Source organism: Cricetulus griseus, chromosome 9 (assembly GCF_003668045.3).
Source record: "Cricetulus griseus strain 17A/GY chromosome 9, alternate assembly CriGri-PICRH-1.0, whole genome shotgun sequence".
Classification (NCBI taxonomy): Eukaryota; Metazoa; Chordata; class Mammalia; order Rodentia; family Cricetidae; genus Cricetulus; species Cricetulus griseus.
This window is the reverse complement of record NC_048602.1, coordinates 8,619,388-8,741,912: the sequence shown is the minus strand read 5'-3', so window position 1 is coordinate 8,741,912 and position 122,525 is coordinate 8,619,388. Positions and strand designations below refer to the sequence as shown.

The following is a 122,525-nucleotide window of genomic DNA, read 5'->3' as shown; positions in this document are numbered from 1 at the left end:
CATGCAGGATTAGAATCAAGTATATATATATATTTTTTTCCTTAGGGATAGACTTCATTACCTCAGAAGGGGCTCTGATAAGCACAGTTGTAGTGATACTTTTATAATCTAATAAACCTAGCCTGGGGATCAGAATGCAAAGCTAGCAACAGTCATAGAGGCCAGGCAGTGATGATACGAACCTTTAATCCCAGGACTCAGGAGACAGAGGCAGTTCAAGACCACCCTGGGCTACTTGAGAGTGAATCAGTCTACAAGAGAAACAGAGCTCACAACTTTGAACCCAGACCTGGAGAAGTATATAAGATAGGAGCAGGGTCTCATATTCTGGGCAATTAGTCTACAGCCTTGTTGAGGTCAGGATCGCTCCAGCCTCGGTAGAGGTGAGAGCTCTCGAGTGGCTTGGCTGCTTTGCTTCTCTGGTCTTCAGCTTGAAACCCAGTATCTGCCTCTGGGTTTTGATTATTCATGTTACACCCAGTTCATGAAGAAAACTGAAGTATATAAAGTTAAGGAACATGTGTCCAGGGTAACCCAACCAGGAAGGGGAACAAGGTTTGTCTGGAGGCACAGCCCTCAGAAGGAATAACCAACCCATCAACAGGTAAGCAGGGAACAGAGGACAAAGGGTGCAATCACATGGCTGAATGGTTGTGGCATTTGAATGAAGACGGTCCTAATAGGTTAATAGAATTGAGTGTGTGGTTCCCACTTGGACTGTTTAGGAAGGATAGCCTTGTTTGAAGATGTGTCACTGGGAGTAGATTTTGAGGTTTTAAAAAACCTAAGCCAGGTCTAGCTCTTTCTACCTCCATCGTGCAGATCAGTTGTAAGCCGGCATCTCCTCCATAATGGCCATAAACTAATCAAGCCCACAAGTACTTTATAAGTTTCTTTGGTCATGGTGTCTCTCACAGGAAAAGAACAGTAACTAAGATATGGTTGAGTGCCTGCTAGTCTTGGGTTTAGTCCCCAGTACAATAAATAATGTATGATAATTTATCATTTATATGACAGTGGGCCTGGGATGGAGTTTGTCAAGTATGCACAAAGCCACAGGTTCAATGTCCAACACCACAGAAATAAAACTAGTAAAATGGGTGTGAAATGAGTGCTTAGGTCATGGAGATTTACCAGAAAAGCTTTGGTCAAAAGCTTGGTAAGTGAAACTGGCATTAGAGAAGATGATAGCAACGTTGTCCTCGTGTTTGAATTCCCAATTTAAAATGTGAAAGTGTTTCTTCGTGCACTAGCTATTTGGCTGTAAACATTATACTAGTTTTAGATCTTAGCGCTGTGAAGAGTCATTGAGGAATGAACATCTGAAGGCTTCTGGGACATGGTTAACTAATAAAGGGCTGCAGACATAGCTCCGTTGGTCGAGTCCTTGGCCTGGTACCCACTGGGTTCTGGGGGCCACCCACAGCACAAGCAATGCTAGGTCATCCTGTTATACAGCGACTGCTACGTCACGTCAGTGGTTAAGAGCATTTGCTGCTCTTGCAAAGGACATAGATTAAGTTCCTAACACCCACATGGTGGCTCACAACCATCCATAACTCCAGTTCCAAGGAATCTGAAGTCCATTTCTGACGTCTGTGAGCACCAGAATTACGGGTGGTGCCTCTGCATATATGAGAGAAAAACACCCATGCACATAATGTAAAACAAACCTAAAATTAAAACAAAAAAAACTTCTGATACAGATATCTGTAATCCCAGCACTCAGGAGGCAGAGGCAGGCAGATCTCTGAGTTCGAGTCCAGCTTAGTCTACAGAGCTAGTTCAGAACAGCCAAGGCTACATACACAACAGATTTAGGGATGCAAAATTGTGTACACACACACACACACACATGTATATGTATCTGTGGTAGAACACCTATCTGCAGAAATTGGGTTTTGGGAATTGGAGATCTTTCTACAATGTGGCAATATGGCAAACATGCTTTCTAAATACCTGCTTTTTTGTTTTAAGCTTTACACAGATAGATCTCCAATTCCCAAAACCCAATTTCCTTAAACACCAATGCATTATACTCCAAATGCAGCAGTTTGAACACAACACTCAGTGTTTCCAAGGTACCCAGTGCCAGAATGCTTACCTGACACGTACGAGGATGACAGCAACAGCAAGGAAAATTACCGTTAGCCTTTTGGTGGGTCAGAAATCAGCTGTTTGTCTGACTGAAAGGTGGAGCTCCAGCAGAAGGCTGGATGTGGGGAGGGTCTGCCTCCCAGCCCTGACAACTGCTGAAGGATCCAGTTACTTTAGGAATAGGACTGGATGAACTGTGGCATTGACTGTGGCAGGTGGATTCAGAGGCAGGATTCAAGGAACTTTTCCTGGACTTTTAAATTTTACCGTGGGGGTTTATTGTCTGAATGTGTGCTACGTACCTAGGTGTGCCTGATGCCCTTGAATCCCCTGGGAGCCCAACAGACAACTGTGAACTGACATGTGGGCCCTGGGAATCAAATTGCATTCTTTTGCAAAAGCAGTCAGTGTTCTTGACCTCTGAGTCATCTTTCCAGCCCTCCCCAGCTTCTTGCCATCCCCCAAAGCCAAAAAAGGCAGCCTTTATCTCCCTGTAGCTCCTGCTGACCTGTAGACCAGGCTGGCCTCAAACTCACAGGGATCTACCTGCCTCTGCCTGAGTGCTGGAATTAGAGATGTGAGCCACCAACACCAGCTCTGCCTTTATCTTCGCCTTTTGTTTTTGAGGCAGGGTTTCTCTTTAGCTGTGGAGACTGTTCTGGAACCCACTCAGTAGACCAGGCTGGCCTCAAACTCAGAGATCTGCCTGCCTCTGCCTCCTGAGTGCTGGGATTAAAGGTGTGTACCACCACTGCCTGGCTTTTTTTTTTTTTTTTTAGTATTTTTAAGCCTTTATCTTTATAATTAATATAACATCCCATCATTTTTTGCTATTCAGACCTTTCACCATTCTTATCCATGGCTTGGTTTACTATGGTTTCAGATAACCTAGAAATGTTAAATGGAAAATTCTAGAATATTTTAATTTTAAATTACAACTCACTTTGAATAAGGCAACGAAATCTCACTTCAGTTCCATTTCCATGCCAAGGATGTGAATCAAATTTTGCTCAGTGTATCCACACTGTATATGTTACACCCTCACTCATGTAAGCAGACCAAGGCTATGTCCCACTGCTTGGGTCCAAGCCACCCTGATTGTACTTCATCGTGGACTCAAAGCACAGAACTACCGAAGCTGCCAAGTGTGCTGGCATATACCTATAGTTCCAGAGTCTGGGGCAGAATTGTGAATTTGAAATCACCTGGAATGTAAAGAGGACACCAGGAAAGAAAAATTGTTTTTAAAGATTTATTTTTAAAAAGATCTTACTTATTTATTATACTTACATGTTTGCCTACAACACAGAAGATGGCATAGGAACCTATTATATAGATGGTTGTGAGCCACCATGTAGTTGCTGGGAATTGAACTCATGATCCCTGGAAGAGCCAGTGCTCCTAACCTCTGAGCCATCTCTCCAGTCCTTGTATTTTTTTTTTTTTAAAGAAAAGATTGATTCATTTATTACATATATTGCATTCTGCCTGCATGTAACCCTGCAGGCTAGAAGAGGGCACAGACCTCATTACAGACGGTTGTGAGCCACCATGTGGTTGCTGGGAATTGAACTCAGGACCTCTGGAAGACCAGCTAGTGTTCTTAACCATTGCCCCATCTCTCCAGCCCCCCCCCCCCCGAATTTTAATTATGTGTATGTTGGGAGTGGGTACATGTGCACATGAGAACAGTTGCCTGTGGAGGCCAGAAGAGGGCATCAGATCCCCTAGGGTTGGAGTTACAGGCTATTACGAATCAAGGTGGTTGCTGGGACCACAGTTGGGTCCTCTGAAAGAGTAGCAAGTGATTTTTTAACTGCTGAGTCATCTCTCCACCCCCATCCCAGGTGAGGGGGGGACAAGACATTAGCCTTGCTTTCTGAAATGGATGAGATAATAAGTTTCAGTTAAAGTCAAGTGGGGACTGGAGAGATGGCTCAGAGGATAAGAGCGCTGCCTGCTGTTCCAGAGGTCCTGAGTTCAATTCCCAGCAACCACTTGGTAGCTCACAACCATCTGTAATGAGATCTGTGCCTTGTCTGACCTGCAGGAATACATGTAGGCAGAACACTGTATACATAATAAATAAATAAATCTCAAAAAAGAAAGCCAAGTGGTGGTGCACGCCTTTAATCCCAGCACTCAGAAGGGAGAGGCAGGTGGATCTTTTTGAGTTCGAGGTCAACCTGGACTACAGAGCTGGTTCCAGGACAACCAGGACTGTTACAGAGAACCCAGCCTCAAAAAAACAAAAGAGACCCAGGGAAATAACAGATCCTGTGAAATTGTGAAAAAGGAAAACAAGTTGTTAGTTTTAGCGTCACACCTCAAACCGCCAAAGTTACAGCTGGTCATGTGATGAATGCTTAGTTGAGATGGAAGAGGCCAGATGTGACAGGAAATGCTCATAAACCCTGGGAAGGCACCGGCAAGGGGTCAGCTCTACACCGGCAAGGGCTGTAATAGTGAGTTGGGGTAAGTGGGTGGCCTTAGACCCCACCCCAGCCCCACCTTAAAAAAGTGAAATGATGGGGAAAGAACTATAGGATTCTGCTCTGGATTCAGTCAGACATGCTCTGCATGGGGTGGCGGCTTTGCTTCAGAAGCAGGTCACTGGTTCAAACACACAGGGGGATTTTTTTGTTGTTTTTTTGTTTTTCGAGACAGGGTTTCTCTGTGTAGCTTTGGATCCTGTCCTGGCACTCGCTCTGGAGATCAGGCTGGTCTCAAACTCACAGAGATCCTCCTGCCTCTGCCTCCCGAGTGCTGGGATTAAAGGCGTGCACCACCAACGCCCGGCCACACATGGGGATTTAAAAAGCACAGAGGACAGAGCCACATTAGAGGACCCTGACTAACCACACACAAACTTCCCACCAGACCCATGTGACCAAAGTAGCTTGCACCACCCACCCTGTATTCCTCTCCATCTCACCACAAGGGCAAGATGGAAGCGCCCCTTCCCATGCGCAAGCAACGGAGCACCTCAGGCTCTCTGCACTGCCTGCTGGGATGCACTGGGAGCTCTCCAGCGGCTCCGGGGGCTTGGTCCAAGGCCCACCTCAGCTTTGGGCCTCACTGCCGGTCTACACCGCTGTGCTCTCATGTTCATTTTCTGTCTTGCTGCAGAGAAAACTGGCTCCAGAGTTCAGTCACTTGTCAGGATCAGAGCAAGTGACTCAGGGCATCCTGACTTCTGAGCTGGCCAGGCACAAACTCATGGCAGGCAGAGAATGATCACACACTGCCTTAGGAAGAGTTTGTTGGTGGGTGGAGATGAAACTGAACACCTCTACAAACCCAGCTCCCCTAATAACTCTACCCTAGGGCGCCTCCTCAGAGAAGCTTTCCCCTCAGCATGCCAACTGTTCCCAGCTCTAAGGCCCCCACCACAGCAGCTCACAGGCTGCCACGGACCTCAGGGCAATCCCCCTGCCTCAGCCTTCTGGGTATGAGGGCCACTGGCATGTCTATCAGCTTTGATTTTCACTCCCAAGTTATACTCAGCACCTACTAAGAATTCAGCTGAATCTACTGATGGCTGGCTCAGTGCCTGGTGGTGTTTGTGGGAACAAACATGACCATTATCATGGCACTAACAGGAGTTCTTTTCACACACGAAGAAAACAAACCTTACAGTGGGGACACTTAACTGCCCACTGGGTGACAACTAGGGAGGTCCCAAACTGCAAACCAGATGTGAGCTGACCACAGAGCCCACATGTCACAGCCACTAGGCAAATGTGGTGAGATGTTTCCACTCGCCTGTCTGCAATAACATGGGAGTCCCTTAGTGATGCAAGCAACAGCTTTGCACTCCCCTCCTTCAAATGCCATGGGGACACAGTCTTCACCGAGCCTTTCATTCCTTTGTGATGCAGAGCAAAAGCAGGAGCAGAAGCAGGCCTGATGGGCTCGTGCAACACACAACTGCCCAACTGCACACGGGTCTTGTTTCTTGCCCTCGATGATAAGACAGGAAAAAAAAAAAAAAAAAAAAACCTGCTGAAGCTGTCAATGCATCCTAAGTGTGGTTAATATTGTTACAATCCTGTGTATTTTCCAAGACTGTGAGCCCACAGAGGCAGCGGGATCCAAACTCTCCACGTGGAGGGAACCAAGGAAGAGAAAATCAGACAGACAATAGTGGTGAAAAACCAAACCACAAAAAAACCACTTTAATCACAAGCTAACAGCGCCAGGTGCAATGTCTGGGGACAGACTCTGGGTACAATGCTGTGTGGCAACCACACACTCACACGCGGCTCTGAGAAGGCCCCCAAGGGGGACTTACCTTCAGGGACTGAGCCAAGGGGGGAAAGGGGCAGCCCCAGAATGGGGACGGAGATGCCCCGTGGGGGGAGGCGCTACTTCTTGGCAAAAGAGATCTTCATGGCATTGTTCTGAGTGATCTTAAAGCCTTGCAGGGCATCTCGAGCTGCCCCTGCCTGCACTTCATTGTCAAACTCCACGAAGGCGATGTCGTGCCGCCCAGGGACCAGACGCACCTCCTTGAAGCCAGGGAACCTGGGAGGAGGGAACAGCAGACCTCAGGACCCACCTCAGCACCAACAAAATGACAGAGCCCAGAGATGCTAAGCTTCCCATAATGCACAGCACAGACCCATACCGAAAGATTACCTGGACAAAACCCCTCCCATAAACACCATCAAATGAAAGTCTTGTTTTGTTTTTCAAGACAGGGTTTCTCTGTGTAGCCCTGGCTGTCCTGGAACTTGCTCTGTAGACCAGGCTGTCCTGAAACTCAGAGATCCGCCTGCCTCTGCCTCCCAAGTGCTAGGATTAAAGGCGTGTGCCTCCAACGCTGGGCCAAATGAAAGTCTTAACAGCCCAACAACCATAATGTGGGTCAAACACTGGTGCCCTCCCTTCCTCCCCCAAAATCACAGAAATTGTCACCAATGGCTACTTGCACGATTTTTGTTTTGTTTTTATTTTTTTCAAGACAGAGTTTCTCTGTGTAGTCCTGTCTGTCCTAGAATTGGCTCTGTATTCCAGGCTGGCCTCAAACTCAGAGATCCGCCTGTCTCAGCCTCCCAAGTGCTGGAATTAAAAGTGTGTGCCATCACTGCCTAGCTGGTACTCTCATTTTTATCTTGATTTTGCTTTCTGAGACACGGTCTCTTTAAGTAGCTGAGGCTGGACTTTTGCTGCTCAGCCTGATGCCTGAGTTTCCAAGATGACATCATACCTATTTAACTTCCCTCCTTACTTCCTCCTGCTCAATGGACATCTTTCCCCAGCAGCAGGCTCACAAAATATGACCGTTTTATGGAGATGGCACACCAGCTCTGTTTCCAGCATTACTTGGTTTCTTAGAATTTCCCTCTGAATAATTAATTATAAAGAACCCAGCCAGAGGTGGATCTCTGTAAGGTCAAGGGTAGCCTGGTCTACAGATAGAGTTCCAGGACAGCCAGGGATATACAGAAAAACCCTGTCCCAGAAAATAAGCAAACAAATAAATAATAAAGAATCCAGCCACAGCTCCACAAAGAATCCTTTCCTCAAAAAACAAAAAGATCCATCCAAGCCAAGTATAGGCCACAACTGAGAGGTGGAAACACAAAAATGGCCAGCCTGAGCTATATAACATGTCTGTTTTTATCTTAAAGAAGCAGAGGGGAGGCGCTGGAGAGGATTCAGCCGTTAGACCAAGAACTTATTTGCAGAGTTTGGCCCCTAGCACCAATTTCAAGCAGCTCAAAACTGCCTACGACTCAGGGATAGCTGATGCTTCTGGCACAGACACATGCATAATTAAACATAAAGCTAAGAAAATCTTTAAAAGCCCCTCCCTGATCCAGGGATGACTATCCCTTCACACCACAGAGAAGCCTGATAGCCTCTTTAGATGGGCAGCAAGCACCACCCTCGCCACGGGTCGGGTCTCATAATGCCCAGGCTACACAGTAGAGAAGGAATCTAATTTCAATCCCCCACTTCAGCCTCCCAGTACCAAGACTGCATGCCACTATACGAAGGGTAGGTAAGACATTTCTGTAAGAGGTGTGCTGGAGACATGTCAACCACGAAAACTCAGCCTTCCTCCACTCAGCAGCCCCTCAACTCAAGGATACAGGTTCCACCACATTGGCAGGGCACCAGAGTTCCCAGTGCCCCAGTGCTCCTTGCCATTTTCTGAACAGGCTAGCTCATGCCAGTCTAAACTGGCCCCACATTTTGCTACTTTTACTTTTCCCTTGTTCTGCACCTCTCCATGTCACACACAAAAAGCAGCCCAGGACCCAAAACACACGGTGCCCACAGCACTGCATGCCTCTGTGGCCTGTCTTCCTTTCTCCTGTTCTCACCTTCAGCCACCGGCCCTGCCAGACACTAGAATGGCCACTGGAACAATGGAACCCACCCGCCCAGCCAAAAGCGCCACTTACTGGTTGAAAAGCATGGAGAGCATGAGCTCGTTGGTCTCCTCAGGCAGGTTGGTGAGGAACAGGATGTGATTGGGGGGATTCTCGGAGAGCTGTGAGGAGAGATGGCTGCAAGTGAGCAGGGGAACCCTGGGAAGAGTGGCTCTCACTTGCTCCCCAGTGCACACATTGCCACCCGTCTCCCCACAGCCAGTGCCCCCAGAGACTGCAGGCCCAAGGCAGCAGGGACTTTCAGCTTTTGCCATGCTGTGCGCTGGGACTAGGACAGGACATGGTACACGCACGCGCTGCACTTGGATGGCTCACCACACATGGAGCTCAGCTCCGGCGACACCTCCACCTGACCTCAGGGCCCCGGGGACCTCTCCACTTCCATTCACAGACTACGCTTCTAAGACCTCAGGGTGGGGAGGGGTAGGGTAGGGTGGGGTCACTTACAGGCTGGGCAGGCGGCATCTGTCCAGGCATGAGCTGCTGTGGGGGCATGGCCCCAGGGGGGATCTGGCCAGGAGCAAGGCCTGGCGGTGGGATCATGCCAGGTGGTGGCATGTAAGGAGGCTGGCCTGGCATGTGGTGCATGATGCGTGGTGCCTGAGTCATCGGTGGCATACCCTGTGGAGAGAAGAGCAGGACTGATGGGCTACAGGTCAAGGCAGAGCAGCAGAGCTAGGAGATAAGAGACAGAAAAAAAGACCCATACCTGATAAGACAAAAAACAACACCCAACGAACACCAAAGAGCAAAACCAAAGACTTGGATTCAAGGAAGAATGCTAAACCAGATATTTGCAAGTTAAAGGTATAATTAAAGAGCATGGTCTAACTCTGTTCAAATGCATAAAAAGAAACTAGAGAGAGGCTGGAGAGATGGCTCAGTGGTTAAGAGGGGTTCCACAACAGTTTGGTTCCTAGCACCCAGTCAGGCAGCTCACAACTTCTGTAATTCTAGCTCTAGAGGACCCAATGCCCTCTTGTGGCCTCCACAGGCACTACACTCATGTGTACACATATCCACACAGTCACAAATAAAAAGCAACCCCCTGCCTTTGAGACATGTCTCACCATGCAGCATGGCTGGCAGGGAACACACAAGGACCTGCCTACCTTGTGCTGGGATTAAAGTTATGTACCACTACACTTGGCCCAAAAATTAGATCTTCAAAGGAAAGAGGTTAAGAGCACTGCCTGTTCTTCTACAGGACTAGGGTTCAATTCCCAACATATACAGAGCAAACCACAAAAACAAACATAAAAAACATCAAATTTATTAAAGGAAAGAAATGGGAGCTAGCAACCTGGCTCAGCAGGCAAAGGCACCTGCCTCCAAGCCTGACAACCTGAGTTCAACCTCCAGTGTCTAGCTGGTAGAAGAGAATTAACCTCCATGGCATGCCCCATGGCATGAACACTCATAAAACATAGTCAACAAAGATGTCATCTAAAAATAAAAACAAATTAAAGGGGCTGGAGAGATGGCTCAGAGGTTAAGAGCACCGGTTGTTCTTCCAGAGGTTCTGAGTTCAATACCCAGCAACCACATGGTGGCTCACAACCATCCGTAATGAGATCTGGTGCCCTCTTTGGGTGTGCAGATAGACATGGAAGCAGAATAATGTTGTATACATAATAAATAAAATCTTAAAAAAAAAATAAAATAAAAAAACAAATCAAAGGTGGGAAGGGTGAGAACAGAAGGATGAGCAGCTGGACACAGACACCACCACCAGCTGCAAGTGTGACCCAGCCTGACAGCCATGAGACAAAACTCACGAGGGACAGAGACTGGAGGAGGGGGCAAAATTCAGCCATCTTGTGTACTCACCAAGATCACAAAGTCACTTTGAAGGTTCCCTTGGAGCCTCTATTGGATCTGCTGTCACATTCAGGCCCATGATGACCTCAAACTCCCAATCCCTGCCTCAACCTCTAGAATTGCAGGCCACCACCCCTGGCATGAGTTAACGCTGTACATAATACATAGTACAAGGGGTCGTCCTTCTTTCCGTTTCTGGTGCCGGGGATTGAACTCAGGACCTTGAGAGAGTTAGCTAGGTGAGCAGGCTACCACTGAGCCATACCCTCAGCCCTAGACAGGGCTACACTTTTCTCTTGCAGATCCAATTGCGCTGGGATTCCTTAGGGCGTGTTTCCCGACTCTGTTCTGCCCTGTTAGCCCTCTCTATCCATAGGCCAATGACCGTCACCTTGAAGGCTGGAACTCTAGATCCCTCTTCAGTCCTGGAGAACGCTCCAGAATTGTTTCCCTTCTCCTACCATGGGACCCAAGGACGAACTCAAGTTGCTAGGCAAACACTTTTATGATAAAAGCAGAGCTACCACGGTCATGTTGGTTTGCCCTAGATCACTGCTCAGACCCTCAACCTCCTACCCAGCTATGGTGTTTCACCATTGGATTTTCCTCTATGTGGGACATCTTTGCTTATTAACACCGAAAACAACTACTTGTTCTTCATCCTTCCTCCTGCTTGTAGTACTAGGGATTGAATGTAGTGCCTCCTACAGGCTAAATTGTTTTACTTTGTAATCCACTAGTGTCTCTAAATTAGATTTGCCTATTGTTTCTAACAGGAGGGTGACAACTTTTGACTTTCTGTAAAGTCATGGGCGTAGTGCATGTGCATTCTGCCCCCTCCCTTCTCTCTCAAGTAAAGACACACAGAACAAAACCAAAATCAAGGAAAGGGACCCAGGAGACAGGTGTGCAAAAGGACAGACCTTCAAAAGCAACCAAGTGTATGGTGGGGAACAGGCACTCAAAAGAGAACCCCCCATCCACACAGCTCACCGACCCAACAGGACAAGTCCCCTCAGTCTACATCAGGCCACATGGCTGAAGGCCTGACAGTGAAGGACACATTCCTGTGCCCCGGGGCTTACCGGTACAGGCTGGACAGCGCCCACCACGGGGGCAGCTGCCCCACCCTGAACAGCCTTTTTAGCAGCTGGTGTCTCCTGACTCTTGGGCTTCCTCTTCTCTCGTTTGCGGTCCCTCTCCACAAAGGTGCCCTTCATCTTGGCAATGATGTCCGAGTCCGTCTTGGCGTACTGGATGCGCTACCAATCAGAGCAGAAAGGTCAAGGCCAAGGAAATCAGAAGGAACTTCAAGAGTTCAAAATGAGACCTCACGAGGAGCTTGCTAAGAAAAACTAAACTGCTTGGCCACAGGTTCCTCATCTGTAAAATGGGCGTATTTTCCACTTGGCAGGACTGTGGTAGCAACTTAGCAGGTCTAAGTGCCTAGAAGCAGCAGTCCCCTGAATACAGTGAGCAGCTGTTGACTGTAAGCTAGACTAGGTGCTTACAATTCTGCTATGAAGAAGTCAGACATATGCTGGGACACATAAAAATAAAATACTTAATTAAAAAGAAAGAAGTTTTAAAAATATTTGAGACAGGATCTCACTATGTAGCTGGCTGGTCTGGAATTCCCTGTGTAGAACAGGCTGTCCTGGAGGCCCATCTGCCTCTGTCTCCCTAAAATTAAAAGCATGCACTACCATGCCCAGCAACAAATGATTTTATTTTTAAAGTCCCATGCTCAGAAGGGGACCTGGTGCATTGCAAAGTGAACTTTTCAGATCTAACACTTAGGAAAGGGATGGGAAGCAAGCACCACGAGCACATGGAGTGTGCAGCAAGAGAACAGCCAGGAAGCTAAGAGATGAGAAAAGCTGGGCCTGGGACTCCAGCTGCTGGAGACTGAGGCAGAGGGACAGAGAGGGAGAAGACAGGTCACAAGGGCAAAGGGGGACCCTTTGTGCTTTTCTAAGAAGCTGAGGCAGTGCTGTGATGACTGATGGGAGCTCTCAAAAGGCCCCGTGGTTTGCAGATAGGCCCGGGTGGGAGGAGGAGGAGCACGTGGGGAGCCAGGTAACAAAGACAACGTGAGAAGACACTCTGGAGGCATGGAGGAAGAACAGGGCTCAGGGAACCCTCTGCTCACTCTAGTTTGGGCCTGTTTTTGGATGAGTTTTAGACATGCTTGTAAGGATTCGGGCATTATGCTGGCTGCCCCTGTCCCTGCCAGAATTCACTCAGGCAGTACACTGGTCAGCCCAGTTCCATGATTGTTTAGTCAGCGAAGGACCCCTTTAAAAGAAAGACCCCCAGTCCATTTATGCTGTCTTTTCCAGCTCTCTTTGCCCACTCCTCTCTTTCTAGCTGTTCTGCTGGGACAGACAGGACTTTTCCTGTCTCCCTCTTCTCTTCTGACCTCTCTCTGTCTCTTTACCCAAGCCTGTCAGGGCGTGGTCAAGGTGGAGACAGGATGATGTGTTTTTAAGGGGCTGCAAGGCACATGGGGGCCCCTTTTCTGGCCTGCCTGTCTTGCTGCCCCTGGCACGCTCTGGCTTGCATTTGGCTGGTGTTTATCTGAATAAAGATATCTTAACCTTACAGACTACAGGTCATCTCGATATATTAGGCTCTGCCGGGCATGTTTGTCCCTCTGCCTTGGTCACCCTCACCTGCCATGGAATCCGCCAAGGTTCCTCATGATTTATCAATAACAAAAGCTCCCATTCTATACTCCAGGTTGGGTTAGAATTCTTGGTAATCCTCCTGCCTCAGCCTCCAACACATAGGCATGAGCCATCATGCTCAGTGTCTTGATCATTTTGTGTCCCCACAGCCCCAGATTAAGGAACACTGAAAGTAAAGGACCAAGCAAGAAAAGTAGCATCCTCACGGAACACTACAGGCCACACCCACCCAGCTTCCTACAGCCTCCATAGTCAAGATGCTCACCATGGGCTTGTCGTAGAAGGGGAAACCCTGCATGGAACGCAGGGCATTCGTGGCGCTGCTGACCTCCTTGAAGATGACAAAGGCCTGGCCCCTCATCTTCAGGCTCCGAGACACCAGGATATCCAGGATCTGGCCAAACTGGGAGAAGATGGCATACAGGGACTTCTTGAGCTCTGCATTCAGGGAAAACAAGACACACTGTAACAAAAGGCCTGGGCACTGTGTCCTGGGACCTGCACTAACTATCCTTGGATGATGAACAGTTCAAACAAGGGGCCACTGCCAAGTGACAAATTACCCAGAATGCTACAGCACTACAACCCACATTCATACACACACACACACACACACACAATAAATACATAAAAATACTTGCTTCTGTTTACTATTTGTATGTGTGCTAGAATTCAGCCTTTGTAGAAAAGTAAACATTCTACTCCAGGACCTTACTTCCAGGCAAGAACGGAATTATTTGGTGTGGGGTTTTGTTTAAAATTGTACAACCTTGGGACTGGAGAGATGGCTCAGAGGTTAAGAGCACCGACCGCTCTTCCAGAGGTCCTGAGTTCAATTCCCAGCAACCACATGGTGGCTCACAACCATCCGTTATGAGATCTGGTGCCCTCTTCTGGTGTGCAGACATACACAGAAGCAGAATGTTGTATACACAATAAACAAATAAAAATTGTACAACCTTTAAATATATAGTTGTTTTGAGACAAGGTTTTTGGTTTTTTTTTTTATTTTAATTAGGAAGAAAATTACATGTCAATCCCAGGTCCCTTTCTCCCCCCCCCCCTCCTCCCCTGACACCCTCCACGCCCCCCCCCATCCGGAACTAACTCTGTAGACCAGGCCAACCTCAAACTCAGAGATCTGCCTGCCTCTGCCTCCCAAGTGGTGGGATTAAAGGCGTGAGCCAGCCCAAAATATTTTTATTTTATGTGCGTGGGTTATTTTGCCTGCAGATGCTAGAAGAGGATGTCATATGCCCTGGAACTGGAGTTACACATTATAAACCTCCCTTGAGTGCTAGGAATCAAACTCAGGTCTTCTGGAAGAGCAGGCAGTACTCTTAACCACTGAGCCATCTCACCAGGCCAAGTAGGTTTCTTAGTTGCTGAGGTTCAGAACCCAGAGCCTTACCCATGCTAGGCAAGACTACTTGTATTCCTCAGACCTTTTGGAGTCAGGGTCTTGCTATGTACCCTGGGCTGGTCTGAAGTCAAGATTCTCCTGTCTCAGTCTCCTGAGTACTGGGATTACAGGCCTACACCACCACACCCAAAGAAACTGTCTTTGGTATCTTTTTCACTCATTGTGATCATGCAGCCATCTGGGAGTTACTCTGGGAGTCCCTTTCCCTAAGTAACAGAATTACAGCCATCTGCCATTCAAGCAGTTCAAGAATTTGCTTAACAGAACCGCACACTTGTGTCCCAACCATTTTTTTCTTGGTATTTGATCACGGGCAAGTACTACCACCCAAATTCCAATTTCTTAATCTTGAGAGGCTTGTTGAGAATTAAATATCTCCAAGACTACAGAACATTGTTACATAGCATTCATTACCCGTCACTTCTATACGTTCTTTGCATCGTAACTCATCACCAAGACCAACGCCCAGAGGCCAGTGGCCAAGAGACAGTCTCATGATAGCAGACTGCGCTGGGCTTGAGGGAGAGAAAGATCCCAAAGGGCTTCCCAGAAAGGAAGGGCCGGTGAGCTAAAACCTTGAAGATTATCGACAGTGTGCAGGTTAAAGAGCAGAGTGTAAAGTGGTTAAGGGTGTATTGAGAACCAAGGGCTCAGTAGGTACAAAAGGCCAAAGTTAACTCTTAAAGGACTCAATGGCAAGGCTGAGAAAGGAAAGTGGGCGCTAGAGGTGGAAGGGGTCAGCTCATGCGAGATCACCTAGAGTTCCGGGCTATCCCGGAGGACTTACCATCCTTCTTGATCTTCTCATTGAGGTTGTTGATATAAATAGTGTGGTTGGGACGGGTCTCAGGAACTGCCATGGTGTCAGATGCTCAGAAACGGCTTAAAGGGAGAAAAAGAGGCGACTTCAGCTCTCTAACGCTTTCCAAAACTCTCTGTTCAGGGGGCTGACGGGCTCTGCTCAGGGATCCTTCCAGGAGGAAGTTGGGTGAGACCGGAATTGGGGAAGAATGGCACAGCTTGGCAACAAAGCCCGCGTAGGACTCCGCTTCTCCAGCCCGCGTGCTGGGGGGGGGGAGGACTACGAATCCCAGAATGCTCTGCGAGCCTGTACCCAGCGGCGATCCCCATTGGTCCACGCGCTCGAACGGCGTCCAAGGAGGAAAAAAAAAAAAAAAAAAGGAACCCGGATGTGGGAGCCAGTTAAGACAGCAGGGACCGATTTGGGACACCTTCGTCTCTCCAAGAGGGGCCTCCGGAAGCGACGCGGCCGAAGGCCCGACGCCAAGTGCTCCGCCCGCCTCCCCAGCGCCCGCGGGCGTCTCCACCGCGGGAATTCACCACCTGGACCGCCGCGCCTGCCACGCCACTCCGCTCGGACACACAGCTTCCCGTCCCCGGCCGCGAGACGCTGACGGCGCGCGAACTCGGCAGGCGGCGACCGCCCCGAGTGAGAGCCTCTTCCCCGGCCTCAGCGCCCGCCCGCGAAAGGGACACGCGGCTTCCCGCCTCAGCACTAGTCCCCGCCCCCTCCCCAGGTGAGCAGACCAATCAAAGGAGGCGACGAGCTCTGGGCCAATCGGGACCTCGCTAGCGCGCCAGCGCAGGCTGCCCTCTCCGAAGCCACGCCTCTTCCCCTTCCGCCAGTACCGGGGGGGGGGGGGGTCACGTGGCCGCCGGGCCGCGTCGGGAGAGCCTGGCCGGGTCAAGGCCGCTCGTTTCCCTCCGCGGGGAGCGTGTACAAGTTCCTAAGTTCCCGCTCCTTAGGCGACCCTTGACCGCTGTGCCTGCTGTCAACTCTGACCGCTGCCCACCGCTAGGCTGCTTTCCCAGCCGCGTGCCCTTTTAACCTCATGACCTCTAAGCTCCTAAGATCGACCCTAAGGTTGCAGACTCGAGCCGGAGATGTGAGATGAGGCGGGTTACCCCACGCCTTACCCCCGATCTGAGCGCCCTGAGATGTGAGATGAGGCGGGTTACCCCACGCCTTACCCCCGATCTCAGCCCCCTGATTACAGAGATGTGAGATGAGGCCGGTTACCCCACGCCTTACTCCCCCCCCCCCCGATCTGAGCCCCCTGATTACGGAAATGAAGAAAACTAGCTAGCTCTAGTCCCTCCCAATGTCGCTCCATCCCCATGGCACAGCCCGCACCTTGGGGGAGCCTTCTTCTTCGTCATTTGATTCAGCCCAGTTTCTGTTCCCACGGTTTGAAATACCCACCCAGGTTCTCCCAGACCAACTGGTCAGGCACCGTATTCTGCAATTCAACTCTAATTTTTTTTTTAAACTCTTTGTAATTTTTAATACAGGTTTCTATGTGCGGGCCACATGTGAATACCACATCCAGTTGCTCTAAAAACTGAAGTCTCCATCCTTGAGAGATTTGAGAGGATCCCCCTTCTCACCCTCACATCAGCTCTTCCTGAAGACCCGACATGACGTCTTTCCCCTTAAAGCCCACAGTCCCCCCAGTAATCCCCGAACCCCAAGACGCCAGCATTCCACCTCCTTTACCCCCAAGTACCCTGGACTTAGCTTCGCCATCCCCTTCTGTCCCGCCGCCGCCGCCGCCTCCACCCCCACCCCCACCCTTGGCTGTGGAGGTTGTTTCCCCTCATGTCTACGGCCTGGAGAAGAGCCGGCTCCTGAAGGAGGCCTTGGAGAAGGCTGGCCCAGTCCCCAAAGGCAGAGAAGACGTAAAGAGGCTCCTGATGCTGCACAAGGACCGGTAGGGTTTGCAAACCCCCAGCACCCCAGGACTCATCCAACCACCTGTCTCCAAATCACCCCGCCTACCCCATCTCCCAGGGTTCCCATTTCCTTGATCTCAAGCAGCCAGGTGCCTTAAGCCTCCTACCTAGCTCTTCCCTGCTTGGCCTCTAGCAATAGAGAGAGCAGCTCCTGCTCATTCTTGGTTCTAAGCCAGTGATAGTGCCTCTGCCCTTCCAGACAGCGATTCCCAGAGTAGCCAGGGTGGTGGTAATGGGGCCCAAAGGAGGTGTGCAACTCAGTGGTGACTTCTGAGAGAAGCAGCTACAAACGCTGGAGAGCAAGGTGTGGAGGCCGATGCCGTGAGAGCAGACAGCATCTGCACGCATACCTCTATAGGAAAGACATGTGGTTTTCAAAGGACTAGCAAAGAGGAGCTGGCAAAGTAGACAAACAGCAGCCCACACAGCCTCTGGCAGGCTGGGTGGAGGAAGTTAGACTGTCCTGGAGTCTCTGATGAGCCAGAGAAAGGCTTTGCTCAGAAAAGGACTACAGTTAGGACCGGAGATCCCAAGAAGAAAGTGATGCACCCAGGGACACAGGCAGTAAGGGAAGAGAGCACAGGCCCCTGTTCAAATTGATACAGAAACTCCCAGTGCCTGGCATAGGGGCACATGCCTGTAATCCCAGAGCTGAGCAGATGAGTTCCAGATCAGACTGAGCTGCATAGTGAGACCTTGTCTTGGAAGGAGGGGTGGGAAGGAAGGAAAGAAGGAAGGGAGGAAGGGAAGGGAATTCTTAAACTCCCCAACCACACTTACAAGCACACCAAGTGCCCTAGCCACCATCATGCAAATTGAATACAGACAACCTGTCATACCATGTAGGTGGTATGTGTCGGATTAAAAGGATTTGTTTGCTTTGTTTCTTGGGCTGTTTCTAGTTGAGGTTTTTTTTTTTTTTTTTTTTTTTTTTTGGCGATGGGGGGGACTTGATTGTTTGAGTTATGGTCTCATGTAGCCAGGCTAACCTCAAACTCCGTGTAGCTGAGAACACCTGTTCCTTCTTCGTCTACTTCAGGAGATGATAGATGTATATTGCCATCACCAGCTGTTGGGTGGTGGTTTGCGACAGGGCTTCTCTTTGTGGCCCTGACTGGCCTGGAACTCACAGAGATCTGCCTGTCTTCCCCTCCAAAATGCTGGGATTAAAGGTGTATGCCACCATACTGGCCTGTTTTTTAAATTTTTGACCCAGTGTCACACTCTGTAGTCCAAGCTGATCGAAAGTCTATGTAGCCCAGGCTAGCCAGAAACTCAGTGGCGGTCCTGCCTCTGCTTCCAAAGTGCTGATATTACAAGCATGAATCATCACTTCTGGCCCAGTTTTTAAATATTTGTTGCTCTCAGCAACCACACGGAATAGGCACTGTTACTCTCCCCTTTCCTGGATGAGAAAGCCGAGACTCTTGGCGGCCTGGAAAGATGACTCAGTGCTTCAGATCACGCACTGCTCTTGCAGAAAACCCCAGCTCAGTTCCCTGCACCCGCATGGTGTGGCGTAGCCGTAACTCCAGCTCTAGAGGGTGCCGCGCCTCCTCTGGCCCCTGTGGGGACCCTTACCGGTGGCACACATTCATGCAGATACACATAAGTCAAAGGAAATCTCAAACGAAAGACAGCTGAAGCTCTCAGGGGCAGTCACTTAGCCACAGCTGGAAGAAAGGAGAGGTCTCCATTTGAGCTCCAGTAGGGAACGTGGTGCCTCTAAGCACCTGTGTGCTCAGGAGTCATCTCCATCTGAGCCGCTGGAGCGCTGAGTGCGGGCATCCCATCCATGCCTATCACCAGCCTGGCTTAGCTCCCACTGGCCTTGGAATAGGAAAAGTAAGCACATGGCCCCGAGCCTCTGGGACTGAGATCACTGGAGCCAAGTGGCTGCCTCAGGGCAGGGCTGGTCAGACCTGTCACATTCATCATTGAGCTCTCTTGGGCTGAATTAATGTATGATATGTGTGCTACAGTGTTTGTGTCAGAAAACACCTTGCATGAGTCAGTTCTCTCCTTCCAACATGTGGGTCCTGGGACTTGAACTCAAGTTGTCAGGTTTGGTAGCAGGCACCTTTATCCACCGAGCCATCACACCAGGCCTCCCACCCCCAAAACACACACCCCAGACCTGGTGGGGAGAATAATCAGGCACTGGTCATGGTGGCACACCTTTAGTCCCAACACTGGGGAAACTAAGGCAGGAAAATTGCCATTGGTTGGAGGCTAGCCTAGGCTACATTTAGAAATAATGTCTACAAAAAAAAGGAGAAAAAAACCTTGGCATTTGGGTATAAAGCATATACCTTCTAGAAATTTCCTAAGGTAAATCTTTGTGGCTCCCGGTTGCATGGGTTCTGCATGTACTCTTTGTCTTTCAAGGCCTGTGAGAAGCAGCAGGAAACAGGCAAAATGATCACCACCACCACCCACCACCACCAGATGAGACATCTGAGGTGTGAGAGGGCCAGCACTGCCTCAGCAGGGGAGTAGCCTTGACGCCTTAGGACAGATGATGGCTCTCGGTCCCCAGGGTGTGTCCTCAGAACTGTCCCCTGGTGACTTATCATTGTTCTGCTTCAGGTTTCGAAGTGACTTGCAATGGATCCTCTTTTGTGCAGACCTGCCATCACTCATCCAAGAGGGCCCTCAGTAAGTGCCCATCACCCTGATCGTCCTGATGCAAGAGGGCCCTGCCGGCCAGGTTTCAAGGCCAACCTGGCACTGTGGGACTAGCATTTCCCCCAGGCATCGTGTGTGTGTGTGTGTGTGTGTGTGTGTGTGTGTGTGTGTGTGTGTGTGTGTGTGTGTGAACTCCAGTGAGGGCACAGTTGAGGTGGTCCATCTTCTCCTTCCAGCTTGTTCTCCCCACCTGGCTTGGGAGGGGAGGCAGGTCCCCCAGACAGCACACCTCTCCTGTCCGCTGAGGTCAGGGGAGTTAGAGTAAAGACAAGGCACTTGCTGTCTCTCCCAGGTGTGGACTGGTGGCCCTGTGGATGGCGGGCACTCTTCTGTCAGCCCCTGACAGTGTCTCCCTGGAAAGACTGGTGCAGGTAGCCATGGAGAGAGGCTACTCAGCGCAGGGAGAGATGTTCTCTGGTGAGTTGGCTGGGAAACACCTCAAGCCCTATGTTTCACCGGCTCCTCTCTAGGCCAGCTGGGGCACTGAGCGTGCATGAGGAGGTCTCATTCCCTTCTCCTGGCCCATCCCCTTACAGTGTAGACCAAAGTTGTTACCAGGAGAACGCAGACCATCTTTATGGCAAAGTAGTTAAAAAACTGACCCTTTGTGCTTCACTTATTTTTTTTGCATTTTTTTTTTTTTTTGTAGTACTGGGAATTGAACACAAGATTGTAAGGCAAGCTCTCTACTACAGAGCTACACCCCTAGCCTTTCACCAAGGGATTCAAGGCAGGGGCTCTACCACACCCCCAGCCCCTCACTGGGGGATTCTAGGCAGGGGCTCTGTCACTGTGTTCTATTTCCAGCCAATTTTTTCTTATGAGACATGGGCTCACTAAATTGCTCAGCCTGGTCGTGAACTCATTGGGTAACCCAGGCAGGTTTTGAACATTTGATCCTCTCCTACCTCAGTCTCTGAAATAACTGGGATTACAGGTCTGTGCCATCAGGCCCAGCTTGTGCCTCAGCTTCTGAATTTGCACAAATGATAAGTCTTTTGAAATGATTCTCATTCGTATATTTATTTAATCCACACTTTCTCCCTTTCTCTCTCTTCCTCTCTGCCCCGCCCCCCTTCTCCAGTGGCTGACATGGCCAAACTGGCCCAGGAGACCTTGGACTGCCAGGCTGAGCTCCTCTGTGGTGGCCTAGGTGGCCCCAACAGAGATCGAGTCCTACAACACCTCATCACTGGACATCCTTTGCTCATCCCGCATCCCAGAACCTGGGAGGGAACAGGGCAGGGATGGTGAAGGGTGGGAGCCAGGGCCACACCACAGTTTGGACCTTAACACCAGCTCCAGCTATGATGAGGATTTCAACCATGAACCATGTCAAAAGAAAGGCCATAAGGCCCACTGGGCAGTGAGTGCAGGTGGGTCCACCCCACCTTTGTCCCTATATGCTGCTCCCAAGCCCCCGTTCATATTGGGTCTGCACTGAGGGTGTGAACAAGAGCTTGGCCACCCCTTCCTCATGCAGTAGTTCGCAGAAAGCCCAGCAAGCAGCAGGTCCCCCAAGTATCTACCAATTAAGAGTTCCCACAAACAGCCTCAGAGCACAGACTGGGCGGGGAGGCACTTCCGAGCCTCTTCAGACTCCGTCATTCTGCCTAAGGCTCTTCACCTCCCTGGGCCTGTTGCCCTTGTGGAAACTGAGGAGGTGGGGTAGGGGTATTTGCTTTCTTCACAAAAGCACTTTGAGAGGTTCAGGGGATACTTCATGGAAGGGATAACATGGCAGCTGATGACTTGATTAGTAATGGAGGAGCTTGAGGTACAGCTGGTTCCTGTTGACCAGGAAGCAGAGCTCCACCCAGAAATGGAGACTGGACTATAACCCTGCACTGGCACTTCAGCCCCACCCCAGTGGTCCGCTCCCTCCAGCAAGGTCCCACCTCCCAAAGGTTCCCCCAGCTCCCTGAATAGCGCTGCCAACTGAAGACTACGAGGCCCAGCACTTACCCTAAGGGGGAGAGAGCACATACAAACAAAATGGAGGCCGCACTGCCTCCTCTAAGGCTGCCTGACAGGCATGTGACTTCTGTAGAACATGGTTGACACTGCGTGTGCCTGTCACCAGCACTGTCATTAGCATTCTGCCTGCCCGCCTGGAAGAAGGGCAGATTTGTATTTCAGGCTAGGACGGAGGCTCTGCCTGGCTTCCGGATATATGTCTGGCTCTGTGTGGGGGTCTTTCTGGGGCAGCTGGAGATGTGTTGGGGGTCTTCTTCATTTTCAGTGTGCCGCAAGAGGCAGGACTTGGGATACCTGAGACTTTGGAGCTGGAGGCCCTGCTCTGTACCCAGAGTCTTAACCCTGTGGCAGCAAGGCAGCACCTGGCCAGGAGGGTCACAGGGGATTCAGGAGCCTTGGCATCTAGCTGTAACCCAGGCAACTCACATCCTCTTCCTGTCCCCCAGGGGTCCTCATAGGTGTGCAGAGTGTGCCAGTCCCTGGCTACATGGAAGACTCGGAGTTGCCAGGCCTCTTCCACCCAGTGCCTGGCACACCCCACCAGCCACCATCCTTCCCAGAGGAAAGCTCCCCAGGTGCCACCTTCCTTCTCTCCAAACAGGGCAAGAGTTGGCATTACCAGCTGTGGGACTACAACCAAGTCCGGGATAGCAACCTGCAGCTGACAGACTTCTCTCCTGCCAGGGCCTCCGATGGACGAGTGTACGTGGTACCCGCTGGTGGGGTACAGGCTGGCCTCTGTGGTCAGGTCCTGTTGCTTAGACCACAGGGGTGGAGCCATTAGCTGGGACTGGGGCACCCGCCTCGAAGTTATCTCCATCACTGTTAAGAGTGCCTCACTTCATGCCCTGTGTGATGTCTGTAGTCCAGCCTGTATCTTGAGGACCTCCTGCTAGAAATGTATCCCAGGACCACCCCATCTATGAAGTCACAAGCGTGACCATTGGCCAAAGTCTAAACTCAATACTTGCAGGATTAAGCACTCCTTTGGTTAAGGAAGACTTGTTTTTGTTGAGGCTGTTTTTGTTTTTTAAAGCACCATCTCGCCAGGCAGTGGTGGTGCATGCTTTTAATCCCAACACTCAGGAGGCAGAGGCAGCCTGAGTTTGAGACCAGCCTGGTCTACAAAAACTAGTTCCAGGATAGGCTCCAAAGCCACAGAGAAACCCTGTCTCAAAAAACAAACAAACAAAAAAAAACCATGATCTCTGTCTGGGGGTGGTGGCACAGGTAGAGGACTGGTTCTCAACCTGTTGATCATAACCCCTTTCGGGATTGAATGACCCTTTTACAGGGTCTCCTAAGACCATTGGAAAACACAGATATTTGCATTATGATTTATAACAGCAAAATTACAGTTATGAAATAGCAACGAAAATGATTTCATGATTCATGGTCACCACACCATAAGGAACTATGTTAAAGGGTTTCAGCATTAGGAAGGTTGAGACCCACTGAGGGAGGGGCAGGCGTCTCTGAGTTCAAGACCATCCTGGTTTACATAGAAAACTCCATGCCAGCCAGGGTGAGACCCTGTTTCAAAAAGCAAAAACAAAAAAACGGGTCTCACTACATAGAGCTGGATGACCTAGAACTCCCAATGTAGAAGACCAGGTTGACCCTAACCTCACAGAGATCTGCCTAACTTTGCTTCCTGCATGCTGAGATTAAAGGTGTGTTCCCCATGCCCAGCCTAGAGGAAGACTCGTTGGGTTTTGTTTGTTTGTTTGTTTGTTTTTTAAACAGGCTTTCTCTGTAGCTTTGAAGCCTGTCCTGGAACTCACTCTGCAGACCAGGCTGGTCTAGAACTCATAGAGATCTGGCTGCCTCTGCCTCCCAAGTGCTGGGATTAAAGGTGTGTGCCACCACTGCCTGGCTGAGGAAGACTCTTGATAGTAACTCAGCCCCTAGTGGGGTCCTCCCATCTGAATGTGACATCCGTTGGTCTCTCTTTGGGGACATCTTTTAAGACACTTCAGTTCACTGGACATCTATCTACAAGAGCCTGGACCCCCGTTACCCATCTCCAAGTTTGCTCACAGGACAGGAGCTAACCCAGCTCCCTTCTCCTTGGCCTACCTAGACTATCGCTCACCTGCCTGACAGCCATGGTAGCCTTTCAGATACCAGGACTGTAGGTGCCAATAGCAGCCCTGAGCCAAGTGTGATAATCACTGTCCTTGAGCTGACAAGATGGCTAATGGGTAAAGGTGCTTGCCAACCCTGATGGCCCAGGCCCATGGAGCAGAAGAGCCCTGATTCCCACAGGCTGTCCCCTCACCTGTATCCACTTGGTTGCTGTGGTGCGTGTGCATTCAACACAAACTCAAATATAATAATAAAAAAAATGTTAAAGCTTATTTCCCCTAACTTCTCCATCTTGACTCCAGTATCATTTCCTCTTCAGGGTCTCCAGGACCCCTCTCCTGAGAAGAGAGGAATATGATGTGGATTTTTTTGTTGTTGTTTTTAAAGATTTATTATGTATACAGTGTTCTGTCTGCACGTATGTCTGCAGGCCAGAAGAGGGCACCAGATCTCATAACGGATCGTTGTGAGCCACCATGTGGTTGCTGGGAATTGAACTCAGGACCTCTGGAAGAGCAGCCAGTGTCCTTAACCTCTGAGCCATCTCGCCAGTCTGTTTGTGTTTTAAGACAGGTCTTGTAATGTTATGCAGTCCGGGTTAGCCTTGCACACGCCACATCCTGGCCAAGCCTGGGATAGTGGTGCAGGTCTATAATCCCAGCATTTGGAGGTTAGACGCCAGAGAGTCAGTTTAAGCTCATCATCGCTACATGTCAAGTTCAGGGCCAGCTGAACTTGTAAGACTCTTAAATCACATAGGAAACAGTTGTGTGTGCTTCCTGCTTTATTCATCCTAACCAATCAACTATAAGGAAAGTAATAGGTACCTGGTACACCCACACAGAAGGGGGAAACAAGTCTAGGTCACCGTAGTGCTTCCAGCCCCCACGAAAAGATCACATTTTAGACTTGTATGGTGCAGTATGCAGTAAGTGGGATCGACAGCAATCTGTCTGAATCCAGACCCTGATATCTGATTGGCAGTGTTGTGGTTCATTGTACTGGAGCTCAAAGGAACTGGCCTGGGAGCTCTGTATCTTTATAGTCTAGCATAGAGCCAGGCCCAGGAGAACATACTATCTCAGTCTTGAAGAGACTGGGTCAGGTGGGTCATGGTGAGTTTGAAGCAAGCGTGGGCTACATTGCGAGTACTAAGCAGGTTTGAGCTACAAAGCAAGACCCTGTCTCAAAATAAGAACAAAAAACAAAGTGAGTGCCGAGGCACACACCTGCAATCCCAGCCCCAGAGGACCTCAAGTTCCAGACCAACCTGAGCTACAGTGAGACCTAACCTCAAAATTAGGAAAAGGGGCTGGGCGGTGATGGCGCACACCTTTAGTCCCAGCACTCGGGAGGCAGAGGCAGAGGCAGGCTGATCTCTGTGAGTTCAAGACCAGCCTGGTCTACAAGAGCGAGTTCCAGGACAGGCTCCAAAGCCACAGAGAAACCCTGTCTTGAAACACCACCCCCGAAAAAAAAAATTAGGCTGGAAAGATGGCTCAGTAATTAAGATCACTCGATGCTCTTGCAGAGGACCCAAGTTTGGATCCCAGAACCCACACCAGGCAGCTCAAAAACACCTGTAAATCCAGCTCCAGGGAACAGGGGGTCCAATGTCCTCTTAGGCACCTGAACACAAGTAACTAAAATTCACACACATACAAATTTTTGTTTTGTTTTTTGTTTGCATGTGTGTCCTCAGGACACGGTTCTCTGTGTAGCTGTCCTGGAACTTACTCTGTAGACCAGGGCTAGCCTCAGAGATCCACCTGCCTCTGCCTCCTGATGCTGGGATTAAAGTTGTGTACCATCACTGCCCGGTGATAATTTTTTTTTTAAATCTAAACAAAAAATAATGGCGTTTCTGGGTCTTGAATGAGTAAGGAACCTCCTCAGCCTTCCTTACTCTCCCAAGGTGATCACTGCCCCAATTATCCCAACCCAGCATGAAGGCCCAGAGTCTGACTCTCAGCCCATATACCCAGATGCCAAGAAAATACCCACAGCATTAACTTTGTCCTGTTTATTGGGGTGCCACTGTGGGCGTGAGGCAGAATAAAGTCACTTTGCCCCGATTCCCCGGCTCGACCCCAGCTAACTACCTCATATATAAATATATATAAAGTCAGTCAATAGAAAAGGAAGACGTGGGCCCTGGAAGACAACAGGGCTTAGGGAAGAGGTAGGTTCCTGCCCGCACCAAGCCCATCTGTGTGGGCCAGGAAGCCCAGGTTCTGGAGAGGCGCTGGAGCACAGGGACAGCAGCTTCTGCCCATCCCAGAGTCCTGGAGTCTTTGGTTAGAACCAGGTAGTCCATGGTTAGGGCCAGAAGCCCCGCCCACTTGTGCTTCTGGGCAACCTGGCAGTTCCTTCTGTGAGTAGTAGGTAGGGGCACTTATTCGGTGAGGCAAGGCAGCTCTAGTTCCCAAGGAGAAACCTCCTCCCCTGCCTCGGAAATGGCTTCCTGTCACTGGACTCTCCTGAGACAGGAGAGCACCAGGGTCCGGGGCACAAGGAGGAAGTCCTGAGACTGTCACTGGCACACACCAAGGAAGGAAGATGGTCACAGTGCTGGCACCAGTGGATGTGGCCGTGGTCTGGCCCTGCGGCAGCTAGAAGAGTCCACAGAGGAGGGTAGGCTGTGCTCGCACGCAGTGGCACCAGTCCTCAGGCAGCACCAGCAGGTGGCCCACGTCATCACAGGCTCCTCGTCCTCTCAGCACTTGGATGGCCTCCAATGGGGCTGTCACTGCCCCAGGTGGACAAGCAGCTCCTGCAGGTCTTCACAAATGATGCCTGATCCTCTGGGGAACGGAAGCCAACCGCTGGGGCTCTGGGCTCAGGAAGCCAGCGTAGGGAGGGGTTTGTGGCTCTTCAGCAATTGCCTCCCTTAGCTTTCCTAGCTGATCAGGGTGCCCCATTCATGTTATGCCAACTCTGTATCTCTACCTGTCTTGTTCTCCAAATTATAGTAAGGGAACCCAGTGCTGCCAGGTCCCCCAGAGCTGCTCAGACCACACTGGTTGGGTGACACCTTGAAGCACCTCATCTTCCATCAGCAGCGGCAGGCCTGACAGCATCTTAGGGCTCCTCTGGCCAGACACGTGCTATCTTGCAAGTGAGCCTAGCAGCAGCCGATGAGATCAGCCCTGAGCCAGCCCCTGAAGGAGGCGGATCAAATTGTCCAGACCCCAGAGGTAGCCATCCTCACGGTTGCCCTCAGCCCAAGGCAGCCTGTGACTGAGCATTTGGTGGTCAGGCAGGGCCACTGTCTTGCCGAAGTCAATCATCCAGACCTTGGCCAGGCCGGTGTGGTCATGTACGAAGAGAAGGGAACTGCCCACTACCTGTAGCAGCCAGTGAGAGAAAAGCAGAGAGAGGAGCAGGCATGAGCCAATCTAGTCCCCAGTGAGCCGTAAAGCAGAGTAGAGTGGTAGACAGCAGAAACTCTGGAACGAGGCTGCCCAAGTTCAAATCCTGACTCAACCACTTCTGAGCTGTGCAGCATTTAGGCAAGCATTTTACCCTCTCTGTGACTCTGCTTCCACATATACAAGCTGAGAATAATTGTATAATTTATATACATGAAGCATTTCAAATGCTTCCCAGAACACAACAAATACACAATAAATGTTACTAATTATTGTGTGTGTGTGTGTGTGTGTTTTCTGTGGATGGCCCAGAGCCAGCCTCCAACAAGTTAAGCAGGAGTTCCCTAGCCCATTGCCTTTCTTTTCTCTCTCCTTTTTGTTTGTCTGACAGGGTCTTATGTAGTCCCAGATGGCCTTGACCTATGACCTTGCCCTATCTCCACAGTCAAGAATACCCTTGAACTCCAGATCCTCCTGCCTCCACCTCCCATGTGCTGGCCTGAATTCCCAGCCTGACTGTTTCTTCCTCTGAGGTGCTAGAACAATGCGAGCAGTACACTGGGCTATTTGCTGTCATCATTTGTTTAAGCCACAGCACAAACTCAAATGTCGTCAAAGTTGTGACTGGGTCAGCAGACTCTGATGGGACAGAACTGGAAAACTTTCTCCAGAATAGGGCAGTGGCTTCTTAAGCCTAGTGGACTGTGGCTGATGACGTTAGGCAAGTGACTTCCTTCCTTTGGCCTTGGCGTCCTGTCTGTAGAATGGGGAAGTTGGTAACACTCTACCTCCTGGGGTCACAGTAGTACCCTACAAGCCACAGGCTCAAAAAATGCCTCCTCACCTCAGTGGGCATTGCTAGTGGCATTTCAGTTTAATTGTTTTTGTTTGTTTGGTTGGTTGGTTTTTTGAGACAGGGTTTCTCTGTGGCTTTGGAGGCTGTCCTGGAACTCACTCTGTAGACCTGGCTGGTCTCGAACTCACAGAGATCCACCTGTCTCTGCCTTCTGAGTGCTGAGATTAAAGGTGTGCGCCGCCACCACCCAGATTCAATTTACTTGTTTTAGAGACAGTCACTGCTGAGCAGGTGTGGTGATACTGTGTCCACAGTCTAAGCATTTGATGGCAGATACAGAAGGACAGTCACAAATCTGAGGTAAACCTGGGCTATGTAGTGAGCTCCAGGCCTGCCAAAGCTATGGAGTAAACTTGTCTCCAAAAAAAAAAAAAAAAAAAAAAAAAGGCACTAAGCCAGTCACAGTGACACACACCATTAATTCTAGCACTCAGAAGGCAGAGGCAGGCAGATGTCTATGAGTTCAAGGCCAGCCTGAGATACAAAGTGAAACTCAATCTGAAAACCAAATGGCCTGGTGAGATGGTTCAAATCATAAAGGCACTTGCCACCAAACCTGATGCCCAAGTTCAATTCCTGGAACCCACATGGCAGAAGGAGAGAAATGACTCCCACAGGCTGTCCTGTGACCTCCACGAGAGTACCGTGGTACATACAGGCCCCCCCATCCAACATTTACATACTCTAAATACAATCCCGAAAACAATACACCAGGGAGTTACTCTTTCTGACAAAAAGAAGTAGTTGCTGCCTTCCCGTCCTCTAACTGGTTTTACAACACCCCCTCCATCTGTCTTAAGCCAGGTTTCAACTCCACCTTGCTCCCAGACCCCAATTCCTGGACAGGTGAACAGGAGCCTTTCTGGAGAACCAGATGCTGCCAGGCCTTAATCTTAGCTAAAAAGAGGCTAACCTAGTCTACACAGAGTTCCAGACTAGCCAAAGATACATAGTAAGACTCTGTCTTAAAAAGGGGGGAAAAAAAAGGATGAAAAAATCAGGGCTGCATCTCAGTTGGTAGAATATCACCGCCCCCAAGCATGGTGAGACACACCCATCATCCCACACTCAGGAGGTGAAGGCAGAGGGATCCCAAGTGCAGGCTAGGCTATCCTCAGCTATGCAGAAAACTCAGGTCAGCCTGGGCTACATTAAAACAGTGGAGGGTGTGAGGCTGGAATGTAGCTCCGTGGTGGAGCACTTGCCTGGCAGGCATGAGACCCTGCGTTCAAATCCCCAGTACCAAACAGAAAAGAGGCAGACACCAGCAGTGCCTGGATGCTTTTGCCATACAGCCAGCATCCAGGACTGCTATGTCTCTTCAGCTGTCAGGGAAATTGGAATGCTGATTTCTATGTGAAATTTCATATTTAAAATGGAGGCACTAGGCCACAAGCCTCTCCTCCCACATAAAGTCTGAAGATACTAACAGTGACAATGGTGACATTTAACAAAAACAAACATGACGACGGTGACAGCTGGCACTCATGATGGCTTACCCTGGGCTGGGCTCTAATCTATTAGCCTATTTAACCTTCAGTGCCCAAGTGGCTGCTATCACTCACACGCCAGGTGCCAGAGACCCTGAGGTATCCCAGGGTGGCTGCCTGGGTTTAGGAGGCTGAGGAGAAGCAGAGCTGGGATTGAGATTTGTATAGGCAGGACTTCTAGCTCAGGGCTTTCTAGAAAAGCCAGAGACGCCACTAAGAAGAGGGGAGGGAGCTGAGGGGCAGAAGGAAGGGCTTGGAGAAGAGAAGGTACCATTCTTCTCTGACTCGCAACCAGTCTCTGAGGAACCAAGGTGCCTAAGAGACATGGTGACAACAAGCATAGTAGCACACTGTAATCCTAGCACTGGGGAAGCCTGAGGCAAGAAGGCCAGCCTAGGAAACACAGCACGGTGATTGAGATACCCTGGTTTTGACTCCCAGCCCTAGAAATAAAAAGAAATGGAGGAGAATCCAAAGTCCTTATATCTCCAGACCGCCTGGCTTGAACGCATGCTTCCATTCCCTCCCTTCCGGAATCCCCCTTGCTGAACCCCTAAACGGGAGCCCACATACACCTATGGCACCCAGGGCTCGCACCTCATGGGTCTTGAAGAAGGGAGAATTCTCCAAAGCCTCACGGAGGTCCTCCAGTCGCGCCACGTACTTTCTCTGAGTGTGAGAGGGAAGAAGGTTCATTAGCACAGAAATGCAGCAAGCCCTTGAAATGAGACCTCGCCCTCTCATCCTGGACAGTCAGTCAAGACGAGATAAAGGGAACCAAGGACATGGCAGGATGACGGAGTACCGGCATGAAGAGTGCGACAGATACACTCGATGTCCATCAATCCCCACAGCTCCCCCACAGGAGGTAGAGTCAGGTGCCCCTTCCCCTGAGCTGCGTGGGCTTGGTGTCACGATAGGACCTGTTCTGCCCACCCGAATGTGCCTGGGGGCCTCCTATGGGACACTTGCTATCTTAGCTTCCTGTTCCCATGGTGAGAACAGTGCAGGCTAGCCTGCGACATTGAACAGACACCCAAGTCCCGAATGAGGCTGTGAACCAAGATAGACAGAAAAGCCGTACCAGCCCGCACTGGTGACGGCAGACCGCGAGAAAGGATTAGCCCAGCACAACCTAGCCCAGCCCAGAGCAAAGGAGCATGACTCAGAAGCGTCAATAAATGGCCATATCTGTCTTTAATGGCTATATGTTAGGATACTAGCGTCCCACTTACCAGGAGTCCAAGGTCCCCATCGACAAAGTCTTCCAACACCTTTGTCACCTGCTCCAGAGCTTGTGTCTTCTTGAAGTTGGTGTTACAGGTCCCGTCGGCCTTCTGCAAAGCAAGATGTAGAGTACTGTCATGTCACGTGCGTTGTCTCGTCCCTAGCCAAGATAACCCCTGTTCAGGGGACACAGTCCCCCTGCCTGGCCAACTCAACCCCGCCCGCCCCCCCCTCACACTTTTATGTAACCTGTCCTCCTACATCTAGCAACAGAGCCATGGCTGAGCCCATCTTGCAAAACCGGCGGTTGGGGGACTGGGATTTGGCTACTGCCTAGCAGAGTGGCCTTAAGCAAGTCCATCCCTCTTTGAGACAGGTCCTGTGTATCTGAAGCTGACTGAAAAACTCCCTACGTGGTAGCTAAAGCTGGCATTGATCCTCCTGCTGCCTCCTCCCAGGGCTCTACGTCACTCACTTGAAACAAGTCCTATTCTGAGCCTCAGCCTCGGATGCCTCACCCGAGAGCCTCTGCTTCCTACAGCTGGTTTGAGGGTTACCTGAGACTGGGCATGGAGGGCTCGGGGCCCACAAAACAAATAAGCCAACGTTCTTCATGCTTGAGCTGACCTCACGCTCCTGACCCCTTGCTTCAACTTCCCAAGTGACAGGGGCCACCACGCCTGGCCACTCTGCCTTATTGACTGTGTGATTAATTCTTCAAACAGATGTGGGACGGGGACCCTGAACCAAGAGTCTCCATCATACATGCTGGGCGAGTGCTCTGTTACTATCCTACAGCTCCAGGCTTTATTTAGTTGTTTTATTTGTTTGTTTAGTGCTGCTGAGAATTGAACCTAGGGCCTCACACATGCTCACAAGCCTTCCAACACTGAGCTACACCCCCCAGGACTCTTTTTTTTTTTTTCTTTTTAACTTTTTCTTTTTGAGACAAGGTATCCCTAAGTTGCCCAGGCTGGTCCTGAACTTACTCTGCGACTCAGATTGAAGCTGCAATCCTCCTGCATTAACCCTCTTCACGGGGATGAGAGGTGTAAGCTACCACATCCGGCTTTCCAAGTCTATTTAATTTATGAAATAAAAACTTAAAAAAAGCTCCTTCCAGCCACTGCATTCCACCATGGCGGGGAGAGGATCAGGCGGGGGAGGCCAGGGAGGCTGGGACAGAGAAAAAGCTGGACTTGGGGAAAAGAGAAGCTGGTACATGAAGATGTCCCAGTAGGCAAACAACCCTTGCCTCTGCCAGACACAGGGCTGTCTGGACTCTGAAGATGTGGGTCTGCTCCCTGTCATCCATGCTCCATAAGAAGCCTTGTCCACTGTGCCAGTCCCAGAACGCTGCTGAGTGTCAAACAAACTGGCTCTCTCCTAGCCCTCACCTTGATGCCTTCTATCCGGAAGCCTAGGGTGGAAGTTGAGCTCAGGGTCTCCCTCCACTGCATATATCGGGGCTTGGTGACCGCGCCCTGAGCATGCTCCTCAGGAGTAGGGGCCCCGGGGTCCACTGCCACCATCTTCTCATACATATCTTTCCGGGGTCTGGGCCGTTCGCGTGCCTTCACCAGCTCCTCCTCCAGGTAGGTCCTGAGCACAGGGGATGTGACAAGGAAACCGTTAAGCGCAGACTTGAAGGCTCACACTACCTGATGGGGTGCAGGTGCAGGCCGCCCCATCACTTGGAGGCAAAGGCTGGTGGATCTCTGTGAGTTAGCAGAGCTAAATAGTGAGACTCTGTCTCACAACAAAACAAAAACCCAGTAAACTATAGAAGTTAAAACAACAAAGCTAACAGAAGAAAACAAGGGAACAGTATCATGCTATTATAACAGGCAAAGAAAGTTTTTTCAAACACAAGGCCATTAGCAACGACAACACCAAAAAAACGACCCTCTGATAAAATAGAAAGTGCACCTGCTTATTGGTGCTCGGCGGCCACCTGTCTAAAATACTTGGGACCAGGAGCTGGAGCGGTGGCTTAGTGGTGAAGAGCGTTGCGCTCTTTCAGATGACTTAAGTTCCAGGCTCAGCACCCCAAGTGGCTTGCAAGAGTCTGCAGCTTCAGTCCCAAGGGATCTAACACCCTCTTCTGGCCTCCTTGGGCTTAAGGCACACAAATTCACGGGCAGGTACAACATCCACACACATAATTTAAAAAAAAATCCCCAGCACCCACATGGTAGTTTACAACTGTCTCTGACTCCAGTTCCAGAGGATCTGATGCCCTCTTTTGGACTCCTGGGGCACTAGGCACACACATGGTGCAGGCATGTATCAGGTAAAACACCCTACACATAAGTACTTTTAGCCCAAGTATTTTTATTCATTTGAGTTTTCCTTGTATTTTTTAATTTATGTGTAGGTGTGTGTGTGTGTGTAAAACAAAGAATTTATAACCAGAAAATGATAAAAAAATGAGAGAGAGAGAGAGAGAGAGAGAGAGAGAGAGAGAGAGAGAGAGAATGGAGCATGGTAGCTGTGGTGCTTTGAAAGAAAATGGCCCCCAAAGGGAGTGGCACTATTAGTAGGTGTGGCTTTGTGAGAGTAGGTGTGGCTTTGTGGGAGTAGGTGTGGCTTTGTGAGAGTAGGTGTGGCTTTGTGGGAGTAGGTGTGGCTTTGTTGGAGTAGGTGTGGCTTTGTGAGAGTAGGTGTGGCTTTGTGGGAGTAGGTGTGGCTTTGTTGGAGGAAGTGCGTCACGGTGGAGGTGGGCTTTGAGTTCTCCTATGCTCAAGCTACTCCTAGTGTCACAGTTGACTTCCTACTGCCTTCTGATCAAGATGCAGCCAGCACCATGTCTGCCAGTGTGCTGCCATGCTCCCTGACATGGACTGAACTTCTGAAACTGTCAGTGAGCTGCCACAATTCAATGTCTCCCTTTCTAAGAGTTGCCGTGGTCACGGTGTCTCTTCACAGCAACAGAAACTTAACCAAGACGATGGTGTATATTTACCATGGTAACACTTAGGAGGCAGAGGCAGGAGGATTGGCTAAGTCTGAGACTAGCTGGGTCTACATATTGAATTCCACACCAGCCAGGGCTAAACCACAGATCCTGTCTCAAAAACAAAAGTAAAACGCAAAACAAACAAGACCCATCACACTTCGGATGTAGCTCAGTGATGTAGCTAGCTAACTAACAGGGCTTGCCTGGCATCACAAAGCTCTACATTCAACTCCCAGCACCAACATAAACAGTACTGACTGAGTAACCACTACCACCAAAGTGAGTCCTTAGCTCTAGGAACTAATAATTGAAGAAGTAAAACGCTGGCTTAGGGGCTGGGAACGTGGCTCAGTTGGCAGACTAACAGCCTGGCATGTATAAAGCTCCCAGAATTCGATCTTCAGCATAAACAGTACGGTGACATCTGTCTGTAATCACCGCACCAGGGAGGTGAAGACTGGAGGACCCACCCTCAAGGCTATCCTTGGCTGCATAGCCAGGTTGAGACCAGCCTGGGTTACAGGAGACTCTCAAAAAGAAAAAAACAGAACAACCCCCCCCCCAAAAAAAAAAAACAAAAACCCAGCAACAGAAAAATAAGCAAACACAATGAAATTCCGTTATATATCCAGTAGTTTAAATTAATGAAACAAGTGATACCAAGATAGAATAAGACACCAAGAAGGAACAGCAGGCCTGCACACTTGGGTCCCTCACAGAGGCCAGCACACATGGGACAGTAGGTGGCACGCCTGGGACCCTCACAGAGACCTGTACACTTGGGATAGCAGGCTGGCACACCTGGGACCCTCACAGAGGCCAGCACACCTGGGACAGCAAGTGGCACACCTGGGACCCTCACAGAGGCCTGTACACTTGGAACCTTCATGAACCACTGGTAGGAGGGCACAATGATGCACGTACTTTGAATTAACTTGGCCCTATTTTATTTTTGGGGGGGGGGTTTCGAGACTCGGTTTCTCTGTGGCTTTGGAGGCTGTCCTGGGAACTATCCCTTGTAGACCAGGCTGGTCTCCAACTCACAGAGATCCCCCTGCCTCTGCCTCCTGAGTGCTAGGACTAAAGGCGTGTGCCATCACCGCCCGGCGGCCCTATTTTCAAAAAGGCCCACCACCTACCCTGATTGTCCCATGGCTGCCCCAATCCCACCTGCTGCCCATCTTGCAGTCCATGATAGAGGGGCCCTCAAAGTCTGCCAGGAGATCTTCCATCTGGTTGAAGGCCTGCCCATCCCGATGCACCATGCCATAATAAGCAGGCACAAAAGGCCGCAGGGGGTCTTCCATCAGCTGTTCGAGGCTTCGCTGCTCACACTGACAGAAACGTTTCAGAATCCGACCATCCTCGCCGGCCTGGAAGTTCCCTGTGGGAAGCAAGACCAAGGAGAGACTGCATCAGCTCAAGATCTGCCACCCCCTACTTCCTAGAGAGGAGGTTCAGGCAGGAAGACTGACACAAGTTTGAGGCCAGTTCAGAATACATGGTGAATTCAAGGCAAGCAAGCCTGGGCTTCACGGCAAAACTCCAGGTTTAGAACAATAAATAAATTTCATAATTATGGTATTATCTGGAGTACATACATGGCTAAGGCAGAATTCCAAGTGCCCCCCCTTTTTTGTTTTTAGGGCAAAAGGGATATTTTGTTTTGCTTTCTTGACATAAGGTCTTGCTATGTAGCCCAGGCTAGCCTCTAACTTGGCACTGCCCCTCCTTAGCCTTCCAAGTGCTGGGACTATAAATATGTGCCAAACCAGTGATGGTGGTGCAATCTTTTAATCCCAGCATTTGGGAGGCAGAAGTTAAGAGGATCTCTGTGAGTTTGAAGCCTGCCTGGTCTACATAGAGAGTTCCAGGCCAGCCAGGGCTACACAGTGAGACCCTGTCTCGAACAAGCAAGCAAACAATAGTAAAATAAATGTGTGCCACCATGCCTAGCTGTCAGATTCTACTCTCCAGAGATGGTGGCAGCAGGGTTTTCTGTCCCACCTAAGGTATTCACTGTGTGCCTAGACACACAAAGGCTTTGGTCCGAGAGTCTGCTATGCGGGAGACACAGGAGGGGGTTCAGGGACTCATCCCCATTTCTGAGCAGCCTGTGTTCTACTCTCTCAACGTTTTGCTCTTAACTCTTCAGTCAATCCCGCAGAGGTGTTAAGATTGGTTCTGTATCTATGTGGAAAACTAAGTCGCCGGAAGGGAAAGCCCAAGCCTGTCTAGGGTCACCCCAGACAAGGAGCACAAGTAGGAATGTAGAGCAGTAACCATCCACTCTAAGCTGAGCCTCAACCAACCAACAGAATGCTATGGAACCATTTCTACCAGACCTAACAATTACTAGACCTAGCCAAGCGTAGTTGCACGCCTTTGATCCCAGCACTCAGGAGGCAGAGGCAGGTGGATCTCTGTGAGTTCAAGGCCAGTCTGCTCTATAGAGTGAGCTCTAGGCCAGCAAGGGCTACATAGACTCTACCTTTAAATAAATAAATAAATAAATAAATAAAATAATTACTAGGCCAAATGTTTCTCATAGCAGCCCATTAGGGGGTGTCACCCAGCCTATAGGAAAAGCAGTGAAACTATACAGAGCAATGCTGTTCCTAGCCCACACACCCATGCCAAGCCATGACTGTCCGTCCATCAGTTCCCCCAATCTCAGCAGTGTCTGTCTGCCCCCCCCACCCCCCATTTCCCCCAGACTCACCAGCATGTCCGGAAAGCTGGACCCAGGGATAGTAGTGCTTATGGAAGGAGACCACGAAGGGCGAGTACTTCAGAACTGACTTCAGCTTCTTCCAGGGCTTGCTCTGTAGGGAGGGTGAGCATGAGGTATGGGTCAGACAGAGTTACTGTCCTGGGGGCTTCATGGGATCATGGTCCCCAAGCTAAGTCCAGCGATCATGAGACCACCCAGTGGGAAAGAGGTGCCTCTATTACTTTCTTCGTTCTGTCTCTGTGTCTTTGTCATATGAGGAAGGATGGGATAGGCCAGGTGTGGTTACTGTAGCAATCACCAAAATCCAGTCCACCCTAAAACCTAAAGTCACCAAACATGGAAGCCAAGCCTCTGCCTCTAAATAAGGTCAGAATTGGAGGAAACCACAGAGAGATATAGGTGACAAAGGCAATGGAGGCCAACCACAGAGAGAGACAGGTGACAAAGGCAATGGAGGCCAACCACAGAGAGACAGATGACAAAGGTGATGGAGACCAACCACAGAGAGAGAGACAAGTGACAAAGGTGATGGAGGCCAACCACAGAGAGAGACAGATGACAAAGGTGATGGAGACCAACCACAGAGAGAGAGACAGATGACAAAGGTGATGGAGGCCAACCACAGAGAGAGACAGGTGACAAAGGTGATGGAGACCAACCACAGAGAGAGAGAGACAGATGACAAAGGTGATGGAGACCAACCACAGAGAGAGACAGATGACAAAGGTGATGGAGGCCAACCACAGAGAGTGACAGGTGACAAAGGTGATGGAGACCAACCACAGAGAGAGACAGGTGACAAAGGTGATGGAGACCAACCACAGAGAGTGACAGGTGACAAAGGCGATGGAGACCAACCACAGAGAGACAGGTGACAAAGGTGATAGAGACCAACCACAGAGAGAGACAGATGACAAAGGTGATGGAGACCAACCACAGAGAGAGAGACAGGTGACAAAGGTGATGGAGACCAACCACAGAGAGAGAGAGACAGGTGACAAAGGTGATGGAGACCAACCACAGAGAGAGACGGGTGACAAAGGTGATGGAGGCCAACCACAGAGAGAGAGACAGGTGACAAAGGTGATGGAGACCAACCACAGAGAGAGACAGATGACAAAGGTGATGGAGACCAACCACAGAGAGAGAGACAGATGACAAAGGTGATGGAGACCAACCACAGAGAGAGATGGGTGACAAAGGTGATGGAGGCCAACCACAGAGAGAGACAGGTGACAAAGGTGATGGAGGCCAACCACAGAGAGAGAGACAGGTGACAAAGGTGATGGAGACCAACCACAGAGAGAGAGACAGATGACAAAGGTGATGGAGACCAACCACAGAGAGAGATGGGTGACAAAGGTGATGGAGGCCAACCACAGAGAGAGACAGATGACAAAGGTGATGGAGGCCAACCACAGAGAGAGACAGGTGACAAAGGTGATGGAGACCAACCACAGAGAGTGACAGGTGACAAAGGTGATGGAGACCAACCACAGAGAGAGAGACAGGTGACAAAGGTGATGGAGGCCAACCACAGAGAGAGACAGATGACAAAGGTGATGGAGACCAACCACAGAGAGTGACAGGTGACAAAGGTGATGGAGACCAACCACAGAGAGAGAGACAGGTGACAAAGGTGATGGAGACCAACCACAGAGAGAGAGAGACAGGTGACAAAGGTGATGGAGACCAACCACAGAGAGAGACAGGTGAAAAGGTGATGGAGACCAACCACAGAGAGAGAGAAACAGGTGACAAAGGTGATGGAGACCAACCACAGAGAGAGAGACAGGTGACAAAGGTGATGGAGACCAACCACAGAGAGAGAGACAGGTGACAAAGGTGATGGAGACCAACCACAGAGAGAGAGACAGGTGACAAAGGTGATGGAGGCCAACCACAGAGAGAGACAGATGACAAGGGTGATGGAGGCCAACCACAGAGAGAGAGACAGGTGACTAAGGTGATGGAGACCAACCACAGAGGGAGACAGGTGACAAAGGTGATGGAGACCAACCACAGAGAGAGACAGATGACAAAGGTGATGGAGACCAACCACAGAGAGAGATGGGTGACAAAGGTGATGGAGACCAACCACAGAGAGAGAGAGAGACAGAGGTGACAAAAATGAAAGAGGCCAACAGAGAGAGTGCTGGTCACCAGCGGCTCTGGTTTGTCCCCTTCCTGACAGACCCTTGTCTTCTGTTTTGTTTTTTTTTTTCTTTCATTTATTTTTATTTTATTGGTGTTTTGCCTGTATGTATGTCTGTGTGAAGGTGTTGGGTCCTGGAGTTACACACAGGTGTGAGTTGCCATGTGGGTCTGGGAACTGAACCTGGGTCCTCTGGAAGAGCCATCAGAGCTCTTAACTGCAGAGCCACCTCTCCGGCCCCCCTTGTCCTCTTCAACTGAGGTTAATGGCTTGTTGTGCCAGTGTGACTACAAGTGTTACTTCCAGGGGGAGGCTGCAGAGCCAATTCAGATGCTCCACGCTCAGCTCCATATTGGAGGTAAGGAGTTGGGCAAGGGAACAGGCCTTGGCCCCTAAGCGGGGACAGCACAGAGCAGGACCCGCAGCCCGCAACCATAGCTAATTTGTTGTGTAGCGTGCACAAAAGGAAACTTTTGCTGTTGCTCTCAGTCATTCAGACTTGGGGGCAATTTGTTACTAGAGCAGATCTTTATAGAAACTTCTAGACTTGTTTATATTTATCAAGCTTTTGCCTACATGTATGTGTGGGAACCATAAGTCCGCCTGGGGCCCATCCATGGAGGTCAGAAAAAGACACCGACTCCCCTGAAACTGAAACTGGAGTTTACGGATGGTTGTGTAACGTCACATGGGTGCTGGGAACTGAAACCAGGTCCTCTGAACATCACTACAGAAGACCTACATCTACTTGGACTAACAGGGAGACAAAGAGACCTCAAAAGAAACACAGGGGGGCTAGAGAGATGGCTCAGACGCTAAATGTGTACTGTTCTTATGGACGACCCCAATTACCCACACTGGATACCCCCTAGGGCAGTTCACAGCTTCCTGTAACTCCTTCGGACGATCAGACACCCTTTTCTGGTCTTTACAGGTGTAGGGAGACACCGTAACCACGCCTCCTAAGGGCTGGCTCCAGGTGTGCCTGACCATGCCTGTCAGGGCATAGTCAAGGTGAGGTCTCTAAGGGGTTGCAAGGCACACCCCCTCTAAGGGGGCTCTCTCTCTCTCTCTAGCCTGCCTGCCTTGCTGTCCCTGACACACTCTGGCTTGCGTTTAGCTGCTGTTTACCTGAATAAAGATATCTTAACCTTACGGACTACGGGTCGTCTCATTATATATACATAGGTACCGACCTCATGAGCATCCTCCACCCCTGGATACATGAGTTAAAAAAAATAAAATCTCATGCAGGGCATAGCACACACTTTGGATCCCAACACTTGGCAGTCAGACCCTGTGAATTCAAGGCCAGCCTGGTCTGCATATCCAGGCTGGCCAGAGTGACACAGTGAGACCCTGCTTCAAAAGTAAATAAATAATGACAGGGCTTCTCTGTGTAGTCCTAGAACTATGTAGACCAGGCTGGCCTTGAACTCATGAAGATCACCCACCTCCGTGTCCTGAGTGTTGGGATTACAGGCGTGCACCACTACACCTAGCTGGGACCCTAGTTCAGAATAACAAAAATTGGGGCCAGCAAAATGGCTGGGGCGGCGGGAGGGGGGGGGATGGTGACAAACTGAAGACTTCAGTTCGATCCCTAGAACCCACACAGTGGAAGGGGAGAACCAAGTCCCAGAAGCTGTAATCGGACCTGAACACAAATGAATGTGATGAACAAAAGAAACACTACAGAAGAATGGTGGAATGAAAACGACAGACGGACGGACGGGAAGGGGACGCGCTGGGGGTGGAGGGAGAGTGAGGGCAACAGAAAACCAGAGAACTGCAGGGGCGTGAAGACCCAGCAACACTGGGCTCTGGACCTGACCCCAGCACTGCTCAAAATGAAACGTACACAGGCAGGCTTCAATCAGTGGAATCACGATGCTTCACCTCTGATTCAGGGGTGTATGCGTGCTTACACACCCATGCACCCGTGGTGGCCCGAGGTAGCCCTTAGCGTGAACTGCGAGAGGAGGTCATCTCCAGGGAAGGAAGCTGTGTGCTCACCCTGCATGGCCCCCGGGGTCAAGGGCATGTTTCCTTCCAGCTCTCTAGCAGATAGCAAACTGGAGGGAGCCAGGTGCTAAGCAGGGAGTCAGGGTGTAGAGCAGCATGGGATCCAGGAAGGGCTGTTTTCTCCCAGGGGAGGAGATGATTAATCAAGGTTCCTGTTTACTGAGCACCTGGAACATTCCAGGCACCATGACAAAGACTCTGTGTGCCATACCCTGTTGAATCCTAAAAACAGCCCCAGGAAGATTGCCGTCTGTGTCACAGGGGAGGAAACAGACTCAGAGGTGAAGCCACCGGCCTAACGTCACCAGGCACAGTGCTGGCTTTCTGGTTCCACTCTGACCCCATTTCCCTGGGGCTTACAGGCTGCATTCCAGCTGGACTGAGGCTTATGGGAGGAAGGAGAGCTGCTGGGTGGCAAGTGTGTCTCTAGCACCTGGTGTGACACAGCAGGTGTCTCAAAAACACTGCTTGGAATAAGGTTACTTGACACTGTCTTTTTATTATCATAAACATGTGGTATCCTGTTTCTCTCTCTCTCTTCACCAGTACTGGAGGTGGAATCCCAGACCTCCTGCATGCTAGACACAAGCTCACCACAAGAGCTCTACCACTGAGCCACGCCCCCAGCCCCTCACTGGGGGATTCTAGGCAGGGGCTCTACCATTGAGCCACACCCCCAGCCCCTCACTGGGGGATTCTAGGCAGGGGCTCTACCACTGAGCCACGCCCCCAGCCCCTCACTGGGGGATTCTAGGCAGGGTCTCTACCACTGAGCCACACCCCCAGCCCCTCACTGGGGGATTCTAGGCAGGGGCTCTACCACTAAGCCACGCCCCCAGCCCCTCACTGGGGAATTCTAGGCAGGGGCTCTACCACTGAGCCACACCCCCAGCTCCTCACTGGAGGATTCTAGACAGGAGCTCTACCACTGAGCCACGCTCCCCAGGCCTTTCTGTTTTAAGTTATATCTTAATCAGGGCCTTTTGGAAACAGTTTATCATGGTCTTAGCTCACATGCCCCCTCCTCCAGGAAGCCCTCTCTGATACCCTAGCACCTGATCGACTGTATACTAGAGACTACCACTAAGCTTCTCTCATCCTGCCCCACTGCTACTGTCTTGAAGATCCATCTGTGTCTTGAGGGAGGCATCTCCCTGTGAGTTCAAGGTCACTCTGTTCTATGTGGGCATTCCAAACCAGCCAGGACTACAAGGTGTGAGACTCTGTGTTAAACCAGAGTCATGGGGACAATGTTTTGGTCTCACATTTGTCTCAGAAGATTAAAAAAAAAAAAAAGGGATGTCCTGTATTGATCATCAGTATCCCCAGCAACACAGCAGTTTAGAAACAATTACTATTTAGAACAGGATGGGGAAAAGGCCAGTTAGGATTAGGAGTTCAAGGTCACCTTCAGCTCCACAGTGGAGTTCAAGGCCAGCCTGAGCTATGAGACCTTGTTTTAAAAACAAACAAGGGTGGGTGGGGGTGGGGGAACATGGCTGGGACACTATGGTCAGATGTAATTTCAAAATTAAAGAGAAGGAGGCAGAGGACATGTGTAGGCAGAAGGCAGAGAAGGGGGGACAGCGTGCACTCAGGGTTAGCAGCAAGATGGCTACGACAGCAGAGGTTGGACCAGCTGAAGACGGGAGGCTCTGGCACAGCCTTGAGTTCCCAATGGCTTCATTGGTGGAGCGTGGCTACTGAGAGAGCTTCTGGAAAGACAAAGAATTTGAGACAAAGAGGCCTTAAGGAAGAAGGCAAGATGGAGACAGGTGCACAGGCCAAAGGGGCTACCATGAAAAGCTTGAAACTCGACTTAGACAATACTGAACACAAGATGCCTCTCTGTGCCTCAGTTTCCCCATCTACAAAACAGAGGAGAGAAGAATGCTCACCTCCCAGGACTGCTGGGACTCAGAGGCACACACCACTAGGGCTGCAGAGGCGGAGGACTGAAAGTTCCATCCTAGGCTACACAGTGAGACCCAATGTCAAAATGGATGGGTATAGAAAGGGGGGGGACTGGCAAAGAAGCACCGTGTGCAGGCCCCTAATCTCAGCTCCTGGGGAGGCCGACAGAGGTAGGAGGATGTAAATTCAAGCCTGCCAGGGATACATACCAAGTTCAAGGCCTGGTAAAGACTGAAAAAGAGAACTAAGAACTTAGCTCAGTGGCATAGTGCCTGCCTAGCATGCACAAGGTCCTAGGTTCATTCAATTCCTCGGTTCAATAATACAAGCACGCACGCCCTGGTGACACTTACGCCTGAGTGCGCGTGCACAGGCGCTCGCAAACACACACACACACACACACACACACACACACACACACACACACACCCCACACCAGGGACCGTGAGATGGCTCAGCAGATAAAAATGTACTTGCTGCCAAGCCAGACAGCCTGAGTTTGAACCCTGGATCCCACGCAGTAAAGGAGAGAGAAATAACTTCCCCCAAGTTGCCCCGTGATCTTTATGCACAAGCTGTAGCATGTGCCTATGTGCACACTAAACAGACAATAAAGGAAACAAAACACCAAAGCAAAGAAGCATGAAGTCCTTTGAGCTGGGCATGGTAGAGCACAGCTGTAATCCAAGCATTCAAGAGGCCGAGGCAAGAGTGTTGACTTAAGTTCAAGACCAGCCAGGGCTGTATCTTCACAGCAAGTTCCGGGCTAGTTTGTACTCCTTAACAAGACTACTTAGCAAGTCCCAAAGACAGATGGGGGGGGGGAGATAGGTGAGAAGGGGAGGGATGGAGGTAGACATCCAGGCAGGCACTTACAGCTTCTAATAGATGAGAAGAGTTTGAATACATAAATTTGGGGGTGGGAGAGGGGAGTTTCATTCTGCAGCTCCGGCGCATTTCAAATGTAGGGCTACCTTTTGCTTCAGCCTCCCAGATGCTGGGATTACAGGTGTGAGCCACAGCACCAAGCCTAGGGGCAAAAATCTTTGTTTATAGATAGGGTCTCACTAACCTGGTCATCACCCTGGCGGGCCTGGAATTTGCTATGTAGACCAGATCTACCCGCCTCTGCCCATGGGATTAAAGGCGTGCACCACCCCGTGGCTTAGGGGGGTTAAATCTTAAGTGTGTGACCTCCTTGGAGGAGTGACTTCATCTCCTGGGCCTCAATGTCTTCACGTGTGAAAAGGGGATAACAATAGTATCTGTGTCACAGGGCTGCCGTGTGTAATGAACTAGCAGAGCGTGCGTGAGTGTGACGGTTGCAGCCATCCATGTTGCTGTTGTTATTAGTCATCCAGTCCCAGCTCAGCTGTGCTGGAGACGTCAAGGAGATGAGAGGGAAGACACAGGGTCGAGCCAAGGCAGACAGCCCTGGAGGGTTGGCTCTGTTGTGTGGGCATCAGCACGTCGAGGCACGTCTGGTTCTCACAGCTGGGGCCACATGTGTGAACACGTCCCTGAGGGAGGTACACTAGCTATAGGGGATCAAGGTAGATTCCAAGGGCCCAAGCCCAGTAGGAGGACGCCTCAGACAAGCTGGCAAGCACCCGGACTCTGAACCCCACCTGGGGCTCTATTGCACACCTGCACCTATCGGCTTGGCCTCTCCCTCCCTGAACCTGCCCTGCTCACTCTTCTGATTCATCAGAAGAGAGCCACACCCAGGCTGGGGGCAAGGGTGGAAGATGTCTGAAGGGGCCCCTTGGGGAGCAGAGGATTACAGGGGACGAGGTGGATGCCTGAGTAGGGTGAGGATCCTGAGTATTTTGCCCTTTGAACATCTAATGAAAAGCCAGAGATAGCCGGCCTTGTCGCTCATGCCTGTAATTCCAGCACTCTGGAGGACTGAGGTAGCAAGATTGTTATCACAAGTTCAAGGCCAGCCTAGGTACATGATGGGTCCCTGACTAGGATCCCTGAGCATTTTGTCCTTTGCTGGAAAAGGAGCTCTGAAGTCTTCTGCAAGAGTAGTATGTTCTCTTAACTCTGCAGCCCCGCCTTTGAATAGTTACTGAAAGCTGGAGCAGATGGCCTAGTTGGCTCACAGCTGTCATCCCAGCCTTTGGGAAGTTCAAGTTAGCAAAACTGTCATAAGTTCAAGGTTAGCCTAGACACAGGTTGGATACCTGGCTATTCCTGACTATTTGGTTGGCCCTTTGCACATCCAATGAAAGCTACAGGTTGTGTGGACTCATGCCTGTAAGCCCAGCCTTGAAAAGGCTTATGGGGGGAACTGAAGAGATGGCTCAAAATACTTGTGCTCTTGAAGAGGGCTGGGGTTCAATTCCCAGCACGGACACAGTGGCTCATAACCATCTGTAACTCCAGTTTCAGGGGATCTAACCCGACCCCACACAATCTTCCCAGTCAGCAGAAGCATGCACACAGTATGTATACATACATGCAAGCAAAACACTCAGACGCATACAATAAATACATTTAAATAAAAAAATTAAAGAAATATGGACAAACAAGTGTGGTGGCACACCCCTGTCCGTAATTCCCAAAAGGCAGAAGCAGTAGCAAGCCTGTAGGCCAGCCTGGTCTACACCCCAAACTCTATCTCAATGGGGGGAGGGCAGCACAGAGGAACATGATCATAATCCCAGCATTTAGAGCAGCAGAGACTAGATTATCAAGAGTTCAAGGCCAGCCCCAGTTACATAGTAAAACTGAGGCCAGGTTAGGGTATAGGAGAATGTCTAACGAGAAAAAAAGCCGGGCATTGGTGGCTCACGTAGGTGGATCTCTGTGAGTTCAAGGCCAGCCTGGTCTACAGAGTGAGTTCAAGGACAGCCTCCAAAACAGAGAAACCCTATCTCCAAAAACCAAAAAAAGAAAGAAAGAAAAGAAAAAAGAGCCCACCCAGCATTGGTGGTGCACACCTTTAATCCCAGCACTCCAGAGGCAGAGGCAGGTGGATCTCTGTGAATTCAAGGCCAGCCTGGTCTACAGAGTGAGTTCCAGGACAGCCAGGGTGGTTACACAGAGAAGCCCTGTCTCGAAAAACCAAAGAGAGAGATTTAAAAAGGACAACCAGGCCAAGGGTTCAATCAAGACAGCCTAGAATGAGTGTGCATCCTTATACCTTATTGGTGTTCTTCAGATCTGGTTATCAGACACCCTCCGTTCTGTTGAGAAGACTCAACAGAAGTCACAGACCGTTCCCGTAAAATTTATGTGACCATAAAGACTCACACAATGGTACAGTGTCAGAGGTTCCTAGGCAAGATGGAGTCAGTCAGAGTTCTCCACTGTAGCCTCTTCCCAAGAACGAGTAACCGAGGGAGAAAAAGGGAGAGACAGAAACGGAAGAGTAGAGGGTTCAAGAGATGGTGAGTAACCTGGTTGTCAGAAGGAGGTGGCCAATGGATGGAAGAGATATCTAGAGATGTAACTGCAACTGCTGGCAGGTAGCTCAGAGGAGCCTGGGAGAACACTTTCTAAGCAGCCAGGGCAGGGAGGATGGAAGGGCACGCTCTGGGGATGAATGGGGTCCTACTCACTCCAGATCTGTCCTCCGGATCGCTGGTACCTCCGCCCCCAGCCACCAAGTCATCCTCCGATTCATCAAAAGAGGAGGCAGAGGAGAAGCCTCCAGTGCCCCCCTCAATCCGGGATGGGGGTCCCACCGGTTGGGCCTCAGGCTCAGGAGTCTCGGGGGTGATGATAAGGCGGGGCACAGGACACAGGGCGCTGCACTCCAGGTGGGAGCGCAGGTTCGTCTCCAACTCCCCGGGCTCGGGTTCCTCTAAGGGATCCTCTCCATTGGGCTCCTCCAAAACGCTGTCAGCCCAGGGACCATCGGCGTCTTGAAAACCATCCCTTCCAGGCTCATCCCAGGCTGTCTGAGTACTCTGTCGTAGGGGGGAGCCATGAGCTTGGGACTCTGTCCTGGGGCCGTCGGTGTCGTGTGCTGGTGTCCTGGAACCATCCGCGGATGACTCTTCCCCGGGGCCACCGGCCCTGGGTTCGGGAGCGGGGCAGACTCCGTCTGGATGCGCTTGGAGTCTGGACTCCAAGCTGCGGTGGGTCTGGAGGTGATCCACCCAGGGCTTGTCCCTCTCTGGCACACATTGCCACTGCTCGAGTCTCTCCAGTCCGCTCGGAGACTCATCAAAGCCTGGCTGGGCGCACAGGCTGCCCCTCTTGGCCTGGGACTGGAGGTCGGATCGAAGAGCATCCGCTCGAAAGCCATCTGTCGCCCAGGAACCGGCCATCTCCATCTCTGCCCGGGGGCCGCTCCTCTCTGCAGCGGGGCCGGCTGCCTCGCACGCCGCGTGTCCGTCCCCGCGGGATCCCGCCTGCCCGCCGTCCGGACACCGCACGGGCGGCCCCAGCTCGGTCCTCTCCGCCTCCGAGCGCAGGCTGGACCCCTCCGTCCAGGCCTGAGGCCCGCCCCCCTCCGGCCGTCCCGTCGGGCCACCCGCTCCCGGCCCGGCTCGCTGCAGTCCCGGCTGTCGCCGCCGCCCACCGCGCAGCGCCTCCAGCCCCATGCGGGCCCCGGCGGGCAGGGCGCCGGCCTCCGCCTCGATCACACTCCCCCGGCACGGGCAGCGTCTCATGCCCGCTCCCTCGGCTCGGGCTTCGGCCCGTCCGGCCCCACCTTCCCCTTTAAATCCTACGAGGGGTGTGGCTGGGGAGCCCCAACTCGTGGGTTCCGGCGCCGCAGACGCTCTGGGCCGCGCGGACGCGAAGGGGTTAACCGATACTCCTCCTCCTCCTCCTCCTCCTCCCCAGGGAAAGCCCCAAACCACGCCCCCCCCGCCGGATGTGACGAACGCGGGGTGGGACCGCGGCTGGCACCGCAGGTCGCCCTGGGAAGGAGCTGCTCCTGATGCTGGTCCAGGTCCAGGTCGCGCATCCGCGCATCCGTGCGCCCTTTTCCCTGCATCAGTCGCATCAGCCTTACTGCAGCGCAGTGGCAAGTTCAGCCACGCCCTCAGTCAGCATTCGGGGACCACACGGACTCTCCAAAGACTTAGGGGACCCCACGGGCGTAAGTTTGACCGCCATGACCTGCAGCGAGCGTCTACCCTCAAGCAAGAAGACTACCCTGAGAAGTCTGATGGTCTAGGAGGGCCCGGCGGTGCAAGCCTGTGAGCCCAGCGCTCCAGAGGGAGGTGGACCTAGGAGGTTCCAGGGTTCAAGGTCATCTTTAGCTGCGCAGTGGGTCCCAAGTCTGGGCTACCAGAGACCCTCCCTGTCTTAAAACACAGCATCAGCCCTTGGGTGGTGGTGGCGCACGCCTTGAATCCCAGCACTGGGGAGGCAGAGAGAGGCAGGAGGATCTCTGTGAGTTCGAGACCAACCTGGTGTACAAGAGCTACTTCCAGGATAGGCTCTACCCTATTTGGAAAAACCAGATAGATAGATAGATAGATAGATAGATAGATAGATAGATAGATAGATAGATGAAACACAGACCCACATACTCTCTCGGGGATGGGGGAGAACACTTTGGTACAGCTTTTAATCCCAGCACTCTGGAGCCAGAGGCAGGTGGATCTATGTGAGTTCTAGGCCAGGCAGGACTACACAGAGAGACCCTATCCACACACACACACACACACTCGAGGGAAATGAAATAATTCAGCCATTCAGCCAGACCATCAAGCCTGATGACCTGAGTTCGAGCCCAGGATCACATGGCAAAAGGAGATTTGTGCTCCCACTACACAAGATAAATAAATGTTCGATCGTTTGTTTTTTAAGAATTCCAGAGCTGGAGAGGTGGCTCAGCAGTTAAGAACATTAGTTGCTCTTGTGGAGAGGATTAGAGTTTGTTTCTCACCACCCTATTTGGGGACTCATCATCTGTAACTATAATTCCAGAGGATCGAATACCCTCTTCTGGCTACCTCAGGGCATGCACAGTGTGCACAGACATAGGTGCAGGCAAAAACACTCATACATATAAAATAAAAAAAAGCCAGGGGGTGCCGGTGCATGCCTTTGAACTATCACTTAGGCCAGCCTGGTCTACAAATCTAATTCCTGGGCAGCCAGTGCTTCACAGAGAAACTGTGTCTCAAAAAAACAAAAGAATAGCAATAGATGTTTTTAAACCTGGCATGGTAGCTCACACCTTTAATCCTAGTACTCAGGAGTCACAGGCACTCGGATCTCTGATCTGTGAGTTTATACCAGGTCCAGAGCAGCCAGAACTGCATATAGAAACTTTGTCTCAAAAAATAATAATAATGATAAATATTTCTTTCTTTGCTTCTTTCTAAAGGAATTTCAGAGACTGGAGAGATGGCTTAGTGGTTAAGAGCCCTTCCTGTTCTTCCAGAGGACCCAGGTTTAGTTCCCAGCACCCACATGGCAACTTCCAACTGTCTGTAACTCCAGTTCCAGAGGATCTAACACACTCACACAGATATACACATGTGCTATAAAAATAAATCTTGAGCCGGGCATTGGTGGTGCACGCCTTTAATCCCAGCACTGGGGAGGCAGAGGCAGGCAGATCTCTGTGAGCTCAAGGCCAGCCTGGTCACCAGAGTAAGTGCCAGGATAGGCTCCAAAGCTACACAGAGAAACCTTGTCTTGAAAAACCAAAAAAAAAAAAAACAGAGCGAGTGCCAGGACAGCCTCCAAAGCCACAGAGAAACCCTGTCTCGAAAAAAATAAATAAATAAATAAATAAAAATAAATCTTGAAAAAAAGGAATTCCAAGCTGGGCGGTGGTGGCACACGCCTTTAACCACAGCACTCGGGAGGCAGAGGCAGGCGGATCTCTGTGAGTTCGAGACCAGCCTGGTCGACAAGAGCAAGTTCCAGGATAGGCTCCAAAGCCACAGAGAAACCCTGTCTCAACCCCCCCCCCAAAAAAAAAAGAGAAAAAAAAGGCATTCCAGTGTTTAAAACAACAAAGAAATCTCATGTCTAAACCATGAGTGGTGGTGCACTCCTACAATCACAGATACTGCAGGCTGATGCAAGACGCTCACCAGGCTAACAACAACCTGGGCTACGTGGTGAGAGCCGATCTAAAAAACTCAGAGGTTGGGGGTTTACCTTTGTGGCAGAGCATGTACACGGAGTCTTGGGTTTTTAAAGAACTAAATAAAGATGATCTTTTGTCTAGAGGACAAATGTACTAGGTCCTGACACTAGATCACTGTCCTTGTCAATCACTTTGCAGTAAGGGATGCTACAGTACAGGTTGGTTTGTTATTTAATTTCCTTATATATGTGTGTATCTGTACAGGTGCATTTAGGTGCCTTTAGAGGACAGAAGGGGGTGTTGGATCTAGAGTTGGGGTTACAGGTGGCTGTAAACTCTTAACAGCTAGCCGGGTGTTGGTGGCGCACACCTTTAATCCCAGCACTTGGGAGGCAGAGGCAGGTGGATCTCTGTGAGGCCAGCCTGGTCTCCAGAGCGAGTGCCAGGATAGGTTCCAAAGCTGCACAGAGAAACCCTGTCTTGAAAACCCCCCCAAAAAAACCAAACCAAACCAAACCAAAACAATACAACCTCTTAACTGTTGAGCCATCTCTCCAGCCCCCCCCCCCAGATTCTTTTGATGCTGGGATCACGCATACTCTGTCAGTGACATACCTCCAGCTCTGTTTTTTTCCTCTTATTTATTTTGAGACAGGGTCTCATGTAGCTCAGGTTGGCCTCAAACCCAAGGATGAGCTTAAATTTCTTAACTTCCTGTCACTCTCTCACAAATGCTGGGATTATAGTCATGCACCACCGTGGTAGGCTTTGTGGTCCCAGTTTACCAGGGAGGACTTAAGGACTTCTGCCCTTCCCTAGTCTTGGTTTGTGATGGTGTGTCATGAAGTCAGGTATATGAAGGATGTGGCTCACTGTGAGCCATGCCCGGTAGGATTATTGTCTGAGGCAATTTTCCAGCCCCTTACAGTGCCATGGCCTGCAGCTTTGAGGAGAACAGGAGGTGCTTTCGGCCTTGAAATTGAGTCACCCCTAGGAGGGACATAGAGTACAGACCCAAGGCTCCAGGATGAGTCATCCCCTCGCAGGCTGAGAGGCCAGGCAGGGGACCCACCTCCTAGATCATACACATTTGAGAACATGAGGTCCAGAGGCGGAGGAGGGCTCTTCTGAGGTCACACAGCTAAGGGACAGACACAGGGAAGCCTAATTCCCGACACAGAGGGTGGAGCTAGACCGAGAGCGGGGTGCTGTGAGGAACACATCTGCCGTTCTCCCTCTTCAGGGGTGGGAAAGATGTCCCAACCACCAGCTGTTTCTATTCCAGACAAGAAGAGTGAGTCAATTTTCTACCAATTGCCAAGGCTCCTGACTCAGCGCCGGGAATGTTGACTGAGTACGTTCTGGGAAATGTCAGGCCTGCAGGAAACAGAGGGCTCCCACTGACGGCCATCTCCTGGGTGGGCAGGAGTAGGGAGTAGCAGGCAAGAGGAGGAACACAGGCACAAAGGGAGTCATGTTGAAGGCCCGAGCGAGCGGGGAAACAGTTCATAAGCAAGGAATTGGATTTAAATGTGCAAGGAAGGAGGCCGGGTGCCAGGATGTGGGTGTTGGTGCAAACTGGTGCAAGGAAAATGTTGGCTGCGGAGAATGTGTATTCAGATGGCTGGAGGTGTGGCTCGGCGGTAGAGAAGCTTGCTTATTAGCTTAGCATGCACGTGCACCAGGCCCTGGGTTTGAGCTTCCACCGGGGCTGGGCGGGGGGCGGGGAGGGGGGGACCCAAACATATAGGATAGCTTTTGCGCTTGCCAGGAGGAAATGTAGCTGGATGCTGATGGTGCAGACCTGCAATTTCAGGAGGTGGGAAGTGGAAGCAAGATCAGGAGACGTTCAAGGGCACCCATCCTTGGCTGCAAGAGAGAGGTTAAGAGGTTAAAGCAATAAGGGGGAGAGGCTGGGGGGGGCGTGCTTTCTCGAAAGCATCCTTCCCCTGTCGCTGCTTTCCAGAAAGACCGTGGGTATATCTGGGACTCACGTGCCTCGCTGCTGACCCAGAAGAGGCCACTGAACCCGGGCTTAGGTCCCACCCCTTGCCACGCCTCTTCGCTCAGCGGGGGGTGTATTTTGTGCACGTCAGCGAGGTGCGGCGCTACCACTGGCTAGATGGTCGGAGGGGGCGGGCGTGCAGATGTTCCCGGAAGTTCAAGGGGCCCGGCGTGTGCTCGCCCGGGAGCCTGAGCCTGGTGGACCCGGTGCTTAGCAACGGGGGAGGTGCCCCGTAACGGGGTGTTTGGGGAAACGGGAGAGGAATTGTGGATGCTTAGCAGCCCAGGGTAAGGCGGTGCCTAGCAACAAGAGGGGTTCTGAGAGGCAGAGAGGACGTGTGGGTGTCTAGCAACCGGGGAGAGCCGGAGCAACCGAGGCGTATGGGGGGGGGAGATTGGGGAGGCGCTTAGGGCAAACCTGAGTTCTTAGCAACGTGGGGGGCAACTGGGAGACACCTGGAAATCGATGAACGGGGAGGGGGGTGTTTCAAAGAAGAGGCCCAGTCCTGTAATCCTTGTTATCCCGTAGGCTATGTGGCTGGAACTTGGGGCCGTGCTGCGCGGGGCCCGTGCACCGCTGGGCAGGACTGCACATCTGCCCTGGGGGGCTCTGGGGCCCAGGCCCCACTGGTGGGTAAGAGGCTGGGGAGGGAGCCCCCGGGGGAAGGGAAGGAGGCTGAGGGAAGCTTGAGAGGGTGAAATGATAGAGAGACATCCAGAAAGGAGGGTTAGCTCTCCACGCTACTAAAATCCACTTCTCTGCAGGGGCCATATAGGGGTTGTCGGGCCCAAAGTGTTCATCAAGACCGGCCTGGAAGAGGCCTAAGTGAGGAGGACATTCGCAGGGCACGAGAGGCCCGGCTCAGGAAGGCACCCCGGCCCCAGGTATCATTGCTCTTCCCCCTGCACCACCACCACCACCACCACCACCACCACCACCACGGTGATACTCTTGGGAGGCCACCCGACCCTGATCTTGAGGAAGGTGGCCCCAGGCTGGCAGGGCTCATCTGCCACTCCGCCCACCTTCCCTACCTCACACCTTCTCCCCTTTCTCAGCTTAGTGATCGAGCTCGTGAACGCAAGGTACCTGCCTCCCGCATCAGTCGCTTGGCCAGCTTTGGGGGTAGGTGTGGCTTGGGGGGGGGGCGTCTTCGGGTTTGCAGGGTGAAAACAAGGGAAAGGCTGTATCGGAGACAGGGTAAGGAGGGAGAGTCGAGGAAAGAGCGATGGAGACAAAGACCTGCAAACCCCAGAAAAATAGCAATGTAAACCTTAACGTTTATTGAGAACCTGCAACGAGTAAGATCTTGCACAGTGTGTACTTAAGAATCTTCTATTGGTGGAGGCCTGGGGGGGGGGTTGACTGTAGCAATATTGTTCAAGCCTGTATGAAATAAAGGGAAGTGTTGCAACCAATGTTTAAGAAAGGAGAGGAAGAGGTGGCCAGGATACCCACGTGTAATTTGAGCAGCTGGGAATGTAGGTAGAATGATCAATTGTGCCAGGTCATCCCTGCCTATGTAGTGAGCTTGAGGCCAGTCTGGGCTACACGAGACCCTGTCTAAAGGAGAGAAAGGGAGAGAGAGTAGGAGGGAAAGGAGGGCCTGGGCATGGTGACACAGGCTTTTGAGATCCATGTCCTCAAGGGGCTGAGGCTGGTAGCCTGAAAAGCCAGGCCTGGTGGTGCATGCCTGATAAGTTATTATAGGACTGCTTGAACACACAAATTAAGATGAACCTTAATTCACACACCAAGGACATCATGGACCTTGTCTCAAAAAAGAAAGGAGGAAAGGGAAAATAACAGAAGAAAATATAAGTAAATATTGAATACGCAGCCCTAGCTGGTCTGAAAGCAGGCTGGCCTGGAACTCACAGAGATCCCCCTGCCTCTGCCTCCCCAGGGCTGGGATTACAGGTGTGCGCCACCACCACCCACTCCCAAGGCTTTTTCTGATAATACCTCCTTTAACCTAGTCTGGTCTTGATCCCCCCTCCCCCCAAGCCGCCTGATTCCTTCTTCCAAGTGTTCAGATAACATTCACAATCTCTACAGCTTATCTCTCCATCACAGGTCCCAGCTCAGATGTTAGAGATAGGCTCAGTAGAGTGCTCTAGGTAGAACCTGGGCAATGGGCCCGGCATTGGTGGCTCAATCCTTTAATCCCAGCACTCGGGAGGCAGAGACAGGCGGATCTCTGTGAGTTCGAGACCAGCCTGGTCTACAGGAGCTAGTTCCAGGACAGCCTCCAAAGCCACAGAGAAACCCTGTCTTGAACCCCCCCCCCAAAAAAAAAGAACCTGGGCAATGGCATGCCCAGGGTTTCAGAGGAGAGGAATATCCTCATGGTTGGGCAATTTACTTCACTTTTCCAAGCCTAAATTTCTCTTTCTGCAAAATGTGAGTTTTTCCGTCAAACACATTTCACAGAGGTGTGAAGACAAAACTAGTTAATACATGGGACACACTGGCTTAAGTACAGCATGGAGATACAAAAGGAGAACACAGCATCCTTGGCAAATGCCAGCTACAAGCTAGAGATGGTGCATGGGACATAACATAATTTTAAGAGCAAGAGTCAAGGGCCGGAGAGATGGCTCAGAGGTCCTAAGTTCAATTCCCAGCCTACATGGTGGCTCACAACTGTCTCTAGCGGGATCTGATGCCCTCTTCTAAACATAAAGTAAATAAAGTCTAAAAAGAAAGAAAAAGGAACAAGAGTCAGAGTCTGCAATGGTGGCACATGACTTTAATCCCGACACGTGGGCAGAGGCAGGCAGATCTCTGTAAGTTCTAGACCAACTTGGTCTATGCAGCCAGTTCCAGGGCAGCCAGGGCTGCATACTGAGTGCTTGTCCAGAGGACAGTGAAAGCAAAAGAGAACATTAAAGGAGAGAATGAAGAAGAGTCCTGGGTTGTCACCACATTGCAGGGAGAGGAAGACATGGGGAAAAAAGTGGCTCAGGCATAAAGAGAAGGACTCAGAGGCAACTCTGAGACAGCTTGGAGTTGACATCCATGAGGTACCAACCGGGTTCTGTCCCCAGAACTTCAAGTAAAATAAATATATATGTATAATGAATAAAAAAAGTAAGGCCAAGCACAGCGACTTATGCCTAAAATCTCAGGGCTGAGAGGTAAAAGTGGGAGAATCAGAAGTAACAAGGTAACACAATGTTTAAGGCTAGCCTGGCCTACATGAGAGTCATTTCTGATAGTAGCCCCTGATATTAAGGAGACTTCAGCAGGATTTCCAGTTCAAGGCCAGCCTAGACTACAAAGCCAGTTCCAGGCCAAACCGGCCAACTTAGTAAAACCCTGTCTCCATTTTTTTTTTTTTTAAAGATGCTAGGATGTAGAGATTTTGGTAGCATCCGTGAGACCCTGTGTTCAGTCAAAAGTGCCAGAAGAAAAGAAAAGCTGGGGCCGGGCGTTGGTGGTGCACTCCTCTAATCCCAGCACTCGGGAGGCAGAGGCAGGTGGATCTCTGTGAGTTCGAGACCAGCCTGGTCTACAAGAGCTAGTTCCAGGATAGGCTCCAAAGCCACAGAGAAACCCTGTCTCAGAAGAAAAAAAAAGAAGAAAGAAAGAAAGAAAGAAAGAAAGAAAGAAAGAAAGAAAGAAAGAAAAAAAAGCTGGGGATGCAGCTCAGCTAGGAGGTCTCTCGATGTCCATCTGAGAGGCAGGAGTGGGGGGTCTGAGAAGATCCTGGGTGAGCAGGTGCAGAGCTTCCTTTGTTGTTCTTCAGGGCTGGCTGTGGGCTTGGGCCTGGGAGCGCTGGCTGAGGTGACCAAGAAGTCTCTGCCAGGAGGAAGACTGCAGCACGGTGAGTAAGCTAACATCACCTGGTTCATCCACTTCCTGGCCTCCAGGGCTCAGGTTGTGGTAGAGTCTTGCTTACTGGTGATGGGATTAGGGTTAGGGCATGGGGCAGGTGTGGCTCAGTAGTAAATTGTTTATCCAGCACACAGAAGTCACACACACTTGACTGGTTCCCACATACCAAATGGATCACAACTGCCTGTAACTCCAGCTCCAGGGAATCCAGTGCCCACTCTGACTGCTCTAGAGTTCAGCACACACATGGCATGTGCACACACATACACACACACAATAAAAAATAATTTTTTGGAGGGGGCATTTCAGGACAGGGTTTCTCTGTAGCCCTGGCGGTCCTGAAACTCTCCATAGACCAGGCTGGCCTCGAAAACACAGAAATCCATCTGCCTCTGCCTCCGAGTGTTCGGATTAAAGGCCTGCACCACCATACCTGGCTAGCAAAATGAATCTTTAAAAACATCAAGATAGTCTAGACTGCCAGGTGTCAGTGGCTCACGCCTTTAATCCCAGCACTCGGGAGTCTACAGAGTGACTGCCAGGATAGGCTCCAAAGCTATACAGAGAAACCCTGTCTCAAAAAAACAAAAAAACAAAAAAAAAAAAAAGGAAAGATATTCTAGACTAAAATGAAATCAAGACTAGCCGGGTTGCAAAGCAAGTTCAAAGAAGCCTGGGCAACTTAACTTAGTGAAACCCCATTTAGAAATAAAATGTTTGTTATTTTTATTTTTTTTATTTGTTTGTTATTTTCAAGATCAGGTTTCCTGGCTGCCCTGGAACTCACTGTGTAGACCAGGCTGTCCTCAAAGTCACAGAGATCCCCCTATCTCTGCCTACTAGAGCTGGGTTTAAAGGTGTGCACAACTATGTCTGGCTTGTGGAGAAATGTTTTGCCTAGCGTTTTTTTTTTGTTGTTGTTGTTTGTTTTTGGAGACAGGGTTTCTCTGTGTAGCTTTGGAGCCTATCCTGGCACTCGCTCTGGAGACCAGGCTGGCCTTGAACTCCCAGAGATCTGCCTGCCTCTGCCTCCCGAGGGCTGGGATTAAAGGTGTGCGCCACCAAAGCCTAGCTGAACTGGCTGTCTTAAGAACTTACTATATAGACCAAACTATATAGAACTCTGCCTCCAGAGTTCTAAGATCAAAGACATGTTTTTGAACCTTGGATCCTCTTGCCTAGGCTGCTTAAGTGCTGTGCTTAGGTTATCCTATGTGACCACGGTGGGCATATCTGACTTCTGTGGTTGACTTTATGACTTTACCACATGCCCACGTGGTTAAGTGTGGTAACTGTGTTCAGTCACTGTGTGTAGTCACTCTGTCTCTCTCCCTTGAGTTTACACCTGGAGGAGGGACTGCATTGCACATGGACATGTCTTCTAGAAACTGCCTGTTTGTCAGAGGGCTACGCTAGCACACTGCCATCAGGCGCGTCTGAGTTCAAGCTGTGGCTCACCTTTGCCAGGACTGATATTGGCACCTTTTTTTTTTTTTTTGGTTTTTCGAGACAGGGTTTCTCTGTGTAGCTTTGGAGCCTGTCCTGGAACTCACTCTGTAGACCATGCTGGCCTCGAACTCACAGAACTCACGCCTGCCTCTGCCTCCCGAGTGCTGGGATTAAAGGCGTGCATCACCAACGCCTGGCTGATATTGGCACTTTTATATTTAACCCTCTAGTGGTTGAGCATAGGTGGTATACTGATCAATAGATTCTGAGTTGTTTGTTGTTATTTTTTCTTTTCCCTTGAGACAGGGTCCTCTGTAGCCCAGGCTGGCCTTGAATTTACAGAGATCCTTCCCTTCCTCTGGCCTCTTGATTACTGGGATTGCAGGCGTGGATCCCCATGCCCAGCTCCCCCCCCCCCCATTTCTTGTCTGTAATATTAGCACTCAGGAAACAGAAACAGGAGGGTTTATGAATTCAAGGTTATCCTGGCTACATTTTAAATTTTTTTAAAAAGTTAAACCAGGTGGTGGTGGTGCACACCTTTAATCTCAGCGCTCAGGAGGCAGAGGCAGGTGGATCTCTGTGAGTTCGAGGCCAGCCTGGTCTACAAGAGCTAGTTCCAAAGCTACACAGAGAAACCCTGTCTCAAAAACAAAAACAAACAAAAAAGTTAAGATGGAAATGACATACACACCTTTAATCCCAGCCAATCTCTGTGAGTTCCAGGCCAGCCTGGTCTACAAGGCTGTTACACAGAGAAACCAAAAAATAAACAAACAACAAAAAGAGAGAGAGAGAGAGAGAGAGAGAGAGAGAGAGAGAGAGAGAAGAAAAGAAAGGTTATTTTTGTGCATGTGATACTGACGCTTGCTTCTCTCCACAGAGGGCAGCAGCTCTGGACTGGGCTCCAGCCCATTCCTTTCCGAGGCCAATGCTGAGAGGATCGTTCAGACCTTATGTACAGTCCGGGGGGCTGCCCTCAAGATCGGCCAGATGCTCAGCATCCAGGGTATACAGCATGCCCCTCAGGCCCTGACCTATGACCTCACTCCCACCCCACCCAGCAGCCAGCCCTGATTTCAGGGGCTCACGGGGAGCCCCTCTTCATCTCCCTCACCTTTCCCCTCCTCCCGCTGTCTCCCAAGACAACAGCTTCATCAGCCCCCAGCTGCAGCGGATCTTTGAGAGAGTCCGCCAGAGTGCCGACTTCATGCCCCGCTGGCAGATGCTGGTGAGTGCCCAGTCTGGGTGAAGGGTGACTCGGCGGCCCCTGTCCGGAGTCTACAAAGCACTTAGTTTATACTGCATAAAGCTTTTTAAACCTGTCCCTGCCACTCCACGAGTGACATACCAGGTGGTGGTTGCCGTGGTTAATGAAAGGAGATCGTACTAGGACATGGTGGCACACACCTGTAATCCCAGCACTTGGAGACGGAAGCAGGAGAATCAGGAGTTCAAGGTCATCCAGAGCTACGTAGAGAACCCAAGGCTAGCCCGGGCTACTTAGACCCCCATCTCAAGCAAACAAATTGAAGGAGACTTTATCCATAGATAGTGTAACAGCTGGTACTGAGATGTTCTATAACTGTATGAGGGCATAAGCTCCAGCCACCCGCCTGCCTCCTGAGTTGCTGCTGCTTGTCACGTGACCCAGGTAGTCATTGTGGCTCTCTGAGCCACTCTAGACATGTCAGAACCAAAGGAAGCCCTTCTTCTTTTTTTTTTTTTCTTTTCAGATTTTTTTTTTTATTTGAATCAGAAACAAGATTGTTTTACATGACGATCCCAGTTGCCTTCTCCCTCCTGTCCTCCCCTACCAACCCCCCAAACTAAAACCCTACCTGTCACACACCCTTTCTTCTGTTCTTCCCCTGACTCAACCTTTCTGCTCCCTCATGGCCTCTGCATCCTTCCTCTTCTCCCCTTCTCATTCTCGTAGCTCCCTCCCCCCTCCTCCCGTGCTCTCAATTTGCTCAGGGGATCTTGACCCTTTCGCTGTCTCCAGGGGATCAAGTGTGTCTCTCTTAGGGTCCTCCTTGTTTAGTAGCTTCTCTGGCAGTGTGGATTGTAGGCTGGTAATGTGTTCACTCTATGTCTAAAATCCACATATGAGTGAGTACATACCATGTTTGTCTTTTTGTGACTGGGTTACCTCACTCAGGATGGTTTCCTCTAGGTCCATCCGTTTTCCTGCAAATTTCAAGATTCTATTGTTTTTTTTCCACTGAGTAGTACTCCATTGTGTAAATGTAACACATTTTTCCCTATCCACTCTTCAGTTGAGGGGCATCTAGGCTGCTTCCAGTTTCTGGCTGTTACAAATGGTGGGAAAGCCCTTCATCCCGTCACTTTATGACTCAAGGATATGGGGATATAATGTGCAATGTTGTCAGTCTTCATTACAATCTCCTCGGGCGGTGGGGGCGGACACCTTTAATTCCAGCGCTCTGGAGACAGAGGCAGGTGACAGAACTCTGTGAGTTCAGGGCTAGAGAGTTGAACTGGCCTATAGAGAGTTCCAGGCCGGTCAGGACTTCACAGTGAGACCCTGCCTCAGAAAATCAAAAACAACAATGCTGGTATTCCTCCCATGGAACTCCTCTGAGTCTTAGGAGTTGCTTCTCACTTTCCTCCACTCAGACACAAAACAAATCATTGCCACTGTCTGTCTGTCACCTGGACAAAGAAGTCTCCATGGGCCTTAGTTTTCACATCTGTAGGGTGAGGGTGAGGCCCAGGGTGACTAACACAAGCGCTCGGTACAGGGAATGAGCTCAGCTGTCTGGAACCATGGATGGTGACTGTTATGCTTGCTCCCTCCAGAGAGTTCTAGAAGAGGAGCTGGGCAAGGACTGGCAGGACAAGGTGGCCTCTCTCGAGGAAGTGCCCTTTGCTGCTGCCTCCATTGGGCAGGTACACCAAGGTGTGCTAAAAGATGGGACTGAGGTAGCTGTGAAGATCCAGGTGAGCAGGGAGGCTGGGCAGGGCTGGGGGGGTGGGGGGGTGGGCACCCTTGCTGTCCCCAAGGCATGAGTGACTCCCAACCCCTCCTCCCTCCTGACAGTACCCAGGTGTTGCCCAGAGTATCCAGAGTGACGTGCAGAACCTGCTGGGCCTGCTCAAGATGAGTGTGGGCCTGCCAGAGGGTGAGGTGCCCACCGAGGGAGGGATTCCTAAAGACAGGAAGAGGGGGCTAGCCCGGGACAACATCGTGAGTTGTACATACATTGCACGGTGACAGGAGGACGCCAAGCAGGAAGGTTCAGTGAGAATGAGTAAATGTGACGTAGCTACAAAGAAACAAGCCCAGATCAGATGTAGAGGTGGACAGACAGACAGACAGACAGACAGACAGACAGACAGACAGTGCAGGGAACCACAGAAGCAGAAGAGGGGAACTAGTGGTCGGCGTGTTTGTGTTGAGTCAAATGAGAGATCACCCGTAGAAGATGGAGCAAGATATGTTTGTTGGGGGAAAAAAAACAAACAAAAATATGTGTTTGTTGGGAAGAAAGGAAACAGAGAGATGTAGAAAGGCCTAGAAGTGAAATGAGGCAGAGGGTAATGTGAGCAAAAGAACATGGCTGGGGACGCAGCTCAGTGGAGTGTTTGTCCAGCGCGCACAAAGCCCAGGGCTGAGCTCTGATACCAAATGGGGTGTGGTAGGACCCCCACACTCAGGAGGAGACGGTAGGAGGATCAGAGAAGTTCAGGGTCATCCTTGGCTCAACAGCAACGGGAAAGAGCTGCTCCAGGGACAGCCAAACCCAGGAGACAGACTTGCACAGAGACTACAGCTGTGGGAAAGACAGAGGAAAGGTAAATCCAAGACAGGGTAGACAGCCTGGGTCTAATCTTAGCACAGGGGATCTGAGGCAGGAGGATTGCTAAAAGTCAGGGGTCAGGCCTGGACTGTATAGACAGACCCCGTCACACGTGCAAAGGCAAGCCGAGCAGCATGTCTGTAGTCCCAGTATTTGGGAGGTGGAAGCAGGAGCAGCAGTTCAGAGTCGGCCATGGCTGTATATTGAGTTGGAGGCCAGCCCGGCCACATGAGAGCCTGTCTTTAAAAAAAAAAAAAAAATAGAGAAGGAATGAAAGGGGGTTGGGGTAAAGGTCTGGAACAGAGGTGCACGGGACAGTGAGAGCCACAGAAAGAGAACTGTACGAGGGACCAGAGAAGACAGGAGCACAATGGAGCGCGAGGGTTCTGGCTGCAGGGGACAGGCAGCCACCAACCATCCTCAGCTGCCACCCCTCCGCTCCCCACCCCCCAGGGTTGTTTGCTGAGCAGAGCCTGCAGTCCTTGCAGCAGGAGCTGGCATGGGAGTGTGACTACCAAAGAGAGGCTGCTTGTGCCCAGACCTTCAGGTAAGCAGACACTCTGCGGGCTCCTGGGAGACTCCTCCTGCCTGGGCTAGGCTGGGATGGGTGTGGTACTCTCTCTCCTCTGGTGGTCTTCATCTTCATATGGCCCTGCAGACTCCTTTTTTCTTTCTTTGGTTCTTTTATCTGTCCGTCTATTCCGTATTCTTGCATGTACCCTGGCTGCCTATGCATGGCCCCCAGAGTGCCATGTCTGCTATGGTCTCACAGAGGTGTTCAATTGCACCATGAGATGAGGATAGGCCTGCTAAGCCTGAGAGAGGGAAAGCATTCTGTAGCATCAGGACAGGAGGACACCAGCTCCAGACTGCTCCTTCTACACACTAGGCAGAAGAACAGTGTTAACATCTGGGAAGCCACGGGTCGGTCTCCCTCTGTAGTTAGTTCCTGCTGGCCTGGACCTTGGCCTTACAGAGCTCCACCTTTGTCCCCCAAATACTGAGACTAAAGGCATGCGCCACAAGGCCAGCTCAACCTTATTTTATTTTATTTTATTTTTTTAAAGATTTTATTTATTATGTATACAGTCTTCTGCCCGCATGCCAGCAGAGGGCACCAGATCTCATTCAAGGTGGTTGTGAGCCACCATGTGGTTGCCGGGAATTGAACTCAGGACCTCTGGAAGAGCAATCAGTGCTCTTAACCTCTGAGCCATCTCTCCAGCCCCCCAGCTCAACCTTATTTATGTTTAAATTATGTTTTAAACCAGGCATGATGACGCACACCTTTAATCTTACTACTTGGCAGTCAGTGGCAGGTGGATTTCTGTAAATTCAAGGCCAGCCTCATCTACATAGGGAGTTCCAAACCAGCCAGGGCTACATAATGAGACCCTGTTTTAAAACAACAAAAGACTCCCCAAGTTTTTTTTTTAGTTTGTTTTTTGTGTGGATTTTTCCTTCTTGCCTGCATATATGTCTGTGTACCATGTGCATGCAGTACCCACAGAGACCAGGCCTGGTTGGATCTCCTGGAACTGGAACTATAGATGGCTGTGAACCACCACATGGGTCTGGGAACCAAATCTGGGTCCTCTGAAAGAGCAGCCAGTGCTTCTAACCAGAGCCGTCTCTTGCTGAACCTAAAACTCTCTGATTTGACTAGACTGGCTGGCGGGCAGACCCCTGGGGTCCTTCTGTGTCTGTCTCCTTGGTGCTGGGATTACAGGCACAGGCTGCCATTGGTGATAGTTTTCCATGGTCCTCCTGCTATGTGGCAAGCAGCTTACCCAGTGACCCATGCCCTCAGTTCCTGAAAGAGCCCCATAGTCACATACCCAGCAGCCCTACCATCGGCCTCCTTGATACATTCTATATTGTGGTATACCACCAGAATTTTCTAGAATGCTCAGAGCACCAGCGTGTACAGATCCCAACCTAGAAACCCAAATCCTTGAAATCAGTTCAGCAAGGCGGATAAATAACTTATGTTGGGTTTTCTTTTTGTTTCTGAGATAGGATCTCACTGTGTATCCCTGGCTGGCCTTGAACTTGCTCCAGTCATTCTGACTCTACCTCCCAAGTGCTGGATTACAGGGGTGCCCCATACCTGGCTTTTTGTGGTGTTTTCAGTATTACCAGTTGAATCTTTTAATTATTTTCCATGCGTGTGAGACTTGGGGTTCCACTGGAGCTGGAATTACAGGCAGTTGTGAGCCACCTAATCCGAATACTGGGAACAGAACTTGAGTCCTGGAAGAACAGCAAACGTGTTCCCAACTGCTGAGCCATCTCTCTAGCCAGCCCCCCCTCCCCAATGATTTGAGACAGGGTCTCAATCAATATGCAGCCTGAGCTGGTCTCTGACTCACTCTGTGGCTGTGCTGGCTTTGGGTCCACCTACTCTCCACTGTAAGTATGTGCCACCACATCCGGGGCTCAGTGGCAGACTCTTTTCTGACAGAAATGAAGAGACTACAGCTGTACAGCACAGTGTGGCCCTATCTTGGAATTCTGGTCATATGCAACAGTTAAGAACAACCCAAGTCTGAGCATGTAAGCTCAGTTGGTGTTTGCGTGGCACACATTGTGCTCTGGCTTCGGCCCCCATCACCACATAAGCCAGGTGTGGTGGCTCATGCCTTTCATCCTGGCACTCAGGAAGTGGAGCCTGGAAGGTGAGAAGTTCAAGGTCATTCTCTGCAGCGTAACCGCTTCTGGGGCAGCCTGGGCTACATGAGACAGCATCTCAAAAAGCAAAACAGCAAAAAACAAACAAACAAACAAAAGCAAAAAGCAAGAGACACCTTGAGAGGAACCCCTACACTCTGGCTCACGAGTCTGCTATGACTCCCAGTGTGCCAAGCTCAGCAGACACAGGGAGGAGACAGTCCAGACAGCAGTCATTCAAAACGTGTCCTGGACCCTTGTGAATATGGGATTCAGTCTCAGGTTAGCCCTTCCCAGGCTGTGTGGCCTGGTTCTGTGCAGTGGCCTCGGGAGAGCATTCTCTTAGGGGAGGTGTGCCGGTTAAATGTTTAGGACCTGCCTGGCTCTTGAGAAGTAGAGCCAGGATCAGAGACGACATAAACTAGGACTAAATGCCAGCCCAAAGCATGACCCTGAGGAGCAGAGTGACACTAGGTGACAGACCAGAGCATCCTCATGGAGGATCTGAGGACATTTCCCCAGGATCCCCCAAAACCTTCCTCATACCTCTGGTGCCTGCCCGTCTGCCTGTTCCCAACAAACCCATAGGTCCCCACTCATCTTCTTCTCCCCCTGGTCTGCCCCGACACATGTCCCTCAGTTTATCACCCACCCATCCCCGACAGCACTGGCCAGTACCAAAGAAGTACTGTTGTCATTTTGGGGGAGGTGGTGTGTGTACCCGGAAGGCATCTGGAGGCCAGAGAACAGCCCTAGTTAGGTTCCTTCTGATTTTTGAGACAGAACCTCTGTCTGGCCCAGAACTTGACATGTAGGCTGGACTGGCTGGCCATTGAGCCCCAGGAATCCACCTGCTGCTGCTTCCCGGTGTCCGGGATTACATTTCCGTGCCGCACCCAACATTCCCCCCTTGGGTTCCGGTGATGAAACTTGGGTCCTCATGCCTATGTGATAAGCATTTTACTGGAGGAGCTATCTCCTCGGCCCTTTTTTGTTTGTTTTGGGGCTGGGGTGCCATGTAACCCAGACTAACCTCAAACTCCCTATGTAGTGAGGATACCTTTGAACTCCACCTCTCCATGCTAGGATTGTAAGTGTGTACACCACACCCAGGTCTTGATGGCAGACTATTCTATGACAGGGAACGTCGCTGGGCCTTGGTGGCGCACGCCTTTAATCCCAGCACTTGGGAGGCAGAGACAGGCAGATCTCTGTGAGTTCGAGACCAGCCCGGTCTACAAGAGCTAGTTACAGGACAGCCTCCAAAGTTATACAGAGAAACCCAGTCTTGAAAGACCAAAATAAATAAATAAATGAATAATAAAAAGATCTTAACCATGAACCTGCTGAAACAGCTAGGTACTCCTGGGAGGGAGGGAAGTGTATGTGTACCATGAATGTGCTTTATTTTTGTTTTGTTTTGTTTTGTTTTTGAGACAGGGTTTCTCTGTGTAGCTTTGGAGGCTGTCCTGGCACTCGCTCTGGAGACCAGGCTGGCCTCGAACTCACAGAGATCCACCCGCCTCTGCCTCCCGAGTGCTGGGATTAAAGGCGTGCACCACCACAGCTGGGTCAGGAAAGGATTCTTCAATTTATTTACCACTGTTCAGAGTACAACACCCTTCTGCCCCTGCAGGCGACACTTTCCTAGACACACCTAGTGGATGCCTGAAACCCAATTAGTTCCAACTCTGCATAAACTGTTTTTATTTTTTTCCCCTGTATATACATATGAAGAAGTCAGACTTAGATATTAGGGGTAGCGTTTTCTGCTACAACACGCTGTTATGTCCCTAGGAAGATTCCTACTCCAGGCTTTTGCCCACAACTTGAATACCTTTCACCTTTGTTCAGACTGTCATCCTCCTGCCTCAGCCTTCTGAATGCCGGCATTAGAGGCCCATGCCACTTTCCACGGCGCCTCACTCATCTTAAGCCAGCATTTGTCGCGTACTGTGGGTGTCACTTGTGGTAAAACTGGCACAGATTTCTCTTCATCACAGTGTCACAGATAGATTTGTTCTTCATGGACTTTGGATTTTTTTTTTCTCCATTGAACCTGAGCATTTTACCTTTTCACTCAGAGAAAGCACTCTATGGCTCTCTCTCTCTCTCTCTCTCTCTCTCTCTCTCTCTCTCTCTCTCTCTGTGTGTGTGTGTGTGTGTGTGTGTGTGTGTGTGTGAAAATGCCATAGTGAAACCCATTGTGTATGGTTAATATATTCTAATTGATAAAGACAAAAAATCATTTTAGGAAAAGAGGAAAAAGCATTTTATGCTTTGTGTATCTGAGATGCCAGCAATTCTGCTCTTGCTTTGGGACCATTGTTAAATAAAACCAAGGTGATTTGAACACTGCCATTGTAATATTGCAGCAGTCAACCTGCTGAAATGGCTACAAACTCTTGGAAGGGAAGCGTATTACACCATGTACACCGTGCATCTACTGGACACGTAATGATTCGTGTTCCAGACGGGATGGGGTTGGATTTTACCGTACTGTTCAGAATGGCACACAGTTTTAAATTTGTAAATTACTTACTTTTGGATTTTTTTTTTCTTTGAAACAGGGTTTCTTTGTGTAGCCTTGGCTGTCCTGGAACTCTCTCTATAGACCAGGCTGACCTTGAACTCACAGAGATCCACCTGCCTCTGCCTCCCGAGTGCTGGGATTAAAGGTGTGCACCACCACTGCCCAGCAATTTTCTCTTTTTTAATTTATATTTATTTTTACTCTATGGTTGTTATGCTTATGTCTGTGCACCCTGCACATGCAGTTCCGGTAGAGGCCAGAAGAGGGCATCAGAGCCCCTGCAACTGACTTTATAGATGGTTGTGAGCCACCATGTGGTTGCTGGGAATTGAACTCAGGACCTCTGGAAGAGCAGCCAGTGCTCTTCACCTCCGAGCCATCTCTCCAGCCCTCTTTTCTCTTTTTCTCTCAATGGCTTACCTACTTTTTGAAACAGCACCTTATCATGTGCCCTGGCCAACCTGGAACATGCTGTTGTGTGTCAGAGACGCTGACCTTGAAGTCCTAACCTCCTGCCTCCACGCCCCAGGGCTACGTTTACAGACAGGCATGTACTACCACGTCCAGCTTAGAAGACCAAGGTTTACCACAAGTCACTGAAATTCTCTAGTGACCCTCACTGTAGAGTCAGAGACTTAAAAACTTTCAAAAAATAATTTGTGATATCACTCAGCGTTGTGTGTACACGTGTGTACGCACCAGTGTGCATATGCTACAGCATGCATGTGGGGGTCAGAGGTCAACTTCAGGAGTATGTGTTCCCTGGGATCAAACTCAGGTCCTAGGCTGGAACACGAAAAAGAAAAACTCAGAGACAGATATTGGGGTTCAGACTTCAAGCTGAAGATCAGAAAAGCAAAGCAGTCAGCCACTATCTCTTAACGTCTACCTCAGACCAAAATGGCTGATCCTGTCTCCACGAATTCTCAGAGGCAAAAGCTCTGAGTTCCTGTCTCCCCCTGCCTTGTATTCCTTTCTCTACCCAACCATTTCACTCCTGTGTCCACCTCCCTAGAGCTGGAATCAAAAGCATGAGCTCTGTTACTCTTCACTCTTGTCTCGGCCAGGGTAGCCTTAAACTCAGAGAGATCCATCTGCCTGTCCCCTGAGTCCCGGGATTACAGGTGTGTGCCACCACTGCCTGGCTCTATGGCTTGCTAGTATGGCTGCTGGGATTTAGAGTGTATATCACCATTGCCTGGCTCTATGACTTGTGGCTAGCCTTGCTATCTAAACCCTTAAGCAAACTTTAATCAATCACAAATAATATATCACTACAATATGCTTTGGAACAAGTGCCTTTATCCTCTAAGACATCTCACTGGCCATAAACTAATTTTTGTTTGTTTTTGGTTTGTTGTGATGTTTTTTAAGATTTATTTATCATGTATACAGTGCATGCCACTAGAGGGCACCAGATCCCATTACCGATGGTTGTGAGCCACCATGTGGTTGCTGGGAATTGAACTCAGGACCTCTGGAAGAACAGTCAGTGCTCTTAACCCCTAAGCCATCTCTCCAGCCCCTTTTGTTTTGTTTTGTTTTGTTTGTTTTTTAAGACAGCATTTCTCTGTGTAGCTTTGGAGCCTGTCCTGACACTCTGTAGACCAGGCTGGTCTCGAACACACAGAGGTCTGCCTGCCTCTGTCTCCCGAGTGCTGGGATTAAAGGCGTGTGCCACCTGGCTTAAACTAATTTAATTATTTTTATTTTTATTTTTTTTTAAGATTTTATTTATTTATTATGTATACAACATTCTGCTTCCATGTCTATCTGCACACCAGAAGAGGGCACCAGATCTCATTACAGATGGTTGGGAGCCACCGTGTGGTTGCTGGGAATTGAACTCAGGACCTCTGGAAGAGCAGTCGGTGCTCTTAACCTCTGAGCCATCTCTCCAGCCCCCTATTTTTATTTTGTATGCATTGGTATCCCGCCATAGGTGTTGGGTCCCCTGGAACTTCGATTATAGACAGTTGTGAGCTGCCGTGTGAGTGCTGGGAATTGAGCCCGGGTCCTCCAGAAGAGCAGTCAGTGTTCTTAACCACTGAGCCGTCTCTCCAGCCCCTAAACTAGTCATTTTTAAGTGATGCATGAACCAAATACTCCGAGCTTGCCATTCAGTCACCAGAAGTCAGAGAAGGGTTGGTTGGGGGCGGGGGGGGGGGGCAAGTCGTAATTGGGTCTCCAGCAACACACAGTTAAAAGACAGGCAGAACAACAATTGTCTGTTAGGTGCTAATCTGGCCGGGTATTGGAAAGCAGCCAAGCCAGAGAAGTGGGGAGGAGGAAAGGGAAGCCTAGAGCAGCATGGCCTGAAGGGCCTGTTAGGAAAACGGCCAGTTCAAACCAAGCCTCTCTAAAGCCCGAAGTTTCTCATCCCTGCCTTCTTCCTGCCCCAGAAAGCACTTGGCCAACGACCCCTTCTTCAGGGTGCCAGCCGTGGTCCCGGAGCTGTGCACGAGACGTGTGCTGGGCATGGAGCTGGCTGGGGGGATCCCTCTAGACCAGTGCCAGGGCCTGAGTCAGGACATCCGCAATCAGGTACATCCATCTCCCTGTGGGACGTGGGACGGGCAGGGGGAAAGGGCCCGGGCGGGACACCCTCCTGAGATGTCTCCTCCCCTCCTCCAGATTTGCTTTCAGCTCCTGAGGCTGTGTCTGCGGGAGCTGTTTGAGTTCAGATTCATGCAGACGGATCCCAACTGGGCCAACTTCCTGTACGACGTCTCCAGCCACCAGGTTGGTTCCTCAGCTAGCCCCATCAGCTAGCTGCCGTAAAGAGAATTTCCCCGAGGGCCAGAGTGATGATGGTTCACCTGGTAAAGATGCTTGCAACCGAGTCAGTCCTCGGGACCCACCCACACGGTGGAAGCTGAGGACTGATCCAGCAAGCTGTCCTCTGACCTCCGCACAAGCGCCATACATAATATAATACATAGTAAATACATGATTATAAAGAATGGGGCTGAAGGGATGGGGCTCAATGTTTACAGAAGGACCTGCGTCGATCCCCCCTACCCACACAGTGGCTCACAACCATCTGTAGCTCCAGTTCCAGGGGACCCAATGACCTCTTCTGTCTCTATGACACCAGGCACGCAAATGGTGCACAGAAATATGTGCAGGCACAAACACCCATACACATACAATAAATCTTTTAAAAATATTAACGAACCAAGCTGGGCGTTGGGGGCACATGCCTTTAATCCCAGCACTCGGGAAGCAGAGGCAGGCGGATCTCTGTGAGTTCGAGGCCAGCCTGGTCTCCAGAGCAAGTTCTGGGACAGCCTCCAAAGAAATCCTGTCTTGAAAACAACAACAAAAAACCCCAAGAGTGTGTGTGTGTGTGTGTGTGTGTGTGTTTGTGTGTGTGTGTGTGTGTGTGTGTGTATGTATACCAGAGCTAATACCATGATGGGAAGATTACAAAAGTCATCTAGACCCCAACTGCAAATTACAGGACAGTTATAGTAAACACTATTCAGAGTTCAGAGTTTTCTGGGACTCACTATGTAGCCCAGCTTGGCGCGACACCTGGAATTGCAGCCACCGGTCTCCAAGCCTGGTTTCTCTGCACATATATAAAGCCTTAAATTAAGGAACTATTGTTAGATATGGTCTGCACCTATATATGAATGTAAAAGGTGTGCACAGGAATTTCAGGAAAATCTTAATTTTTAAAATTATCATTTTAGAATTTATGTTTATGGGTGTCTTGCCTGCATGTGAGCTGTGCACCACATGCACAGTGCCTGAGGAGGCCAGAAGAGGGTGTGGAATCCCCTGGAACTGGAGTTGCACACAGCTGTGTGGGTTCTGGGAATGGAACCCGAGTCCTCTGGAAGGCCAGCAAGTGTTTTTAACCACTGATCCATCTCTCTAGTCCTCGGGACTTATTTAATGGCGCTAGGAAAGCGATAAGGGGTTTCAGAGAGTATACGGGTGTGGGAGGAATAAACCTGTGACGGTGGCATTCATATTTTAACCAGAGTAATAGGACTTGGGGGAATTCACTTATTTTTTAGATTTCTTGTTCTCTTCATTACTTTATGGCCCAATATTTTTTTTTTTAATAGTTTTGGGGTCTTAAAGATTTATTTATTATGTGTACAGTGTTCTGTCTGCTCGCCAGAAGAGGGCACCAAATCTCATTACAGATGGCTGTGAGCCACCATGTGGTTGCTGGGAATTGAACTCAGGACCTCTGGAAGAGCAGTCAGCGCTCTTAACCGCTGAGCCATCTCTGCAGCCCCTGGCCCAAGATTTGTATTTGAGGCAAATAAGCCAGGTGTGATGGCACACACCTTTAATCCTAGCACTCAGGAAGCAGAGGCAGCCCAGACTACACAGTGAGACCCTGTTTCAAAAAACACCAAAAAGAAGGCTAGCGCTAAAGCTCAGTCTTAGAGCACCTGCCTGGAATGCACCAGTGGGGAGGCTGGGGTGGAGCACCTGCCTGGAATGCACCAGTGGGGAGGCTGGGGTGGAGCACCTGCCTGGAATGTACCAGTGGGGAGGCTGGGGTGGAGCACCTGCCTGGAATGCACCAGTGGGGAGGCTGGGGATGTGGCTCAACCACAGAGGCCTGGCCTCATATCCACAAACAAGAGGCTGGGTTCACTTTGCCCATAAATCGCCAGTGAGAGTCTAGAGGTGGGGCTGCAGGGGAGAGGAGGACGAACGAGTCCTGCCTACTTGAGTTGAAGCAGGGGTGTCAGCCTCTCCTCACACTCCTGTCCACACTCCTGTCACCCGTTGTTCCCAGGTGACTCTACTGGACTTTGGTGCAAGCCGGGCGTTTGGAACAGAGTTCACAGACCATTACATTGAGGTGAGTATCCCCAGCCCTGGGGCTCCTGGAGGAAGGGTCAAGGCCCAAGCTAGAGAGTGAGGACAGGGCGAGAGGGAAAAGGGAACTGGAACTGAGAAGACGGTTCACACTAAAGCACCTGCCCCCACGCCTGATGCCCTGACTGTGGTTCCTGGAGCCACATGGTGGAAAGAGGGAACTGACTCCGTCACATCCTCTCACTGCCACACTTGTGTGTGGGACATCCACATGCCACAACCCCCCACACTTACACATTCACAGACACACACACACACACTCACAGACACACACACACTCACAGACACACACATTCACACACACACACACTCACACACACACACACACTCACAGACACACACACACTCACACACACACACATTCACAGACACACACACACACTCACAGACACACTCACACACACATTCACAGACACACACACTGATAGACACACACACACACACACACACTCACAGACACACACACTCACAGAGACACACACTCACAGACACACACACACACACACACACACACGCAAATGAAGTCGAGGACATGCTGAAGAGGCAGAGGCAGGTGGATCTGAGTTCGAGGCCAGCCGGGCGTTGGTGGCACACGCCTTTAATCCCAGCACTCGGGAGGCAGAGGCAGGCGGATCTCTGTGAGTTCGAGGCCAGCCTGGTCTCCAGAGCAAGTTCCAGGATAGCCAAAGCTACACAGAGAAACTCTGTCTCAAAAAACCAAAATAAATAAATAAATAAATAAATAAATAAATAAATAAGCAAGCCAGGCCTGGTGGCTACTGAGGAGTCTAAGGAAAGATAATTGATTGCAAGTTCAGGGCCTACCTATGCTACAGAGTGAGTTCAAGGCTAGCCTGGGCAACTCAGTAAGACCCTGTCTCAAAATAAAAGTAAAAAGAGGGCTATGACTGTAGCTTAATGGCAGAGCACTTACCTAGGCTGTCCCATGAGGGGCATGGCTCCAGGGTAGAGGACCCACCTAGGATCTACCAGAGACTCTGTGTGTTTCAAGGCTGGAGTGCTTGGGTAATATTCACAATTTCCTAGATTCGACCCTCAGTACCTTGAAAAGAAAACAAAAAGAAGAAATAACAGAGGCCAGTTAATCCCAGCATTAAAGGCGCACGCCTTTAATCCCAGCATTCAGGAGGCAGAGGCAGGTGGATCCCTGCGAGTTCCAGGCCAGCCAGGGCTACAGAGTAATTACAGTAATATTCATAGCAGCTAATGACTACCTGCCACTTGCTATTATTCCAAGTAGTATCTGATTGAAAGCGGCCAGGGCCACTTGAAGCCCCATTTTACAGGTGAAGTAACTGAGGCTTAGAGAGAGATTGCCCAAAATCCCAGCAGGCCTGTGGGTCGCTGGTAGTCTGGGTTCAGAGCCCATGCCCCAGCCCTTGCTCAGGCCCCTTCTGAGAGAAGGGCCAGAGATGGCCATGTCTTCCTTCTGAGTCAGTCAGTCTCAGAGGCTGCAGAGACCAGCGCACTGCGTCTCCATGCAACTTAGGTTCGGTCCCCCCTTCATCTGGTCGTCACTTCAGACATTCTCTGACCCCCCCCTTGGCGCCCAGCCCTATTCTGGATAATACAGGTGACAGCTGCACCCCCCCTTCTCCCCATCACACAGTTCACCATCTGTGTCCAACAGTAGTGGGACAGTCAAGGACACAGAGGGGTCAGGGCTAGGCTGAGGAAATGGAGGCCATTGTGAGAATCTAGAGGAACCTGTCCCAGATTGAGGATGCAGGGAAGACTTCCTGGGGGAAGGGGGGGGTTGAACTGAGAGGTGAAGGATGTCATGGACCAATCAGGAAGAAGTTGGAAGGATATCCAGATAAATGTATGCAAAGGTCAAGTGTTGTCTTAGTCACTGTTCTGTTGCTGTGAAGACACCATGACTGTGGCAACTCTTTTTTTTATCCTCTTTGGTTTTTCGAGACAGGGTTTCTCTTTGGAGCCTGTCCTGGAACTCGCTCTTGTAGACCAGGCTGGCTTCGAACTCAAAGAGATCTGCCTGTCTCTGCCTCCCACTGAATGCTGGGATGAAAGGCGTGTGCCACCAACACTCGCCCGGCCAACTGTGGCAACTCTTACAAAGGAAACCATTTAATTGGGGGCTTTCCTACAGTTTCAGGAGCTTAGCCTGTTATGATCCCAACAGGGAGCATGGTAGCGGGCAGGTGTGGTGCTGGAGGAGTAGCTGAGAGCTACACCCTGAAACACAGGGAGAGACAAAGCGAGACTGGCCCTGCCATGAGCTTTTGACACCTCAAAGCCCACACCCCACCCTCCCCTGTGGAATACTTCCTCCAAACAGTCCATACCTCTTTTTCTTTAAGGGGGAGGGGTGTTCATGACAAGGTTTCTTAAAATTATTTCTATAAAGATTTTATGTATATGAATGCTCTGTCTGCATGTACAATTTTATGCCATCAGAGGGCCTCAGATCCCACCGTAGATGGTTGTGAGCCAACATGTGGTTGCTGGGAATTGAACTCAGGACCTTTGGAAGAGCAGCCAGTGCTCTTAACTGCTGAGCCATCCTTACAGACCCCAGACAGGGTTTCTTTGTGTAGCCCTGGCTGTCCTAGAATTCGCTATGTAGATCAGGCTGGCCTTGAACTCCTGCCTCTGCCTCTGCCTCCCAAGTGCTGGGACTAAAGGCGAGCGCCACCTGGCTAAGACTATACATCTTAATCTTTCTAGTCCTTTTAAAGAATTCCACTCCCTGGTGACCACGCATTCAAATATATGAGCCTGTGGTGCCATTCTTCTCAAATTGAGGGAATCCTTTCTGCATGGTGGTTCTTCTGAACAGAGGTGGTCATGTGGGGGCTGGAGAGATAGAGCTGGCTCAGCAGTCAAGAGCATTTGCAGGTCTTACAGAGGACCCAGAGTCTTAGTTACCATTCTGTTGCTATGAAGAAAGACCATGACCAAGGCAACTTATAACTGGGGGCTTGCTTGCAGTTTCAGAGTGAGTCCTTGACCACCAAGGCATGAGCTTGGCAGCAGGCAGGCATGCCACTGTAATCACAGCTGCGAGCTTTTACATTTGGTCCACAAGAAGGAAACATAGATAGAGCTAAGTGCCTGGTGTGGGCTTTTGAAACCTGAAAGCCAACCCACATGTCCTCCAACAAAACCACACCTCCTGGTCCTTCCCAAATAGTTCCACCAACTGGGAACCAAGTATTCAGTATTCAAACATATGAGTCTGTAGAGGCCATTCAAACCACCAGGCCCCAGCTCAGCACCCGTCACCCAGAAGGGCTCAAAACCATCTGCAAACAGGGGATCCAAAGCCCTTTTCTGGCCTTCATAGAGGGGTCGAAGGGAAACTCACGTTCTGATTGGACAGGCAGGTGTTGGGAAGAACCAAGACATTGGGTCCTAGGCCCCTGTGTAGCAGGCCTGCTATCTCCTGAGTGCTTCGGAAAGGACTTAAGAGGGGAGGAGCTGAGCTATAGAGTTGAAAACTCCCTCTGAATAGCAAGTAGCGTCCAAGACTGGGGACTGAGCCATGGGGGGCTCTGAGACATTATAGAGGGGCCGCCTCGGGGGAACCTAGTGGACATAGGGCCATAGGTGCTAACACTCTTGAAGACAGAGGAGAAAGGTGACTCAGACAAAAGCCAAGACTCTGGCCTGGCAACTTTCAAGGCCACGCCTAACTGCTGACAAGGAAGAACAGGTGACACACACCACGCCGCACACCCCCACACAGGCCATTTGAGACGTAAAGCCAAGGCCTCCCTGAGCCATTGAACCATCCATTTCTCGTGGGCACTCCCTTCCCAAACCCACCTTAACCTTTTCAAATAAAACAAACAAAACCACCGAAACTGTTAGTTGGCTGTGGTAGTCTATAATTAGAGTTCTTGGACCAGGGCAGACAGGAGAGTCATGAGTTCAAGGCCAGCCTGCACACACACACACACACACACACACACACACACACACACACACACACACACACACACCTGTACCATGGGACATATGAGAAGGTCAGAGGAAAATCTGCTGGAATCAGTTCTCTTTCCACTATGTGGGACCTGTGGGGCCTGAGGATGAAATAATTCAGGTCATCAGGCTTATCAGTGCCTTTAGCGGCTGAGCTATCTTAAAAAGAAAAAGAAAATCAGTACATTTATGTAGAACCCTAACAGATGGCCAGACGGCCACAGGTAGGGGAGCTACAACAGAATTACTAGATTCATCCCTTCCCCGTGCAGTAGGCTGGCCAGGCTCCTCTCACTGTTCTGAGCCCGGCTCTTCTGCACAGGGGCCCAGGGATAGCCAGTGACAGCAAGAGTAGATTTCCACTTGCAGGAACAGTGCTGAGGCCCACACAGTGATCCCCAAGTTCTCATCCCCATTTAACAGATGAGAAAACAGAGGCCCACCTACAGGTTCTAGAGCCCTCTAAACCCCAGGAACTGGTGCAGGTGCTTCGGGGTCTCCTTCTACAGGACTCGACGGGAACTTAGCTCCATAGCCAAGCTAACTAGGGGCATCCTGAGTGCCATGTCTCATGCCCAGTGCAACTGGACACATCTGGAATCCCCATACCCCAGGGGCTCAAAATCCACTGGGGATGATGGCCCCCTGGCAACTTCAGACACAGTTCTTGTCTAGTGCCTAGGTCCATCAACGGATGTACCACTGCGCCCCTCATGGTGGCGACCTCTAGATGGCTCTGCATTCTCAGTGGGTGACAGGGCCCATGACCATTTCCACCCGCAGGCTCTCTCACCAGTCTTGAGATACAGCGCGGGGAGAGTAGGGCGGGGGAAGCTGCTATAAGAAAGAGTGTGCCCAGGTCAGTGAAAATAGAGGTGGACCCAGGATATCCCCTCCCGACTCTCCCTCCCTTCCTCCTACCTGGTAGTCCAGGCTGGCTTCGAACTCGTAACCCTGACCTGCCTCCTGATTACTGGGATTGTAGGTATGCACTGCTGTACCCTCTAGCTGGTACCTCGGACCTCCCTTGTAGCCTGGTGTCATGGTGCAGACTCACAGCCCTTCAACTCCTGCGGGTGGAGGCAGGAGCATCAGGTTGCATAGGGAGTTGCCGACAGTGTAGGCCGTGTCCAGACTCTGCCCCCAGACAGAAAGGAAACCCCAAAGCCTCCCTTGACCGCCTTGGTCGGTCCTCTGACACCCCAGGTGGTGAAGGCTGCTGCTGACGGAGACAGGGATCGGGTCCTGAAGAAATCCCAGGATCTCAAATTCCTCACAGGCTTTGAAACCAAGGTTGGTTGCCTGCCCCTGGGCGGAGGGGGCTGTCGTGTTTTCTTGGCCTGCGTTTCCTTTAGTGTCTTTTGGGAGAGGAGGCTGTAGGAGCCGCCTCGCTCTGCGGAGCACCCGGAGAAGGATGAGGGGGAGCAGAGACTGTATTTCCATCCCAGGGGAGTGGGGTAACCGAATACACCGAGAGCCCCGGGGTGCACTGGAGGGTGTGGCAACAAGGCGGTGGGGGGGGCACTAATATCTATTCTGAGGATCCTGGGTCTGAGAGTAGCGAGGCTACCTGTCTGTAGGAAGCCAGGGCCCTCTGAGAGTGACTGGGGTGTTGGTGGATTGTTAGTGATCTCTTAGGGGATCTTGGGCTAGCAATGCAAGTCTCCGCCCCCAGCCCCTCACTGGTGGATTCTAGGCGAGCTCTACCAGTGAGTCACGCCCCAGCCCTCGCAGCTTGCCTCCTCCGAAGTAATCAGAGGACATTATGTCCGTCTGGATGCATCTGCCGTCCCCACCCTAGGCATTCTCTGACGCCCACGTGGAGGCCGTGATGATCCTGGGGGAGCCCTTTGCTGCCTCGGGTCCCTACGACTTCGGGGCTGGAGAGACGGCTCGCCGAATACAGGGCCTCATTCCGGTGTTGCTTCGGCACCGGCTGCGCCCACCACCCGAGGAGACCTACGCCCTACACCGCAAGCTAGCCGGGGCTTTCTTAGCCTGCGCTCGCCTCCACGCCCACATCGCCTGCCGGGACCTCTTCCAAGACACCTACCACCGTTACTGGGCCAGTCGCCAGGCACTGCCACTGCCAGCAGCCTCCTGACTTTCAGAGGGACCTCCCTGCTGACCCCCACCATGACAGACTCCATCCGGGGACGCCAGCTCCACAGCGGGGCGGTCCTCTGCTCCGGCTCTTCTTGCCCCCCCTCCTCCTCCCCCTCCCCCTCCCCCTCCGTCCTGGTCCCAGAGCCTGGTTTTCTTGCCTTGGATCTTCGGGCCCCTGGAGTTAGCGCCCTGATCCAGAGTCGGGGCACCCTAGGTGTCTAAAAGCTGGGAGTCAGCAAATCCCTGCCATCGTCTCAGTGAGCCCCTGGCCCCTTTGTGGGGTCCACTCTTCATCTGGAGGGAGGGGGCGCCCCAGGTCCCAGGTCTTCCAGCATCCGCAGGGGAAAGGGGAGACGGCGGCTGGTGGAGGCGGTCCTCACCTTTGCCTCCTCCCTCGCTCTACCAGCTGCCTTCTTCCGGGGTTCCAGCCTGTGTATCGGAGGATGGGGGTGGGCTGGGGGGGTGGGGGGTGCTGATCCTTCTCTCCGAATAAAGGCACCCTTTCCCTTCCCCCAGCTCCTTTCTCTCCGCGCTAAGGGGGAGGAGCTCACAGGCGGCTCCAGGTGCAGATGGCCAGACCCCCCCCCCCGCCTTGTCTAGGGCCATCTGTTGCGGGGAACCTCCTCCACCCCCCCACCCCCCACGTGCTGACCACCTGCTCCAAGGGCTGTGGCAGCTGAGAAGTACCCTCCTGTCATCATCCCGCCCCCCCACCCCACCCCCCTGCTCCTGACAACCTCGCCTCTGCTAATGGGCCCTAACGCCCCTACCAGCTGCTTTGCCAAACCCACAGGACCGGGGTGGGGGGTGCAGCAGAGCCCAGAACTAGGTAGGACCTTAGCCCTGGCCCAAGCCAGAGTGATCTCCCTCCAGGATGCGGGGGGGGGGGTGTCTGTCCCTTCCTCCCCTCCCCTCCCCTCGCCTGCAAAAAAAAAAAAAGTGCCTCGTCACCGCTTCTGCCCGCCCCCGCCGGGCTGGGAGAGCCGTGGGGTTAAGCAAGATTTGAGGACGTCAAGGCGCCTCCCCAAAGCAATTCTTGAGAAGCACAACCACAGGGGGATCTGAGGTCAGGGGTTACGGAAGGAAACAGACAGAACCTGCGCCTGGACCAGAGGAGGCAGTCGGTGCACCAGGGATGCGAGCAGGTCTTCCCCCCCACCCCACCCCACCCCCGGCGAGGCCAGGCCAAGGGGCGGGGCGGGGCGGGGCGGGGCGGCCTCTGCCTGGGAGAAGGGGTAGTATTTGCTGCGGCCGGGGGGTGGTCCGCGGGAGGGCGGGGTCTCTTTTGCATATAGAGCAGGCGGCGGGCCAATGGGCGGGGCCGGGGCGGGGCGGGGCGCCGAGGGGGAGGGACGCTCCCCCGCCCCCGGAACGGAATCCTCCGGGGAGCCGAGCTGGCTCGCGCGCTCGCATCCCGCACCAGCCGCCGGCCCGGGCCGGCCCGCGTCAGACCGAGCCTCCGCCGCCGCCGCAGCAGCAGCAGCAGCGCTCGGAAAGCCGGGCCCAGCCGGGCCCGCGGAGGCGGGGGCGCCCGGGCCCTGGATGTCCCGCAGCGCGGCGGCCAGCGTGAGAAGGGCGGGCGAGCGGGCGAGCGGCGGGCGGTCGAGGGGGGCTCGGGCCGGGGGCGGCGCCGCCGCTGCTGCTGATGTGGCTGGCGGAGGTTGGGAGGCGGCAGCAGCGCCCGGATGGGAAGAAGATGCCAAGGCTGGAGAGGGTGGTCCTGGGTGGGGGTCCCGGAACAGGCTCCCGGCAATCCTAACCCTGCCAGGCTGGGGTCTCCAGCCCAGGCCGTCTCTGCGAAGGCCCTGGAAATAGAGATCCTGGGGTACGGATCCCTCCAACCCCCCCTGCCCCCCCCCCAAATCAAGGACAGGGCCACATCAATTCTAGGTACAACTCCCTGGGCAAGGTTTGGTGTTCAGGGTCCGGGACACAGGTCCCTTTATCCAGCTAAGGCCTTAACTGAGCCGATTCCAGACAAAATCCGGACTCTTCCTGCCAGAGGGGTTCTGCGAGCACAACAGCCCCGATTGAGGTCTTGAAGATGAGGTCCCTGGATAGAGCTGCCAAGGCCAAGGCGCGAGGAGGGGGCGGGGGGTTCGTCCAAGTACTGTCTACTCCCAGGGGTCCTGGATCCAGCCTATCCCCCTCCCCCCCCCCCGGCCCTTGGGCGGTGTCCCAGGCAAATCCCCTTCTCAAAACAAGGTCCCTGTGTCTGGAACTCCACCCCAGCATGAATAAAATAAGGAGAATTTCAGGCATTCCCCTACCCCCACCTCCACCCCATGCTTAGTCAGGGGTCTCAAGACATTGGTTTCCTAGGCCACCCCCTTTGTCCCTAGGGCTGCTCAGCTAAGAGAGGCCCCACCCGGAGACAAAGCTCAGCTTTCCCAAGCCAGACCTAGCCTCCCCCCCCCACCAGACTCCAGGATTCAGCCTGGGCTGGGGGCGGCTCCCCGGAGACCCGATGGAAACCTGTCTGCAGCCTCTGTGGTGACCAGCGGCTTTGTGTGTGGTATTGGGGGTGGGTGCAAGGGTTGGGGAGGTGGCTAGAAGTGTGACCTGGTGTTTGTGTGACAGCCTTGCAGCTGGCAAGGATAAGGAATCCTACGTGGTCTTATCTGCATGCTGCGGTTGGATGTGGCGGTGTCTGTGGTGGTGTGTGTGTGACCCCAGTGTTTGTGTGACGGAGGATGTGCACAGCAGCTGCTCACTGTGCAGGCTCCTTGACTTTTTAGACTGTGTTTGGATGGATGCGTGGTTGTGGTTGAGAGGTTGTGCCTGTGGTTATGTCTGGTGACCACCCGGTGTTGGTGTGTGTGTGTGTGTGTGTGTGTGTGTGTGTGTGTGTGTGTGCGCGCGCGTGCGTGCGCGCGTGTGCTCGGACCTTGGTATGTGTCAATATCCATGTTGGGTTTGGACGTATGTATGGCTGACTGGAGATGTGGGTGTAGTTGTGACAGTGTGTAAGTAGAATTGTGACTGTGACCATATGTGGCCCAGTGCTGTGCTTATGTCTAACTGATTTTGTATATATGAGTGACATTGCATTCCGTGCAACTTGGGGTGTGTGACTGCGTTGTATCAGGAGTCATAGTGTGCCCGTGTGACTGGGTTTGTGGGGTGGCAGTGTGTATAGCAGTGACTGTGTGTCCCTAGCCATGTCTGCATATGTGACTGGGGTTGTATAAATGGCTCTCCACCTAGCTGTGTGATACTGAGTATCTCCTGCAGCCACCTATGTGTGATTTGAGTTGCAAATATCTGAAACTCTTGCCTATTACAAAAGGTTAATTGTGTGGACTCAAGCTATGGATGTTGCCTGTGTGCACCAGGGTTATGTAGCTGACTAGGTTCTATTCCTCTCTCTGTTTGTGTGTGTGTGTGTGTGTGTGTGTGTGTGTGTGTGTGTGTGTATGACCCAGTTGTCTGTGACCCTGGGTGACTCTATGCTGGTGTCCTAGACTATGAAAGTCTGTGTGCCTATGTATGTATGTATGTATGTATGTATGTATGTATGTATGCATGCATGTATGTATGTATGTATCTATGTGATTTGGCGGTAAAGTGACTTACATGGCTGTGTTTGAGACCATGTTTTCCTTGTAAAGCCAACCACAAAATGCTATGACTGGATCATGCCATTTATGTGTACACCCAACTGGGTAGTTGTGCGCAGAACTGAACTGTGTGTGCTAAGTTTCTGTGTGTGAGATTTTGAGCACAGGTGGGGCTGTGACAGATACTTTGTGTATCTGTCCATGTGGGGTAGTGACTGATCGTATGTAGCCACATTCTTGTCTGCGTGAGTTGAAGCCTCATGGAGACTGTGATAGGGTAACCTGGCACTGCTGTGTACGGGACACCAGCATGACAGATGGCCGGGCACCGTCGGCACAGTGACTCGATACACAGCTGTTTCAGGGATGTATGTGGCTGTCCGAGGGCAGCCGTCCTTGGGTCCCTTGACCTTTGGCTGATTATATGCTCTGTCGGTAACGCTCGGGATGTGGCCCTCAGTGTTGACAATGTGTGGCTGCATGTAAAGAGTGATTTATCCATAAGAGTGGTTGCCACAGAGGAGTATGTCATAGATGTGGTGACCAGATGTGGGCGTATGTGTCACTAGTAATGTGTGACTCTGTCAAGGCGTGGAACCAAAAAAGGTGTGTTGATGTAACTGATATTGTTTGCGGTTGAATGGCCTTGTGCAGCTACAGCTGTGTGTGACTGGGGGGTGCTGGGTGGGGGGAGGCACAGGGGGCTTGGTAAGACCAGTGTGCCTCCGTCCATGCAGGTGTGACTGTGTCACTGTGTGACCAAGTGCTTATGGGTGACCAAATAGGTGACCGATCCGTATGTGTTTCTAACCGGGGTGTGTGCATTAGGAGCACAACTGTCATGAGGTATAGTTGGACGTATTATCACCCTTATGTGTGTGCCTGGCCCAGCTCATTGTACATAGCTAAGAAAATGAGTGAATAGTACCAGTTGTTGCTATGGACAGGATACATACGAGCATGCACATAGACAACCATACAGCCATGGTAGAGCTGTGCCTGCTGGTGAGCACGAACGTGCGGCCAGATGTTAGTGACAGTTGTATCTTATGACCTGAGGTGCATAGCTGTGATGATGTCTGTGTCATGAAAGCATGCTGGGCAGTGGCCAAGTGCTACGAACACTGTTAGCTGCCAGGTGTGTGTGGCTATATGCTTGTGTATAGCCCTGAACACGACACTAGAGGGCAAAGCCACTCATGTCACGTCATCCCCTTGGGTGTTGCGGGGACCCATCAGTGTCCCCCAACACACCTACTCCTTCCTGGGCCCTTAGAACCAGGTGGCTGGTCTCCCTAGTAACAGTTGCTATGACTACTAGGGTTCTTAGTAGGGAGTCTGAGATGGAGGGGGTTGGCTAAAGTCCAAGGTGGGGGTTGAGTAGGGGCCTGAATTCCCCTCAACACGCTTCTCATCGTCTCACTCCTTTGAGCAGGGTGGACCCAGGAGACCGGATCAGCATTTGTCCCCAGCCCCCTGTGGGGCCTCGGGGCCCCCTGAAACCTTCAGGACGGAGTCAGGTGAGTGACCAGCTTGACAAAGGACAGGGTTTGTATCATATGTGGATCATGGTTGTGACTAGTGTGACCAGAAGAGCTGCCAACCGCTGACACATAAGCTTCACTGCATACTCAGTGACCATCAAGGCCCCCACGGTCACAGACACACATCCTAAACTCTTACCTATGGACACCAATAGCCTCCCACAGGCAGGGATTGTGTGCGGATCAAACTCTTGCAGGTACACACACACACACACACACACACACACACACACACACACACACACACACTCAGACCCTCACACATCCATACATTTACACTTTAGCCTGCATACACAAGCGATCGCCACACGCTTGTCAAATGCAGCCACAAGCACACTTCCAGATTCACTAAGTGACACTAAGTGACACCCAGGCACGTTCACGGGCACACCCTCCCGGGTATACACAGGCAACCACTGGCAATCACTCTACACCCGTTCTTAGAAACACACTCAAGAGCTATGCATGGCCAGATGTGATGGTGAGGGCCTGTAACCCCAGTGCTTGGGAGGCTGAGGCATGAGGATCAGGAGTTCAAGCCCAGCTTCAGCTACATAGCAAGCTTGAGCCCAGCGTGGGCTACACGAGACCCATCTCTAATGCTGTAAGGTGTCGGTGCGTGCTCATAATCCCAACAGCCAGGAGGCAGAGGAAGGCAGAACTCTCTTGAGTTTGTATCAGCCTGGTCTACATAGCAACTTCTAGGCCAGCCAGGGATACGTAGTAAGATGACATTGAAAAAGAAGAGGAGAAATAAGAGGAAGAAGAAGAAGGAAGAGATACATATTGACAGTCCTCACCCAGTGTGCACAGATCAAGACAGCAGTGTCTCCTGCATCTCTGGCTGGCTTTGAACTCACTATATTACAAATGGTGACCTTGAACCGACACTCCTGCCTCCGTTTCTCTCAAGTGCTAGAAATGAAGGCATGCGCCACCTGGCCCCATTTACGTGGTGCTGCAGACGGAACGCAGGGCTTCCTGCATGTCAGGCAAACACTTTATCAGCTGAGTTATGACTTCAGCCTGGACAGCTACGCTTCTGTAGACCGACAGCCTCACACACGGCATCTGGGAACCCCCCCAAAGAGCTATGCGTTTGCTCACACGCTCACAAAGAGGACTCAGCACTCTTAGATGACAGCCACTCGGTCAGAAGTCACACCGATGGCCACAGTCTCCATCCAGCTAGACACCCACATGGACACATCATTGCTCTACAAACATTACTGTCGGCCTGGAGAATGACCTGGGATAGCCCTGCTTTGGGGTTTTGAATGAGTGAGTTTATTAAGCATGTAGCAAGCAAAAGTAAAACAATAAATATCGAGTAGCAGATAGGAGAAGCAGACAGCGGAACTTCCAATGGGCTTTCACACCATCCAGCAGACACGACTGGGGTGGCCTGACTGAGAAGGCAATTAAAAGCACCAACAAACAGCCTCGCCCAAAGCCACCTACATAAATCTCATGAACAGCCGCCCTCTTGGACAGAGGCAACAGCTCTAAAGGACAATGGTCAAACCCTCTCACAGAAACCATGCTCTCTGGAAAGCAGTCATGGATACACACCTTCAGGACCAGCGATCCGGCCCAGAGAGCATGCACAGAAAACACAAGCTCTCACAGACAGTAACCATCCAGAAACACAGAGCATGCCTCAGTGCTCATTTGTGGCCACTCAGACATGAATGCCCTCCAGCAGAAACCTCCAGAGACGCGAGCTCACGGACAACTGCAACTCTTGGGGATGCAAAGTCCCTCGCAGCCAGTGCACAAAGACACAGGAACCATCGTTCGCATAAGGAGTCTATAAAGCCTGCCTAACACTACCCCTGACTGCTACAAGCACATACCACCCCTGAGGCCTTGCTTTGTCTGCACTCAGTTGTCATAGAGACCTGTACATATGTTACATTCTCTCTTTCTCTGGAGCTCTCTCTCACCCTCCCTCTCCCTCTCCTTTCCTGTCTCTCTCCTGTTTTCCTTGAACTTGGAGTTGAAGCTCTGGCCTTGCCAAGTGCTCTGTTACCTAGCTACATGCTCTTACCTCAGATCACCTTCTTCACTGACCCTCATATCCTCAACACCCCTGACCTTATGACCCTTGACCCCTTGTCCTCAAACTATTGTCCCCTGACCTCTCATTCTGGAGATCGCTGTGGTTCTTTCCCTTCATACCCCGAACCTCTGAACCCCTAAAGCCCAGGACCCGCGATTCCCACCCACCCAGACCTCCGTGTCCCTTGGTGCATGTCCCCGCAGCTCTGAATGCACAACTCTGGGACCGTCTATGTAACCAGTATCCACAGAGTAGAGCTGCTCACCACACCTGCTCATCTAGCAAGCCTTTCATGCTATAGCCTGGTCTCCATACCTCTGACCGCCACTGTCCTATGTCCCTAGACGGGGCAGGCACCATGAACAAGTTACGGCAGAGTCTGCGGCGGAGGAAGCCAGCCTATGTGCCCGAGGCGTCGCGCCCACACCAGTGGCAGGCAGACGAGGATGCGGTACGCAAGGGCACGTGCAGCTTTCCTGTCAGGGTGAGTACACAGGGTGGGTGGTAGACTTGGTCGCCTGTTTTGTGTCTGCTGCGTGTCTTCTGGTCCTGGGGCACTGGGCAGAATCATCCAAAGCCCGTTGCTATGAGATCTGTGCTTAGGGCTGCGTGTTACGAGCTGTGTGGACTGTGACTTCCAGACCTTCCATAATGTTCGTATTAAAAACACACTGGCATGGTGGCACCTGCCTGCAGTCCTGGAACATGCCCAGATCACTTTTGCAGAATTGGACCTTGAGGCCCTGTGTTTGGGCAAGCACTCTAGCTACACACACACACACACACACACACACACACACACACACACACACACACACACACGCAGTCCTCCTCTTTTTTATTTTCAGGCTCGGTCTCATTAAGTTTCCCAAGCTGGCCTTGAACTTACTCTGTAGCCCAAGCTGGCCTGAACTCAAGATCCTCCTACCTCCCCCTGCACTGACAGCACACATAACATATTCTGTCTTATACCAAATATTACTTGGGGGATAATTCTGAGGGATACAGAGTTGTCACCGAATTCTTGAGGGATTCATAGAAAATAACATTTGCAAAGCTCTTTTCCTGTTCTGGGAATTCTGGTTTATAACGTTCCACTCTCCCCAGGAGATAATTGGATTCTGTGTCTGAGCTGTGGGAGGATTCATCCCTTTTCCCTTCTCATCTGAGAGACCAAGTCTAGGTCCTCAGCCTGGTTTTCTATTCCCTAGAAGTGGATGCAGTGTGTGAGGGGTTCATGTCCCAGGCTCGGGAGGTACTGGTGAAAGTGGGGAAAGAATGTCAGCTAATGCGGGGGCACTGGTTAAATGAAAACAGTCTTACCACCTTTGTACAGCAGGACTGGGATGTGGCTTACAAGGACATACTTGTCTAGAATCCCCCAGTGAGGGGCTGGGGGCGTGGCTCAGTGGTAGAGCCCCTGTCTAGAATCCCCCAGTGAGGGGCTGGGGGTGTGGCTCAGTGGTAGAGCCCCTGCCTAGAATCCTCCAGGGAGGGGATGGGGGTGTGGCTCAGTGGTTGAATGCTTATCTAGCATGTGGAAGGCCCTGGATTTCATTCCCAGCATGAAGAGGGGCGGAGAAGAGGACACAACCAAAAACTTAAAATTGCAACTCTGGGTAATGCAGCCTAGTCTCATTGGAGATTCTGGGGACAGTCATTGTATCTGCAGGAAGCCCTGATTTCTGTTTGTCATTGTAGGAGGGAGAGTGGACACTGATCCGTGCTCTGTGTGTGTGTGTGTGTGTGTGTGTGTGTGTGTGTGTCTTCATGTGTGCACATTAGGGTTAAACCAATGGCCTTAGCCAGGCATCTTTTTTTTTTTTTTAAGATTTTATTTATTTATTTATTATGTATACAACATTCTGCTTCCATGTATATCTGCACACCAGAAGAGGGCACCAGATATCATAATGGATGGTTGTGAGCCACCATGTGGTTGCTGGGAATTGAACTCAGGACCTCTGGAAGAGCAGTCGGTGCTCTTAACCTCTGAGCCATTTCTCCAGCCCCTAGCCAGGCATCTTTTTCCTTCCTTCCTCCCTTCTTTTCTTCTTCTTCTTCCTCCTCCTCCTCCTCCTCTTCCTCCTTCTTCCCTGAGACAGGGTTTCTTTGTGTAGTTCTGGTGGCTGTACTGGAACTTGCTCTGCAGACCAGGCTGGCCTCAAATTCAGAGATCTGCCTGTGGCACACACCTTTAATCCTAGCAGTTGGGTGTTTGAGGCCAGCCTGGTCTACAGTGTGAGTTCCATGACAGCCAGAGTTACACAGAGAAATTCTGTCTTGAACTGCCTCCTCCCTCAAAAAAAAAAAAGTGGGTCAATGGTGGCGCACGCCTTTAATCCCAGCACTCGGGAGGCAGAGGCAGGAGGATTTCTGGGAGTTTGAGGCCAGCCTGGTCTACAAAGTTAGTTCCAGGACAGCTAGGGCTGTTAGACAGAGAAACCCTGTCTCAAAAACACCAACCAAACCAAAAAAAGATACCCCCCCACAAAAAAAGAAACATTGGCCTTGTGCATGCTAGGTTAGCAGCCCACCACTGAGCTCCAGCTCCAGCAATAGTCTGTGTTCTTTGTACCTGATGTCAGGGTGGGTAGAGCAGCCTTGAGGCCTCCGTCACGTCCTCAGGTGCACAGAAGCATGCTGGCCCTCAGGAGGCCAAGAGTGAGGTGTGAGGGCCCAGCAACAGAGGCAGGAAGAACCAGATCTCTGTGTGTTTTTCTCAGCTGTATGCTGGGCTAGGAATGGGGTTCCTACCTTACGGATTGGATTGGAGATTCAGAATGAAGGAATGAATAGGTCTGATGAGCTGAGAACCGGGCCCCGAGAGTGTGGAGAGGCTCCGTGATGCTCACAATGATAGATGACTGCTCATTTCCCCCCCCACCCCCACCCCAGTACCTGGGCCATGTGGAGGTCGAGGAGTCCCGCGGGATGCATGTCTGTGAGGATGCTGTGAAGAAGCTGAAGGCGGTGAGTGAGGGGCTGGAGACAGGGAGGGGGCCAGAGCAGACTGAAGGAGGTGATCCTGACCAGGCCCCTCTGTTCCTGCCCTCACCCCCAGATGGGCCGCAAGTCCGTGAAGTCCGTCCTCTGGGTGTCAGCTGACGGGCTCCGAGTGGTGGACGATAAAACCAAGGTAGGAGGGCTGTGGTTGGGGTGGAGGGAGGCTTCCCACCCGCCATGGGGTGATCCTCTAGAACCTTCTAGACGCTGCCATGTGTTCCGAAATCAGCTCGGCTGGCTGCATGCACAGTCCTAATTCGGGAACGAGGGCTGTGGCTATTTGAGAGCTGGTATGCGGAGTGGGTGGGTGAGTGCAGGAACTGGAGCAGCCCCCCCACCCTCGCCAACTGAGAAACCCTGGGTACAAGAGTCAATCCCTCTGGGCTCCCATTGCCTTAAAAAAAAAAAAGGCTGGCGATAGACCCTATCATCAAATCAGAAAGTCCCTGTGTGTGAAAATAGGGCCGGCAGGAAACCCCCCTGAGTGCTAGTGTCCCCCCTCTAACTCCAACCTCAGAAAATGTCCGGAGCTAGCAAGACTAGCCAAATCGGTGAGCTCTGGGTTTGATTAAGAGACCCTGTCTTGATGAAGATGAATGACTGAGGGTGCTTGCCAGTCTCCATATGCTTGTGCACACACGTGCACCCCCCCCCCACACAATGGAAAATGGGGGGGGGACCAAAAACACTTCTGCCAGGATCTAGGGTGTGGTGGTACTGGTGTGTGTTTCTAACCCTAAGGAAGTTGAGGCAGGGGGATTGCAAATCCAAGGCCAGCCTGGGCTTCGTGCTGAAAAGAATTTTTTTCTTTTTGGTTTTTTGAGACAGGGTTTCTGTGTAGCTTTGGAGCCTATCCTGGCACTCGATCTGGAGACCAGGCTGGTCTCGAACTCACAGAGATCCGCCTGCCTCTGCCTCCCCAGTGCTGGGATCAAAGGCGTGCGCCACCACCCGGCTAAGAAAAAAATAATAAAAAAAAAATGCTTCGCATGTCAACAAATGTGGGTTGTTACATGTTTGGAGTTTTTGTTTTAATTGAGACAGGGGTCTGGCATAACCCTGGCTGGCCTCAAACTCAAGTTTTGTCAAAGATGGCCTTGAACTTCTGGTCCTCTCACCAATCCTCCCAAGTGCTGGGGTGATGGTGTCCATCACCGTGCCTGGTTCCTGCCACGCTAGGATGTGGCCTAGGGTTTCCTGTGTATTAGGCAGGTTCTTGCACAGCTTGGCAAACATCTCTGTCATTGATCTATCACCTGAGCCTCAGGCTCTGGGCATCTGTTTGCTCCCCTTTGCCTCCTGGTGCCCAGGGCATTCTGGGGGTGTTGAGTCATCTTAGCATTGGCTGCTCCTTTGCCTGAATGCTGTTCCCTGCCTTCTCACTAATTAATTCTTCCTCCAGAAAGCTTTGCTGGCGGCTGGGTTAGGCTGGGTTAAATGGCACTTCCTGGCTCCTGGAGCCCTGGAGTCTTTCTCCTAATAGCCAGGCTGGCTGTGCCTCTGGGCTGTCTCCTCCATCTCAGGTGGATCTGACAGGCTGAATCAAGATCCGGGGACAGGCTGGCCCATGGCTCTCTCCGTGACATTTGATTCAGGATGACATCATGTCATTTACAATGTCCGCCTCCTCAACCCTTCCTAGGACCTGCTAGTAGACCAGACCATCGAGAAGGTCTCCTTCTGTGCTCCTGACCGAAACCTGGACAAGGCTTTCTCCTACATATGCCGTGATGGCACCACACGCCGCTGGATCTGCCACTGCTTTCTGGCACTGAAGGATTCGGTGAGTACGGCAAGCAGGTGGGGTTTTCTCCCTCAGTCTGCATGCCCCGAGGACATGTCCTGGGCCCCACTGTACCTGGTCCTCGAATCTTAAAGAAGTATGATGATGGTGCACTCTTCAATGCTTTTAATCCCAGCACTCGGGAGACAGAGGCAGGCGGATCTCTGTGAGTTCAAGGCCAGCCTGGGCTCCAGAGCAAGTGCCAGGACAGCTGGGTCTACACACAGAGAAACCCTGTCTCAAAAAAACAAAAACAACAACCAAAAAACAAGAAAGAAAGAAAGAAATTAAGAAAGAAAGAAAGAAAGAAAGAAAACAAAAGAGAAGAAACAAAGAAAGAAAGAAAGAAAGAAAGAAAGGAACACTTACATAGATGCAGACAAAACTATCATACACATAAAAATTAAAAAATCTATTTTTTTAAGGTAGGCTGGGTGTGATAATGCACACCTTTTAATCCCTGCACTTGCAGTGAAGAAGCAGTAGATATGTGAGTTCAAGGCCACCCTGGCCTGCATATTGAATTCCATGCCACCCAAGGCTACATAGAGAGACCATGTATCAAAAACAAAACGAAAACAAACAAACCACAAAATACATACATAAAGATGTATTCGGGACCCAAGAGATGGTGTGGTGGGTAAATGCACTTGCTGGTGAGCCCTGGAGTTCAGTCCCCAGGATCCAGATGGTGGAAGGAGAAACTGCCACATGTTGTCCTCTGACCTAAACACACACACACACACACACACACACACACACACACACACACACACACACACACACGATAAATGTTAACAAAAATCAGAGTGTTTTATTTTATTCCTTGTGTTTGGTGGGAGGAGAGTGTAGTGCTTGTCTTAGTTATCCACTTGCTGTGTAACAAATTGCTCTGAAATTCTGTGGCTTAGAATTATGCTTATTTCTTTTTAAAAATTGTTTACTTTGTAGATGGGGCGTTGGTGGCACTCGCCTTCAATCCCAGCACTCGGGAGGCAGAGGCAGGTGGATCTCTATGAGTTCGAGGCCAGCCTGGTCTCCAGAGCGAGTGCCAGGATAGGCTCCAAAGCTACACAGAGAAACCCTCTCTCGAAAAAAAAAAAATTATTTACTTTGTGGTGTTTGTGTGTGTGTGTCTGTGTGGTGTGTGTCTGTGTGTGTGTGGGGGGTATGTAGTGTGTGTGTGTCTTGTGTGTGTCTCTGTATGTGTGGTGTGTGTGTGTGTGTGTGTGTGTGTGTCTGTGTGTCAGTCTGTGTATGTGTGTGTCTGTGTCTCTGTGTGTGTGTGTCTATGTGTGTGTATTGTGTCTGCGTGTGTCTGTGTATATGTGTGTGTCCGTCCGTGTCCGTGTGTCCGTGTGTCCTTGTGTCCGTGTGTCCGTGTGTCCGTGTGTCCGTGTGTCCGTGTGTGTGTGTGTGTGTGTGTGTGTGTGTGTGTGTGTGTGTGTGGTGTGAGTATGCAATGTACAAGTGGATCACAGTGCATGTGACTATCAGAGGACAACTCCCAGAAGTCGTTTCTCTCCTCCTACCATTCAGGAAGGTTCTGGGGATTGAACTCAGGTCATTGGCCTTCATGCCAAGTGCTTTTACCCACTGAGCCATTTTGCTGGCTCTTTCTCTAGGTTTTTAAGAATTTGAACCTGGTGGTGGTAGAACACACTAATCCCAGTACTTTGGAGGCAGAGGCAGGCAGATCTCTGTGAGTTCGAGGCCAGCCTGGTCTATAAAGTAAGTTCCAGGACTGCTTACACAGAGAAATTGTGTCTTGAAAAACCATTTTAAAAAGAAAGAAAGGGAGAAACGAGGGGAGAGAGTGAGAGAGTGAGAGAGGGAGGGATGGAGGGAGGAAGGAAGGAAGGAAGGAAGGAAGGAAGGAAGGAAGGAAGAAAGGAAGGAAGGAAGGAAGGAAAGAAATGATGGATTTGAGGGACACCAAGCTGGGGCATCCTGGCTCCGGAGTCTCTCGTTTCCTTGTGCCCCAGGTATATGTTTTTGGAGCTGGTACATTAGCAGACTGGCTAGGTCAGATCTGCCCCCCCCAACTATCAGAGCACCCCTCCATAAATCTCTCCAGCATGGGTGGCGCAGGCAGACTGAAGGCTCTAAAGTGAGGGCACCAAATAGGAAGCATGTGGCCATTATGGATACAGTCTTGACATCACCTAGCCTGGCACCAAGGGACCGTGTGTTCAGTGAGCCACAAAGGTCTTTCCAGGTTAAGGGGGCTGGACGGTGAGGACGTAGCCTCCACTTCTGATGAGGGACTGAGAAGTTTTGGAAGAGCACATAGGCCAAGAAATTTGCCGTGGCTATTTCTGGAAACCGTGCTTGCCTGTGGTTGGTTGCTGGTGTGGATTCAGTGTCCAGCCACCTGGCTGTGTGTGGGATGTTGGGCACAGTGACATCTCTACTCTGGGCATAGCTGGAGTGGCTTCTCCAAGGGTCGTGTGATTATACACAGCCAAGTTTCCCACATGGTCCCATAGTCCCTTCCTCCCAACATGGCCACACGGAATGCATTTTTTTCTGCTCATCTCTTAGTTTGGTTCTTTTAGTTGGCTTTTGAGGACAGGCAGTCAGACCTCATTTGGGCACAGGTTGTGACCTTCAAGTTTGATGACATTCCTCTCTTCTCTTCCTTATTGCCTTGACACAGGTCTCCATTTTGGCTAGGCTGGACAATTCTCAGAACCCACTTGCCTCCTCACTTCAGTGTTGGGGTTACATGGAGCCATGCCTGGATTTTTATGGGTGGGAGGGATTCAAACTCAAGCCCTCATGCGTCTGTAGAGCACGCACCACGACCAACTGAGCCATCTTCTCCAGACTTGTCTTTGAGTTTTTAAGAGAGTCTCATGTAGCCCAGGCTGGCCTCAAACTTCCTATGTAGTCCAAGATAGCCTTGAACAAGAGCTGGGATTTCAGGCATAAAGCACCAGGTCCAGCAGATTTTAAATAGTGACCATGGAATTCTTTTTGTTGTTTTTTGTTTGTTTATTTTGTTTTTCGAGACAGGGTTTCTCTGTGGCTTTGGAGCCTATCCTGAAACTAGCTCTTGTAGACCAGGTTGGCCTCGAACACAGAGATCCACCTGCCTCTGCCTCCCGAGTGCTGGGATTAAAGGCGTGCCCCACTCCTGGTGTTTGTTTTATTTTTGAGATTGTCTGGGCTGTTCTGGATCCCTCAGAATTCCATGTGAATTTCAGAAGCAGCTTTTCCATCTGTGCAAAGACACCATTGGGTTTTCACAGCGATTTCATTAACTGCAGCTCCCTCCGGGGAATATTGCTGTCTTACCCGGGTTGTCTTCCAGTCTAGGAGCACAGGATAGCTTTCTGTCTGTTAGGCAGTCTTTAGTTCCTTTTCCGAAGTGTTTTGTATTTCTAGCGTAGGTACCGTATGCCTCTGTGGTTGTGTTTATTTGTGTGTGTGTTGGGGGGTGTGGATGTGTGGGAATGCTTGGAGAGGTCAGAGGTCAGCATGGGAGATCTTTTTTTTTTTTAAAGATTTTATTTATTTATTATGTATACAACATTCTGCTTCCATGTCTATCTGCACACCAGAAGAGGGCACCAGATCTCATAACGGATGGCTGTGAGCCACCATGTGGTTGCTGGGAATTGAACTCAGGACCCCTGGAAGAGCAGTCAGTGTTCTTAACCTCTGAGCTATCTCTCCAGCCCCAGCCTGGGAGATCCTATCTCATCTCTCTCCACCTGCATTTTTGGTTTCTTCCTTTTGTTTGTTTCTCGAGACAGGGTTTCTCTGTGTAGCCCTGGCTGTTCTGGAACTCACTCTGCAGACCAGGCTGGCCTTGAAGTCACAGCAATTGTCAGACTTGACAGGAAACATCTCAACTTGCTGAGCCGTATCACCAGCCACAATTGATTATTTTTTTTTTTTTCCTTTTTCCTTGATCCAAGGCCTCACTATATAGCCCAGGCTGTCATGGCACTCACTATGTAGACTAGGCTGGCTTTGAACTCAGAAACCTGCCAGTCTCTGTTCCTAAGTATTGGGATTAAATGATTGTGCTACAATGCTGGGCATGTCTTGAGTTTTTTTGAGCAGGGCTCTGTGCTGCCCAGGCTGGTCCTGACCTTCCCAGCTCAAGTGATTTACTGTGTCTCAGTCCTGGAGTAACCAGGACCACTGACTGCACCCGTAGCTCGGTCTCTAACTGAACTGCACCCCAGCTCAAGTCTCTACGCTTTGCTCAGCTGGTTGGTAGATGAACACTCAGGTCCAGAGAGGCGAAGGGATTCAGCCAGGGTCCTCTGGCTGCAGACATCCAACCCGGTGTGACATTTCTAACCAGACCCCCTCTCCTGCAGGGAGAGAGGCTGAGCCACGCTGTGGGCTGCGCGTTTGCCGCCTGCCTGGAAAGGAAGCAGCGGCGGGAGAAGGAGTGTGGAGTCACAGCTGCCTTCGATGCCAGCCGCACCAGCTTCGCCCGAGAGGGCTCCTTCCGCCTGTCGGGGGGTGGCCGGCCTGCAGAGCGTGAGACTGGGGACAAGAAGAAAGGTGGGTGCTGTGTGCGTTGGGGGAAGGAGGGGCACAGGTGCGGCAGGCACACCCAGGGATCCCTGCAGAGGAGCTGTAGTTTTCAGCAGCAAAGTCTAAGTACATTTGGAGGCAAATCTCAGTTTTTTGTTTTGTTTTGTTTTAAAGATTTTATTTATTTATTTATTTATTTATTTATTTATTTATTTATTTATTATGAATACAACATTCTGCTTCCATGTATATCTGCAAACCAGAAGAGGGCGCCAGTTCTCATAACGGATGGTTGTGAGCCACCATGTGGTTGCTGGGAATTGAACTCAGGACCTCTGGAAGAGCAGTCGGTGCTCTTAACCTCTGAGCCATCTCTCCAGCCCCAAATCTCAGATTTGAGAATTCGTGGGACGGCATTCTACAGGCGCTAACCTGAGCAGAGCTCACCACAGCACACTGTCACCTACATCAGGGCTTCAATAAAGCAGCTGACATGGTGCCTTCCTTTAATCCCCATCACTCAGAAGCAGAGGCAGGCAGTGTCTCTGTGAGTTTCAAACTAGCCAGGAGATGCATAGTGAAACCCTGTCTCAAAAACACATGAAAACTAGGGTCTTATTGTAGGCTCTATCTCTAGGAGCCAGGTTTGATTTACAACATGTGGTTTTTATGCAAGCGTGCCCCCGCCGCCCACACCCCTCCACAGGTTCACAAGCATCTATAACTCCAGTCCCAGGGGACCCAACACCCTCTTCTGGCCTCCAAAGGCACTGCACACATGTGCACAGACACATGCAGGCAAAACACCCATACACATAGAATAAAAATATTCAAAAGAGGTCATTTTTCTTTACAGATTTATTTACTATGTATAGTGTTCTGCTTGCATATGTCCCTGCAGGCCAGAAGAAGGCACCAGATCTCATTACAGATGGTTGTGAACCACCATGTGGGTGCTGGGAATTGAACTCAGGACCTGTGGAGGAGCAGCCAGTGCTCTTAACCACTGAGCCATCTCTCCAGGTCTCTCAAAGGAGAACTTTTTAAAAAGACATGGAGTGTGTTGTCAGGTGCCATGCCTGCTGCAGCTTCTGAGTTTGCAAAGAGAGCTGTATGCAGAGGCGGTTCTGATTTCTAGGGAATCTGCGCCTGAGGAAGCACAGCCGGGGGGGGGGGGGCAGTGTACAGCAAGGTGTGCCTGGTTGAACTTCCTCACACTGTGCTATTGGGCCAACGCCCAGCCTGAGGCAACGCCTTTTGCATTTAGCACAGGTAACCTGGCAGCAGAGTCCCTCACACATAAAGTTGCTTGCCTGAAGCACTGAGCTCAGTGATGGTTTAACTGACCTTTCAAGGAGGCCTGGGGGAGGTAGTCCAGGCCCACTGGAGCCCAGAGAGGGCAGGGGACTTCTTGTGGTAACACAGCAGTGAGATGTAGGGGAGAGGCCGTTTCCTGTTTCCAGCCTCTCCCGGGAAGATGGGAGGGAGAAGCAGCCCTAAGCAATAGCCCACCCACCACAGTACCTGTGGCAAGGCTCTGTTTGGAAGGCAGACCGTGTGTGTTGGTGGGAAGAAAGGCACCTGCCCTTGAAGACAGGGGGGCAGTCCATGGTAGAGGGAACCCGGGCTGAGGGCTTAGAACAAATCGGGAAAGTTCCGAAAGGATAATGTGAGCCACTCAAGTCTAGAATCACTGGTCACAGCTGGAGAAAGAAGCATTGGAGGAGGAGGGCGTCCCTAGGCAGACAGAACGGTTGGAGATGGGGACACAGAGGAGGGGGAGCAGGGGAAGACAGACCACACCACAGGACATGACAGGGGATTTCCAGGGTCCTGTGACTTTATTGGCCACCTCAGTTTTCATGTCTGTAAAATGGCGATAGTCTCGGCCACGGGAGTGGATTATGAAGGGGATAAGTTAACACTTGCAAGGCTCTTTGTGTACCGAGTAAAAGTAAATGATCAGGAAAGGAGGCGGGGTGAGAGCGACTGAGGAAGACAGAGCAGGGGTGGCAAGCTAGAGAGAAGGAGGGTCAGGCTCGAGGACAGTTTCCCTGTGGCCTCCTGAGGAAGTGATCTTGGCTTGGGTGGGAATCATGAACTTTTCAGAGTCTTGGGGACAGGATGTGTGGGGTGACAAGATAGCTCTGGGGAATGACCAGGTGGGGCTGGATTGTAGCTCAGTGGTAGAGGACTTCCTTAGACTCCCCCAGTGAGGGACTAGGGGCCTGGCTCAGTGGTAGAGCCCCTGCCTAGAATCCCCCAGTGAGGGGCTGGGGGCGTGGCTCAGTGATAGAGCCCCTGCCTAGAATCCCCCCAGTGAGGGGCTGGGGGTCTGGCTCAGTGGTAGAGCCCCTGCCTAGAATCCCCCAGTGAGGGGCTGGGGGTGTGGCTCAGTGGTAGAGCCCCTGCCTAGAATCCCCCAGTGAGGGGCTGGGGGTGTGGCTCAGTGGTAGAGCCCCTGCCTAGAATCCCCCAGTGAGGGGCTGGGGGTGTGGCTCAGTGGTAGAGCCCCTGCCTAGAATCCCCCAGTGAGGGGCTGGGGGTCTGGCTCAGTGGTAGAGCCCCTGCCTAGAATCCCCCAGTGAGGGGCTGAGGTTTAGCTAGCTTAGCACAGCTTGGCCTCTGTGCACAGTAGCCTGGGTTCCATCCCTAACACTATAAACACAAGGCCTGTTGGGCCTGGTTTCCAATGCTTTCAGTGAGGTGAGTAACAAACAAACTGTCTCTTGTGTCTTTAGCAGAGGCAGCAGCTGCTCCCGCTGCGGCTCCTGGCCCTGCCCAGCCTGGGCATGTGTCCCCGACACCAGCTACCACCTCCCCTGGCGAGAAGGGGGAGGCCGGCACCCCAGTGGCTGCAGGCACCACCGCTGCTGCCATTCCCCGGCGTCATGCACCTCTGGAGCAGCTGGTTCGCCAGGGCTCCTTCCGTGGGTTCCCAGCGCTCAGCCAGAAGAACTCACCTTTCAAACGTCAGCTGAGCCTGCGGCTGAATGAGCTGCCTTCCACCCTGCAGCGCCGCACTGACTTCCAGGTGAAGGGCACAGGTGAGCCCTTGGGTCAGGAGGAAGGAGCATCAGAGTCAACCAGCCCTGCCTGATGGGGGCCAGGGACAGAGGAGAGATGGTACCCATTGCGATTGATCAGTACCTTCTGCCAGGGGCAAAGGTTAAACCTGTGGAACGTATATGGTCGTTAACAGTGTCTGCTGTGAGAAGAGAGCTAGCACAAATGGTGATCAATAGGTCATGTCTGCTCTAGAAACGCAGTACAGTCACGATCAATTAGCAGTGCCTGCTGTGGCTAACGGAAACAGGCAGGGTGGCACCCATGGTGCCTGCTCCAGGCAGCTAAGTCTACCATGGGCAAGGGAAAGAAACGAGGCACCATGGGTGCCCTTTATGCCCAGGACAAAAGCACATTAGCTTAATGCTCTCTCCAGACATTTGATGGGTCAATGTAGGACACATATTAAATGAATGATAAAAGGATCTCTCTGGCTCAGGAAAGGAGAGGATGGCAATAGATTATCAATGTCTGCTTTGGCCAGGAGTAGAGGGATTGGATATATATATATATATATATATATATATATATATATATATATATGTTTTGGTTTTTTGAGACAGGGTTTCTCTGTGTAGCTTTGGAGTCTATCTTGCACTCACTCTGGAGACCAGGCTGGCCTTGAACTCACAGAGATCTTCCTACCTCTGCCTCCCGAGTGCTGGGACTAAAGGCATGCGCCACCAACGCCTGGCCAAACCCCCAGTTTCATAGGTGCAGAAACCACATGCGCTCTCTGAAGTCTCACAGACACCGGGAGTCTGCACTCAGAAGTCATGTGCCCAGATTTACATATTTAAAATGCCACACACGGGCTGGAGAGGTGGCTCAGCGGTTAAGAGCACCCACTGCTCTTCCAGAGGTCCTGAGTTCAGTTCCCAGCAACCACAGGGTGGCTCACAACCACCTTGAAAGAGATCTGGTGTCCTCTGCTGGCCTGCAGGCAGAAAGCTGTATACACAATAAATAAATCTTTAAAAAATAAATAAATCAAATGCTTCACACACACTCAGAAATCGCCTACATACAGATAAACACGCACGCACGCGCACACACACACACGTCTGTAGTGCACATGTGGACCACCCATCTGAACTTCCATCTCACTTGGAGGCCACACCCTCAGACCCTGCATTGCCCTTTTGGATGAACACATGCAGTAATTATAGAAACTGATCTAGAAACCCACTTGGGTCCCTACACCACGTTCACCTTGTGCCCTTGAAGACAAACATATAGATCTGCTGAGCACCACACATGCCAGTCTGTGGCTTTGCTAACCGATGCCTTCGTTCTTCCCAGGCGCTTAGGAGACCACCTTGCCTGTTCTGTGTCTCCTGTCCTGCTGGCATAGTTTTATTTCTACCATGATGATGTTTGTGTTAAGCCAGGCCAGGAGGGGTGGCCAGGGACCCACTTTTCTACCCCCAAAGTAGGACATGTGCTCTCCGGCCAGTGAGCATCTGTGTGGCCAGCATCCATTCCTTCAGGTCCACGCACAGTTTTCAACATCTCTTCTGGTTGTCATCACTTAGATCTTGCGATCCTGGTTTGGGATTGCTGTGACCGTCTCTTATCAAATGCCGCCACATACTGGCTTCTGCTGTTGCACCACTCTCTTGTCACACACATCCATGTGCACAGTTATTTTAGTGGCCGTGGTCACCTAGTGACCTACATATCTCTGGAAGAAAAGACTAGGCGCCGTACAGGGTTCCTGAGGACCCGGAATAAAGGTGGGGTTGTAGCAGGCCAGAACCAGAACCTGTTTGCTCATCTCTGCTGTCGTGTGACCTCACAGTGCCTGAGATGGAGCCTCCTGGGACCAGTGACAGTGATGGCATCAATGCTCTGTGCACACAGATCAGCTCATCATTTGCCAGTGCTGCAGTGCCAGCATCGGGGCCACCATCTGCCACAACAGGTAAGAGCAGCCCTCCCACTGGACAGCCACTCTCTAGTGGCCCTTTTGGGTTCCTTTGCCCAGGAAGGGCCATCCTGGGAATCCTAGGAATGGATGATTCAGGGTTAGAATCTTTGTTTTGTTTTGTTTTTTTGAGACAAGGTTTCTCTGTAGCTTTGGAGGCTGTCCTAGAACTCACTGTAGACGAAGCTGACCTTGAACTCACAGAGATCCGCCTGCCTCTGCCTCCTGAGTGCTGGGATTAAAAGGCGTGAGCCAACACCCAGGAATGGCCAGTGAAGGCCTGTGGGCTGTGTGGGCTGTGTGGGCATCGAGCGTCGACCTGTTTAGACATTTCCATCAAGGGCTGTAGTACCTCAGAACGGTCTGTTCTCCCCACTGCACACCTGTTAGGAGTTACGGACAGTGGGTGAGGATGGAGCTGGGAGTCACAGGCGTTCTTGCTGTGGGACCTGGGCTCTGATCTCCAGGCCACCCTGACTCCTAGTCTGGGATTCTTCATGGCAACCTGTACCTTTCACTTGCCGTCTCCAGGGACTTCTGCCTGGGGTGAGCCCTCCGTACCCCCTGCAGCTGCCTTCCAGCCCGGGCACAAGCGGACCCCTTCAGAGGCTGAGCGATGGTTGGAGGAAGTGTCCCAGGTGGCAAAAGCGCAGCAGCAACAGCAGCAGCAGCAGCAACAGCAAGCAGCCTCCGTGCCACCAATGCCCACCATGGCCCCCGCCCTCCCGCCCTTTTCTGCCCCAGTGGGGCCCTTTGACACTGCAGCTGCCCAGGTGGCTGTGTTCCTGCCACCCACACACATGCAGCCTCCATTTGTGCCCGCCTACCCAGGCCTGGGTTATCCACCCATGCCCCGGGTGCCTGTGGTGGGCATTACACCTTCACAGATGGTGGCCAACGCCTTCTGCTCAGCTGCCCAGCTCCAGCCCCAACCTGCCACACTGCTTGGAAAAGCCGGGGCCTTCCCGCCACCTGCTGCACCCAGTGCCCCTGGCGGTCAGGCCCGTCCACGCCCCAATGGGGCCCCTTGGCCCCCAGAGCCAGCGCCTGCCCCAGCCCCTGAGTTGGACCCATTTGAGGCTCAGTGGGCAGCATTAGAAGGCAAACCCGCTGTGGAGAAGCCCTCCAATCCCTTCTCTGGTGACTTGCAAAAGACCTTCGAAATTGAACTGTAGCCCAAGTTGCCCTGCTCCCACTCCATCAGCCCCAGGTGCAGCACACTCAGGAGGGGAGGCCCAGCCTCTCCCCCTAATGCTGCTCCCCGGGCTGTGCCCCCCACCGCTCCCTCTAAGCCCTTCTCTCCGCCACCCCCCTCACAAACCACTACAGAACCAATATTGTGATGCCTAGGTTGCGCCAAGATGGAATTCAGGGATGGACCCAGCCTGGCTAGGGGAACCATTTCACTGCCGGACTTAGGCTGGCGATGCCCCTGCCCCAGCCCCAGACACGGAATGCCCTCGGTTCAAGCTACCCTCCCCGGTTTCTGTTGCCCTTTCCACCTTCCAGTGTTGGGCAGGATGAAGGTGGGATGCCCACTTCGGGGCTCTCCTGGGCCCACCTCAAGCCTGGTCATCCCCTCCCCGCCCCATACACACAGCACAAGCCAAGGGCTCCCCCCTGCCCACGCTGCGTTCACTGCCAATGCTGTGCTTGCCCGGCCCTCCTCCCCCGTTCGGGGTTCGGGGGGCCGTGTCTTCCGGAGGGCCGAGGTCTCACGGGGCGGGGCCCGATTGGGGACCCAGGAGAGGGGGTGGGGGGAGGGATAAAGACGCTCAGTTACCTCATGTTGGTGCCCGCTGGGGAGGGGTCCCAGAAGAAGAGGAAGGGGTGCCTGGCGGGTACTTTTCTACCTTTTATTTCCAGATTTTTTTTGTATCTAAACTTGCAGATTTGTATTATACAAGGACAGCCAATAAAGGAAGAATATAATGCTGGCCACTGGGAAAGTGAGGTGTGTGCAGGGGAGGTTGCTGTTGTGGCCTTTCCTCCTGCCAGGCATGGCCATCGCTGTCTGTGACACCAGCACTAGGGACCCCGAGTTCAAGGTCAGTCTCAGCTGCAGCTGTCGGAGGCCATCGTGGACTTCAGGAGACCCTGTCTCAAGGCAGGAAAGCCCCTTTTATCGTTGTAAAGGCCTCCCTGAGCACTGCCCTTCAGACCTACCATGGGGATACTAGAGGGAGCCCAGAACTAATCATCCCTTAATTATTAACAGGCTCCGAACCAAGGAATCAGAAAGGCACATTCTGAGCTCCTGCTAATTGGTTCGCTATCAGCATTCCAAGCGGTGTGTGTATCTTGGACCACTCTGAGAAATGCCTGTCCGCTGCACTTTCCATAACTAGAGCCAGCGGTTCCCCGGGCAGTTGCTCTGTGTTTTGGTTTTCATTTGAGAGACAGGGTCTCACTGTCTAGCTCTGGCTGGCCTAGAACTCAAGAGATCCGAGAGCCTCTGTCTTCATAGTGCTGGGCTTAAAGGCATTTGCGCCCCACCCCCACCCCCGTGTTACTGTTCAGGTCTCTTAACATCATGTATGAGGCCTTAAGAAAATGGACTCAGGAGCTGAGCCTGGTGGCTTGGAAGGTGGCAGCAAGAGGATCCGGAGCTCAAGGTTGTCCTAGGATACATAGCTAATTTGATAAGGCCAACATGAAGCACCTAAGACTGTACACACACACACACACACACACACCAAATCCTGGAGATGTGACTCAATGATTGAGTGTCCAGCTCTGGTTCCATTTCCCAGTATTGCAAAAACAAAATAGGTAAATATATATATCAAACTATATATTTTATACTTTAGGTGCAACCCAAGCAGGTCACAGACCTGACTGGGGGAGAAGGAAAAAGCTGGTACTCAAACTCAGAGCCTTGAAGCCAGGCTCTAAGGCTGGGATCTGGCGTCAAGAGCTTCCCCCAAAGCCGGGCAGTGGTGGCGAACACCTTTAATCCCAGCACTTGGGAGGCAGAGGCAAGTGGGATCTCTGTGAGTTCGAGACCAGCCTGGTCTACAAGAGCCAGTTTCAGGACAGTCTCCAAAGCCACAGAGAAACCCTGCCTCAAAAAGCCCCCCCCCCAAAAAGCTTCCCCCAGATCAGGGCCTTCAGCCAGAGATCCTGAACAGACAATTGTACTAGGGTGAAGACCCCAGACACAAACAGAGGGCTCTGCTAGACAAGAGCCACATCTAGTCACCCTCAAGGCTTTGTTCAGTTGGAACTTCTCTCAAGGCCCAAAGCCCCACTCTAGACTTTCATGACAGGGACAGGGTGGTCTGAGCTAAGGGACAAATTAGGAATAGGACACAGAACACAGTCATCAGAAACAGAATCAAGACCATGCCCCAAACACTCTCTCTCTCTCTCTCTCTCTCTCTCTCTCTCTCTCTCTCTCTCTCTCTCTCTCTCTCTCAGTTTGTTTGGTTTGGACAGAGTCTCTTGCCTGGCCTGAACTCCCTTTGGAGACCTGGCTAGTCTGGAACTTTTGTGACTCTTTTTGTTGTTGTTGTTGTTGCTGTTGTTTTTATTTTATTTTATTAGTTCAAATTAGACTTTTGTGACTCTTGCCTCTGCCTTCCTAGTGCTGGGATTACAGGTGTGGGCCACCTCGTCCAACCCCAGACTGATTTATGTGCAACCTTTCTTTCCTGTGACCGGGGCCGTCTCCCAGAGCTGCCCCTGCACATGCAACAAGTGGAGGGCACCAGGGTGGCTCCACAGATGGCCATCTGTCTTAGTTACGGTTTTATTACTGTGAAGAGACACCATGACCACAGCAACTCTTAGAAAGGAAAACATTTAACTGGGAGTGTCGCACCGTTCAGAGGTTTGGTTCATGATCAGCACGCAGGCAGACTTGGTGCTGGAGAGGGAGCTGAGCGCGCTACATAGGCAGTGGGAAGAGGCTGAGACTGCAGAGCCCGTCCCCAGAGACACTTCCGCAACACCTGCCACGGTTACGCCAACAAGTGCAAGTCTCTAAGAGCCTATGGGGTCACGTTTATTCACACTATCACAGTTTCTCACCAAGACCTCCCTAGTCACCCAGCCCTCCAACACACACACACACACACACACACACACACACACACAGAACCAGTTTCTCTCCCATCACCTGGATGCAATTCTTGCTCTTCCTGGCCAGTTGCTCGGCAGAGATCATAGTCCAGTCCCCCTCTCTCCCCACCCCTCCTTTTCCCCAGACTCAGGTCCTTTCGGAATGGACCCAGGGAAAAGCCTGGTGTGATGCACGATTATAATCCCAGCACTCTGGAGGCTGGAGCAGGAAGATCGTTGAGTTAAAAGCCAGCCAGGAGCCGGGCGTTGGTGGCGCACGCCTTTAATCCCAGCACTGGGGAGGCAGAGGCAGGAGGATCTCTGTGAGTTCGAGGCCAGCCTGGTCTCCAGAGCGAGTTCCAGGATAGGCTCCAAAGCTACACAGAGAAACCCTGTCTCAAAAAACAAAACAAACAAACAAACAAACAAAAAGCCAGCCAGGGCTACATAATGAGACCCTGTTTATGAATATCAGAATAGAACCAGGAAACCCCTAAGTAAGGCCTCCGACCTACTATGGTAGCCTGGCCCCAACAACCATGGTGAGCAACTCCATATTGACATTTTTTCCCTTCTTTTAGGAAATCTCCCTTCCCCCACCGCCTGTGGAGCCCACCCACCCCTTGTGCCCCTTTCCCAGGAGCAGCCAGGGTCCTCATCGGTCATTCTCATTCAAGCTGGAAGGATCTGGGTTCCGGGGGGGAGGTTCTGGGAAGCTTCACCTCGCGATGCTACAGCGACTGGGCCCCCTGGGTGTCGACCACCTGCACAGTTCCCCTGGCTGTGAGAGCCTTGCATCCCGCTGTGGCGACAGCCGCATAGTAGGGCAGAGGCTGGAGCGGGGTGCGAGAGCGCCCCCTGGTGGCCATGGCTGCGCCAAACCGGAGTGGCCTGAGGGCTGGTTTTGCAAAAGAGCTCCACTCTCAAGGAGTGGGAGTTAGAACATCACTTTTGGAAAAAACAACTGTCGTCGGAGCCAGGAGGAACGTTATCCGTCAAGCCCTGGCTCAGCGGCTTGCTCCTCTGGGAAGTCCTCGTTGACTCCCGCAGTTCAGATGTGGCCATTCTGTTGGACTCTCATAACGGCAGGCGTGTCAACCCGAGCCTGCCAAATCAGGCGGGAACTCCTCGGCCTCTGGCCCCCACAACCCGTCCCCACTTTCTTGCCGGCACCTACCAGTCCATCTTGTGATCTTTCTCATCCCTCCATCCCACCTTACCCTCTGCCTTCACCCCATCCTGCCTGTGTGTGCGTCATCCCGCCCCAGACGGTTTTTTTTCTCCGTGTTTTTATTTAAATTAGAAACAAGATTGTTTTACATGTCAATCCCAGTTCCTTCGCCCTCCTCTCCTCCCCTGCCCGCCCCCCAACTAACACCCTACCTAACCCATACCCTTTCTGCTCCCCAGGGAGGGTGAGGCCTTCCTTGGCGGGGGTCATCAGAGTCTGTCATATCCTTTGGGATAGGGTCTAGGCCCTCCCCCATGGGTCTAGGCTCAGGGAGTATTTCCCTATGTTTGAGTGGGCTCCCAAAGTCCATTCCTATGCTAGGGATAAGTACTGATCTACTACAAGAGGCCCCATAGATTTCCAAGGCCTCCTCACTGACACCCACGTTCTTGGGGTCTGGGTCAGCCCCATGCTGGTTTCCCAGCTATCATTCTGGGGACCAAGGGTTCCCCCTTGTTCAGGTCAGCTGTTTCTGTGGGTTTCAGCAGCCTGGTCTGGACCCCTTTGCTCATCACTCCTCCTTCTCTGCAACTGGATTCCAGTTCAGTTCAGTGATTAGCTGTGGGTGTCTGCTTCTAGTTCCATCAGCTGCCGGATGAAGGCTTAGGCATGTAAGTTAGCCGTCAAGCTCATTATCAGGGGAGGGCATTTAAGGTAGCCTCTCGACTATTGCTAGATTGTTAGTTCATCCCAGACATTTTTACCTGCGTCCCCCACCCAGCCCCTTAACTTCTCCCTGCACCCCGCCCTGCTCTCAGAGCCCTGCTTGCTCTCCCACACTGTATGCGCCTATCTCACCCCTACCCACTGCCTTTCCCACCCCTAGCCCACCCTAACTCCCCCACCCCCACCCCTTGACTCTGCCAGGAGTATTAGTACGGCCTCACCGATTTTATTTTGTTCATCAGTGGGGTGGTGGTGGCGTATGCCTTTAATCCCAGCACTCGGACACATGGAGGATTTCAGTGAGTTTGAGGTCAACCTGGTCTACAAAGCGAGTTCCAGGATATTCAGGACTGTTACTCAGAGAAACCCTGTCTCAAAAGACCAAAAAGAAAGGAAGGAAGGGAGGAAGAGAGAGAGAGAGAGAGAGAGAGAAAGGAAAGGTGCTGGGTTCAAAACCCAGCACCCACGTGGAGGCTGTGACCCCCAGTTCCAAGCGGCCCAACGCCCTCTTCTGGTCTCTGGTGCACAGATATGTAGGCAAAAAATACCCATACACATAAAAATAAATATGTCTAGAACAAGATATAATCTACTTATAAAATTCACATCTTAAATAGTCCAATGATCTGGGGTGATTTTACAGTTGAGCCTCCGTCACCACCGTTCTCTTTTAGAACATTAAGGTCGTTCCAAAAAGATCTCATCAGCCATGGGCACTCACTCCTCATCCCCACCCCAGGACACTACTGATGTTTGTCACATCTTTGTCCCTTCCACACACACCCCAGTGAGAGAAACACAGTCACACATGCAGAACTTATCCTTGGGCAACTTGGAAGTCTATCTAGTTGGGGCCCGGCTAGCTAGTAAACAGCGCTTGTTGCACAAGCGGGACCCGAATTTGAGTCCCAGAATCAACTCCTGAGGATGGCTCTGTGGCCTCCATATGTGTGCCATGGCACACAGAGTAATAATTTTTAAAGTCATGTTGAGACAACTAATAGGAAAAATATGTCTGCTCGTCCCTCCTTAGTCATTTAAAAATGATTTGGGGGCTGGTGAGATGGCCCAATGTAAAGGTCATGCCACCAAACCCGAATCCCATTCCCTTCCCAAAACCCATATGGTGGGGAAAAAAAGAGAGAACAGATTCCCAAAACTTGTCCTCTTGCCAGGCGGTGGTGGCACACGCCTTTAATCCCAGCACTCGGGAGGCAGAGGCAGGCGGATCTCTGTGAGTTCGAGACCAGTCTACAAGAGCTAGTTCCAGGACAGCCTCCAAAGCCACGGAGAAACCCTATCTCAAAAACAAAAACAAAGAAAAACAAAAAAAAACAAAAACAAAAAACTTGTCCTCTAACTTCTACACATGGGCTGTGAGGTCCTCTGTCTCTGTCTCTGTCTCTCTGTCTGTCTGTCTCTCTCTCTCTCTCTCTCTCTCTCTCTCTCACACACACACACACAGAGGAGGAAACATCACTGCAAGGCTGAAGAGTGTCAGCACTTGACATTTACTTACTTACTTGCTTGCTTACTTACTTACTTACTTACTTATTTAGAAGCAGAGTCTCCTGTGTTCTTACCTGACTTCTTTGCTGGAAGGAGGGAAGATGGATTGTAGGGTGGCTGGTGAGGTGACCCACAATAGGAGAACCTGAGCTGTGATTTTGAGCTAAGATGCATTAGATGCAGTGCACTTTGAGCCATGGTGTTGTGTATCTGGACTGCAGCCTTCAACAAGCTGCTTGGGTATGATAAAGAGAAGGAGGAGGAGAAGGTCCTAGTTCCTGGGTAATGCCCATTGAACCCCGTGGGATCTGAGGTCACAAGATGATGGCAAGAAATTCTTTTTTGTTTTCAAGAAAGGGTTTCTCTGTGTAACAGTCCTGGCTGCTGTCCTGGAACTTGCTCTGTAGACCAAAGACATCCACCTGCCTCTGCCTCCCAAGTGCTGGGATTTAAAGGCGTGTGCCATCGCTGCCTCTCATGGCAAGCAATTCTTAAAATGGATCTCCCTCCTCACTCACATGTATGTATGTATGTATGTATGTATGTATGTATGTATGTATATCTTAGGTTGGGAGAGAGAAAGAAAAGAGAAAGAAAAACACGGAGACTTTTTTGAACTACTAAAAGATTGTATTATGTAGCTTAAATCCAAAAGCCCACATAGATGTTTGTCTTTTTGTTGTTTTTGAGACAGGCTCTTGTGCAGTCTAGGCTGGCCTCCAACTGTTTCTGGTCCTTCTATCCCTAGCTCCTGAGGGCCTGGGTTGCAGGCATGCACCACCACACCCCACTAGATGTCTGCAGATAAGCATAAATATAGAGAGAGACGCCACAAGAGAGAGAGACACAGCTAGCTATTAGGAAGTGATATACCTAGGGCTGGGGGGTGTGACTCAGTGGTACACTGCTTGTCTAGAATCCACAGTGAGGGCCAGGGGCATGGCTCCACAGCAGAATACACACCTGTCACTCCAACTCTAAGGTGGAAAGAGAGAGAGAGAGAGAGAGACTGAAGCTTGCTGCCTGTCAGCCTAGCCAGGAAAACACCAAGCCCAGGTTATAGGAGAGACCCTGCCTCAAAGGAGTAAGTGTGAAGTAATAGAGGTCACTCAACACCCTCTTCTGGCCTCTGTATTGTGCTCAGGCTCAGGCACCTGCACACATGTGTACACACACACACACACACACACACACACACACACACGCACAATCTTTAAAAGATATTCTCTATATAGACATTGAGTGTGTAGCTCAGTGGTAGAGCAATTACCCAGCCCCGGGTTCCATCTCCAGCACTGTAAGAAAAGTAATAAATCAAAAATAGAACTTGCCAGCGGGCGTTAGTGGCACACGCCCTTACTCCCAGCACTCAGGAGGCAGAGGCAGGCGGATCTCTGTGAGTTCGAGGCCAGCCTGGTCTACAAGAGCTAGTTCCAGGACAGACAGAGAAACCCTGTCTCAGAGGCTGGTCAAGAGAAGTCTTGCAGGAGGCCTGGTCCAGGAAGACAGTGAGTTCAAGGCCACCCAGGAATACATACAGAGCTCCAAGCAACCCTAAGTTCGAAAGCATGGCCCTGTCTCAAGAAAAACACCATACAAGGGGAAATTGGCAACAAAATAAAAAACAATTAGTACAACAACAACAAAAAAAGACAGAAAAGGCAAAGCAAAGCAGAAATTGTACACACACGCACACACACACACACACACACACACACACACACACACACGCACGCACGCACGCACGCACGCACGCACACACACACACACACACACACACACAAAATATTGCAATAAAGGAAACTGAATACAGGATGAAGTAATTCTAACAGAGGAAATTGAAGAAAAGTTCAGGCCGGACAGCAGGCCCTGCCTGGCCTCCATCAGTGGGCTCATTCTGAGGGCTGAAGACCCCAGAAGAGGCCTGGGCCAGATGGCATGGGGCATGCCAGAGACACGTTTATGGGTTAACAGGTGGATGGACAGGGCCCTTTCCGGATGTGTCTGTTCAGAGTAGCTCCAGCTATGTCACTGGAGGCCCTGGTATGCTGAGAGTAGGTATCCAGGAGCACACACTTCCTACTGTAGGAGGCTGGGCCAGAGAGGCTAGATTAGAGCGTGGCCATGTATTCGCCTCATCCAACCCCTCCCGCCCTCCCTTCCTCTCTCTCTTCCTCCCTTCTCACCCCTCCCTTCCTTCCTTTCCTGAGACATGGTCTCATACAGCTCAGGTTGGTCTCAAACTATGTAGACAACAATTGCCTTAGCTTCCTGATCCCCCTGCCTCGACTTCCCTAGTGCAGGGATTCCAGGCCTGGGCCACCATGCCCAGCTTATGGGCGCCGAGGCTTGAACCCAAGGCTTTGGGGATGCTAAACAGGCACTCTACCCATGGAGTTGTTCCATCCACAGCCCTCTTTTTTTGTGAGCAATGCAGTGCTGTGTAGCCTGGGATAGCCTGGAACTCACCCTATCATGGGCATATGACAATTGGTCCAACCAGAGTCAACTTCATTAGTTGGGTGAGATCTGAGCCAAAGGTGTGCTCCTTTTAAAGACCCGAGGAGGGGATGAGAGCCCAGGAGGATAGTGGCTCCAAAGATAGAACACTGGCTGCTCTTGTCAGAGGACCCGGGTTCAGTTCCCAGCACCCACATAGCAGCTCACAATCATCTGTAAATACAGTTTCCGGAGATTCAGTGCCCTCTTCTGGCCTCTGCAGGCTTCCTACAGAGGGGCACAGACATTCAAATGCAGGCAAAACACTCATACACATCAAGTAAAAATAATCTTTTTTTTTATAGAAATACATCTTTATTTATTTATTTATTTATTTTTGTTTTTCGAGACAGGGTTTCTCTGTGTAGCTTTGGAGCCTATCCTGGCACTCACTCTGGAGACCAAGCTGGCCTTGAACTCACAGAGATCCGCCTGCCTCTGCCTCCCGAGTGCTGGGATTAAAGGCATGCGCCACCAACGCCCAGCTTATTTATTTATTTTTTAAGATTTATTTATTACATATACTGCGTTCTGCCTACGTGCCGAAGAGGGCACCAGATCTCATTACAGATGGTTGTGAACCACCATGTGGTTGCTGGGAATTGAACTCAGAACCCCTGGAAGAGCAGTCAGTGCTCTTAACCTCTGAGCCATCTCTCCAGCCCCCAAAAATAATCCTTTAAAAATTAAAATAAGCCAGGTGGTGGCGCACGCCTTTAATCCCAGCACTCAGGAGACAGAGGCAGGTGGATCTCTGTGAGTTTGAGGCCAGCCTGGTCTACAGAGGGAGTTCCAGGACAGCCAGGGCTACACAGAGAAACCCTGTCTCAAAACAAACAAACAAACAAAAAGGCCCTGTGGGACGAGGCTTGTGGCAGCCACCTCCCTAGAATCTAGTGGAAAGCAGAAAGCAGAAAGAGATGAAAACGAGTGTGTTCTTTGCGTGACACTGCTGAAGGTTTGTGTCAACGTCAGCTAGAGCTGGCCCTGCTGTATTTCCCAGTTCCTAAGTCCCGTTAAGCGCAAGCCGCTGCCGTAAGGTTTTCTGTTTACTCAAATCTACATAAGTCATCAGACTGTTGTAGACACAATTTCTGTTCCACATATGGAGCAACCAGAAAAGGTTGCCAAGTCCTAGGAGAGACACCAGGGCCACTGGGAGGGAGTTGCTGATGGCATTTGAATGGGTTTGAGGCAATTATCAATACACAAGGAGTTCAATATTTCTGTTTTAAATTACGTGGTGGTGTGTGTGTGTGTGTGTGTGTGTGTGTGTGTGTGTGTGTGTGTGTGTGTGTGTGCCAGTGCAGATGCCCTTGAGGGCCACCGGCGTCAGATTGCCCTGGAGCTGGAGTTCCAGGCAGTGTGAGCAGCCTGATTTGGCTTCTGGGAACCTAACTTGGGTCCTCTGCAACAGCCACACATGCTCTTAACTATTGAGCCATTGCTCCAGCCCCTTATTCATAAACTTTTGGGGCTTTTGGTGGCTCAGGGTTATAATCCTGGCATAGGAGAGGCTGAATCAGGAGGATTTCTGAGAGTTTGAGGTCAGCTTGGGCTATCTATAAATTGAGTTACAAGCCAGCCTGTACTACAGTGTGAGACCCTGTCATTAGATACATCTATTGAGGGGTTGGAGGGATGGCTCAGTGGTTAAGAGCATTTGCAGCTCTTGCAGAGGACCAGGGTTTGAGTTTCAGCACCCACGTGATGGCTTACAACCACCCGTCTGCATGTACATCTGTATACCACAAGATGGCACCAGATCCCGCGCGACTACACTTTAGCCGGTTCTGAGCTGCCACCTGGGTGCTGGGAATTGACCTCTGCAAGAGCAGCCCTGCTCTCAGGCGTTGAGCAATCTCTAGCCCCACTTACACTCCAGTTCCAGGGGATCCAACGCCCTCTTCCTGTCTCTGAAGACAACGGCACTCACATGCACATACCTCCCCCACCACACACAGAATTGCAAATTCAAATGAAAAACCCTGTCAGCCTCTTCCCTGACCTAGAAGAGCCGTCTCGTGACGGTTTTACTTGCTGACACAGGCAGCTCCCTTGACATGAGCCAGCGTGAATGGATTCCTGCTTCTTGCAGCTGAGCACGTCTAGAAAAGAAAGAAGACATTCTCTGTAGCCTCTGAGTCACGACTCCAGCATGGAAATAACAAACAGCAGTGTAATCTCACTTTAACTGTATGAGGTCACTTTAGCTCGGGGTCAGGCAGAAACGAGTTCGGTGGTGCTCTGCCAATGCATCCGCACCCTTTGGCCCGGGAATCCCACCTCTGGGACGCACCAGGATGTGCACGGGGGCGTTATTTATAATGGGAGGAAATTGGGACCGGCTTCAACGTCTGGCAACGCTGCCCTGTTGAGTAAACAGAGAGGCGAGCGTTGGAGATTGTGTTTACACAGGGACATTTTAACCGGGGGACAGCTTACATTTTAAGAAGGGGGGGAAAGCAGGGCTGTATAAACAATTTGCTCACATAGTTATGTAAAAACACACATACACGGGGATAAAAGGTCCACAAAGGAGAGAAAAGACTGAACAGAAAGACCTCAAAATGCTAAGGACAGCTGTGATGTGTGACAGAGAGCCAGCAGACCTTTCAACTCTCCATCCTTCTGGCCTTTCTTTCTGAGACAATAGTTCATGTAACCCAGGCTAACCCCAATCTTACCATGTAGCCCAGGCTAGACTTGAACTCATGATCAACTGTTTCAGCGTCCCTAGTGCCGAGATTCCAAGCACACACTGTCATGCCACACAGTTTCTTGAAGTTTTTCTGAACACTTGGCACTTTATTTTATTCTTCAGCAGTGACCGGGATTAAATCCAAGGCCTGTGCATGCCAGGCAAGTGTACTAGCAACATGGCATGTCCCTCTTTTTTCTCTCTTCTTCTTCTTCTTCTTCTTCTTCTTCTTCTTCTTCTTCTTCTTCTTCTTCTTTTCTTCTTTCCTGTCTCTGTGTGTTTGTGGCGTGTGCTTGTGTGTACAGGTGCACAGCACATACTTGTGGAGACCAGAGGTCAGTGTTGGGTGTCATTCCCCAGGAGCCATCCATCTTGCCTGTTTTTCTTTGCTACTTTTATTCATTTGCCTGTGTGTAAATGATAATTGGGGGGGTATGCGTGTGTCATGGGGCACATGTGGGGGTCATAGGATAACTTGTAGGAGAATCTGTTTCTCTCGCTTCACCATGGGGATCTCGGGATCCAGCTCAGGTCATCTACCTTAGAAGTCTGCACCTTAACCAGCTAAGCCATCTCTCCGGGCCCACCTTGATTTACTGTTGTTGTTTGAGGCAGGGTCTCTTACCAGCCTGGAACTGACCAGTTAGGCTAGGCTAGCTAGCCAGTGAGCCCCAGAGCTTCTTTGGTTCCCACCTCCACAGCATGGGATTACAAATGTGGTCCATGGAGGCTTCTGGAACTCGAACTCATTACACAGCAGGAACCTACTGAGCTCTCTCCCGGCCCTATTTTCAATTCTTAAAACCAACATCATAGAAATTGCCAAACAAGTTGGGTGTTGACGGTGCACACCTTTACTCCCAGGATTCAGGAGTTAGAGGCAGGCGGATCTCTGTGAGTTCGAGGCCAATCTGGTCTACAAAGCTACACAGAGAAATCTGTCTTGTAGAAACAAACAAGCAAACAAACAAAAAGAAATTTTCAAACAAGCTATAAACTTGTACATACTCTTGCCATGCTCTTAATCCCAGCACTCGGGAGGCAGAGGCAGGCGGATCTCTGTGAGTTCGAGAACAGGTCTACAAGAGCTAGTTCCAGGACAGCCTCCAAGCCGCAGAGAAACCCTGTCTCAAAAAACAAAGCAAAGCAAAACAAACAAACAAAAAACTTGTACATACTCTTACCTAACCAATTCAAGAACCATCAATATTATACCATCCCCTGGCCCTCTTTCTCGTATATTTTTTTTAAAGACAGTACCTTGTGCAGGCTGGCCTGGAACTTTTGGAACTGCCTTGGCTTCCCTGAACACTGGGGTTCCAGGCATGATCTGCCACACCCAACTTTATCTATCTCTGCTACATCTCTGAATACTTTTGCACACCTGAGATCCTGGCATTCTTAAGGTGAAATGGGAGACAGACAGAACAGCCACCTAGAGCTCCAGAGCCAGCTCACTCTGGAATACAGCACAGCAACAGAAATGAGAGACCCGCCTCAACAAGGTGCAAGGCCGGAGTCAAACTCTGAAAGCTATCCCCTGACCACTGAGTGCTCGTGAGAATCGTGGCAGGCATAGGTGCACACTCACACACAAAATTAGAGATGCTTTTTTGTTGTTGTTTATTTATTGGTTCTAAGGCAGGGTTTCTCTGTGTAGCTCTGGCTGCCCGGGAGCTCGCTCTGTAGACCAGACTGACCTGCCTCTGTCTCCTGAGTGCTGGGATTAAAGGTGAGCGCCACCAGTGTCTCTCAATAGATAATTTTTTAATTGATATGGCTGGAGACATGGTTCAGTAGTCAAGAACATTGGCCCCTCTTGCAAGGATCCTGGTTTCATTCCCAGCTTTCATATGGCAGATCGCAACCCCCTGTAACTCAGTCTGGCAATCCAATACCCTCTCCTGGCCTGCAAGGGCATCTCTTGATTATTCTCTCTCTCTCTCTCCCTCCCTTCCACCTTCTCCCCCGCCCCCCCGTATTGGGAATGGAACTTGGAGCCTCAAGCATGCTAGGCATGTAATCTACCTGAGGTCCATTCACAGCCCGCTGTCCTGTTTTTGTCTATTTCAAGGGATGGTGGTTTGAATGAGACCGGGCCCCCACAGGCTCATATATGAATGCTCAGTCACCAAGGAGTGGGACTGTTTGAAAGGAGTAGGACTAGGAGGTGTGGCCTTGTCGCAAGAAGTGTGTCGCTGGGGGTGAGCCTTGAGGATTCAAAAGCCCACACCAGGCTCACCTTCTCTCTCTGCTCACCTTCTCTCTCAGCCCCTTCTTCAACACCATGTCTGCCTTCAAGCTGCCATGCTCTCACCACGATGACAATGGACTCACCCTACGAAACTGTAAGCAAGACCCCAGTTAAATGCTTTCCTCTGTAAGAGTTGCCATGGTCATGGTGTCTCTTCATAGAAATGGAACACTGACTAAGACACAAGGACTGTCTAGAAGGACAAATCCCAGCACTCAGGAAGGCGAAAAGAACAATCAAGAATCTAAGTAGCCTGGACTCAAAAACAAAAAAAGCAAGCAAACAGACAAACAAACAACAACAAAAACCAAAATAAATATAACACAGTAAAACCAAACAACAGAGAGAAAGGGAAGGGGCAGGGGAGGGAGGGGGTGAAGGGTGTGTTCCCTTACATAGCCACTAACTAACAAAACTGGCACAAAGTTCTGAGTATTATCTAAGAGCCTGTCCTTGTTGCCTCAGAAACAAACTCACAATTGTTTGGTTTTAATTGGGATCCATACAAAGTACACTCGTTATATTGGGTTCTGATTTTTTTTTTTATTGTTCATTTAAAACTTACTACATTTCGAGTGTGTGTGTGTGTGTGTGTGTGTGTGTGTGTGTGTGTGTGTGTACACATGCACTGCCTTTTCCAGGAATTCTGAGCTACATCAGGAGTCATGGTGGTTCTGCCCTCTTAAATACCCCCATTTGCAGTCTGTATTCCAGTACGTTTCCACATCTCTGCAGTTAGTTTTCAACATTCAAGACTTGAACTCCAACAACTGGAGCCCAGGCGGTGTGTCAAACCTTTGATCCCAACACTCTTGATTGTGGAGGATTACTGTGAGTTCCAGACCATTCTAGGCTTCATAGGAGACCTTGTCTCACAAAATATCCAAGAAAATAGAACTCAGCTCTAGCTTACGGGAAATGTGGGCTCCAGGCTGTTTTTCAAGACAGGGTCTCACTGTGTAGCTCTGGCTGTCCTGGAACTCACTCTGTAGACCAGGCTGGTCTCAAATTCACAGAGGTCCTCCTGCCTCTGCTTCCCTAGTGCTGGGATTAAAAATGTGTGCCACCACCATCTGGCTTGGGCCTTGAACTTTCTAAGCCTCAGTTCTCTGACCTGTACTGTGAAAAAAGATGAACTTGGCTTCATGTGTGCTTACAACCCTGGGAAATGGGAAGGGCACCGAGGAAGCTCTCAACCATGGTAGCCATCTATCAGCCCTCTGCTTAGGCCTGAGCAGAGGCCAAATCATCAGGTCCTCCAGGTGTATTTACCAACCAGCCCTCTCCATCCCTCTCTGCCCAGGCAGATATTTGAACTTGCTGTGTAGTGGGGATGACTTTGGAACTCCGGATCTCCTTGTTTCCACATCTGCCCACTAGAACCACAGGTAGAAGCTGCCACAACTAGGCCAGTTTTGGTTTTGTTAGGAGGGCTCTTTAAATTTTTTATGAGTATGGTATTAGCCCTGCATGAGTGTCTGGTGTACTCTGTGTGTGTGTGTGTGTGTGTGTGTGTGTGTGTGTTGCCCACAGAGGCCAGAAGATGGCATCAGGTCCTCTGGAACTGGAATTATAGGTGTTCGTGAGCGGGCATCCCGGAAGAGCCCCCAGCGGTCTTAACTGCTGAACCATTTCTCCAGTCTCCTGCCTTGGATTTTTGAGACAATGTCTTGCTGTCTGGCTCATGGTGGCTTGGACTCATTATTTAGCCCAAGCTGACCTCAAACTTTCAAGAATCCTCCTGCCTCAGCCTTAGTGCTGACACTGAAGGTCTGTGACACTACACACTGCCCTTTTGTTTGTTTTGTTTTTATTTTTTTTTTTTCCACAGGGCTGGTGGTGAAACCCAGGATATTGTACTTTTTAGGCAAGCATTCTACCACTGAGCCACACCCCCAGCCACTCACTGGGGGATTCTAGGCAGGTGATCCACTACTGAGCCACGCCCCCAGTCCCTCACTGAGGGATTCTAGGCAGGGGCTCTACCACTGAGCCACGCCCCCCAGCCCCTCACTGGGGGATTCTAGGCAGGAGCTCTACTCCTGAGCCACGCCCCCAGCCCCTCACTGGGGGATTCTAGGCAGGGGCTCTACCACTGAGCTGCATCCCTATCCTTAAATTATTTGTTTTTCCGAGAAGAGCAGTGGTGGTACACACCTTTAATCCCAGCATTCGGGAGGCAGAGGCAGTTGGATCTCTGTGGGTTCGAGACCAGCCTGGTCTATAAGAGCGAGTGCCAGGACAGCCTCCAAAGTCACAGAGAAACCCTGTCTCGAAAATTATTTGTTTTTAACTTCACTGCCATTCAAATCCCCCCCCCTTCCTAGCCTGTGGGATCCATGCCTGTCTTACTTGTGGCTGTACTGCTGTACTGCTCTGTACCTGGCCTGCCCTCTGTTGCAACCCCATGGTCTCTGAGATGCATTCCTATCTAGCTACAGAGAGTGAGGGCTTTTTTTCCTAAGCTTGACCACACCCTCCAATATCTTCCAGGGTAACCCTGAGATTGCCAAGCACTTCCCTCTCTTACAGGACAAAATTATTTCCTGTAATAACTGAGAAATGAAAAGTATTCATAGCCAAGAAAGAAATGCAGACAGAACACTTTCATTTCTTGAACCTCATATACACCAAGTCCTGGCAGGTAGCAAAAGACTTGTAGTCCTTTAAATTTAAAGTGTGTGTGTGGGCACGCGAGCACGCACACTCGCTCGCGCGCGCGCGCACACACACACACGCACACGCACACGCACACGCACACGCACACGCACACGCACACACTCATGGCTTAAAGCAAGTGTGAGTTTAGGGGGAAAGTCCAGGGAACCAATTCTTTCCTTCTACCACGTGAGTCCAGAGCATCAAAATCAAGTCACTGGGCTTGACCACAAGCTCACTGAAGCCGCCTCACTGGTGCAAAACAACTTAAAATAAACACTACAGTACAAAAAATAAGCACTGATGTTTGTTCAGAGTATATTAAAAATTCACAATTTGAAGCTGGGTCTTTTGGTTACAGGCTGATAAAACAAAACTTTGTGTAAACAAATTGTGAGGTCCCCCCCCCCGCCCCAACATCCCCTCCGTTGTGGAGAAAAGAGACTGGGAGGTGGTGCCGTGAGAATACTCAGACTCCCGCCTATAAATCATCCCGTCCTATAATGAGAGCTAGTGCCTGGCCCCGCAGGGAAGCCCCATCCTCTTGGCATTGCCCAAGTTTTCTTGTTGTCTGAGTTCGCCCACCCACCACTCCGACCTCCACGGAGTTGTCTGGAACATGCTTTGGGATACATGCTGATCGTCCTGGGGACAGGCCAGCAAGGCCCTTTGTAATGAGAGGTTGGAGGCTGGGGCCTGGGAATGGTCTCTTCCCACGCTGGTGGGAGCCCAGAGGTGCAGTAAAAGAGCAAATTGCAAACTAGCAGCTAGATGGACGTCCACCAACTAAACACCCCTGGAGCCCCAACTTCCACACCAGAAAACCATGTCCAGCCCCCAAGGGTTTTTTCCCAGGACCCTTTCAGTCCACTCCCCCTTCCTCCAAGGTCACGGTCACTCTGACTTCTTTCGTTATTACATTTATTGCTTCATTCTGTGTGTGTGGCGGGGAGGGAGGGTTGGAACACACGGAATCTCTCCATCCACCTTGTCAGACTCAGAGATGGAACTCTGGCCCTCCAGCGTGGTGACAAGTGTCTTCTTCTGCCGCCCTTCACTCCGATCTCTGACAGCACAGATGGGTTGCATCTGTTTTGAATTTTTTTTTTTTGTTTTGAATTTCATATTCACAGAATCAGGAAGTATGTCCTGACTGGCTTTTCCCCTCTCGACACTGAAAAGGCACGTCCTGGTTTTGTTGTGTGGAGCTCTGGGTTGTTGTCGTCATGGAATGGGGTTCAACCGGCACGGTTGGGGGGTGGGGACTGTACTCCACTTATCCAACCTCCTATGACGTGGAGGGGTCTTCCCAGGCCGGGAAGAGCTGGCATAAAGGTCCTGAGATGAGAATGTGTCTTGTAATTTAGATCCCTCTGGCTGGAGACAAATGAGCCAAGACAGACAGGGACGGGGCTGTCAGACAGACACCAGAAGCAGATGGCTCAGGCTTGTGGCTACCTTGTTTCTGACCCTGGGTGAGATGGAGCCATGGGGAGGGTTCTAGCAGGGAAGACTCGATCCATATTGGATGTCCATTGGTGCATACCTTCTAGCCCCTTGGAGGGAGTGCTTTCTTTCTTGATATTGTCTCCAGTAGCCTAGGCTGGCCTCAAACTTGATATGTACTAAATATGTAGCCAAGGATGAGCCATGGCTCATCCCGATTCTCCTGTCTCTGCCTCCCGAGGGCTGGGATTACAGGTGTATGAGTAGATAATATGTATCTGTCTATACATATCTATCAGGTACTTTGTTTCCATCTTTGCTTCCCTCTCTCATTGTCAACTTTTTTCTCTAATCATTTTTATCTTTATTTATGTGTGTGTGTGTGTGTGTTCCTGTGTCTTGCACATTGTGCGGGGCTACCCATAGACAGCAGAAGAAGGCGTCAGATCTCCGGGAGTTAGGGTAACAGGTGGTTGTGAACCACCGACTGAGTGTTGGAGACCTAATTCAGGTCCCCTGGGAGAGCTGTGTGCCCCTTAGTTCTTTTGCTTGTTTGTTTGGTTGTTTGTTTTAATCAACTTGATACAAACTGGGGGCATTTGGGAAGATGGATCCTTAATTGAGAAGATACCTCCATTAAATTGGCCTATACGCAAGTCTGTAGCGTCTTGTTTGGATTAAGGATTGGTGTGGGCTGGACCAGTCCAGAGTGGGTGGGGCTATCCCTGAGGTATGTAAGACAGCAGGCTGAGAAATTCAGGAGGAGCAAGCGGGTAGGCTTTGTTCCTCCACGGCCTCTGCTTCAGTGCCTGCCTCCAGGATCCTGCTCAGTTCCTGCCCTGACCTCCTCTTTCAGTGATGGACTCTGATTGGGGTACGTCAGCCAAATCAACCCTTTCCTACCCAGGTTGCTCAGCAGTAGAAAGCAAGCTAGCACAAGCAGCAGCCACTGCCGAGCCCCTTCCCAGCCCCTTCTGTTGCCATGTCCCACGTATTTCAGAAGGTGGTTTGAAAGAAAATGGTCCCAAACTGGAGTGGTACTGTTTGGAGGTGTGGCCTTCATGGAGGAAGTGCGTCACTGTGGGGTTGGGCTTTGAGGTCTCTTATGCTCAAGTTATGCTTAGAATGACTCACTTCACTTCCTGTTGCCCGTGGGGCTAGCTAGAGGCCTCTCAGCTCCTTCTCCAGAACCACATCTGCCTGCATGCTGCCATGTCCTGTCATGACGATAACGGACTCACCCTCTGAAACTGCAAGCCACCCCCATTTAAATGCTTTCCTTTATAAGAGTTGCCGTGGTCATGGTGTCTCCTCAAAGCAATAGAAATCCAAACTAAGAGCGTCCTACTCCATAACCCAGGCTAGCCTTGACTCTAGCCCAGACTGACCCTCAACATATGGCAATCCTCCTGCCTCAACCTCCTAAGTGCTGGGATTAGAGACATGGGCCGCCACAATGTCCTCCTCTATCTAGTTTCTGCATGTAAGAGAGCGTGTGCAGTTTGTCTTTCTGTGTCTAGGTTATATGATTTAACTCGGTGATCGCAGGCCACGCTCCTGAGCTGTTTTGCTAGTTCAGTTTCACAATGCTAGAAATGGAACGCAGGGTCTAAGCACTTTACCAGGTCTCGTTCTGGGGACTTTAACAATGAGAAACAGTAAAAATATAAGATCCTGCCCCCTCCCTCTCTGTTTCTCTTTGGTTGTTGTTGTTAATATATTATTATTATTATTACTATTACTATTGAGTGTTTTTTTACATATTTTTTTAAATTTGTTTATTTGTCATATATACAGTGCATGCCAGAAAAGGGCACCAGATTTCATTACGGATGGTTGTGAGCCACAATGTGGTTGCTGGGAATTGAACTCAGGACCCCTGGAAGAGCAGTCGGTGTTCCTAAAGCCCTGAGCCATCTCTCCAGTCTACTATTGAGTTTTTTGAGACATGGTTTCTCTGTAGCCTTGGCTGTCCTGGAACTCACTCTGTAGACCAGGCTGGCCTTGAACTCACAGAGATCCACCTGTGCTGGGATTAAAAGTATGTGCCACCATTGCCTGGCTTTATTATTATTATTATTATTATTATTATTACATTTTATTTATGTATTAATAAATACATAATACCCTAGGATGTATACCTAGGATGGAGTTCAGGTCATCAACCTGGGTGGCAAGCACTGTTACCCACTGAATTATCTTGCTGGTCCCTCTCTTCAGTTTTTGAGACAGTCCCACAGCTCAGGCTCATTTCTAACTCAGTACGATCTTGAACTGCTTGCTAATCCTCATGTCGGGGTGACAGGCATGTGCCTACTCCTAGTTTGTGTGGGGCTGGGAATCAAACTCTTCACTCCCTGCACACCAGGCAAACACTCTATGACTGAGCTACATCTGCAGTCCTTGCAGCCCCTAAAATCAGAAAGGCAGTAGACTGGGAGTAGAGCTGCATGCCTTTAATTCCAGCATAGGTCTCTACTCCTAGCCACTCGGGAGGCGGAGGCAAGAGGATCTCTGTGAGTTCAAGGCCAGCCTTACCTATATAGATAGAGAGAGTTCCAGGCTAGCTGGTGTAGTTTGACTTTCTTGTCGAACATTCTTTTGGGCCATCAGCCCCCAAATAAGGACACAGAGACTTATTATTAATTATAAAAACTTGGCCTTAGCATAGGCTTGTCCCACTAGCTTAAATTAGCCCATCTCTATCAATCTGTGTTCTACCACGTGGCTTTTTACCTCTCCTTCATTTTGTACACCCAAATTCCTCAGTGTCTCGTGTCTCCTGCACTCCTAGATTCTAATCCAGAGATTAGATTCTAATCTAATCTAATCTAATCTAATCTAATGCCTAAACCCTCCTGCCTAGCTATCGGCCATTCAGTTTTTATTAAACCAATCACGGTGACACAGCTTCACACAGTGAAATCTAATATCCCACAATAAGTCAGGGTCACATGGTGGTCCTCTGGTACCATATTTTGTGCTAGGGCTGCTATAACTCAGTGGTAGGTTGCTTCCTGCCCGTGCTCCTGGGTTTGAGCCCACCATGGTTGGGGGAGTAAAGTGCACTTCCCAGGAACATGTCTGAAATTACTTATAAAGCTTCATCCCTGCTGGGCGTTGGTGGCGCACACCTTTAATCCCGGCTCTCGGGAGGCAGAGGCAGGCGGATCTCTGTGAGTTCGAGACCAGCCTGGTCTACAAGAGCTAGTTCCAGGACAGCCTCCAAAGCCACAGGGAAAGCCTGTCTCAGAAAAAAACAAAACAAAAAACCAACCACCCCCCCCCAAAAAAAAAATCTTCATCCCCAGCTTGGCGGTGATGGCACACGCCTTTAATCCCAGCACTGGGGAGGCAGAGACAAGTGGATCTCTGTCAGTTCAAGGCCAGCCTGGTCTACAGAGTGAGTGCCAGGATAGGCTCCAAAGTTACACAGAGAAACCCTGTCTTGAAAAACCAAAAAAAAAAAAAAAAAAAAAAAATGGGAGCTGGAGAGATGGCTCAGAGGTTAAGAGCACTGGTTTCTCTTCCAGAGGTCCTGAGTTCAATTCCCAGCAACCACTTGGTGGCTCATAGCCATCTATAATGAGATCTGGTGCCCTCTTCTGGTGTTGCAGATATACATGGAAGCAGAATGTTGTATGCATAATAAATAAATAAAATATTTTTGAAAAATGAAATAAAATAAGCTACATCCCAAAACCCATGGCCTATCTTCACAGCCCTCCAGGGATTGCTGGCCACTTGTTATAGTATTAGCTATGGCTGGAGAGAGGGCTCCAGCATAAAAACACTTGCTTTGCTCCCTGAAGACCTAAGCTTGCTTCCAGGGCCCACGTCAGCCTGCCCACAACCAACTTTAACTTCGGCTCCAGGGATTCCACAAGCACCCATGAGACAGACACAGATGCACATACAAACACATAAACTAAAAGCAAAGAGGAGATGGAGAGATGGCTCAGTGGTTCAATTCCCAGCAACCACGTGGCAGCTCACAACTGTCTGTAACACCAATTCCAGAGGATCTGACACCTTCACACCAATGCATATAAAATAAATAAGTTAAATAAATTTTTAAAAAAAGGTTAATTCCCTTCCAGGACAGCTGGAGCTGCTACACAGAGAAACCCTGTCTCGAAAAACCAAAAAGAAAAAAAAGTTAACTCCTAGAATAATACCCAGAGATGAATGACTCAGCTGGCAGTGTGGACAGCCAGGGACCCAGGCTCGTCTATTTTGAGATTTGGTTCTATGAGATGGCATTTTGTTGTGTAACCCAAGCTACTCCTAACTCTGAGGTCCAAATGGTCCTCCTGCCTCAGCCTCCCAAGCAGTTGGGACTCCAGATCTGTGTCTTTGTGCCAAGTATTCATTCGCTGGTTTATGTTTGTTTGCTTGCTTTTTGATGGGGAGGGAGTAGACAGGGACTCATACTGTAGCTCACATTGGCTGGAACTCAGTCCATAGCCTAGGGTGTCATAAAACTGCCTGTCAATCTTTCTGCCACAACCTCCCCAACTCCTGAATGCTAGGGTTATAAGTGGACAGTAGTAACATCAAGCCTCTTCTGTAACACACAGGAGGCATTATTTATGCATATCTGTTGAAGGTGATAATAATTACCATGACCTGACACCCTCACAGGAACCCTAAAAGTCCCTTGCTCAGCCCCCAGGGAGGCTATACGATCACTGGCCACTAGGGGGCGCGTTTAGCTTTGGGCGCACCGGCACGTGGTGGCACTCAGGAGGCGCTGCGGCGCATGTCACGCGGGCTCAGTGACAAACTGGAATATTTCTTTGGACATTCCAGAGGAGAACGGATTGATCCTGGTCGGCTCCAAAAACCCCAGAGCCAGGGCTGGGGACTAATGTGGGGGGATGTAGGAACGAAACAAAAGAAAATAAAACTAGATTCTTTGCTGAGCCTCCAGGCACAGTGGGGGATGAGAGGGCTTGCGAGGTAACACGGAGATTTCCAGCACTTTTGGCCTCCCCATCCCCACCCCTGTGACACCTATAGAGCAAAGAGGTTGAGGTGGGGGAGGACATAGCAGGAATATCTGTGAATTGGCTACATCCACAATGGATTTTTTTTCCAAAAAAATTTTTTTGCATAC

At 50.9% G+C, this 122,525-nt stretch overlaps 5 protein-coding genes across 15 annotated transcripts; 3 read left to right on the top strand and 2 right to left on the bottom strand.

Moving 5' to 3' along the window:
• Window positions 1-6,247: 6,247 nt before the first annotated feature.
• Window positions 6,248-15,920, bottom strand: Snrpa (small nuclear ribonucleoprotein polypeptide A). The gene is made up of 7 exons (XM_027430421.2): window positions 15,780-15,920; window positions 15,223-15,317; window positions 13,278-13,450; window positions 11,408-11,584; window positions 8,949-9,122; window positions 8,514-8,602; window positions 6,248-6,624 (listed from the first exon to the last, which is right to left on the bottom strand). The coding sequence occupies exons 2-7, from the start codon at window positions 15,293-15,295 to the stop codon at window positions 6,465-6,467; spliced, it is 846 nt and encodes a 281-aa protein (XP_027286222.1). The 5' UTR covers window positions 15,296-15,317; window positions 15,780-15,920; the 3' UTR covers window positions 6,248-6,464.
• Window positions 15,836-22,806, top strand: CUNH19orf54 (chromosome unknown C19orf54 homolog). 5 transcript variants are annotated; one of them, XM_035449369.1, is made up of 7 exons: window positions 15,836-15,973; window positions 16,749-17,167; window positions 19,779-19,847; window positions 20,170-20,294; window positions 20,962-21,072; window positions 21,182-21,253; window positions 22,301-22,806. In XM_035449369.1, the coding sequence occupies exons 2-7, from the start codon at window positions 16,875-16,877 to the stop codon at window positions 22,636-22,638; spliced, it is 1,008 nt and encodes a 335-aa protein (XP_035305260.1). In that variant the 5' UTR covers window positions 15,836-15,973; window positions 16,749-16,874; the 3' UTR covers window positions 22,639-22,806. The 5 variants fall into 5 exon arrangements, with proteins under 5 accessions (XP_035305260.1, XP_027286219.1, XP_027286220.1 ...); XM_027430418.2 differs by having other exon boundaries at window positions 20,962-21,091; window positions 21,183-21,253; XM_027430419.2 differs by lacking the exon at window positions 15,836-15,973 and adding an exon at window positions 16,099-16,342 and having other exon boundaries at window positions 20,962-21,091; window positions 21,183-21,253.
• A 3,144-nt stretch (window positions 22,807-25,950) lies between these two features.
• Window positions 25,951-47,444, bottom strand: Itpkc (inositol-trisphosphate 3-kinase C). Its single transcript, XM_027430423.2, has 7 exons — window positions 46,243-47,444; window positions 36,568-36,670; window positions 35,016-35,229; window positions 32,284-32,488; window positions 30,895-30,996; window positions 30,257-30,328; window positions 25,951-27,289 (listed from the first exon to the last, which is right to left on the bottom strand). The coding sequence occupies exons 1-7, from the start codon at window positions 47,299-47,301 to the stop codon at window positions 27,086-27,088; spliced, it is 1,959 nt and encodes a 652-aa protein (XP_027286224.1). The 5' UTR covers window positions 47,302-47,444; the 3' UTR covers window positions 25,951-27,085.
• Window positions 47,445-50,868: 3,424 nt separating this feature from the next.
• Coq8b (coenzyme Q8B) lies at window positions 50,869-77,446 on the top strand. Of its 4 annotated transcripts, none has more exons than XM_035449355.1 (15): window positions 50,869-50,982; window positions 52,222-52,322; window positions 52,458-52,577; window positions 52,752-52,818; window positions 55,445-55,522; window positions 57,866-57,991; window positions 58,128-58,213; window positions 59,806-59,946; window positions 60,047-60,128; window positions 61,260-61,353; window positions 68,412-68,553; window positions 68,644-68,751; window positions 70,778-70,843; window positions 76,033-76,119; window positions 76,628-77,446. In XM_035449355.1, exons 1-15 carry the CDS (start codon window positions 50,943-50,945, stop codon window positions 76,928-76,930), a joined length of 1,641 nt encoding a protein of 546 aa, XP_035305246.1. In that variant the 5' UTR covers window positions 50,869-50,942; the 3' UTR covers window positions 76,931-77,446. The 4 variants fall into 4 exon arrangements, with proteins under 4 accessions (XP_035305246.1, XP_027286228.1, XP_035305247.1 ...); XM_027430427.2 differs by having other exon boundaries at window positions 50,869-51,042; window positions 52,222-52,326; window positions 76,628-77,438; XM_035449356.1 differs by having other exon boundaries at window positions 50,901-50,982; window positions 52,222-52,326; window positions 76,628-77,438.
• A 405-nt stretch (window positions 77,447-77,851) lies between these two features.
• Numbl (NUMB like endocytic adaptor protein) lies at window positions 77,852-100,318 on the top strand. Of its 4 annotated transcripts, none has more exons than XM_027430431.2 (10): window positions 77,852-78,077; window positions 81,928-82,012; window positions 84,443-84,582; window positions 86,997-87,071; window positions 87,163-87,237; window positions 88,747-88,887; window positions 93,225-93,414; window positions 96,129-96,434; window positions 98,255-98,377; window positions 98,912-100,318. In XM_027430431.2, exons 3-10 carry the CDS (start codon window positions 84,457-84,459, stop codon window positions 99,553-99,555), a joined length of 1,680 nt encoding a protein of 559 aa, XP_027286232.1. In that variant the 5' UTR covers window positions 77,852-78,077; window positions 81,928-82,012; window positions 84,443-84,456; the 3' UTR covers window positions 99,556-100,318. The 4 variants fall into 4 exon arrangements, with proteins under 4 accessions (XP_027286232.1, XP_027286231.1, XP_027286230.1 ...); XM_027430430.2 differs by lacking the exon at window positions 77,852-78,077 and adding an exon at window positions 78,298-78,498 and having other exon boundaries at window positions 96,132-96,434; XM_027430429.2 differs by lacking the exon at window positions 77,852-78,077 and adding an exon at window positions 78,299-78,498.
• Window positions 100,319-122,525: the final 22,207 nt, after the last annotated feature.

Bases quoted from the DNA above. Each gene is read 5' to 3' on its own strand.
- Snrpa (XM_027430421.2), bottom strand. From the start codon at position 15,295: ATGGCAGTTCCTGAGACCCGTCCCAACCACACTATTTATATCAACAAC. The intron at 13,451-15,222 runs GTAAGTCCTCCG...CCCTGAATGCAG, and splicing joins TGAGAAGATCAAGAAGGATG to AGCTCAAGAAGTCCCTGTAT. The intron at 8,603-8,948 runs GTAAGTGACCCC...CTCTCCTCACAG, and splicing joins AGATGCCGCCTGCCCAGCCT to CTCTCCGAGAATCCCCCCAA.
- CUNH19orf54 (XM_027430418.2), top strand. From the start codon at position 16,875: ATGACGTCTTTCCCCTTAAAGCCCACAGTCCCCCCAGTAATCCCCGAA. The intron at 17,168-19,778 runs GTAGGGTTTGCA...GTTCTGCTTCAG, and splicing joins CTGATGCTGCACAAGGACCG to GTTTCGAAGTGACTTGCAAT. The intron at 19,848-20,169 runs GTAAGTGCCCAT...TGTCTCTCCCAG, and splicing joins CTCATCCAAGAGGGCCCTCA to GTGTGGACTGGTGGCCCTGT.
- Itpkc (XM_027430423.2), bottom strand. From the start codon at position 47,301: ATGAGACGCTGCCCGTGCCGGGGGAGTGTGATCGAGGCGGAGGCCGGC. The intron at 32,489-35,015 runs GTGGGATTGGGG...CCCTGTGCTCAG, and splicing joins GACTGCAAGATGGGCAGCAG to GACCTACCTGGAGGAGGAGC. The intron at 30,329-30,894 runs GTAAGTGGGACG...TCTCACACTCAG, and splicing joins ATGGGGACCTTGGACTCCTG to AGAAAGTACGTGGCGCGACT.
- Coq8b (XM_035449355.1), top strand. From the start codon at position 50,943: ATGTCCCAACCACCAGCTGTTTCTATTCCAGACAAGAAGA. The intron at 50,983-52,221 runs GTGAGTCAATTT...GTTATCCCGTAG, and splicing joins TTCTATTCCAGACAAGAAGA to GCTATGTGGCTGGAACTTGG. The intron at 76,120-76,627 runs GTTGGTTGCCTG...TCCCCACCCTAG, and splicing joins TCACAGGCTTTGAAACCAAG to GCATTCTCTGACGCCCACGT.
- Numbl (XM_027430429.2), top strand. From the start codon at position 78,475: ATGTCCCGCAGCGCGGCGGCCAGC. The intron at 78,499-81,927 runs GTGAGAAGGGCG...TCCTTTGAGCAG, and splicing joins CCCGCAGCGCGGCGGCCAGC to GGTGGACCCAGGAGACCGGA. The intron at 88,888-93,224 runs GTGAGTACGGCA...CCTCTCCTGCAG, and splicing joins TTCTGGCACTGAAGGATTCG to GGAGAGAGGCTGAGCCACGC.